Source organism: Miniopterus schreibersii, assembly GCF_964146895.1.
Source record: "Miniopterus schreibersii genome assembly, chromosome: 7".
Classification (NCBI taxonomy): Eukaryota; Metazoa; Chordata; class Mammalia; order Chiroptera; family Miniopteridae; genus Miniopterus; species Miniopterus schreibersii.
The window spans coordinates 41,740,163-41,884,341 of NC_138108.1; the positions used below are offsets into that span (position 1 = coordinate 41,740,163).

Here is a 144,179-nt window from a genome sequence, read left to right on the forward strand (position 1 = left end):
CCCTGCCACCTTAAAAGAAGATGAGGTACATCGGACTAAACACAGTCTCCCAACTTGCCGGGCGCGCAGACACAGCCGGGCCCTGGCCCCAGCTCTGTGCCACTCAGCCTCGCTGTCTCCACTCCCGGTGACACCGGTGACACCCGGCTCTGAGTCTGTTTGAAAGCCCAACAGCTACCACCATACACCGAAGTATCCTGTAGAGTACACATTCCCATATAAATGCAAAGGACTGCTGCGGTCAGCCCGAACTGCCTTTTTTCTGATAACAAAGTCTAGGTATTTCTTATAAAATATATGTTCTTTGTCAAGACGTGCATTCATGGTTCTGATCCTTCTGCTACCTACTATTCTGCAGTAGTCATTTTGTCTCCTGCTTCAAATCATGCTTCTAATTGGGAGGTTCAGTTTGTCTGGCCTAGAGATGAGAAGTCTGACCTTTGGGTAGGGGAAAACGAAAACCTAAAGATCTGTCACTTCAGTACATGTGGTATCCTCATTACTCACTTTAAAAGAACAGCTGCGCCCTGGCCAGTGGCTCAGTGGTTAGAGCCTCGGCCGGCGCACCAGAGGGTTGCGGGTTCAATCCCGACTGCATCAGGTGCATACCGATCGACCTCTCTCACATCCATGTCACTCTCTCTCCCTCCACTCACCCCATCCCTTCCACTCTCTCTTAAAAAAAAAAAAAAAAGTAAAAATATCCTCAGGTGAGGATTAACAACAAAAAAGCACGGTTTCCTAAGCAGGTGAAGCATCACTCACTTAGCATTTTAAGGGAGCCTGATCCAGCATGTCTGGAGCAGGACCCAGAGCTCTTTCTCAGAAGCTCCCCCATGTCATCTCAACAATCCATAGTTCAGGTTTTGGGACTCACTGCTTTGCCCACAATTTATTCTCCAGAACGTTAGCAGCTGCTCGTTTGTTTCTGGTATAATCACAAGCACATTCAAAGTAGACTACCAATGATCTAGGCTTACATCCACACAGAACTAATCATTATAATCCTTTGTAATAAAAATTTTAAATGGTAAGTTAACTTCAGAGCTAAGACAATGCGTGTAGAAGCTTTAAGGTAGCTGGTTCTATACTAACAGGACAACTGTTTCTGCTTTACTTGTAGTTAATCACTGGTAAACATGAAGACCATCGTACTACAGTTTCCACCAAGTAAAGGATGGCAGAACTCCTCCAAATAACAGAAAAATGGTTAACTAGCTAATCAGTATTATTAAGAAAATGTTTCCCACAGACACAAATGAAAAATGAAAAGTATTTGACAAAACCACTCAGCTTCCTGTAGAAACCCAAAGATTTATACTCTTCTGAAGTCTACCATAAAGGGGAAAGTTGATCAAAACTATGATTGTTTAAAAATACGTTCAATTAACTGTGAAAATATAAGTGTCAAACAGGTACAACTTCATCCTTTTAGCAGGTTTAACAGGCATAAACGGAATTTGGTTTCCATTTATTCTACCCAAATAGTTGTGAAAAAGACGTGAAGTATTTGGTATAATGTAGTTCTGCACACCATCCCTTCCAAATTTAATACAAAAGCCACATTTGGATGTTCTAGGGGTCCCAAGTGTATCTAGGCACTGCGGAACGTTGTCATGTCTTTTGGTTCTCTGCTGGGGACACACCAGTCATCAGCCTCATGGTTGCCTTTGTAATGCTTCCAGGCAGCTTTGTTATACACTGGGAGTCTTTCTATTGATTCTGTTGACAGAGCCTGAAAGAAAAGCAGGACCTAAGTTGGGCATGTTTTAGAATCCATATTTAAGAAAACATACAGTGGCAAAAAGGTTACTACAAATTAAACAATACTTTATTGGCTTTGTATTCTATTAATCATAACACTGTCCCCATACATTTTTACATAGTATATGTAATTGAAACGTTCTACTGACTAAGTCTATGGCACTGCCTGGTGTACATGTTGACTGAATTTGTTGTTTAGAGTAACTCCACCAGCCTGAAAGCCACTGGATTGAAATTTGACACAAGTGTAATAGATGCCTCTTATAAAACATGACCCATTAAAGAACAGAAGTTCCTTAATGAAAAAAGTCATGTAAGTATAAAAGCACAAAAGTTGACATATGTATCTTAATATATATAATGTTATAATCATTTAATGAACTCTATTTTAATTATTAGAATACTATATTTTTCAGTATAGTCACTGTACTTTTAAAAATTCAACATAATATTCTTAACAGTCAATATAAAACTATGTCTAAGGCATCCTGGCCTTTGCATGAACCATTCTTGGCCCTCAGTTTGATCCTGTCTTTTCCTCCTGCCATTAGAGCCACCAATTTCAGTTACAGCACATGTGTTTCTGCATCATGCATAATTTCATGTTTCCAATATCATTACCGTTAATTCACTATTCTATTGAACTTGAAATAAACTATGTTCCTCATCATCTTCAAGTTGGGATATTTCAGTAGAACTTAAGCCACAGGCATTTCCCAAGATGTAGAAAATATTGAACTATAAATTTCACTCTGATAATGCTAAGGAAGGTACTTGACGTTGATGATTTTAATGATTCTATAAGACTTCCTGTCATCTATTTTTTCCAAAATGGAACTAAAAATCTTTTACCTATATATTCTCTTTAAATATGCCAGAACTGCCCTAGCCAGCTTAGCTCAGTGGTTAGAGCATTGGCCCATGGACTGAAGGGTCCCCGGTTCAATTCTGGCCAAGAGTACATACATGGGTTGGGTCAGGGGGCATATGGGAGGCAACCGACCAATGAGCCTCTCTCACATCAGTGTTTCTCTCTCTCTTTCTCTTCCACTCTCTCTGAAAAGCAATGGGAAAAATATCCTTGGATGAGGGTAAAAATAAATAAGCCAGATAAATTTATTTTTTCCAATACAAAGTTTTCAGCATTTCCTGTAAAATAGGTGCCATCTAGTGGCCAGAACAAGAAACTAGCGTCACTAAATAACTAGGTACCAACAGCTTAACCAATCCAGTGGGTTGCTGGGGTTCAGTGCTCTCCACCCCTGTAAAATATACTGATCTCCGCCTAAACACATGGAACATCCAATGCGAGGAGGCTCAGTGCTTCTGCCCACACCAGGTGAGCTATAGGCTTACCAAGGAGTCACCTATATTTGTTCCCAAATCTGTTTATGCAATTACATCTGTCACTGTAAATACATAATTTAATCAAATGTTACTTAAACAAAGTGCGAAAAAAGATGGGAGGGTTCTTTGAAAACTAAGATGAATACTTTGGGAAAACTCATGAAGGAAAGTCACATAAAAATTGCTGTCAAATCAGAGTCAGAGACATTTGTAAAGGACTGCATACAAGTAAAAAAGGATTGTGTACTTGGTTGTTTCTTTGTTTAAAGAATTCCCCCTCTCCCCCCAAAAAATGTAAGTACAGCTTCTGCAGAGAAGATAACTGAAACTTCAATCTGTAGAACCAAAGAAAAGGCCTGAGCAGAACATCAAAAGATTGGTGGATCAATGTCCATTCATGTGCTTTGTGTTAAAATCAAATTTGTAAGACATAAAACTTTTTATGATTCCCTACTTTAACCCAACTTTTTTTCCATTAACAACCACAGTCCTGATCATTACAGATAAGAGTACTTCTTTCCCAGAGTCAAAAAGGTCAGTTGTCAAAAAAGACAAGGTCCTATGTGAAAAACCATAATACTTCTATTTTACTAGCATGAGGCAGAGGAAAATTTCATTACAGTTAAATATTGGCATCTTTTCTTCTTATCAAGAGACATCTCATTCACTCAAGAAAACTATAATTACTACCTTAATGTAGATCACTGCATCTGTCCCATAGCCCTCGAGGGAATACAACTTCAGGTCTCCTTGGAAGTACTGTGCATAAAGACGGGAGATGGGCAATCCATAGCCAAAACCAGCCTGTTGTGTGAGGAAAATGGAATTTTATTCAGAAAGCCACACACTGAAATACTTATCTAATAAAAACAAACACTACTGAGTACCCCAGGGCCATGAGAGCCTGTATCTAAGAGACCAACTAATACCTAAGAATTTCTAATGATCAAGCTGTAGCCTAGCTGAGTACTATATTAGATGACTCCCCTCTGGTCATTTAGAAGTCTTCATTCCTTCTACTATAAAACGACTTGGGGGTTCTGAAAAAGCATGTTGCTTTTCTTCATTGGCCTGCTCTAGAGTATCCCAATACTGCTTTGGGCAATATCATACAAAACATGTTCATTTATTTATTTATTTATTCATTTATTTATTTATAATCTTCACCCAAGGATATTTTTTCCATTGCTTTTCAGAGAGAATGGAGGTGAGGGGAGAGAGAGAAACATCGATGTGAGAGAGATACACTGGTTGCCTCCCACATGAGCCCTGATCGGGCCTGCAACCAAGGTACTTGCCCTTGGCCGAAATCGAACCTGGGACTCTTCAGTCCTAGTGCCAAAGTTCTAACCAGTTAGCCAAACCGGCTAGGACACATGTTCTCTCTTTTAGGAGCAAGAAAGGAAAAAGCCTTTTTGCAACCTAACAGATACAGCTCATGACTTCATACCATGAACTTCTAGCCTGTGTTCTGAACCTGGAGGGATCCATAAAAGCTCTGCTTTCTTAATTCTCACTTACAGGTCACTTCCCTGCTTAAAAATCTTCAAAGCACATCCCCTCACCCACTGGCTTGAAATAAAAATCTAAACTTCTAAAAGAGCTTTCAAGACCCCATAAGATCAAGTCTCTGCCTCCCACTTTCCAGTCCAGCTGAACGAAATCTTCTGCTCTCAAGTTCTTCAAACATATGCAATTTTTTTCTTCTGTGTCTTTGTTCATCCTGTTCCCAATATCTGGAATGACCTTCTTTACCTGAATAAATCTACCAATTATTTAATACAAAGCAAAACATTTAGATAAATGTAAAATCGGTTTTTATCACCAAAAGAGACGTTCAATGACATTTCATACAACACTTTAGTTAAGAGCTTATGTGGATTCAGGAATGAGAGTGCTATTAACAAATCCAGGCTCCAGGTTTATCTATCTCCACCACTTATTACTTGATTTTTCTAGGCAGAGTGTGTGTTCACCCCTCCAAGTCAACTACCTATTCTTCATGTCTCCTCACCCCGGGAGTCTGACCTGAATGGATGATGTCAGTGGATTCCTATGCCCTCTGCCTCCAGTGGGTCCGGCCAATGAGGAACCCAGTAGGAGTTCAGAGGTAGTCAAGTCAGGGTATTCACTCCCTGCTTCCTTCTGCCTGAGCTTGCTTTCCTTGGGCAGATTGGGCCCTTTGTTACTAAGCAGCTACTATGCAACCTTCCCCTTTTCTAGGTTCTGCTAACTTCTCTGCCCTCTTCCTTTGATTCTGGGCGGTGACAGCCCTGGATGTCTACACTATCCCTACTCATAGCTCTGTAATTAGTCTCTTTGTAAATAAGCCTTCCTTAATTATCATTTGAATGAGCTCTCTTTTCTGTTGGGACCATGACTGATACATTAATTAGTTCCAGAAATGGCCCCAAGGAAATTTCACAGGTGGCTCAGGATGCCATGACCTGATCTGCTTCATCACTGCCTCTCCCTCAACCACACCCATGAACTCCTGGGGCTTCCCCTAGAGAAGAAAACCAGCATAGGCCTGGCCCACTGATGGATCTCCACCAGATGCCAGCACCAGCCAGGAGTGGACTGCGCTTGCACTACAACCTCTCCGGGCAGGGGCAAATCCTGCCCGTGGGCAGAACTTGAGGTGCAGCACCTACATGGACTCACGGGTGGCAAACAGGTTGGCTGACTGGCTGGTCAGGGGCTTGGGGAAAATGAAACTGCATAGATGATGAGAAGGAGGTCTGGAAGAGGAAACGCAGATGGTCCTGTCTAAGCAGGCTTCCAGTGTGAGGATATTCTGCCCATGTAGACGTCCGCCAGAAGGCACCCACATGGAGGAAGCTCTCAGTAGTCAAGAACACAGGATGACCACTCCTGAGGCTGGTAGGCAGTCTTCCTCCAGCTGCCCCAGTGCTTGCTTACTGGGTCCGCTTACAAAGTGGTCATAACATTAGGAGGGAGGCTCCAAAAATAGCTTAACAGGCTTCCCCTTGGTAAGGCTGCGTAGACACATTGGGGAACCTGTGCCATGTCAAACCTCCTGTTTTCTTAAAAATTTGCATAAATTCTGCATCCTGAACAACAAACACTTACATGGCACTGACTTTGTGCCAAGCACTATAAAAGGTATTTTTACATATATAAATGTCAGCCCTTACAATAACTTGATTTTTAAAGATGGAGAAACTGGGATATTAAGGGGTCCACAGTTTTCCCAAAGCTACACAGCTAAAATGTAGTGATGTCAGGAGCAGAATCAGACAGTTCTGATCCAAAGTCTGGACCAGTATGCTATGCTGCTCTCCACAAAAATTCTACAATATTTGTTTACTACAAAAGCAGCCTATCCCTTCTCTCCTCTTACTTCTAGAGTAAAATCAGACTTTAAGAAGATGCTTGTGTTTATTATTTGACCTCACCTGCCCCTTGGCACATGAATGCCTACCCCGGGCACCATATATCTCCATTTGAGAAGCTCATTACTGTATTAATCATTGTAAAATTTTGTAAGACATGAACCATATCACAGTTGTAGCTACAGAATTTGTGCTGTGTGAAAGGTAAAAATATTATAATGAAGTCCTTCTGGTAACTTCCTAGTGTTACCAGATCCACTTATACTGTGTTTCATCACGTCACAGCATAACTCCAGTGTATATGCCAAAGAAGATTCCAAGCCTAGAACAACAGTTCTTCCAGAATTACAGGTTAGAGAACTGGCAAAGGGCTTTTCTGGGGGTTGGAGAAAAACGATGGAGTCAATTCAAAAGCTAATCTTGCCCAACCAGTGTGGCTAAGGGTTGAGTGTTGACCTATGAACCAAGAGGTCCCCGGTTTGATTCCCGGTCAGGGCACATGCCCGGATTGCAGGCTCGATCCCCAGTATGGGGCGTGCAAGTGGCAGCTGATCAGTGACTCCCTCTCATCATTGATGTTTCTATCTCTATATCCCTCTCCCTTCCTCTCCCTCTAAAATCAATAAAAACATTTTTTTTAAAAGCTAATCTTATCAAACCTGAAAACAGATGACTATTAAGATGAATAAAAAATACCAGCAAAACAATTATAATTTGAGCCATTTCCAGGTTGGTGATTAAACTGATCAGATCTCTAGTCTTATTTCTGAGTCTAGAATATGAGATCTTTCTACTGTAAGTACTTGAGGAAAAAAATCAACACTGAAGATCAAATCAGTATTGACCAAATACCAGTAAAACTGCTAATTTAGTCTTCCCATTAGAAACAGTATGTCAAAATGCGGTTTACCACATGAAAACAACTAACATATCACTATCAAGCTTGGCAATGAGACCTCTAAAACAATACTCTGTCTTGTGCTGTCAATCAAAAGAAAAAAATAACCCAAATTTAACGCTGTTTAAATTTAGAGAAAAGTGGGGGTTTTTCCTAATAGCTTCCCTTCTTCCTTGGGATGTACCCTACAGAATGGCTCAGCTGATTTATTTGGTAACCAATTTGTTTGGGTTTCTTTTTGGCAATTCACAGAAACACACTTCATTATTTCTTGATCACATACCAGAGGCACTGCTCGGGACGTCTCGACACGAGGCCGGGGTGCAGTTGAGTACATGTAGTTGAAGAGTCTGTCAATTTTCCTCAAAGGAACACCACCTCCTCGGTCACTCATCTAAGATGAGAAAGGATCATGCACTATGACCAAGTCCCATACACAGCAAAATACAGACACATACTCAGCGTCATAGTTTAACTGCTGGCTGCACAGTACAGCTTTTCAAAATGAGTATCATGCGATCCAAACTGCAAATGTAAACAATTTCCTTACTGCTGGACTTAACACAACTCACCTAACACAAGAAATTCTAATACATAATAAACTCCATCATGATACAAGTTCAATGAGGCGGCTTTGTGTATTACTAAAGTCTCACTAACACTTCAGTATAGCACAAAATGCTGCATAAACTAGGCCTATCTCGGATGTAAACATAAATGTATTATTCCTTTATGGTGGGCAGTCTGACAACCAGATGAAAAATGCATAAACCCTCTGACCCAACAAGGCTTATCCTAAAAAAAAAAATCAGAAAAGTATGCAAAGAACGTGTAAGACTATCCATCACAGCACTATGGAGAAAAGCTAGAACTGGATTACATCCTAAATAGGGGACTATTTGAATAAACTAATGTACATTCTAAAACAGAATATTTAAATGTATAGAATGGTATGTATTGGCATAAGAGATATTCACAAAACCTTGTTAAATAGCAAAAAGTTATGAAGATGCATTTATAATATTCTAATTTTGTAAAAATTAAATTATAAAAAAGGTCTGTAATGATATACTTTTGTCTATGGAATAATGAGTGATCTCCTTTTGGGTTTTTAGTTTCTGAATTTTTTTCACAATTATTTCTATTATGGAAAGCAACAGTATAATTTTCATTTTCAGGGAGGAAAAAGCAGATTCACTTCAATGTGCTGCAGAATCTCATCTACCAACCATTTCACAGCATACACTCTCAGACAACTTTCTGGTGAGTTTATAAGGTGCATAGGTTTTTATATTGTACTTATGTCATTTTCCAACTCAAATCATATGGTAGACTGGGTTTAATAATTTATTACAAATTGTCATTTTCTTTTCCTTCACAGCTAACATGGACTTACTTCTCTAGTTGTTGTACACCTTCCATTCTAATCTACTAGAACAGCCATTTTCCTTTGTTACAAAATCTAAATTGAGTCTACTATCTATAGTATAACATAGCTGTCACAAACAAATCTGCTTTTAACAGAGGCATATAGATATGCATAGATATAAAAATAGTTCTGAATGTTATGTATGAAGTCAATAAGGTCAGATGGCTTCTAGTTAAGTTTTTCTATAGTCTTTTAAAATTTTTACAGTATGTTTATACATTAAGTCCTCACTTCACATCATCAATAGGTTCTCGAAACTCTGGTGGAATGATATACAAGGAAAACAATTTTACTGCAGGTTAATTGATATAAACAAGAGATACGTTCCTATGACATCTTATCGATGTTATAACTAAACAATGTTAAATAAATGATGTTATTCGAGGACCTGCTATATATTTCTTTCCCAAAGAAAATCACATAGCTATTTTAATTTTTAAAATAAAAATTCACTTTGAGATACCATTTGAAGACTTGCCTCTGATATATCTACAATTAGATAATTGCAGTATAAAAATATACACGGACTTTATTAAGAACTTGTCTGTGGCATTATGCTTGAAATTGTTCTTGGCCATGAATTCAAAGCCCTGTGAAAAGATTTATTTTAGTAATATGAATAAAGATGTCTGGGTATTTTCTGAGATCCATCAATTCATTAATTACTCAGTCTTTAATGCTCTCCTGCCCATATGCTGGTAACAGAAGTGTGAGGGTTCTATAAATATTAATTTAAGGGAACAACATATTAGAATAGATATTAAGATAAAAAGATAGAATTCCATAAATATTTTCTCGTTTTCCTTAACCTTCTGGCATCCAGCAAGCATAAAACATGAAGTGACTTCTAGCCACTGGCGAGTATGAGAAAAGCAGAAAGCAGAGCAGAAAGGACAGAAGTGACTGAGAGGTATCTTCTTATTAGAGGTGAAGGGGGTAAGCTAAGTCATAGGAATATAGTTAAAAACTGATAAAGGTAAATAAAGGTAACCTCCTGGGAAGTGTCCGGCTATCTAGGTCAGTAGAGCACGAGACTCTTAAAAGTAACCTCCTTTGCTTTGTAGCCAAAAACACAATAAACTGGAACCAATAGATCTTTATTTTTTTATTTCATTTATTTATTTTTTTAAATGTATCTTTACTGATTTCACAAAGAGGAAAGGAGAGGAGGAGAGAGAGATAGAAACATCAATGATGAGAGAGTCACTGATCGGCTGCCTCCTGCATGCCCCCAACTGGGGATCAAGTCCGCAACCTGGGCACGTGCCCTGACCAGCAATCGAACCCCAATTGCCTGGATCCTAGGTCAATGCTCAACCACTGAGCCACGCCCGGCCGGGCAGGAACCAGTAGATTTTTAAAGTGGTCAAAAGAGTTTCCAAGAGAGTTGTAAGAGATGATATTATACCAGAAGGTCTGAGTTCTTTGGGAAAAAGGAGGGAGGAAATAATGGGAGAGAGACAGATGTTTGGTCTGTATATATTTAAGACAAGAAGAATGGCACTCTGATAACAAATATACTGAGAAAGAGATGTGAAAATTAAACCAAAAAAAATCTCTGATTAAGATAATTTGGAAAAAAAATCTACACTCACAGATACATAAGCCTATGCTAAGGGAAAGAAAAGAGATTATGAAAGAAATAGGTGGTGGGGAGTAATGTCAACAGGAAGCTGAGGAAGAGGAGTTTGCCAATTATTTGTCAAGCTTTCTCTTCAGTGCATGAAATCATCACTTTTCAATGTTCTCCAACCAAAGAGGTGTCATCCCTAACTTCCTGTTGCCCATAACATTTGGCTCTCTGGGCTAGTTCATGTGAATTTCTGGTCCTAGGGAAATGAACCACAGCTAACTTGATGACAGCTTTGAAGGCAGGAAATTTACTAACCCTGAACTCTCACCCAGAGCTCCTGAAGTCTCTTACTCAACATCTTTTTCAATGTCAAGTTTATAAAGTCACCAACAGTGAATGAACCCAGACATTTACTTTTTTTTTTCTTTTTTTTCTTCAGACATTTACATTTTAATTGAAAAGATATGTGGCTGCAACACTTGCATTACTTAATGAATAGAGATCAAACACAAAATCTGAAGGAGCAGCAAGTGATCTAAAAGAGAAAAACAACTCACAGGATTTTCAGCAGAGGTGAAGAATGTCAAGAATTTGAACAAACTAAAAGAATGGGGGGAAGCCCAGACCTTGATCCTAAAAGCCTAGGGTAAGTGATGGGGATGAATCACTACTGAAGCAAATTAAAATACGCATTTAACAAAAAGATATACCAAGAGTAGATGCAGTCATGTGACCCTGGATGTGAGGAGGCAGAGCCCAATATACAGGTAGGGCTTTTATAAGGGGCTTCTAGAACAGTCTGTTCAAGACCCTTACGAACATTTTTTAACAGCTTTATTGAAATATAATTCACAGACTATATAATTCAACCATTTAAAGTACACAACTCAATGATTTTAAATATAGTCACAGAACTGTGCAACCATCAACAGTCAATTTTAAAATATTTTCATTACCTCAAAAAGAAACCCTGGACACTTTACTGATTACATTCCTAAACGACCACTAGTCCACTTCTTGCCCTTTTATATTTGTCTATTCTGAATATTTCATATGAATAGAATCATATGATACGTGACCTTCTGTGATTGGTTTCTTTCACTTAGCATGTTTTCAATGTTCCAGGAGCCATGTTGCAGCATGTGTCAATGCTTCATTCTTTTTATGGCCAAATAATATTCCATTAGATGGATATATATTACATTTTGTTGATCCATTTACCAGCTGATGGACATTTGGGCTGCTTCTATTTTTCGGCTATTGTGAATAATGCTGCTATAAACATCCATGTGTAAGTTTTTGCTTGAACATCTGTATTTAAACCTTCAGAGTATAGACATACTTAGAAGTCGAAATGCTAGGTCATTGTGAACTTTTCTTTATACCAAACAGACAGGTTCCCTAAGCATGGTCTGTCTGTCCACCAACACAGAATCAGTCTCTGGCTGAGTGCCTAGGAGCTCAGTGAACCTTGATCCGTGTGGTGATAGATAACCACAATAATGGAAAGCATCTGCAGACCAATAGGCTAAAGCACAAAAATAGGAGCAGAGAAAGCTACAAGAATCATGCTGTAGCATAACTGAAGCCCCAAAGCAGAAGTCATATGGGACTTATTTTGAATCAAGTAAACCTTAGTGGGCAAGTAGCCGACACATAACTAACCAAAAAACAGATACACATTAGCATCTGGGCTGGAGAAAACGTGATACATTACTTTTTCAGCAAACAGATGGTACAGCTATGTATTTATTTGTGTCTCACTCTTAAATGAATAGCCCAGAAAGATAAACAGAAAAAAGAAATTCAGAGATAACAGTGCAGACAGCAGAGACAAATTAATTTTTGAAAAAACAGCTATCATTAATATCCTCAGAGTGATAAAAGAAGGTAAAATTAAAAAGTGTATAATAATACAGTGAAACTAAAAAATCAATAGAAGGGCTGGGAATTTAAAGTCAAGGAAATCTCACAGAGTAGAACAAAAAGTTAAACAGATTAAAAAAGAGGAGAAAAAGATACGAAAAAAGGGGATCATTTCTCGAAGCCCAACATCCTCCAAATATGACTATCAGAAAGCACAACAGTAGGAAAGAAAGTATCAAGGGACCAGGAGAAGTTCTAAATTCTAAAGGGCCCAGCCCAATGAGTAAGGGAAAGGGCCACGCCAACTCACATCATTATGAAATTTTAGAATAGAGCTGAAAAATTTTTAAAGCTTCAGTTAAACAAATAATCTTAAAAGCTCAGTGAAACAAAACCTCAAACTAAAACTGGTCACGTACAAAGGAATGGGAACTGGAATCAGCATAAGTCTTCTCAAAAGGAATAGCAAGGATGATGTCAGCAAAAATAGTGGAGAAAGGAGCTCCACTATTTTCTATGACAATAGAAAAGAACTCTTATAACTCAACAATAAAAAGACAAACCGCTTAAAAACTGAGCAAAGGATCTTAATTGATATTTCTTTATAGGAGATACACAAATGGCCATGAAAAGACGCATCATCAATCGTTAGGGAAATGCAAATGAAAACCACAATGAGATACCACTCACACCCATTAGAATGGCTATCATCAAAAAGAATGACAATAGCGAGTGTCATCAAGGATGTGGAAAATCGGAACCTTCATACATTGTTGGTGGGAATGTAAAATGAGTTACTTTGGAAAACAGTTTGCCAGTTCCTCAAAAGTTAAACACAGAGTTACCTAAAAGCAATTCAATTCCTAGGTTTAAAAAAAGAGAATTGAAAACCCATGTTCACATCAAAATTTCTATATGAATGGCAGCATTATTCATAATAACCAAAAAATGAAAACAACCCAGATATCAATCAACTTGATGATTAGACAAATAAAATGTGTTATACCCACACAGCAGAGTATTATTCATCCATAAAAAGAAATAAAGTACAATACATGCTGTAACATTATCCTAAGCGGAAGAAGTCAGTCACAAACGACCACATACTGTATGACTGCATTTTTATTAAATGTCCTGAATAGGGAAATCCATACATGAAAGTCAATTAGTGATTTTCAAGGACTGAGAAGAGGGGAAAACAGGGAGTGACTGCATTGGGTTTTTCTTGGAAGTGATGAAAAAAAGTTCTGAAATTAGACAGTATATGGTTGCACAACCTTGTGAATATACTAAAAACCACTGAATTATATACTTAAAAAAAAAGAGAAACTAGATGCCTTCAAAAGTCTTCAAGATTATTATTTTCAATCCATAATTCCACGTATGACCTTAAATACTGAGAAAATTGCAACTGAAGCTGGGTAAGGGAGAGGAGGTACTAATTCCTCAGCTACCATAACAGAAAGCTAGTATTTGCCATTTAAAATTTTTTAATTTCAGAAACAGCAAAATTGAAATACTACTTAAAAATGTAGCAATAATTCCCAGAAGAAATAACTGAAAGACTGTCTCTGAGTAGTAACTCACAAATGACCAGGAACTGACATATTTGAGTTTTATACTATCTGTATTTATTACTTTAAGAGATATTTTTAAATGTTTATTTAAAAAAAGAGAAACATCACCATACTCTAAGAAACTGGGCTATCTCAACAATGTAGTGGAAAAAGCCTGGCACTGTGTCATTTTTTCACTGTGTAGGCACAACCTAATCACTGTCATAGTCTGTTATCTGTAAAACTAAGAATAAAATTGCCTGTGCTCCTAACTTAAGAGTCACTATGAGATTCAAATGGAATAATTAAAATGAAAGTAGAATGAAAAGCATTGTTTAAAAATGAAAAATTATGTACTATCTACATAACACTGCAAATACCCAAATATTTTATATTTTATTTATCAAAGTGGGTATCAAAGTATATATTCATGATCACTGCTAAACTCTCTGTCTCAGGATTTACTTTAACTTGAATAACCTGATTTAGGGATCAGAATAGAAATAGACTCAAGGGATAATTCCATAATCTGCCAGATAAATGAAGCAATGAGCTTATTAGCTATTAGGGACAGGATTTCTTTCTCCTAAGAAAAATTATGCCTTCTAGAAATTATGTGCATGCCTGTACATCAATTTTTTTAAAAAAAACAACAAAAAGCATTTACCCTCACAGTCAAATCCTCATTACCCAGTGTGACGTGGACTTGAATAGGTGGATAAACACCTTTGACAGCATGGTGTTCCATGGTTGCTCTCATTGCATTCTGAAACACATTAGGTTTACATTAAAAATACAACTTTAAAAAAAGAAACTATAATTTTCAACTACATAGGCATCACTTTAAATTTTAAGTTTTAATTCGATAGTATTAAATATGCCAAAGAATCATAATTCTTATAATCATATTTAAAGAATTACTTTCTTAAAAATATTACTAAGTCAGTTTTGGAGGACTTGTGAGATACTTTGATTTAAAAATTTCAACCAAATTCTGCATATTTTGCAAAACCAGCTGTCTCAACACTTTTAACTAGTTTACATTAAAGCAGACAATTCTATCCAAATGCTTTTATAATTTAATAGATAAGAAACAAATCTTATTTTTGAAAACAGTTTCATTTCTTTTTTTAAGAACCATTTTGTCATACATTGCTTTAAAAAAATTTTTTTTTCATATACTATTAACAGCAATGGTCTTATTATGATGTAGAAATTAATCCAATTTACCACTTGTTGGAAACTAAGGATATCTACATTGTAAAACTGTTTTGATTCATTTCTAAAGGATACAGGGTACACATGGCCAACATGTCATAAGCACTAAATGATAACATGGCATGTCACATTGGAATAGAAATTGGTAAGACCAGATAAAGTAAAAAGGGCAAAAGATGGGCTGAATTTGGAAAAAAGTGTGACCCTGGCACTCCAATCAGGACTGAGTCTATCATCTCTACCAAAGGCCACTTGAGATTAGGTTCCAGATGGAAGCCATTATTACTGACATTACATAAAATCCCTTACATGATAGTATTTCTTTTATTAAGCATCATGGGGAACAAGATCTTTATGTGACTGAAATTTCAAGGAAAAAATTAGTTTTAATCCTTTAAGTGCCAATCAGTTATTTAATCACTCTGATTGAATGATCTGGGGAAGGATTAGGTATTTTCTTGCTGTCTTAGAACAAAAGAGCATTCTTGAACCCTTGCTGTTCTAAGACATTATCATCAGCTTTTCTCTGTTTAGTATATTTTTCTTTTGCATTATCAGGCTGAAAGCCACTTCTCTCTTCTAGTTTGCTGCTGGCTGAAGACAAGGTAACTAAACTAAGAGAGACTACAGGCTTGGCTTAGAGTGTCATTTTCAGCCACAGGGACCTGCACTACTTATCACCCACTTTCCTGTTTACCAGCAAATGTTATTGGGGGCAAAAATGTATTCTCAACACTACTAGCATAATTTTATTTAGTTTTCAAAATTTGTTGTAAAAAGCAAATATAACAGCAGAAACCCTATTAGTCAATATAAATGACTTTCACACAAAAAAACACAAAAACCACACATCAGGACTCTGGTCATTTCAGGGTAACAGTTAAGAATCGTTCTTCTAAATATTTTGTTTTGTAAAATATAACTTTATTGAGCACATATAATGTGCTGACATTGTATTGCATATTTGATACGCTCTCTCCAGTCTTCATCATAATATGGATAGTATTACCCTTGTTTTCCAGAACGGGAAACTGAGTCTCAGGAAGCTTGAGCAACGTGGCTGACATCACACACATAATTAAGTGGCAGAACTGGAACTCAAGCCCAGGTCTTTCTGACTCCCCAGTCGGAGCTTACCACCACACTGAGAGGCCCGTCAGTGCTGACAAAAGGCTGATCTCCAGGAATGTGACACAACGCTGAACGTGAAATGACACCTTTTAATGAAACTGGGGAAAACCCGGCATTTAACTTTCCGCGCAGACGCCTCGCCCCAGGGAACGGCTGGGAGAGGTATGTAAACTAGTTTACAAACCTTGAAAAGCTCAAACACCATGTGATAGAGGTGGGACGGCACATACACCACTTGTATTGGCTGTCCTGACGACTTTGCTACAGAGCAGAAGAGAGAGATATCAAGTACAGGGAGATGTGCTGAAAGCAGTTTAAAGAATATATTGTGTAGTGATGAAAAGGAAACATTTACTGTGGAGGACAGTATCATCTAGGGGAGAAGTGCCACACCAGTTCTTCACCATATCAGTGTTTGAACCCCACGCTCACCTAGATTTACCTGTCAGTGACAACGAGTCCTGCATAATTTAACCAACCCACCTTCCTACTCTTCTCTATGATGATGAGTCTTTGTAAAGGACTCTCAACCTTAAAGTCAACCATTTAATAGGCACCCAGGTGGGCCTGGTGGGCAGAAAGTGTGTAAAACAGAACCTTGGAACAAAACATATCCTAGGATTCTAATACAGACAACAAATTGGATTCCCCTCTGAATAAAATACCCCTGGGAAACACGGGTGGGACATCTGGAAACTGCCCACAGTAGTTCAGGTTCCCAGGCTATCGCTTGTGTATTGTGATTCTTATTTACTGAATGTACCGTTATAGACCAAAAGCATTAATATGGCTTTAGAAAAACACCAAGCAATTCTATTTTCAATTGGATAACTTCTTCCACTGCTGTCCAGAATACAACCTAGTAAAAGCCTGTTTAATTTTATTCTCCTTAAAGGAACATGTTAACTTAGGAAATGTTTTTCCCCTTTCTAACTACTCTCCCTCTAGAAAAAACAGCAAGACTCACAAATCCCCTTCCAAGGCACCTAAACCTTTTTTTGTCCCAAAGGCACCAAGTCAAGGTGAAAAACAGGCCATCAGAGTTAAAAGATTCTCAAACAAATGAGCATCTTTCTTTCCTTTTACACCTCCAGTGTTTTTACTTCCTCAACAGTAAAAATGATTTACAACTCAGGAAGTAAAAATCTTCAAGGGTAAACCTTACATTATTGAAGTGCATATAAAAGTCAAACAGAATTTTCTTGGTTTCATTTTTTTCTAACCAGAAGACCAAAGATAAGCAAAGAATCAACATTATCAATTTAAAAAAATTTTTTAAATGGGAAAAAGACCAAAATGTCTTTCAGAAAGAATCCAACTACATTAACTATACACACACACATTTTTTCTTAACATGATTGCTCTCTCTCAGCTTTCACAGCCAATGAATAAGTTGATGAAAAGTCCTTTTATATTAAAACAAATCTAAATTATTCTTATCATTCATTTTCAGGTAATCGTAACACTGATCACTGAGGAAAAGACAACGTCAGGCTTACCATTTAGTTCTTCAAGCTGTAGTTCAGGTGAGTTAATATAATACAAATCACATAGACGCCTAGCATTTTCATAGCCATCTAGTGTGAATCAAAACAAACAAAAAAAGCATTAAATAAATTTACATCTGTTTCATGCATTAAGGAGGCAACAGTACTGACAAATGAAATTTTAAAAATTTTTATAGAAGAAAACATACATTAATAATCTTACTTTGGGGAAGGTCTTTTTAAATATGACATGACAAAGCCTAATAGCCATAAAGGAAAAATGACAGATACAATGCCAAAACAAAACAAAACACACATCTGTATAGAAAAAGACACCATAAACAAAGTAAAGAAAAACAGCAGGCTGAAGAAATTATTTACAATACATATAACAAACATTTAGAGCTGGTGAGGGTTTAGGAAAGACACTCTCATTCATTGTTTGTTACCTTGGGGGGGGGGGAAGTATCAAAATTTTAAATGCACTTTAAATGTTTTTAATTCTAGGAATCTTCCTTTCTAAAATACTAGCAAAACTCAGCATATATCTAAAGATGTTCACTGCAGTATTGTGGTAATAGAAAAAATGAGAACAAACTGTGCATCAAAAGGAGGATGTCCTAATCTATTCTGCTACATCCATACAGTCTTTCAAAAACCTGGGGTGTATCATATGTACTGAACATGGTACAATGTCTGTAAACTTGTAGAAAAATATACATAGACTACCCCATTTTCTAAAAACAACGTAAGACTAGCAATCATGTATGTGTATGAGCATATGCGGTATAAACAGAAAAAAGTATGGGAAGACGAAAACCAAACTATTATAAATTATGGCTCCTAGTACAGGGAGTTAGAAAGGGGGGAAAGGGGCTTAAATTTTCTGAAGTGAAACTGATGCCCTCATAGTATCACCATACTTTGCCTAACAAAGCAATGTATCAGCAAATATTCATCTGTTACACGAGGCACAATTAACATTATAAAGTTATTTGCAAACCCATATATTCATTCCTAACATTTTAATCTCATGATATAAATAGTTGTTTTAATAGCAAGAACTAACACTCAACAATGTTGACTTCTGCATCCTTTCTGAAGTGAGAAATTATTAGTATTTACCTTGAATAACGTCAACTACATTGCAGTTTGGGTTTATGCTTCCGATGTGTTTCCGATGAGATGGGCTTCCTTTGTCTTTCCCACCAAACAATAAAGCTATTAAGAAATAAAATATCAAAGACAAACAAAATAAGCTAAAATATCCAATGCCCTTTCCAGATTTGAAAACTGTTTCTCTAAATGGTGCCAAACAATAGAACAAATATTTTTCTTAAACATAAACACAGTATTTTACATTCATAAAAACACCTCCTTTGTATAGCAGTCTATTTACTTTTAATACACACACACACAAAAAAAAGTAAAATTAAACATTCTCCTTAAAGGGAAGTTTTCTAAATAAATTTAAAATATACCAACACACTTTACTTAGCTTCTTTTCTTGACTTCCAGACACTTACAGTGCTGATTGAGTAACATTCTAATTGAAATTCGACTCATGAAGAAGCGATCCAAAAAGTACTGAACATTCTGGCTGGTGACAGGGTCCACCCCAAAGCTCTCCTTGTATTCAATCACACCCTGAGCCATGGTAGGAATAACATCATTGTGTCGGTTCCTGATCCGTATCACGGTATCTGTAAAGCTAAACAAACCTGTCTTTCAAAACAGCCAAGTATTTTGACAAGTGAATTTAATGCTAAAATCTAAGTTTAACCAACTACACTAGGCAAGGGATCCCCAATTCAGCAAAAGGAGCCTTGGTGCATGTTTTCCTACACTTGTGTAAATATATTTCAGATCATAAAATATACTGAGTCTGAAGGTGTAAGAACCTCCAAAATAAAACTTCTGAAATTTAATTATTCTCTTGGAAGTCTTAAAAGTAAGGCTGCCACAAAACATGATCCTAAATATGCTGTGGTCTTCTTTAACCACTGTCAACTACGATCATCTCAGCACTCACTATGAGGACGGTTTTCCAGGGACATTCAGCGTAAGACAGAGCACTTGCTTCTAGGGAACACATGCTCTGGAAGGAATGAAGACGAATAAGCCAATAAAGCCTGTCTGCTCTGAAACTATTCCCTGCGGTTCAAAGAAAGAAAGAACCACTTAGAACAGAAAAGTAGGAAAGAATTCTAATTTCACTCATCCTATAAGTTTAAAAATGGGAGAGGAAACGTCAACTGTTGTGTGAAAAGAAAAATTTTCAAATCATCTGGCCTTCCCATTTCTGTCATTTAGAAGACATTCTTGCATGGGTAATTTAAAGAACTAAATAAAACAGAAAAGAGGTCTTAATTATGGAGTAACAAAATCCATTTTGTAACATACCCATCAGAATTTACACTTTCAAAAGAGTGCTTTCCTATTCAAAGTCATCATCTTGAGTACTATTAGCTTATTCCAATGATGCTCTCATAGCTCAAATCATTTCTGAAATGTCTAGTTTGTAATTAGCTTCAAAACCAAACTATTAATCCAAAATACAAACAATAAAACTCCTCAAAATAACGAACATCTCATGATTTCTAGTCACCCCTTTATTAGTTTATTTCACCTTTCTTCTTTTAAAACACTAAACAGTATTATTCTGCTTAACTGCTCTGAATGACTGTTTCCAGAAGGTTCAGATAACATAATCCACGTAACATAAAAGTAACATAATGTTTACTTTTAAGATTACTTGTGTCTAAATTCTGGTCCTACCATTTGCTAGCTCTATGACCTTTAAGCTACCTTAAATTACTTAACCCCTTTGTGCACATGTATTATCTCAACTGAATTGTTCTAAAGATTAAATGACATCATTCATGTACAATGTGCTCCATAAGTAGGCATAGAATAAATCTTGATGTTATTTTCAGACCAAAATCGTGTTTAAAAAATGAAGTGCTGCCATCATCTTTACAGTCAAAAAATGTATAAACGATTGAGGACAACAAAAGAGGTGGTCTCCAACTTTTGAGCAACAATCATTGGAATAAGTAGGTAACTGCCTGAGGGGACTACTTGGGTTTATCATTTCTGACATGTTAGTTATTAAAGTAGTCATATTACTTACATTATCCTACAGACCACAGGTCATACACTAGAGACTCATAGACATGTTTTTGTAGACCTTTAGTATTTTTTTAAATTTTTAATTACTTGCCTATCATTTAGAATTGGGAGATTCTTGTATTAAAAATCTAGACTTGTGGCTTTTTTTTAAACACACCAAAAACTTAGACAATCTGGGCAGCGTTTCGGTATGGCCATGATCGGCTGGAGCTGAGGCTGGCTGTCCTTTAGACGCAGGCACTCTCCAGGTTAAAAGTCTTCACTTTCCATCAAGTGGCACTGAGGCCACATCTAGATATCTGTTGTTCATCACATCTGAACTGTGTCTTTTCTTATACTGGAGTTCAGAGGAACATGAAGCATTTCTTGTTCCCAGCACAATTACTAATTTATGTTACTTGCCTTGCCTGTATGGGCTACTTTAGACAAATGCACTGCCACATGTTCTAGAGTAGTGGGAAACTAAAAGTTCATCAATTTCCCTAAAGTGACCCAACAGCAGATTTAAACACAATACATTTATATGTTTATATGATGTTTAAAGGGTACAAAAATTATGTTCAGAATAAGGTCAAAATAGTGTACTTACTCATAAATAGTTTTAGCATCTTCAGCACTTTTGTCCTTAAAATCAAGAAGCTCCTGAAGACTCTGGATATACCTAAAATACAGTCAACAGGGTAAATCTGTTCTCTCACATTCTGGGAGTTCAATATTGTGAAAATGCTCAAAAGGTATTTTAACATTTCTTAATTTTTAATTTAGAATAGTGCTATAAAATTCTGGTTGAAGTAGGATTTTTATACCCAATCACATGTGAGCAAAGTTCCTGGCACAAACTAGTAGAAAGTGCACATTTTCTCCTAAAAGCATACATTAATCTTGACTGAAGAACTGCAAGATTTCCTACCTCCTTAATTTTTTTAAACTTTTATACTCTAAAATAGCTTTTAAATTTCCTAAATTTACCACTGTAAATTACAGTATAAATGATTGTCATGAGAACTGGATCTATAACCAAAAACTATGTGACCATGGGCAAACTTGTCTTAGTCTCAGGAAAATGGAGAGCCCAGCCTACCTTGGCCCAAGAGTCTAACTTAAAGGTCTATGCTTTAAGCTTTAATTTCAGATGTTTATGTCCAACCAACAAATATTTGTTGAAAGCCTATGATCTACACCAAACTAGTTCTTTTAAACAGAACTGAACAAAAACACAAAAGTCATGAGAATGTAGGTTTTAATTTATCTAACAATTCAAGATAGCAAATCACCTGTTAAGGAAGCAGCCAAATAAAGCAAGCCAAATTACTTTCTCAAGGTCATGCCACCAAGCACAGTGGCAGTGCAAGGCCAGAGCTAAAAACACCTTGCTATCATTCAAGGACCTTCAAGAATGTAAGGTCTGCTTAACTGCCCTAACTCAGCAGACATCTGGGGGGCAATAAAAGTGTTTAGAAAATCTGCAAATCCATATGTTGGTTTGGAAAGCTGTTGCTGACAAGCAATTTGCCTCTCTACATTCCAAAGTTAAGTGATTCTGATATATACAGTTTCCCTTTAACCATTAACTTTCTCTTCATTGGCAAGAAAAACTGTGCTCTTTATTCAAGAGAGAGCTGAATACCTACAACATGTTAGCCACAGATCGGATTTTAAAATGCAGCATATGCCATTTTTTAATGAAGAATTAAAAAGAAACAGGAATAAGCTTCCAGAGAAAATTATCTGTTCTTTCGCTTATTATTTAAAATTGATGTTAGATCAGCTTCTTGCACAAACTATAATGCCTACAAAAGGAAAGTGAGGGTCTCAATGAATCATTACTGAGCAATGTCTTGCAGCTAATTTTTTTTCATTTACGACTAAACTCTTAAAGACTCTTTTGTTTGAAATGTTTAGTGATTAAGAGAATAACACTATTAACAACATTAATAAGAAAGGATGTATACAGGTGGCCACATATGATGCACACCCTTCATAACTCTACTGTGATTTTTTGGAAGAGAGATCACAGTTTCTACACGATTCCAATAACTTCTAATTGTTTTAAAATGGTAACAATTTTAACTTATGTGACTTATAAATATATACTTCAATAAAATAAATTCATTTTATATAAAAATATGCACCCTTTAATACACTTCATCTTTCTGACTGCATCATAACATAGTAGAAACAAAAAAATCTGGGTTTGAATCCCAGCTCCAGTACTAGGCAAAAGACTAAGCCTGTTGGAGCCTGTTTCCACATCTGTAAAATGGAGATAATAATGCCTACTGAGCAGAATTAAAGGTACTGTATATAAATCCCTCACTTCAACAAATGGTAGAAATTATTATAACATAACATCCCTGCACATTTAATAACACAAATCTTAAGTTTAGTGTCTGCATTTCTGTGTAGTTCTGATTGTTCTTCTCAAGACCAAGGAGTGACAGAATCCAGGATTCAGGGGATAAGCCCAGATGCACCCCAAAAAAGGAGGACTGGAATGCTGCTGCTACCTTAAGATTCCACTAAAAAGTAAAAAAAGATTTATTTGCTTTAACTTGAGTTTAGTCCACAACTCCAACGAAATTACAAACACAGGAATCTTACCAGCTTTGTACCAATTGAACTGACGGCGTCCTGAGAAGATTATCTGGAAGAAGACTTATTTCTTTCATTATATTTGCCAATCTAACAGGCAACTCTTGCCGCAGAAACATAAACGAGGTCTTTTCACAAGCATTCACAGATCCTGAAACCAGACACGGTGGGAACAGTAGTAAGTGAAAGCCAGAGGCAGCAGAAGCCAAGAGGCAGGGAGAAAAACAAAGGGGTAGCATCACCATAATGACAGGGTAAGGAAGGAAGAGAAGGCCGGGATGAGATAACCCAGTCTCTAGGGCATCCTGAATAACCTTCCAATTTCAGACATTCCGATTGCTGTGCAGAGCAATGAAGCAACTTTCCTGCCTCCATTACTTGCATCCTTACTGGGATCCCCTGTCTCAGATCTAAGGCAACCTGAGCAAGTCTGAGCAAGGTGAGGAGTCTAATTAACAGGACCTGCACAGCCTACCCTATATAAACTGTTGCTGCCATCATTAGAACACGTTTCCTAAGTCTTGGTTTATAAGAAGTGAATACCTGTCTAACAAACAGAGAAATTTTGTCACGTGCATGGGAACCACTATACTAATTACCATAACCAAAGAGTAAACGTAGAGAAGGGCTTTCAGGCAATAAAAAGCACAAAATAACAAAGCCTGTTGAGCAACCATCATGCAGCGTCTCCCCCAGCAGGTCCTATCCAATTGCCTAAGTCCTGGAAAGCAGCCTGCTCATTCCTCCACTTCTATACAGGATGCTAAGCCGAACAGTTACAGAACGTCCTCTGGCAAGTGGTTCTGTGTAAAGTTAAGCTAAAAAGTTAGAGATCATTTCGGCAATGCGTTTTAAAGTCGCTAATTTAATCTCGCTATTTCAGCAAGAGACCACCTTAGCAAAAATTAGACTGTCAACAGCAGGAACTATGGTATTAAAGGAAAACATTTTCTTGTGAAAGTTGAAAGACATACTTGTGAACAAGGCTAAATTCACCCTTTAATCACACTAGAGTCATTTTAAAGTAAAAACAAAAGCCGAGCGCTTGAGCCAAAAAAAAAAATTGCCACTGTAAACCACAATTTTAAGATAAAGTTACCAGCCATGCTGGTATCTTTCAAGCCCACTAGGGATCCGTTCGTGACCTAACAACACTAACAATGCAGAAGATAACTGTTTCTATTTAAGTTTTATGACTTCATTAGAGTGTATTAGAGTGTTCCCTTTTCCTCTCAACACCTCCTATGAGAAGTCAGAGCCTAACTCTGTGATTCCTCTGTTAATTTGTTGCATACTTCCTAGAAAAAAACAACACAGCAGCCATCAGAGGAAGAGGAAAATGGGCAGTCGCTTTTAGGGGGTGAAATGTGGTAAACCTCAGCATCTTGTACTCATGCACTTTACACGTGCTCAACACTTACTTGCTGCTGACGAAATGAATGTGCTATTGGCGGAAACACTCAAGCCCGTGGCAAGAAAAACATTCTATGAAACACTGGGCCGGTTATAACCTGCTTCCCCCACCGTCACGCCAGTTCTACGCAGTCATCACAGAGAGCCGGCACCTACCATCACTTTCCGGGGTCCGCGCGCGACCCCCGAGGCCCCGGGCAGCCTCTCCCGCAGCGCGGCCCTCGGGAACGGCCCGCACGCGTGCGCTGCGGGGCGGCCGGAGGTTCCGCCGCGGCCCCTCTGGGATCTCAGCTACACGCAGAGAAAGGCACACGCCCCGCTACGGATCCGACCCGCGGGCGGCGGCCCCGCGCGGCAGGAGCCGCCCGCGAGCGAGCGCGGACGGCGGCACCTAAGGCGCTGGGGCGGGGCGGCGGGGCGAGGGGGCTCCGAGGCGACCGGGCCGCGCACAAAGGCCGAGGCCCGCGCGGCACTCACCGAAGTCCAGGAACTGCTTCATGGAGAGCGGCGACGGCGAGAAGCGCGCGTAGAAGTCCACTTGGCCCGGAACGCCGCGTTCGGGCGCCGGGCCGGAGGCCGAGGCCGACGTGAGGCTGCGGCCGGCGCTGGAGCGGCGGGCGCGCGGCCCGGGGCCCGGGCGGCCCGAGGCGGCGCCGCGCAGCAGCCGCGCCAGCCTCATGCTGAGCGCCGCCGGAGCAGCCGCAGCCCCGCGCGCCAGGTGCCGCCGCGCACCGCGCCCGAGCCGTACGTGAGGGACGTGGCGAGCCGCGGGGGCGGGGAATCTGTCAGCAACTGTCACCGCCGCGGCCGCCCGCCCCGCGGGGCTGGGTCAGGGCGAGGGAGGGAGGGGGAAGGGGAGGGGGAGGGGGAGGGAGAAGGGGAGGGGGGAGGCGAGGAGGGGGAAGGAGGCGGGAGCGCGCGGGGCCGCCCGGGAGCGGAGGTCGGGGCCCGCGCCGCGGGGCGGGACCGGCGAGCGCAGGTCGGGCGGCGGGAGGCCGCGGGGCGAGGGTGGAGGCCAGGCCGCGGGGGCGCCTCCCCGGCTCGGGCGGTCCCGGCCTCCTCCCGGAAAGCCTGCCAGGGCCCGGGCGGCTGAGTCGCGCTGCCGGGGTGGTGCACCCCCTTCCCGCCCCCTTTTGGGACAAAGCCCACCTTCCTGCTGCCTCGGCCAGAAGCCTCGAAACGCCGCGGTGCTGCTGCGAGCGCGGTAGAAACTCTCCTCCGTGATGCCAGCCCCATCTACAGGTGAAGAAACTGAGGCCCCGAGAGCTTCAGGAGCCGCCCCTTGCCCGGCGTGGTGCATGAGTAGGAATGGTGAGCGCTGGGAGTGTGGCCCTAGACGGTATCGGTGACAGCCGTCCCGAGAGAAGATCGCTGGCGGGCAACGTGAAGCATTGCCTGCAGGCACGCTTGGCATAGTCAGCAAATGTATTTAAGGGGCCCTGCACTCCCACTGCCTGTCTCTGTACCTGTCGTCTTAGGGTCACAGTTCGGCTGCTCCACCCTTTCCAGATTTCTAAATAGTGAATATAAGGCTAGACAATTTCTAATATTGGTTTAATCGCATAGACAGAGCGGCAAAGGATACAGTCTACAGTGAAAAAAACTGCTGTCCCTTCTCCCCACTGCTGCTTCCCCTTATATCCACCCCCAGTGCTTTATAGTATGTCTTAGATGCAACAAATTACTTTTCCGTGGGTATGAAGTTTATCAATTTATATGTCCTTTTTTTTTTAACCTTGAAATAAGCCACAGTGAGAGGCAACAAGTGTTTATTTGAGATCACACAAAAAATAAACACTGATTTTATTCCGGAAGCACTGATTCTGACAGCAGCCCAATCAGTGTTTTGATTATGGGGTGAAAGCAAGAGGTTTTTATGAGAAAAAGAAGGGGAAATACATAAATAGAAGGAATTTCTGTTGGTACTAATAAGCTAAGTCATTCTTCAGCATACCTGGCTCTTTACTGATTCTAAAGAGTGTCTTTAATTATCAGTCCTCATAGTCAGGACGCCTGCTTTCCTGTTAGCTTTACAATCAGTTGTTTGGAAAACAGTGCTGCTCTGGCCTAGTTTAGAAGTTGTTTTGCCAGTTCAAACATTCCAAAAATCCGCGGAGTAAGACAAACAATGCAGTTGCTCTGGAATGGCTGCTGTGACATATATAGTATATATTTATGGTGTAGAATGACAACTCATCTCCATGGTGGTCAGATCTTCGGTTCTATAAAAATGTATGTCTAAAGAATGAGATGAGTCTCTTTTTAGGGTGTATTAGTCCCCCAAGTTTAGCTGAAAGAACATTGACCACCTGGAAACAAGGGTAGGTGGTTGGGGGATGGGAAAGAAGCAGAACTTAACATATTTTCTGAAAGTGGTGCCTCTAACCAGTTTTTCAGGTATCTGTTAACATGGTGGTTAAGACTTTGATAAAAATATCTTAGAGGAAGCAATATGAACATAAGACCATGATATGTAGAGAAAGTAATGGGGGAAGGGGTATCTCATTTATGTTTGCTGCCCCACCAACCATACTCTGTACCTCCCCAGTCTGGCTGGCTTTCATCCATTCTATGAATATTTGTTGAATGCCTGCTATGTACTAAGCAATTTCAAAGTAATGTTCTGTAGAGTTGAGAATAAAGCTGCATGCAATTCAGATAAGATCCCTTTTGGATATGCCTGCTCTTACAGAGCATATACTGTAGGGTCCAACATGGTAGAATTTTATACCATATCTTCCAATATTAGAGAGCCTGCTCTGTGAAAGAGTGGTTAGGCTTGTTCTTAGGGGCTCACAGACAGCAGATGGAGGACTTGTGGGTGGAAACTGTGGAGACAGATCTGACTCAGGCATGAAAAAACTTTCAATGATTATAGCCTTTGGACTGTGAAATGGGTAGGCTTAGAGGAGGGGGCTGTTCTTGTCAATGACCATTAGAGTCTAGACAACAGCTTTCTAAGGACAGTGCGGAGAGGATTATGGGGAAGCAGTAAAAGTATAATGAAGAGAGCTTGGGTTCTGATTTCAAATTTTGGCTCTGCCATGTATCAACTATGTGGCGTTGAGTGAGTTACTTAACCCCTTTGAGCCTCAGTCTCCTTACCTAAAAAGGGAGGATAATTCTGTCTCACTGGGTGACTGTGACCTAGGTGGTGTAGTATCTGTGTTAGCACAATGCCCAGGACAAACTAGAGCTACTCAATAAATGGCATCTATTTTTTATCATTATTGCTATTCATTTTAAATGTGTTTTTATTGATTTTTAGGGAGAGGAAGAGAGATGGAGAAACATCGATCAACTGCCTCCTGTACTCCTCCTACTGGGGATTGAGCCCACATCCCAGGCATATCCCTGACTGGGAATTGAACTGGTGACCTCTTGGTGCATGGGATGAAGCTCAACCAACTGAGCCACAATGGCCAGGCCACTGTGGTTTTTATGTTTGTTTTAATTATTTCCTTGCTAGGATTTTATCAGAACCACTCACACATGTTTGGCCTAAACCCAACTTTACCAAAGGTCTGGGAGAAAACAACTTGAAATTGAATATTAGACATCCTGAAATTTGTCCGTCAACCATTTCCACAACTCTGTTCCAGCCTTCCTTCATGTTGCCTTCCTGCTTTTCTTCTCTTCTCCCTTCCAGACCACTCCCTGAGCTCCAAATTCTTCTCACACCATGATGCATAGTATTTATTATTCAGCTCCCTCAACCTCTGTTTACAACTCTGAGCTACCCTATTTGCTTTCAACCTGAGCATATCAAGGTGCTCAGCTAAACATTAACTTGTGTGGAAGCACAAAGGCCCAGCAGAAACCTGGAGATTTATTTTGGCAAGGTTATTCTCCTAGAAACCAGTCCAACTGTTTTACAACAATGAATTTCCTTTTTGCCAAAGTATATTCACAAACTCCCACCTAATATGCAGAGAGTGAGTATATGAGAACACATATAAAATGGCATCAACTTTTTGCTTCTTGATCAAAGCCTTAGGGGCCCAGAAGCTGGAGAAAACAGTAGACTGTTTTCAAATATCTGTTAACATGGAGGTTAAAACTCCTGTAAAAATACTTTAGGAGAAATATGGACATAAGACCATAAGATATGTAAAGAAAGTAATCAAAGGGTGTTATTTCCTTTTTTGAGGTGGTATCTCTTTAGTAAAGCCCTTTGGCTTTACTAAAGTTTATATAAACTTTACTAAAGGGCTATATTACATCTATATTCAACTATGTAGATATAAAGTATAATGATATGTTAAGACAATAAAAATCTTTATATGTAGCATACTTGGGCCAGATCCTCCAAATTCGCTGAGAATTTATGATCCATGTTGGGCTGATTTGACTGAAGAGTGGAAAAAGCAATAGAAAACAAGCTAGACTGTGTCACCCTGACTCCATTACCTCTGGCTTCATGGGTCTCAGAGTAAAACCGAGGGTCCTTATGACTTTGATTAAATTTAGTTTTAAATCATAGCTCTAGAAATTATATATATATATCCCTCTCCCTCTCTCTCCATATATATCTGCCCCTCAGAGACCTAGCCTTTACCCAGGATAATCAGCAACCCCAGAGGCAGCAGAAAACAGTAGCATGGACCTGACTAATGGTCCCCTGTTCCACACCTTTGGCAGGCTAAACATAACATCCTGACCTAAGTTATGTTTCAGTTTCTGAGCCCTAATTGGAATGACCCCCTGGCTATTTTCCCATGAAACCAGAGGGATTCTGGAAAAGACCTTAGAGCTGTCTTCAAGACCTGAAGAAATGATTCATTATCCTTACCTCACCTCTGACAAATCAGCTCCCAGCACAACCCTGAACCCCTAACCCACTGTGTCTTGTGATTTTGCCATATATAATCTGTAACCTACACACCATCAGGGAATTCAGGCTTTTGAGCGTTAGCTTCCCCTTCTCCTGGATAGCACCATTCATAATAAAATGGCCAATATTTCTCCACTGCAATTCTACATTTAGTGTGTGGCTCTGCTAGCGCCAGGTGGTCAGACTCTTTCTGTTCTGTAACTAGAGGACAAGAGGAGAAGAAAGTCATGATATCTGTTCCCCCTCCCCTTTTTCGCCAGGCTATGATTTGGGTCCATCTTAAGTGTGCCACAGCTCCCTCCCTCTGACCAGTGAGCCTTAGAGGTGATACCAGTTTCCCTCTGTTGTTTATTGGGGTGCTTCACCATCCCTAGCTGCTTACCTCTGCCCACACCTCTGTAAATAGTCCCTTTGATACCATTGTAATTAGTTAGTTATTAATAATAAGAAAGGAGCAAAAGGGAGGCCAGATGTTATAGGTATTGCCATTTGGGCAACTTGACCAGGAAATTGCAATTTCACACTCCCCAGGGAACCACCAGCCCATTCCCGGCAGATTATTGGGGGAAGGAGTCCAACAAAGGGGAGATAGATGCATGTGCAGTAAAATTGGAATAGCCTAGGGAAGATGCCTGTCAATCTAGTCTGGGGAACCATGGAATGGCTAGAGGGGGTAGAGCCACTAGAAGCCCATGAAAATTTGGGGATACATAATCCCCCAAACAAAGGAGTTTACTCTTGGCTCTTGGCATTCTTGTGACTCTCTTGCAGTTGCCCATGTTCTCTCCATAGCCATGTGGCTCTGCAGACCCTACATGCAATGGACTGATCTACTGCAATTGGGAACACAAACTAAGCTAGCTCGATGCTAGACTGGACTGTGCAGACATGAAACGGAAACTCTGGGCAATAGCTTTAATTCTAGCTCTGTTGAAGCCACAGCTATACTTCTTCCATGATGGGACAGAGGGAAATGGGACCTTGGAAACTCAGGTGTGTAATTCCACAGAAACAAAGCTTTCTACGATATCTCATTCTCCCATGGGGGCCTCGGGGAAATTTCTTATTCCAGCAGCACCCCAAGAACTTCACTCCCACCAGCAACCATTGGGGTCAAGGAACTCTCCCCAGACCAATAACACCTTCACCCTTCAGTTTCCCCCTTGAGTGTGTTATCATTTCCTGTCCCAGAACCCTGGCAGATACATTAGAAATATAGTTTTCAAAAAAGGTAAAATCATGAACTCTCATGGAGCTATAAAATGAACACGTCATCAACATGTTGTAAGCTTAAATATCTTATAATTTTGTCCATTGTATCTCAATAAAACTAAAAAAAATAAAATGAACACGCCAAAAATTCATTTAACAAGTTAATTAAATAGGGGGAAACAGAACTGATGTTACAACCTGTTCAAAGAGAAGTTAAAAAAAAACTGGATTACAGAAATGACTTGGCAAAGGGCTGTGTAAAACTGGCATTTTCCCCTTAGGAATCAGGAACCCTTCACCTGACAGTATTTGCATGGATATAGGAGAATTATTTGCATTATCAATCACCTACAATTAACAGTTATAAATATCTCAGACAATGAATCAGGATCAGATACCCTGGAAAGTTGTGCTCTAAACAATGAATTGTTATTGAACGTCAATGGTAACTGAAAAAGAAAAACAAACACATGAACAAAAACAAGGAGTGCATTGTATCCCACTAAAGCAAGATTTTCCCTGCATGGATTTGCCTTCTTTCTTTAAGGAGCACTGCCATCTGAGTTATTAATTGTGCAAGATGTGGAGGCCATCCTATTCACCAAATTCGTTGTAGGGAAAGCACCGTATTTGTCTAGAGTAAATACAGTGCTTCTGATATGGTGCTGGGTTGACACTGGATCCCCTGGGAAAGCTTAAGGAACAGCTCTGCAGGAAGCCAGGGGAGGAATTCACTTAGCAGAGCAAAAGGGAAGGGGAGGTGGCGGAAGATTGCAAAGGCTGTTTCACAATGAGAGCACTCTCTGTAACCTTCAGTAAAGTTTACTAAGAGAAAGGAAAAGACTAAGACCAGTCTTTTATGCCTTTGTGCAAGTTGGTGAAAAGAATTAATTTTGCATTCTTTTTAGAGAATTGGAGCCAGTGGGGACAGCAATTGCAGCAGAGGGCCTAAGTAGTGAGAGTGCTGAGGTACAGACCCCTCAGAATATGTAGACTGGGACTGGGAGAACACTGACTGAGACAAACGAATCAGAAGGTCGAGAAGTCTCCTGCTGATGTCCAGATTATACATTCCAGCAGCAAAGTTCAAGTTCCCTTTTTAAATGTTTGTTGGGCGGGGAGGTGTAAATGTCTACTTTCACCACAAATTTCCCTTTATTTCTTTCATGTCATTTCTTCTTGGCTTCTTATCTACCACCTCTGGGGTTCATTCATTCCTTAAGTGTCTCTTTAGAAATGCTATGTGCTGGACAGGCACCATTTTAGGCTTTGGAGATACAGCAAGATTTCCAGGCCCCTGCTCTTGTGGTGCTTCTAAGAGGGAAGAAACAACATAAATATATAGATTATGTCAGAGTGCTAGGGCTTTAAAGTTAATAAAGCAGGGCAATAGCTTGTGTATGTGTGCGCGCACGCGCTTACCGAGGAGGTCAGCAAAGGCCCCTCAGCTTAGCAGCTTCAGAGGCCCTAAGAGAAAAGGTGTTAATGTGACCCTTCCCACCATGATCCTCAAAAAACCAACCTTCCCTCTTCCAAAGAAAACAAAAAAATCCCTAAACTTGGTCTTCAACCACTCATAATTCAGCATGTTAAAGAACAAACTTCAACTGAGTAAATTTGAAGATCTAATTAGTTAAGTGATTCATGAATGAGGCAACATTCCCACCTAGCAACTACAAGGGTGCTCCAAGGGATTACAAATGAGGGTTTTCATAGGCAGAAGAGTGTGTGATGGGAGTTAGGAAAAGAAAGGATTACAGTCTTGCACTGCATAAGGCTGTTTCAGTCAACAGCCAGTATTATATGGAGCTGAAAAAGTCCTAGTACCTAGTACCTAGTAATGTCATAGAACACACTACTCACGTGCTTCTGTGACACTGGTGTAAACAAACCTGTGCTTCCATCGTATGAAAGTATAACACAATTATGGACAGTACCTAATACTCAATGATAATAAACGACTATGTAACTGGTTTATGAATTTATTGTACTACACTTTTTATCATTAGAGTGCACTCTTCCACTTATGAAAAGAAGTTTGCTGTAAAACAGTATGCCATGTTATACCTGCAGCAACCTCATATATCTCATGTTTATTGCATCTCTTGATGGCATCATTTTCTCTTGTGCTTGATTTAATATCATGTTGTTTTGTACAGTAACGTGCTGTGCCGGTTCTTAGCCTAAAAGCAATAGGCTATACCATTTCGGTTTGTGTCAGTACATTCTATGATGTTTGCACAGTGATGAAATCACCGAATGACCCATTTCTCAGAATTATCTCCTTAAGCTGACTACTTTTAGACCAGACATCTTCTATTAGGGGAAGGGAATAACAAAGGTTTTTATCATGCAGATTGACTCTTTTTTCTAAAGGGAATAGAGATGGTTCACATGACAGATTATCTCATTGGTGTTGACCAGAAAATCCCAGACTGGTTGATTAAGATTACATTTCTGATTAAGGTTGAAACTGCAGTTAAGTCAAGTATTAAATCTAGATTTGGTATCATGAGCTCTAGCACAAAGTAGTTCCATTTTGGGATTGTTTTTCTTTAACAAGAGTAATCAATATGCCATTGTGGGATGTTTTGGAGGGACTCTCTTGGGCCCCAACAATAAGCACAAGGAATAGTATGATTAAAATCTGTCTATATCTATGAGCTCTCAATAAAATAAAATTCTAAGGAATAAGAAAGTATTGACATTGGACATCCTTATTTCTTACTAGTTCATAAAAAATAGTGCATCTTAGAACTGATAGTGTGTTAGATGTAATGAAATATGGCTTCACTGTTTCTGTTTGGACTAGAGAGGCTCCATGGCTTTTTTAGCTCTATAAGATCCACATTAGGTTGCTGGGTTAAGATTTTAGGCAGCTGGGTTAAGATTTTCAGAGCTGTATTCCCTTCCATCCTTGCCTCAGAATGGACTCCTCCTGCCTGAGAGCATCACTTTCACAGGACTATGCTAAAAGCAGTAAGAAGCAGTCAACATACATCAACACTGAGTCTTTTTCTATCCTTTCTCCTTGGCTGGGGTAAAACCTGCCTTCCACGGTATCACAGATGATGTTATTAAATGTTTTGCGTAGCATAACAAGGAACACAGCATTCCAGCCTGTGACATCTGACTTCTCTTTGTCTGTATCCAACTATTTCCATGGAACTAATGCCACATGGCCATGCCTAGCTGAAACAAAAGTAGAAAGACAGGTTTTATTCTGAGTAGTGTATCTGTCCAGCTAATATCTGTACTATCATGATAAAAAGAGAATGGACATTGGGAGACAGCTCACTGTCTCTAATGCAAATCATAATTGGAGCTGAGAACATCTGTGGAGGGTATGAAGCTAGAGACAAAACCCCATAGCAACAATATTTAATGAATGACCAATAATAGAAGCCAAGGGAAGAATGCTTTAAAAAATGAGGGGGTATTTGATGCTGTTAAATATTCTCCAGCAGTCAAGTAAAATGAATCCCAAAAAGAAAGCTTTAGACTCAATAACCAGAAGGTTGTTGGTAGCTTTGGAATAAGTGATTTCATGAGTACAGTGATGAGGAAGTAGAGATGGTAACTGTAAATAATCATTGGGAAGGACCACGGAGTTGAATGGGTTTATTTTTGGATTTTACAATGAAGTCTTGAGTGGTTTAAATGCTCAAGTGAGGGAAGTGAGGGATCCATGAAGCAAACTGGATGTAAAGAAAAGGGAGAGGTTAAATGCCTGAGGAGAGTCTTGAAGGACTGGAAGGGTTGCCTTAGATGGGAGGAGGGACATGTGTCTGATTAGGAGACAGTATCAGTGTGTCTAAGAAATGAGTGGAATTGATGTGGGCAGAGTTGGGCTGGAATCAAGGCTACTCCACTTTCTAACTACGTAATCTTCACTAAGTCGCTCGCTCTCTCCAGTGATTAGGACTGTTTCTCTTATTGAGCACCTTCTGTGGGACAGGCACTAACCAGTGGAATCGTTTTTTTTGTAGAGGAGAATGCTGAGGCTGTGTACCTCGTGGAGAGAACATGCATGTTAAAGTAAATTCAACCAGGGCCCAAATCTAGGCAGGAAATTGGGAAAATCCTTACATAATTTACATTTTTTGTTTAGCAGGAAGCAGCATACAGCTGAAGCTAAGGGGGAAAGGTGGGAGAAACCCATTAGGTAAACCATCTAAGAAAAGGAAATTCATAACAACAAAATACGTATCTTCTTTTGGTAATCTTTTCAGATATGTGATGGGGTTGATAGATTTTATTTTATATTAGGCAGGACTCTTGCAGACTCAAGTACAAAAAAACCATTTCAAATTTTTTTTTTAAAAATATATCTTTATTGATTTCAGAGAGAGGAAAGGAGAGGGAGAGAGAGACAGAAACATCAATGATGAGTCATTGATCTGCTGCAGCCCACAACCCGGGCATATGCCCTGACCGGGAATCGAACCCTGATCGCCTGGATCCTAGGTTGACACTTAACCTCTGAGCCACGCCCAGCCGGGCTCAAATTTCCTTAAATAAAAAGAGACTATTTTGTCTCGTGTCCCTGAAAATTTTTTCAGGTACAGTGTGAATACAAAGCATCAGAGTGTGTCCAGGCCACCTCCTCCTCTCTCTTCCTCCCTACATTTCAGCTCTGCTGTTCGTGGTGTTGGCTTCACAAGGGTGACTCTCTCTCCTCAAAATGACAGAGATAGGCAGAGAAGCAGCAGACTTCAGTAGTCCTAGATGGACAAAATCTCAAGAATGAGGACCTTTCTCCCTAATCATTCTAGAAAAGCACCAAGATTGACTCTAATTGGCCAGACTTGAGTCATATTTATACTCCTGGAAACTGCGAGTATGTAAGGAGACACAAACACACACACTCATGGACTGAGTTAGGAAGGGATCCCCAAAGTATACAGCAGATCCCTTCACCCAAAGAAGGGATGCTGGGCAGGGAAAAACAACACACATTCATTATCTATTTCTATGTTCTGCAGACTGTTAATATGTTTTCTTATTTTGTATTTATAGTTACAAATTTCTAATGGATTATTTTTTTCATTTTTGCTAGACTTTATTACTGGGATTTAATGAACATATTCAGTCCATGAAATAAGACATTTTCTCAAACTTAAAGAATGATGATTTTTCACATTTTTCTCTATTTTTATTTACTAATTGTTTCTTTTCTTTTAATGTATCTTTATTGATTTCAGAGAGAGGGAGAGGGAAAGACAGAGATAGAAACATCAATGATGGGAGAGTCACTGATCAGATGCCTCCTGCATGCCCCACACTGGGGATCGAGCCCGAAACCCGGGCATGTGTCCTGACTGGGAATCGAACCCCTGAGCCATGCCAGCCAGGCTAATTGTTTTGTTTCTTTTTTTAAGTCAGGTAATGCACTTACACATTTTCACCCTCTCTTGGAGATTTAGGGGAAAAAAAGAAACAAGGTTCACCTTTATGTGAGTTTTTTGGACATATATCTTAGAGAATCAAGTTGGTCTTAAAAGCAGTAGAAGTGTTCTGAATCCAGTAGTAGCTGGAAGAAGGCAGCTACCTCCTCTCTACCTGTTTTCTCTTTTAATTTCCTAGATCTTTTAGCATTTTCTTTGGGTAAGTGGCCATATGGTCAGGATTCAATGCTTAAAATAGAAACCACTCTAGATATTATTGCCATGAAGGGATTTAATTCAGGGGATTACATGTATACAAAATAGACTAAAGTGTGTTCTAATTCCTAGAATAATGACCCACCCAGGGAACTCTGGGGCAGTCACTGGAAACTGAGGTGAAACTAAAGTGTCAGCTTCAATCCAAAGGAATCAAGAGGCCACCACCAGTTAACTCTTCTCTGATAATCAGAAGACACACTACACATAAAAGAAGTAAAAAATAATGACAAAAACATGAATGTGGAGGGGGTGAGTTAAAATGGTAGTGATTTTAGAATGTATTCAAACTTAAGCAAGCATCAACTTAAAATAGAATGCTATAAACATAGCTTGGTATATATGAAGCACATGGTAACCACAAACCAAAAACCTACAAGAGATGTACAAGAAATAGAGAAAGAAATCCAAACATACAGAAAGTCAACAACATAGAAGAGAGCAAGAGAATAAGCAAGAGAGTAGAACTACAAAAACAATCATAAAATAATTAATGGCAATAACTACATACCTATCAATTATTTTTAATGTAAATGGATTAAATATTCCAATCAAAAGATTAATGGATAAAGATGTAGTACATATATACAATGGAATATTACTCAGCCATAAAAAAGAATGAAATCTTACCATTTGCGACAATATGAATGGACCTAAAGAGTATTATGCTAAGTGAAATAAATCAGACAGAAAGAGACACATACCATATGACTTCACTTATATGTAGAATGTAAAAAACAAAACAATGAACAAACAAAACAAAAACAAACAGATACAGAGAACAAACTGATGCTTGCCAAATGGGAGCAGGGTTGGATGAAAAAGGTAAAGGGATTAAGAAGTACAAATTGGCAGTGACAAAATAGTCATGGGGATGTAAGGTACAGGTTAGGTAAAATAGTCAATAATATTGTAATAACCATGTATGGTGTCAAGTGGATGCAAGACTTATGAGGGGAATCACTTCATAAGTTATATAAATGTCTAACCACTATACTGTACACCTGAAACTAATATAATACTGAATGTCAACTGTAATTGAAAAGAAAAAGACACTCAACACTGAACCTTAAGTCTACACAGCCATACTTACTAAAGAAACACCCACCATGAGTCCACCTTTCAGATCTCAAATGAAGGTATGTATTTCATGGAATCTAATTCACATGCAAAACCCTAGCTGCAAGGGAGTCTGGAAAAGTAATTTTAGCTTTTCAGTCCTTCCGACTAGAAGGGTGGAACAGAAGTTGAGCAAACCAATGGCTTAGGAGTTTTATTCATTTATTTTTGTTTTTCTGGGAGGAGTAGTTGGGTTGTTTGTGGTGGGAACAGGCAAAGAAAAACTGAAGAATAGTTGATGCCTGAGAAATGTCAGATTGCCAACACTTAACTCTTAGAGTAAGCCTGAACCTTTTCTCGATCTTTTTGCTTTGTTACTTATTTAGAGAAGTGACTATGACCAGACCAAAATATCACTGCTTCTGTGAGTCGATTACTAGAATTGGCATATTGTTCCCCATTCAGTTGTAATAGTGTTTGCTGTAATGGACTTTTGTTTCTAGTAGGGCTGTATCTTGAAGGTATGGCCCACAACAGTAGCCTGCAACTAAGGTCACCTATCCTGTCAAGATAGTGAAAACTATATACTCAGATATTAAAAAAGACTAAGATGTGCCCTAATAGCTCTTTATTATGTTTGGGGCTGCTGGGGGGTTGGAAATTGTATAGAAGCGACAGGATGGTGTCTATTTACTAGAAACCTTGGTTATAATCCTAGTGATTCCCTATACCACTTCACAGAGGAGGAAGTTCAACCATTAGGGGTTAGTAAACTTGCCTAAGGTCACACAGTTGAAAGGCGGCAGTGACTTGAATGAAGACTAACTCAAGACATCCTTGCTGCCCAGGCTGGTTTGGCTCAGTGGTTAGAGCGCTGACTTGAGGACTGAAGGGTCACAGGTTAGATTCTGGCCAAGGGCATGACCTCCATTGCAGGCTCGATCCCAGGCCCTGGCCCGGGCTCATGCAGGAGGCAACCAGTTGATGTGTTTCTCTCACATCAATGTTTCTGTCTGTCTCCCCCACCCCCCCCACCGACTCTCTCTTAAAAGCAATGGAAAAAATGTCCCGAGATGAGAATTTAAAAAAGTGAGATCCTTGCTACCTGAAATGTAATCCATGGACCAGCAACACTGCAGCACCTGAATTTGTTGGAAATGTACTCTCTGGCTGTATCCCAGACTGTTTGAATCAGAAACTGCATCTTAACAAGATCCCCAGTGATCCTTAGGCATGTTAAAGTGTTGGGAGGACTGCTCTCAACCACTCTGCTGATTATGACTTCCTATCCAGAGGTGGCTTCCTCAGTTAGGTAAATGCCTTAGAACTTCAGCTCCATCTGCTTTTTGATGACTCCTGGAATCACACAGCTCTCCAGTCTTCTGGAGAATTTTTTTTTTTTAATATATCTTTATTGATTTCAGAGAGAGGAAGGGAGAGAGAAGCATGAATGATGAGAGAGCCATCATTGATGGGCTTACTCCTGCACGTCGCCAACGGGTTCAAGCCCACAACCAGGACATGTGCCCTGACCAGGAATCAAACTGTGATCTCCTGGATCCTAGGTTGATGCTCAGTGGCTGAGCCACATCCAGCCAGGCTTTCTCTCTTTTTTTTTTTTTTGCCTTTAACAGACGTGGGAAAAAGAAATGGGAGTTTTTTAACTGTTATTCCAGTGACAAACTTTGGTCTCACATACATGTTGTAATTCAACCACAAGATGGGCTCTGTTTCCTCTTCTGAATAGCAGTAAAGGTAATAAGCAACAAAACTGCAGGCTGCCTTCCCACTAAAGGAAACCAAAGACTTAAGATTGTGTGTGTAACTGAGAAAGGGTTCAAAAAAAGATCTGCTTTTTAAAGATGTTACATTTCATAAATAAAAATTTTTTTAAATCAAGAAAGCAACCTCAAGATGCCCACACACTAACTTTGTGTGTGCCTGACCCCATCCCAAACCTGCAGATGGTCCCTGTAGTAAGGGCTGAGTTTAACATAGAAAAAAAAATCAATCTTGTACAAAGTGACCTATATTGATAAGAAGTTTAAATTTAAGAGTTAGATTCCTTTTTTTTTTTTAGTTAAGGGTACTTAGTCTTGCAGATTGTAGCTCTTATACCCACTGGTAAATCATGATGGACTCTAAAGAGTGAGGAGACACAGGTTCCAGTGACAGCTTAAACTGTGTTTCCCCATCTGTGAAATGAGGAAGTAAAACTAGACTTCCATGCGTTCTTCCTATTTTAACATTTAAATAATAAACAATGTAATCATAAAAATAGCTAACATTTAGTAAACATTTCCAGATCTCATTTATTCCTATGATATGGGTACTGTTATCAATCCTATTTTACAGATGAAGAAATTGGGGTACGATGCGTCAGTCACTCACTGGGATTATATTCTAAGAGGTGAAGCTAAATCACATCCGGGGAGTCTGACTCAAGCCTCCCACTTACAGCAAATACCTCTAGCTTCTCAGTTCACTGCTGGTGCAGAGGCACCGAAGCAGAAATGGGGCATTCCCAGTGTGCGGAGCCCTTTCGAAAAATATTCAGGCCATCTGACGACCTCTAAAGCAGTTCTCAATCTTGGCTGTACTTTAAGAGTCACTTGGGGAACCTTAAACAGCACTGATGCCTGGGTCCCACTCTCAGAGATCCTGACAGTCTGGCATGTAGTCTGGAAACCGAGATTTTTAAAATGTTCTTTAGGTATTCAAAGGTGCAGCCCAGGTTCAGAATTGACTACTTCCATTTTTCTGGGAATGGTGTAGGTTCCAAAGACAACTTCCACCCACATAAGATCAGGTCCTGACCTTGTACGTCACCAACTGACATCATAGTGCAAGATTTTGAATTCTCTACTTACATAAACTGAATTCACCTGCGGGTCAGTTTCAATTGTTGTTTTAAATATAAGCTTCCTCTAGAAGGTCAGAGCCAGTGTCTTATTTGCATGTGTATCCCCAGAGTCTTATAACATTCTTGGGACATATGCGTGGGGGGGAGGGGTGTGTGACTAAGCCCATGTCTATCTCCTCACAGTGACACAATCTTAACAGAAAACTCGTAGCTACTGGTTGTTCAGTGAATTAAATATTTATCTGCTGGGCCGCGAGAAAATGAAAGCCGCACACTCTGTCCCTGTAATTTGAGGTTTTCTGTGGGTGTACTAGAGTCTAGAAGAATAAACTGTGTATGAGAAACTTTAGCCGACCCCTAGCAGGCCTGCCTGCCCATTTCAGTGACCCGGCACAGGCCGCCTGACTGCGGAATGGCTCCAGGGCAATGGCAAAGAGGAGACTGAGGCATCTGAACCGTGCTGACTGCTGCAAAAATTGCACTCGCCGCCTTCACTCCAGTGTGATCAACCATTACCTGGTTAGCTCTGCCCTTTGTGGGCGCCTGTCCAGCCCTGCACTGTGATGGCCCAGTTTTCTTACCCGGGTTTGTGTTTTACAGTTCACTTATCCTTAGTCAGAGGATTTAACCATGAATTCCCTTTATAACTTTCCTCCTAAATGGGTCTGTTGGCAACACCTCTGCAGACCTGGCTCCGGCCACTAGTACACAGCACTCCCACATCCTATCACTTGGACAGGATGCCTTTCTGCTTCAGCAAAACCTGTTTTTTGAGGTGCAGGAAAGAAGATACTTGCCATTTGACCATAATCAGTAACTCCTAGGACAGACGCCCACTAGCTTCTTTGCAGTAGCCTCCTTTGAGATCTTTCTCAAGTTCACTTTCTTCATTTTGAACCTTGTCTTTCCCTCAGTGGTGGGACTAGAGTGGTGGACCCCTATCCTTTGGTCTTGAGGAGCTGCCTTTAATCATTTACTTTATGTTGCCCAAGTTAAATAAGTTCCACATTCAGTTTTCTCAGCCCTGAGGATGTACTTATGTGGAACCCAGCCACCTACCGCATTCTACCCTTTTCCTCCTTTCAAACAAAACACCGTATCAACCCATCTGTCTTCCCACATCGTCTTTGTGGGTTAGCGTACTAGAGATCAGTTTCTCATTAAGATGTTTCCATTTAGGGTAGAATGCTCAGTTTATGCTACTTCCCAGGTCTGGGCAATTTAAAACATTCCCCACCTACAGCTACCCTACATTCTAGAATATTCTCAACCACAAGGACACAACATAAGCCATGACTGTGCACAACTCACATGAGATTGTAGCAAGTGCTCTGCAACCAACAAAGTGTTGATGTTTGGAAATGGATCCAAGGATAGCCCCATAGTAATAACACCATTATCACTGCTGGACATTCCTGTGTACTTTTAGAGAGGGAGAGAAAGAGGTGGAATCACAGGAGTCATATAAAGCACTGCCATGACCTCCAGCCCAGGTCATTTATGCCACAGCCCTAGCCAAACCACAGCTACTGACATCCTAATGGTTATGGTGATTATATTACATTACCACAGAGATTTAATCTGGGCCTATCCATGGGACTGTGGCTAAAAATGGTTCACAGCCTTCATTAAAAAGTACAAATCATACATTTCTTTGGGCAGTAACACCTGTCTGATCTTCAAAGAATTAAGAAGGCTAAAACTTAATATATAATACCAAGTATAGTGGAAATCTATTACCTAGTTATACTGTACAGATAATACATTTCAGATTGGAAATGTATTCAGGATAAGTAGGGCATGCTATATTATCTGGGTACTATGTACATGCTTTATTTTTATTTATTAAATTGTGATAACCCAGCTAGAGAAGTCTCACAAAATCACTTCAATCTAAATAAAATCATTTCGTAAAAGAAAAAAAAATTCTGGCCAGTCAACTCTGTTAAATCAGTCCTTGTGGTCAATATACTGACACATGTCATAGCTGGACTGCTCTCACATCCAAAATGTGTTCTAAGAAGAAAGCAACTTAGTCATAAGAACTTTGGTTTTTCATGCCATGGTCTCACTGCTAAATAATAACCTATCCTTCACAGGCAGAAGCCTTTGAAGCAGATGAATCCATGCAAACAGGCATCTCCCAACTTGTAGATATTTTGAATAAGAAAAGAAAAGATCATTTTCTTTTGACCATCAACTGAACAGTAGTCAAAGGGGACAACCTTCAGTCTTTTTTATATTGCACTGGCTGGGACATGGGGGGCAGACACTAATACCTTTTGCTGATCTGAGAGTATATGGGACACTAAGGATAAATAAAAACATCAAAAACTTTAGTTTGGCTTAATGAAATAAAAAGAAAAGCAATTCAGGTTACTTATAATTTTAGAGTTTGTTTCACATATACAATGCTGTGTTACTAAGTAATGAACACTTTCATAAAAAAATTTATTTCACACTTTTATACAAATATCCACAGGTATTTTCTAATCATGAAATAAATTTTACAATGCTAGTTAGTATAAAAATGTATCAAATGCAAACAGACCAGTGACTAGACTCAGATGACACTTTTCACAACTTTAAACACCACTACATTCTTGTTTCTTTGTTGTTGAACCGCCCTTTCACCCACCTCCCCACCCTTTTTCAAGGACATTCGTCTTTATAACAAAGGTCTATAAACATGTTTGAAATATCAGCTTCTTAGCAACCTACAAAGCCAGTGCATTAGGTCCCATATTACCTAAGCAAGAAACTGAGATTTTAAACACTGTTATGACCACCTGTTCTCAAGAAATTTTTGTAAACAAAATATCATTTCTAAAACAATTTTTGTGAATGAAAATTCCAAAGTACAACTAGAATAATGTTCTTAGTATCTTAAGGGTATAAGATTTCCAAAAAGAAAAAAAAATTAAAACACCAAAGCAACAATGGCACATAGCTGTATTTTGTTTTTAAAAGAATGAGACATGGCTTACATTACATCCAAACAAATTAGCACCTGTTTGCTGTTGCTCCCCATATAACTTAACATTTTAAAGCACAGTAATTTTTAAAAATCTGGCTTTCATATCTATTCAATCTCTATTGAATGTATAGAATAATGTCTTCCTCCCCTCCTCCATTTTTACAATTGAAAAACAATTTAAAGTTCTTTTTAGAATAGTCCTAAAGTAATTTGGGAATGTAGATGGGGAGGAAACACAGCAAAATATAGAACACTGACTCACATTAAGCAAGTCCAATAATATTTAAAGCTTGAAAGCCATGATGTTCTCATATGACTTCTGGTATCAGGTATTCAGTAGTCTTCCACTGGATCGGATTGGATCCACCATAGGCACTCACCATTTCTTTCAAGTCCTGTATATACAGCAGTGACGAAAGGTCAAGAAACAAACCCATTATTTCCAAGAGTTCCTGAAAGTTATAGCACGAAATTCAGAATGATCACACAGGGCTCTAAAGTCCAAAATAAAATATCCGGTGTCTGTTAAGAATTAAACATCTAACAGTTAATCCTATTTCTTAAACAACCCTTTTGGGTTTGGAGGGAGAGGGTAAGGGATAAGGGTTATCACAAAGGAAGATGTTTTAATAACTTAGATTTATCTGTAAATTATAACAACTCTCTGGAACATTTATAAAGAATTACTTTCTTTTTTGCAGTAAATACTTTAGGTCAAACCGATGACCTCCCATGTTTGAATTCTGATTGCTCAATCCAACCTGGATAAAACTGGAGAATCTTTGGCCTGTTAGTCAATGACAGAATGGTTTGTAAAAAAGAAAAAATAAATACCATATACAAATAAGGGTAACTAGCATTCAAGTCAGCTGCACCTCTGTGTGTTTTAGTGAAAAACGGAGAATGAAACCTCGACGCCTCTGGTGTGAACAAGTGTTCACGCATCTAGGACATGGAAAAAGATGGCAGGATGGCAACATCACCTTCTATTGCACATTTAATTTAAGACAGCACTTTAAATATTGAAACACAACTGCCCCACGGCATCGTCTTGTGATGGGGACAGTCAGCTTGCAGGTTCTCCAGTCCTAGGGGAAGAATGCTTGGGGGCAGTGCCGATGGTGGCCCGCTGCACGGTGCCAGCGGGGCCGCACGGTGCCTGCGGGGCCGCACGGTGCCTGCGGGGCTGCACGGTGCCTGCGGGGCTGCATGGTGCCTGCGGGGCCACACGGTGCCTGCGGGCGCCTCCGTCCAGGCGCAGCGGGGGCCGCCAGGGGAGCGCAGCCGGGCAGGCCCTTCGCCAGCCGCGCCGGACAGAGGCAACCCAGAAAGTTAAATAAGGCAGTGAAAGAAAACTCCATTCCAACGGTCTTACATTGGGCCGTGCAAAAGGGGAGCCTTAGGCTACGTAACAACGTCCACAGCCGTTGAAACTGTAGGTTCGTCCTACGGTGGGGTCTGTCTGAACCAAATATTCAGGAGTCAGGCTCCGAAACCACTGGGGTTTCTGAGCCGGGGAATGAAAAAGCAGGTTGGGCCCGGGGCCGCTCCTGGGCCCCTAGGAGTAGCTTTCATTTTCGTTCCACCTCGTGACCCACTGCTTTTTCTCCGGGTTGTCGCTGTGTTTTTCGTCGTTGATCTCCCGCTCTTCTTTGGGGATCTTTACGGCCTGGTATCGGGGGATGCTATCGTCGTACCTAGAGCGTCTGAAGAATCCACACTGGAGAAGGGGGACACAAACAGGAGCAAATGAAGCGATCTCAAGGAAAGCACGTGCACCACCCGGGAATACTTAGGCTTTCTGCTAGTACGCCTACCTCTGGACTAAAGAAAAAGACATGGCTTTCCTTGAAGGAGCTAATGGTTGAAAAGAAATGTTAACAGCCAGTGGGGATAAATGGAAGAGAAAAACAGCTGTGAAACTGGAAAAGTCTGTTTTCCCATCTTGTCTTTACATTTGGAAACAATGTAAATTATCTCCTTACTAAAATTTAAGTTTATGAAACAGTGCTCCCATTTTTTTTAATCATCACAATACTATATGTAAAAGAGCTAATTTTCAGATTATTAGAACATCATTTTGAAGAATAATTTTTAAGGCCATAAACCAAAGGTTATTTCATGCCCCTCTCCCACTAACAGAATGAAACTCAGGTCACAGATATTTTACAAATTACAGTTTGAACATGCCAGCGTTCAAATGGGTCAATTTAGGAATCTTCTCCCTTCCGAGGCTCCAGGACACAGCTCTAGCTAGAAGGCAATTTACAACGCCTGGACTTGCTGTTGTGCTTCCAAATTAAGCTGTTTCGTTAATAAATCATGTAGTAACTCTGTCCTGTAAAAAAATCAATCCTGTACAACAAAGAACTTGAGGAAAGTATCATCAGACTGAATTTCAGAGCACTGCCTAATTTCTCTTTTTTTAAATGAATATTTTATTCATTTTTTAAAAAATATTCAATATGATTCAAAGTAGATTTTTACTGATAACATATCTGGGTATTTAAATATCAGATTGAATATTTTAAATGAATAAAATATATATGCTTTTTAAAAGAAAAAATGTTTCCAATTCAAAAATGCAGATAGAGGCATGAGGAGGATACTTAGAATGGCTGATTAATATGTATTCCGTGAACTCAACAGGAACAACATTAATATTGAATGAATTTATGTTATAAGAATGTCAGGGGCAAAATAAAATCACATATATAGTTATCACTGAATCAACAGGAATAATGGGCCAAGAAATTTTGTTCTAAGGCCATTTCAACATGGACTCCTTTATTATTCTGTGCAAAAAAAGCCAAAATACCTATCTACTACAAAATGTGGCTCTCGCCCCACTGAAATAAAGAAGGAAATCAAGGGTGATATGCAACAATTAAATGGAGATGTTGGGATTCACCGTGACAGTGCCATGGAAAGGGACTGGAAAGGGAGGGTAGGAGCAATTCTACCCACTTGTGCCCATAGAAATGGAAAAAGGAATCATGGTCAATTCCTGTTTCCATAGATTTACAAACGAGAGACGCAAACATGAACTTAAAATCAACTGAGACCCAAGGTGGAATCAAATCTCAAGGAATATGAAACAAGGTCAAAGTCCATCACAACACGCTGAAATAGGAACTGTCCAGAGCATTTTTGTGCTAGAATTTTTTGTACTGAAGATCACACTTTGGTAAAGAGCTATCTTCTGCAATTGGCCGTAATGTCCATCATGCCAATAGTCATAGGCGGTTGTAATGGTCTCTGACCTGAAGTAGATATGCAGAAAAGGAAGGTGCATGCTTAGCTTGCATAAAACCACTTCTGAGCAACAATAAAAGCATTCCTAGCCTTCCCCCATCACTTTATAGCAAGGAGATCAAACAATGGCAGTGAGAAAGCCTTCTCATCAAGAGGATCACCGTGTTCCCAACATGCACAGGTTAATTAGGCGGTCAACACAAGCGTCTATCTGTAGGAAATTCCAAAATGGACAAGAAATCGGGAGTGATTTCTCATGCATCTTTGAAATTCCAAGTGGGATGCCGCATAGTAAATTAACAACATGTGGCAAACTGGGCTACTAAGCCTCCTTTTGTGTGTATATAGATTGTAGTTTTCTTCATTGCTGTGGGTGATGTTTAACAATAATAACAACACAAAATAACTCACCTGTAACGAATGATTCTTTGTGCATTAAAAAAAACTAAGCTTTCAAGTGAAATAAAAATAATTCCAAGCAAGGCAAGCCAGTGTGGACATTTGGAAACATCTGTTAATGGGACACACACAGCAAGCTGTTGCTCTTAAAGTTAGCCACCACAACCATAGCAGGTCCCACAGCTAGCAATTAAAAAACATTGATCAATTACCAATTACAGAAGTAGATCACTACTATGCATCAGAAGTAAGCCTTTCTTTATCAGATGGCTGAGCATGGATCTCAGCCTTGTGATATGTGGCATCATAATGATCTTTCTTATTTCTCTTGAAGAAACCACACTACAAGGAAGCAAGGTATTTAGTCAGTTTTACAGTTTTGTGAAGAGCTAAACAAAAGAAAATCTCAGATTTTAATCTGTTTTCTAGTCATAGCTTGTTTACAAAGAAACCACTATGGATCAACCAAAAGTGAACAGCCACTGCACTGTTACTTTTGGACAGCAATCAGCCCAACTCTATTACCACAGGTCTCTGATCAAATGTTTGCATGGGTGACATTAGTCAGTTAATTGATTTTCTATTTGTAACAGAAATCACGAGGACAAAAATCATCCTAAATGGGAAAATATATACACATCTTATTATAGCTTTGGGTGGTTTCTTCTTACAGAAAAATATGGACCCTAAAATAGGTCTAATGTTGCCTTCTGCAGTTTACTGAGACAGAAGTTAAAGAATAAATACTCTAAGATTTAGCACAAATCCAAATAAAACAGAGATACTGTATTTTTCTGCTTTTCACAATAAATTTTAGGGAACAAATGCCATCTACTTGAGGCCTTTCAATCTGTGGGGTGAGTCACAATATAAATCAAATATACCATCATGAAAGAATGATTACAGTCATTTTCCCACATTCTGAGCCACTTTGTAACTCTGAAGTGGTAGGAACCTACGCTCCTCAGGTTAGGTACTCTAAATGGGTATCAAAATATAATTCTACTTTCTACTATAATTTCTTTCATTCGACAATGGAGAACTTTCTCTATTTACTTTTATCTAGTTCCTAAGACCATGGAATTGCCCTTTGAAATATAACCTGGTTGAATAAATCTCTGCCCTCTGGAAAAATTCTGCTTCCAAGTCTGGCAACTCATGAAGGTAAAAATCCAAATCTGCTTTGTACAATATGGTAGCTACCGACTACATGTGGCTGTTCAAATTTACATTTAATTTAAAATTTACATTTAATTTAAAATTTCATTTAATTCAATACCTCAGTTGCACTAGCCACATTCCAAGAGCTCAAAGGCATTATGTGACTAGTGACTACCATATTGGATAGTACAGCCTCAGAACATTCCATTATTACAGAAAGTTTTATTGGGCAGTGTTGATCTAGACTATTTTCTTGATATTTACTTGTGACTCTCAATTTTTAAATATATTTTACTGATTTTGGCTAAGATCAAGTGACTCTCAATTTAATTTACAGTGAAAACTCCCAACCAACTTTCAATAACACGTGCTAGTAAATAGGGTGGGAAAAGAAATAAACCAGGAATCAAGAGCCCTGGTCCTGCCTCCAACTTGGCAACCTTCTTAATATCCATGGGCATGAGCATCTCTGTTTGCGAAATGCAGGTGATTGGACCAGCCTGGAGTACTTTTCTCTCTTACTGCCAAACAAAATCCTATGCAGAATCCCAATATTATAGCAGATAAAATCAGACTGGTCCGGTTGAAATGGGGATGTTGGCCTTAGCCTCACCTGCTTCGTCTTGACACCTTATGTGGATGTGCAAAATCCAATTAAAAGGACACTGAACTAGAGTCCTTTCTGGCCCTAGTGGCCCTAAAATTCTATGATGTTTAGAATTCACTTGTGAGTTGGAATACCTTAGAACTTACAAAAAAAGAACCAATGAGATCATCTAGTCCAACCCACTTATTAAACAGCTAAGGCAAACCAGTATCCTAGGGAGGTGAAATGATTTGCCCAAGATTATACAGCTTGGATTTCTTAACCCTCAATGCACTGCTGTGTCTCACCCTCATTAAGAACTGCTAATAAGACATGCTCCCAAAAGACTATCCTGTTGACCTCTTCCAGAGAGCATAAGGAGGCCATCCTCAAATATCAAATCTCAAATTCAGTTTTGATATCAAAATAATTTCCTATATTGGTTGGCTGTACTTAACCAGAGAAACCTAGTGCCTGAAAAACATGAGGGGTAGGACTGGACATGCAAGAACTAATCTTGGTACAAGCAGATACCAACCTTCAATCATACATTTGGAGGACACAAGTAAATTATCTCAGATTGGCAAAAGGAAGTTACTTGGAGAAATAAAGCAAAAAAGAAATGACCAATATCTGCAAGTGAGAATATCCTGAACCCTCGGTCCATTATACTCTTGTACCCAACCAAGGAAAGGATAGTTTGATCCTAGAGATTGTTGGTTGAGGTTAATAATTCTGTATCCAAAACCCTCTGGACCAGTAATGTTTGGAAATCTAGAGATTTTGGCATTTTAGAAAAGCAATATGCTGCATACATAATGCCACTGTAACCTAAACATCAATATTTCTGCAGTAAAATTAATGAATAAATGATAAAGACTATAAATAGCCTCTCTTCACATTATGTCGAGTTTTGCTGCCAAATAAGTCATTACAAACTTTCAGTTTTTAGAGGTTTTTTTGCAATTTGTAATTGTTGATAAGAGACTATGGACCTCCATTATTGAGACTAAATCCAAAATCTATAGGTCATAATCTCTGGCAACAAAATTTGCATCCATTGCACACACACTTTTTGGTAATGTAAACTACTTACTAGTAGGAAGCAGGGGGAAGATACAATGTTTTATTTGCAGGACCAATACAAATGAAGAATATCATAATGGACCCAAGTCTTCCTCATGTTTGATATAGGCTATGATGACCCCTTTGAGATGGAGTTATTCGTTAATTTCATAATTTTATACTCCTAATCTAGCTGCAACAATAACAAACCCCTACTGCTGCCATGAACATTTCTTTAAAGAAGCTGAAGTTAACAGGGATGGATTCAGATTAATGTGATGCCCAACAATTTAGCTTGGATTTAGAAAATGATTTGAACTTAGATGAAGACAATGAGAAAGTATAAAATTTTTAAAAATTCTTACTTGCCAAACATGCTAAATTATATGTGAAAAACACCAAAATTTATACATTTAAGAAACTTCTTATACTGTATAAATAAAATACCTTTAAACACAGCTTATTAGGTAGATATGCAGGTGTTTATTGTAAAATTCTCAAGTTTGTTGTATGTTGGAAAAGTTTCATAATAAAATGTTGGGAAGAAGTAATCAATGAAAGAAATGTATATATATTATTAGTGTTAATTCACTTAAAAAACATGAAATAAAGTTCATAATCATGAAATTCAAGTGCCAGATATAACTTACCTTCCATAATAAAAGAACTAATAGAGCAAGCATCAAAATTCCAGCAAGAATAGCCACTAAGATGATCCACCAAGGTACTCCTGAATGTAGAGCTGCAGTCTTCGAGGGAAACACAGTCACACGAACCTATGAGCCACACAAGAGAGCAGCATGATTATAAAATAGAAAGACAGTCAATACCAGGAATTTGTATTTCTAATTGTGCTTCCAGACACATTTTGGACAATGCAGCCTGTGGAAGGATGAGATGCCTTTCTGATGCAAGATTCTCTCCCTTAATTACGGAATATTGCTTCAACAGGCATTCCTTGGAGATCTTTTCCTAGAACTTGAAAAATACTGGATTATGTTTCAACAAAGTGATTATTTCTTTGCCAACTTAGTTCTTAAAATTTTGTTATGAACAAAAATAGATAAAATTGTATAATAAATCATCATTCAACATCAAGTTACAACAGTTATCAGTACTTAGCCAAATTTGTTTCATTTATATAACCTGGTATGTTTTTGGGAATGATCACACTTTTTTCAAATTAGTTTTCAGCAATGAAAATAACAGGGCCAGTTTATGCACAATTAGCCTACATTCCTCACTCAGATTTTAAAGATGTTGTGAAATATAAAAACAGGGGTAGTGTAAGGACAGGAAAAAGGCCTCCCTTTTTAAAGTTTGAGGGTTAAATTTTCCTAATTACTCAAGAGGCAAATCCTGTGGTTTCCTATTTGAAAGAGAATAGAGGAGATTTACAGGAGAGACTGGTGCCATAGTTAAGAGAGGGAGCTGCTCTCCTGGGCCAGACCTCCTGGTTATTTGATTACTGTGGCCAAGCTGTAATACAAACACTTGGGTTTGAGATCAGTAAGTCCCAAAGCCTTCTGGTTTGGAAGCACTGCTTAGGGACAATAGCATGCCGAGGGATAGGGCTGAAAAGCAGTGAAAGACTGGGAAAAGCATCCTAACCCAGATGATCTAGATCTGGGGCTAGTTCTGGGCGTCCCCCGAGTCTTGGGCCACAATGAACCAAGATCTGAACTCAAATCAAGCGTCCTTGAATCGGAGAGTGGACCAAACCAGATCCAATTCAGATATAAGCATCCTTACTGGAGATCTGATCGAAATGGAAACAGCTGAATGCGTCCTTTGCAGCCAAATGCCTACGTGACAGATCTGGTAGTGGAGTTTCCGTCCCACCGAGGACCACGACTTGCAGGGGGAAATGACTGCCATTTCGAACCTCGAGGCTGCTAACATCTCCAGAATCAGCGTGACTTACCAATTGCTGACCAAGGAGGAGGGGCGCCAGGAGAGCATCTATGAAGTTAAGGAGGACAGAGAGGGGGAATGAACTTCTGGAGACAGCGAAGTTAGAGGAGAAAGAACTGTAGCCTGTCCCAGTACAGGTCACCAAAATGTTAGGGATTTGGCCCGTGACTCGAGCTGTGAAAGAATTCACAACTGAGAGAAGAGACAGATGCAGAGAGGGTGTTTATTTTACTTTCCTCGAAGGGAAAGGGCAGGTGTGTGCAGCTAATCAATACAGGGCAAGAAATAAAGGGAAGCTGCTCTTTTAAGCAGGTACTGTTGCTGGGCGACAAGGAAGGGAGAGGTTTGTGTTGTTTGCTAAAGTTGAGCAAATAACAGGGCGGTCTTGAAAAGTTACACTTTGCTTTCCAGGAGACAGTCTGGCAGATGTCCTAGGGAGGTGTCTTATCAGTATTTTCCCCCAAGCCTGTAAAACATGCTTAGAGCAAAAGTTATGAAGAGTTCCAAAGAGGCTTGTTTTAAGGGGAGGGGGAAGGGAGCTTTTTGCTAACTAGAGACTCCTAGGTGCAAATTAATCTCTGAGTTGTAAAAACAGCAGGGGGGGCGGATGCAGGAATGTAGCCTTGAGAGTAGGTTATCTTGTCCACAGTTTGAACAGAGAAGCCAACAGTCTTGGGATTTAATTACCAGGTGCTTCTCATAAATTGTGGAAGGCCACAGCAAAGAAAGAGGCCTTTTCCTGTCCTTACAGATGGAGCTGTATGATTGATACCATTTTAACTTTTCCTTAGGAGAGCAAACTAAGGACCCTGTTGAACAATAAACTCTCCTGAAACGGCTTGGTGTTATCTTCTACAGCAATGTGGATGGACAGTTTAGACCGTGGATTCACTCAGAGGCAGCTCAGAGTAGCCAATGGGAAGCTCAATGCCTAAACATGTGATAGTTGGCAAATACCAATTAAATTGAAATAGTGTTCATTCAGAAATCTAAAATCTAATGTAGGTTTAGAATTCAAGTGAATTTTTGTGATGCCGGGAGATTTTTCAAAGCGCATGAATGACCTGGGGATTGCTACAGATATGATTTTGTAAACTATACTGACTGGAAATCGATCACTTTTGTAGTTCCTGCTATTTCTGAGTTAACAGAATAAAGAGCAAATAAAACTTAGTGGGAGCATTTAACTTCCGAGAAGTATTTCAGTCAAGTATTCTATGAGTACTGAACACTGGGTGCCACTTAAAAATGTGTCTGTCTACGCTATGCTTCTATACTTCTTTCAATACTTCTAAATTATAATTATTTTTTAAAATCTCTTCATTTAAAGTACTTCCCTTTCTACTTATGCTAGAAAACATGTATCAACCCCATCTGATTCAGAAAATACTTAAAAAGAGAACTGCTTTTATTTGAACATTTAGTAGGAAGGACTTCACATTCAGAGTTTTCATTATGGACCGTAACAGGCAGGTATAAACACCTTATCAGCTACCCAGTTTCCTGTTTTGCTCTCAATGAGGTTTCACTCTGGCTCCCAGCCCCAGAGGGGCCCTCGGAGCTCACTTCCCCCCACCTCCCTTCCCCCAACAGGTGTCCCAGCTGTAAGGAAAAAACACCTTAAGATTATTGGTTCTAACACAGAGGTCTCCATAAAGTAGGGAAGAAAGAATGATGAGACCAGTGAAGAAATATATAGGATGTCCCCCAAAAATGTATACACTTTGGCTGCATTAATTCCAATGGGTTAAATCTAAAAAGAAACATCAACTGAGCTGTTAAAGTGTGTATACACTTTTTGGGGACACCCTGTAGTTGATGTGACTGGTAAACTGACTAGTCTAAAAGAAAACAAAAAGTTAATTTCAACTATCCTGTACTGAATTTCATTGAACTTTGCTTCTCTAGTATCTAGCATAGTGAAGGTACACAGTGTGTCCTTGGGGGCAAGGTAACAACTTGGAAGGGCCACTCTCATTTGTAAGAATAAATTCTGATAAAAGTGGGTGTGGAGAGTGGAGACTGGTCCATGCCAAGGGGAATCAACCTTATTATAATCACCCCGTATACCAAGGCCTTTTAAATAGCTGCTAACAGAGGAAAATCACTCCCACAAAAGGCAACAGCATCCTGGCAGAACAAGGTAACTTTTGATTTTGCAGCCTATGGTGGCAGGGTGGGTAGGTGGGAATCCAGCTGAGAGCTCTAAGCCCCGGGTCTGGCTACCATTCTAACCAGAACTTGGAGCCTTATAGAAACTGCAAAACAACTCACTGGACAAAGACTGAGAGGACCAAAGGCAGGGGCTGGGCCACCCGTTTAAAGAGCAGGTGTGCTCTGTAAATCGAGTCTGCAAGGCCGCACCGGCGACCAGGGAGGTGTGAGGCCAGTGAGCAAGACTTTGTTTACTTCAACTGTCAACTGAAGGGTTTTTGATTTTTGCATGAGGACAGTCATTCTCCAGCTGGGATTAGGAAGAAGGAAGAGCCGGCCTTAGAATCGGGTAAGAGAGCAACTCGGAGCAGCAATTCCCAGAACTCTGGGAAGCCTTTTCTCATCTTGCCACAGCAGCTGTTACTAACACAGTGTAAGGTAAGTAGAAGTTACTCCAACTCCAAAAGCAGTATTTTTTTCGGTTTCATTAAAATCGAGGCATTTCTGGAGGGATGACCTCATCCATCATGTGCCTGTAAGGGGAAAAGGGCTCCAGCTCTGCTGATGCATTAAATTACATCACCAGTGAGCAGTGCCCAGGCGACAGCAGCTTGCCCACTGTTGAAATGCCTCCCTAAATCATCCGTAATGGAATGCCCTCCACTCCTGCTGAGGATTAGTATAAATCACCCGATGAAGGGATTTTCTATCTTTTCTAAAGCTCTCTATTAAAGACACGTTCCCCTTAGTGAATGTTCCTCATATCAGAAATCCACCTTACAAAAGGATCCACCTCAAGTTTTTCTCTGAATTTAGAGCAGAAAAAACCCCCAAAAAACTCAATTCCCCTGAAAAATGTGCCTACTTCTTTACCTTTCACATTTCTTTTATTGTTGGCAGCTCAGATACTCTCTACCTACTTCCTTTGGAATGAAGTGGGGGACATAAGTACAACCAGTAAACAACCTCCTCCCCTTTCAACAATGCCTGCCTGCCGCACCTCCCAGACCACAGAATTCTCAACAGTTGGCCCTGTATCCCCCTACTCAATAACATTGCTTCTCTAGCATTTGTGTAGCAAAGGCACATAGTTCTTAATAGGTGCTTGTTTACTGGATGGGTTTCATTTAGTTGATGCTAAAGTATAACCACCTAATCTGGTTCAATTAGGTGACCAACAGCTCTCTCGGACTTGGTTATAACAATGTCTTAAAAGGGTTTCATTGACAAGGGAACATAAAACTCTTAAAATTGGTTTGGTCATAAGGAAACAAATAGGGTTTTTCTTTTTCTTTCTTTTTAAAGCCAGGATTAGAGTAAAAGCAATGGGAAGAGTTTCCAATATTAAGACTAAAAAACAAGACTCAATAACTCAATGTCCTTCTCTTCTATCTCCAAAGAAAAATAACCTTCAGACTGGAAAAAGATAGATGAAGCAAGATAAAGATGAAATTAAAACCCATGATAGGTGAGGGAATAAAAAGGGAAAGCATCCTGTCACTTGAAATAAGTTAAAACTTTTAGGCCCCAGAAAACTCCTTAAAATACTAAAGAAAGGTATAGATGTGATATATGAGCTATTATATCTCAGAAATCACAATTAGTAGAAGTATCATAAAACCAGAGATAAGACAATCTTTTGGTTTTCAAAAGAATGGAGTTCTAGATATGAGACCAGTAATCCATACACAAATCTACCAATTATTAAATAAAATAGGATCACAGCAGTTTCCAATTCCCATTAGCAAGCATGAGTTGTCTAAGTCCTAAGAACATAAAATGCCCAAAAGAACCTCCTCTTCATTTGTGACTGAGTCCAGTAGCTGCTAGAAATGCAAACACAACACTCAGCAAACTTTTTTTTCTTTAAATCCTTACTGAGGATATTTTTTCCATTGCTTTTCATTCAGAGACTGGAAGGGAAAGAAAGAAAAACATCGATGTGAAAGAGACACATCGATTGGTTGCCCTTGACTGGAATTGAACCTGAGACTCTTTAGTCTATGGGCTGACGCTCTAACCACTAAGGAAACCAGTTAGGGCCTCAGCAAACATTTGAAACCAAGTTTTAGGCTGAGATGCTGGGAGGTAATGGCCCTAAGTAAGCTGAACCAGGCTGACCACATGTCAGCTACTCTGCCCATCCCTGGCCATATGGGAGTCACACTGCCCGACTAGGGCCGACATGGGAGAGGAAAGACCTGGAACCTGTTCACCTGCGCCAAGCATGAGGGGCAACTGAGGAACTGGATGCTTAGCTCTGAAGAGAGTGACATGTGCAAGGAATCGTGACAATTTCTTTCAATGATTTCAAAGGCTCTCTTGGCTACATGGCCAAGAGAGAAAACTTATTTTGGACTTATTCCAAGGGGGATCAGCAGTTCTGAGTTTACAATATTCAATTCTGGATTCATCCATATAGAGATCTTTTCTAACAACTGCAGCTGGCCACACACAGCACGAGCTGTACCGCAAAGCAGTGAAGTTACCCTCACTGGGGGTCCTCACTGATGGCCACAGCATTAGGGACGGCCTAAGACATGGGTTTCTATAGAGCTGGGAGGTGCACCGGTTCTTCCGTTGAGTCAACAGCTCTTGAGTCTACCACGTGCACTGCAGAACCAGGGGACCCAGATTCGCTTCTTTTTTCAATAATTCTATTAAAATACAGAGTGTGGTGGCAGCCCCTTAAGACAGTACCAGATTTCTCCTGAATAAGGGTAACAGTGCCGGGAAATGAGGGCGAAAGCAGCTCGGCCTCCGGCCGTGGCGCTCAAGAAAAGGGGGTTGCTCTGAATGAGGACTGGGGAGCGTCTCACCTGAGTGCCTGCATTTGACAACTTGATATTCTCGGTGGCAGCAGTTACGTCAATGGAAGCCCGCACGAGAATGTCCAAGTAGTTCATTTTAGAATATTCCTGTGTGGAGACAGCGAATGCATTAGGGAGGTGAGAAATGTCCTGGGAGGTGGCAGATGACTTTGGGGGACAGCCTCTCCGCGGGCCACACCTCTAGAAATGTGCTGTTCCACAACCTCGAGCGCAAAATAACAGAGGCCTTGCTGTCCAGGCCGCGCAGCGGGCACCTGAGGTTCACGCAGTTCACGTTGACGCTGCAGTTCTGGGCGGGAGAGGAAGGCAGGGGTTAAAACGCGAGGGGCTGGGGAAGGCCCTCCCCCATCCTCCCTGGGAGTTGCAGCTCTTAAAAAATACTTACAAGGGTCTGGTATTTTCTTTCAGCAAACAAAGTAAATTTTCTTCTATCCTCAATCTGTTTCTCGGCAATTTCCCGTTTCCTTCTTGAGTTGTGTGACTCCTGAAAAGAATTATATCCCAAATCATTCCACCTCACGTAACTGTGTGTCACAACTGTACAAACCTCTCGAGCACACCCTCCCAAATGATGCCCAACTCACAGAATCCACAATATGTGCCCTTCTCCTGGCACCAAAGGTGCAGAAATAATTTAAGTGTAAAATCTGCAAGTGTTATTACCTCACTTGAAGTTTACTGATGAAGGGAATTTAGTCTCACTCTGACCTTAAAACCCAGGGAGAGAAAGAGGCTTTCTTTGTCCTGTCTCCCCACCAAGCTGCGAGCACCCTAAGATAGGGATCGAATCTCACTCCTGCACCCCTGGCACCAGCTCGGTACCTAACACAGCACATGGCAAAAAGTCAGCACATCTTGAATAAGTAAGCGATGCTGAAGAACAGGGAAGGAAGCAAAGAGAACTAGCATATGACTTATTCAAAGTGGAGTACTGAAAACTAACCCTTGTAAGAAGTTTTAAAACTGCGAATAAGGATTCGGAATAATAGACCATCTTGTTTTTCAGTCTATGAACAGAGGGTCATTCTATAAGCCACCAGCTATGAACAGTGACCATACCTAGTCACCTTAGAATTTAAGATAGAAGAAAAAGATATTCGATAACAAAAGCAAATCTGCATCGAACTGGAGTGTAAATGATCAGCCAGTTACAGAAGAGTGGGGCAGGAGTGAGGTGGGCTGCGAGTGAAGGCTCTGAAAGCAAGCAGGGCTGAGCTTGAATGTTAAATCTGACTCCCAACTGCTAAGTGACTGAGAAAGTTATTGCCTCTGAATTTCAATTTCCTCGTCTATGAAATGGTGAAGAAAAATACCTCATAGGACTATCAAGAGAGCGAAACTAGCAAATGCAAACAAAATGCTTAGCACAATGCCCAAGACACATTAAGTACTAAATAAATATTTACTGTTTTAAAAAATGAGAATGAAAGGCTGTGGAGGTCACTTGCTAAGGTGCCAATATACAGGGTGTCCCAAAAGCATGTATACACACTTTAACAGCTGATAACTAACTTAATTTTCACTTCTTTTCAGGTTTAATTGATTTGAAATAATGGGTGAAGCCAGACTAAGCTTTGAACAAAGAAAATTTATCCACTAGACTTTTATGGGGATACATAAAAGATAAAGGTTATGGTACAAAACCGGCAACAGTTGGAGAATTGAGGGCACACAAATACTGAACGAAATGATTCTTGATGTTTGTGATTCCATTGCTTCACATTATCAGCACTGCCTGGACCAGAATGGTCATAAGTTTGAAAACAGGTACTGACAAAAACATTTATTCATTTCTGTAGATCCTTTTAAATTTTAAAATGAACAATATGTTAATAAATACTGACTTTATAATCATTCAAAGTGTGTATACATTTTTGGGGGACACCCTATATTTTGGAATGAGTTTGGCTCTATTGGGAATTAACACTGGCTGGCCTGCTCTCCCCCACCCCCAGAGGCCTGTCCCAGTTCCATTATACATCATACTGGCTCATAAAACTTCAGAAAATGTAATTTGATTCAACAAGCAATGAATGACCCTTCCTTAGGAGTCATAACTGCCTCTAATCCACAGAAACCCTCAGCCTGGCTATAGAAGAGAAACTGTGATACTAAAGAAAAAGTGGACATGCTGGCAGATCAGTTTCCCAAGGAAAGTAATGGGTTTCCCCTCAAAGTCAGCTTCTCCCATTTATATCTATGGAATCATGAGATAAATCCACCAACATACCTTTAGGTTCAGAAAGTTTATTTCATTTTGCGGCTCACAAGCTATCTTTTCCAATCCTTTGGATTCTACTTTCACCAAATAAAGCAACCATTTGCCGTTGCTAATTTCTTTTGGCCACTGGATATTCAAGGTTGCTGTGCCAAGGTTTTTAAGAGGCTTGCCCAAGTTAATAACCTTTTAGAAAACAATACGACATGTTATCTCAGTATAATTTGTCGCTGACGTAGAATTAAGTAGCAACTCCTATTACCAAGAGAAAAAAGCCAAAATACCTGGCATAATCATAATCAAAAGCAAAGGCTCCAAAACTGGACTATAGATAGGTATTCAAAATAGAGATTTGTATTTAAAGATTCTTGTCAATAAAAATAGAAAGAAAATTGCCCCGGCTGGGTGGCTCAGTTGATTGAAGCGTCATCCCGTACACCAAAAGGTTGTGGGTTCGAGTCCCAGTCAAGGCACATAACTAGGTTGCTGGTTTGATCCCCGGTTGGGGCAAGTATGGGAGGCAACTGATGGATGTTTCTCTCTCACAGCGATGCTTCTCCTTTCCTCCCTCTCTCTCTCTCTCTCCCCCCTGCTCTCTCTAAAATCAATAAAAAAAATATCCTCAGGCGAGAATTAAAATAAAAATTAAAAAATAGAAAGAAAAAAAGGTCAAAGAGAAAAGATGGTACATTCAATCCAGGAACAACAGTGTTGTGCGACAGATTATGTGCTACACATACGCCCTGCTCTCAGCGTGCCAGGGGCAAGTCAAGCAAGTTTGTGAACAGCTCTGTGACCACCCTGCTTGGCAGGTGACAAGGCCCGTGCTGTGGCAGAGCGCCGACAACCTGCCTCTAGGAAGCCCCACCTACAGCGACAATGACACTGCCTCTGTCCTTGACTGCCCTGGGGAGGCTTGGGGTAACAACTGAGAGACGAGTAAAGCCATCATGGCAGCCACAAACCTAGGAGGCCACGCTGGGGACAGAACAATTTCCTGCCAGAGAAGCGAGCAGAGGTCGGAGCCTCTGTGTCTGCGTGGGGGGCTGCTCCAGGACCCCCAGGCTCGCTCCCACCGCCTGTCACCGTTGTGTCTGTCAGGCTAAGGGCCACACAGAGGAGGGGTCAGCCTTTTCTTCACCCTGCTGGAGACGGGTGGGCTCATTCTTGCCTTTTCATACGTTCACCTCAGCAATGGTCACTACGCTTTCAGGAACGTGATTTTCAGCCACCCCCCTGACCCCACGAGCTATGAGCCAACTCTGTACCATGCACGTACGCTCCTTCAGCTGGGCCGAGAGTCACTGCGCTTGCCCACTTTGCGATGGTTCAGAGCAATCATTAGTTTTCCCTACTGGCATATGCCAAGTCCACATCCCCCAGCACAAAGCGGCTTGGGAAAGGTGGGTGGACATTAACCAGAAGCTCTGAGAGAGATGGCCTTAAAACAGAGGAATAAATCATAACATATTCTAAAGCCAAATATAAATCACTGTGAGCTTTTCCTATGTTTTACACACAGACTCGGGGGTAAGAGGGGAATCAAGAGTCCCTTTGTCTCTATATCACATACGTGTTAAAACTCTCTAATCAGAAAACCAAACTGAACTGGATTCTGAATAAAGTCCCATGTTGAAGGAGAGCTGCTGTTCTCTGTTCTGAAGGACAAAACTTTTACTGTAAGCCAGTGCATTGATTAAAAACCGGCAAACTCACTCTTATCTGAGCATTTATCAGGCTTCTTAATTAACCTTATTTATTAAAATTACATATTTGAGACCATATTTAGTATGAGTTAGCTTCCAGTATCTATAATAAAAGGACCAACTGCTATGACTTACCCTGAACTCATACTCTATCAAACTTCCCACTTCATCTTCAGATTTCATAGCCTGCTCACCAAGGACTGTCCCTCCAAAATACACCTGGGAAGGTTTAGCAACTCTGTTAAATTAAAAAACACCAGTTTTAGTGAGGATTGTAAGTGGTTCTTTCAAACACTGATTTGTTATACTAAACACAAACACTTACCCAGAGACCGATAAAAGCAGTTCAATAACCACTTTTGCAGAAGCTGTAATTGAAGCCAAATTATCCTGATTGCTTGTTCTGAAAATGAAAAGGAAACAATAGGGTTTTATTTTAGCAGTCAGTTTTCTTATTACAATTACACTTCTTTTATGAGTTAGATCAGGGCCAATTCACTGACTGGCTGTGTTTTCATGAAATAATTCTAAAAGGGAAGGTTGAAGTGACTCTTACGTTTCCAACTTCAGATTAATATCCAGATCTGTGGTGTCAAAGGTGACCTCGGTTGTACTTAAAATCAAATAAAAAGTAACCTAAAAAAGTAAAAATAGCCATTAACACGGACCAGCCATATCGACATTGTAATGGTGTTTAAAACAGTAAAATTCAATACGTGAACGTGTCACCTACACTGGAATTTCTTTTAAAAGGATTTCCGAGCTCACAGTCTGCTTGTGAGCCATTCTGGTTGGCAACACAACTCAACTGCTTCTCCTACAACAGAAAAACACACTAGATCACAACAGGTTCACTTGCCAGAGTGTTGGTGTTTTCCCCCAGCTGCTCTCTAACTATACTCACAGGGAAAGCCTTCAGCTCTCTGTATGCAGAGTAAGTCAGAGTGTCTGGAAAAGTTGCAATGAGTTTAGCTTCGTGTGCATCATCCCCATCTTTGGTGGGATTCTTTGGGTCAGAAGGGCCGTTTGTCACTGTTATTTCTAAAGCAATGTCCTTCTGGTCCTTCAGGACTAGTTCTGGAAGCCCTTTTTGACTATTAAAGAAAAGAAAAATGACAAAGTCCTCAGTATTTTTTCAGTAAGCCCATTTTTAACGAAAGCCACGGCAAAGCCAGAGCCATCCTGGCTAGTGCTACAAAGCAAGTCTTACATTGGTAAATAAGAAAACTTGTCCTGACTTCCTTCTCGGGAGCAAAATTTGTATTCTAGTTTAAGGTTGCTGTTACATACGTTGTCGTCTCCACATCCCTCTTTTAAGAAGTGCACCTGGAGGAAAACAGAACCAAGGTCATTTTTGCCATTTAGGACTCACAGAGGCATCTAAATACGTAAATAGCTGCGTCCACACAGTTCGTTTCCCCATGTGACAATTACCAGAGCAGAAGTCAACCTTCAAACATACTTTGGCATGCAGGTAATGCCCACTTAGTCTAACAAAACTGTGTCTTAAGACACTTTGACCAGGGAAATGAAATGAGGTCGTGTGGTGCAGTAGGGTGTGAGTCCCACAGCCACACAGGTCTATGTTTCAACTTCACTGTGTGGCTTCGTCACAGGTAATATGGGGACACCACCACCTGACTTTATAGGGCTACTGTAATAATGACCATGATGCTAACAGACCTATGAGGAAGATACCATTATGAGCTCCATTCTACAGATGAGGAAACAGAGTTTAAGGTCAGGAAAGTAAACAGCACAGAGTATCTAGCACAGTGCTAATGGTGCTCAATAATCACATTGATAAATGATAATCCTGCATCTCGACCAGCTTAAACCCTAACAAACACACTCTACCTCATAGGTATATAGCAAGCCATATAATATAAATTTTTCTAAGATTTCAGGCTACACTTAGCACTGAAATGACTATTTCACTGCTACTACTTTTTGACTTGCTGAATTTTGATATCCCTTGATTTTAATGTTCAGACTAACAACAGTTTGTTTTCTACACCTTAGTGTTCTCAGTGGTATTTTTATGTGAGAGTAAGAAGTTCTGGCAATTATGGTCTCCGTAAGTTGCAGTGGCCAAAAAAAATTAAGGAAAATACTTTCTGGCTCCAAATTGTATTCTGTATGCTTCTATATTCATTGCTAATTAGATAAACAGATCTTCAAAGTTTGCATTATTTTTAAAAGCTTATTTAATACAAAGGAATGACTTTTAAAGCAAATCTCTAGTTCTAATGCCTTTAAAGACCTTTGATTTAGAAAATAATATGGCAAAAACTTTGGCAAAACAGAAGTCAGAAAGACTTACGTCTTTATGAGCTGTCTTGGGCTCGTTTGAATTCAGAATTGGAAAAATCTCTGGAAGTGAATTTACTCGCCTCCGAGTGGTTGGCTCTTGGATCTCTACTGAAGCAGTTATGGGGATGGGACGCAGTTTATCTCTGATATTTTCCTGAAAAGCACGCACAGATAACGGTAAGCATGGGATAAATGCTATTGGCGAACTCCAAAACAATGCTTTATTTTGTGCTGAATAATGGATTGCTAGTATAAATTTCAAAATCCTATATATGCCACCATAAAACCCAGCCTCTGTCCCCTTTTAAAAACTGTTTTGACTGCCTGCAGGCCTCACCTGTAGCCAGAGGGTTTCCTCCATGCACACCTTCTGCTTCTGCTTGTTCAGAGTTATCTCTTTAGTATACTTGGGCTCAGAACCTTGGTTTCGAAACTGAACTCTTGATGACAGCCCAGATTTTCTTCTCTCTTTTTCAGCCTCAAGTGTGCCTATAATGGCTGGATAAAATGAACACAAATCCTATGATCTTAGAGAGCATGCATATAGATTCAGCTATAAGTATAGCTCCTTTTAAAAATATTTTTATTCCTTTTAGAAGAACACTTTTCCCACTGCCATTGTTTCTCTTTATATTTCTCGATAATGTACATTTTGACTTATTTATGGTGTTTCAAACCGAGCTGTCCTTTTCCTGCCTATTGCTGTTGTTTTAAAGTTAGATTTTCATGGGCCACCAGGGGGTGCTCAAGAATAAGTCAAAACCTCTGCATAGGGTCTAAGAATCTGTTTCCGACTGAATCTCAGCCACAAAGAGCCCTCAAGATAACCGGAGAGGACCCAACCCTCCCTAAGGGCCCAAAGTGACTCTCCCTTCAACAGGCCAGGGCTTAAGTGACCTAGCACTTTAATATTCAAAACGGGATTAAGAAGTACAAATTGCTAGCTGTAATACAATCAGGGGAATGTAAAGTACCACATAGGAAACGGGGTAAATAATGCTGCAATAACTATGTATGGTGGCAGATGGGTACTTGACTTATTGGGGTGATCACTTCACAAGGTATATAAATGTCTAATCACTATGTTGTACACCTGAAACTAATATATCAACTGTGATTGGAAAATAAATTGATTAAAAATAAGTAAATAAAATTCCCCCAGAAAGGGTCTCTAGACCAGCAGCAGCATCTCCTGAGATCTGCTAGGAATGCAGACCACAGACCCCAGCCAGACCTACTGAGCCAGAATCTGCATTGCAACAGGGTCACCAGGTAGTTCTTTACACACCGAAGTTTAATAAGTACTCATAAAGGACAGTTGTCTGGAGACAGAAAAGTCTTTTGACAATAAGATAAGACTTTTCAAGTTAAAAAAAAAAGGGGTAAAACATATTCCTTTAAGTGGCTAGAAGGCCTGTTTGTCAGCCAATAGAGCTTCAACAAGCCAAGTTTCCAACCTGCAGAGCTCTAGAAGGCACACCCTGCCCTGACTCCCTGGTCTAATGGAGCTTAGAGGCCAGCAAGGATCAGGATGATCAAAATCTCGATCCTTGACTTCAGAATGCATTCTCTGCCAATTCTCTGGATACAGCTGTAGTTTTTTTATGGGAGAATACCGAAATTACTTCCATTGGTTAATCACTCACTAGCCATCAGAAGAGAAGAAACCAAAGGGTATACTGTGCCAGAGAAGGCAGCCTCAAGGAAAAAAACCTGCTCCAGAAAATGCAGAAAATGGAATCAATGACCCATGTTCTATCATTCATGGTAGAGTTTGGAAGAGGCATTTTGAAAGCATCTATTTTAATACCCTCTTCCTGCAGATGAAGGAATGGAGGCCCACAGAGGTAGGACTGGTCCAGAGCCATACAATGAAGGACAGAGGCAGAGCCAGCTTCTAAGTCTCTGTCACAAACCTAAAAGACGGTGGCTTGATTTTAAAGCTTCTTAGATGCCCAGGTTCCCACTTGCCTATAGACCTCTGCATGAGTCACTCTCCCTCTGCCAGCCTAACCCTCTCCTTCCCTCCACCTTCTCCTGACTGCCCAGCTAACCCTACTCCTTCAGATCTCAGCACGCACATCCCTTCTTCCAGGAAGCCTCCCGGGGTATCTGACAGTATTCTACACTCAGCCTGCTGCGCTATAACTGCCTGACCATCTTCCCTGGGGCAGAACTGTGGACAGGGACCATCTCTGTCTGTTCTGCCCAGCAGCAGCACAACACCTGATACAAATACCATTTGTAGAACAGATGAACGGAAGTAGGAGTAACTGGCCCCACATCAACATACACACCGGTACACGTCTGCACACACACAAAACGGGACATTTTTCTTATGCTAAAATGATGCACTTCAGATGTGTAGGGCCAAAATTTAGAAACACGATAAATGACAGTTTCAACAGTAATTTCTGTGTCCATCTAAAGAATTTTTAAATGTCACGACTGCCAAATGGAACGCGCCTCCGTTTTAGGCCCTCGGCAGCCTTGACATCATCCATCTATTAGTGACCCGCTAACTTCACAATGAACCAGAGGAGGGCTCAGTGCTGAGTGCCCCTCGCAGCAAAAGGAGGGGAGGGCGTGGGTGCATTAAAACCGCTTATCGACCAAACCACTCTAACCTTCCCTAACCCTCCAGACAGTTCACATCATCTTCAAAATCCCTGCAGGCCACCTTCGCCGACCTTTTGAGGGGCAAGCCAAGTAGAATACTCATTAAGGCGCAATTATAAATATCTGTATGTACAGAACGCCGCCGCTGAGGACTGCCGAGTGAAAACAGCCTGGCCAGTGAGCGCGTGTCCTCAGATGCTGGGAACACACTGCGGGTCTACTAACTCACGCAGCTAAGTGGCCGTTCTGTTTTATTTGAATCAGAATTGCCCAATACTGTGGAAATACAGGCAATGAAAAGAGGTTTTCTCTAAGTGTCCTCAGAGAAAAAAGTTCTATCCATAATAGGCCATCAATAAACACTTGGTTAATGGAGCAGTTATATAATATAAAATTAATATTGATTCGGAGGGAGACGAGGAATGTGCCCTGATAAGATTTCACATCTATCGTCAAACTGAGAGTGGCTTGAGAAAACGACAGCCTGATAGAAATGTTTCCAGTGGCCTCTCCTTGCCTACTCAAAGAACCCCCCTCCTCCTTGCCCAACACGAGGGTAACGGGCGGTGATGGGAGCAGGGAGGTGTAAGGTACTTCATTTGGGTAAAAATAACACAAACGATTCCGAAAGGATGACAGAGAGTGAGAAGTCATAGAAGACGCTTTGTCATTAGAAGCCACACAGAGGTTTTTCTCTCCACTCAATGAAATGCCAGCTGCATCAAAAGCGAAGCGAAAGGTCACGTTCCGCCTGCGCACAAAGCCATAATCCACGGGCACCAGCGTGCTCCAGGCCCCGGTCACAGATCCCAGGGAGATGACACGGCAGGGCCCGCCCGGCACATCAGGGCGCGAGGAAACCACCTGAGGCTCAGATCCAGGCAGATGAAGGCTTAGCGGCTTACGACAGTGCGGGCTGGGCCAAAGCCGGCGCGCTGCCAAACGCTGCGATAGTCAATGGGGCATCCTTTTAATAAAGAGAACTCATTAGGAGAACTCATTATCTCAAGGTGGAGAAAAAACAGAAAAACATGAAAAGAACAGAACTACCTGTCCTCCTAGAAGCTTCCCTTGGTGGCCTGCTACACCACAAAACACAGCAGCTGGGAGCCTGGCCGGACCCAGGAGGGAGATCACCCTCACTCTTTGTACTTCTTCTTTGGGGAAAAGATTTTCTTTCTTTATTACTATCATTATCATTATTTTTGTTAATCCTCACACAAGGATATTTTTCCATTGATTTTAGATAGAGTAGAAGTGAGGGAGGGAGAGGGGGAGAGAGAGAGTAAAACATCAATGTGAGAGAGACACATCGATTGGGGCTGGGATGGAACCTGCAACCCAGGTACGTGCCCTTGACCAGGAAACAAAACCAAAACCCTTCGGTGCACGGCTGATGCTCTAACCACTGAACGACACTGGCCAGGGCAGAAAAGGTTTTCTTTAAATCTCCACACTCCCATCTTCACTCTAGAGCTGGAGCAGGTGGCTTGCACCTGAAGAGGTATGGCTGCTACTAAAACATACCAGAGAAGGCTCAGTGATTGATAATCACTCTTGTTGAGTATGACTAGCCCTGTCAAAATTCGGGGGAAAATCCTGTTTGGATTATCAAGAAAGGAGCAAAATGAGACCTCAGAAATGACAAATTGCTTTCACCACATTATCTCATTTGACCTCCACACAATATTACATAGTAATTCCTATTAGATGCATTTTTTCTAACTAATGGGAAAATGGAAACTAAAATGTTAAGAGACTTGCTCTGAGTTGTAGGGTCTGTCAGCATCAAAGCTAGAACCCAGAGCAGAGCCCAAGTCTCTGAATTGCCGAAGCCAGCCTTGGGGACACAGCTTGGGTGTTTTGGGCCCTGTGGGAAGGGGCCAGGAGCAAAAAGTATAGACTGGCAGTTACTATGCAGTACCCAGTCCTGCATTCACTCTTCCACAACCACCACCCACCACCTCACAACCACAAAACCAATTTTCCACACTGCTGTTCAAAGACAGAGATGGAGGAAACAGTTGTGGTAGCAAATAAATACTTTTCCAAGACATTCTGCCCCAAACCATCTGCTCTGGAAAATTCAAATGGGGACCAAATGGAGAGTGTTTCCCTCCTGTGCTGCACCCTCCTGATTAAAGGGAAGACAACAGATAGACTTGATTCTGTAAACAAGAATTTATGGACCCATTTTGGCCACCGCAGTTTTATTTTCCTGTTCTTTATGCAGAATTTTCAACCTGACAGACAGAAAATATACAATTTTTAAATGTACTAGGTACTTACATATTGAAGGATTGTAACCAGTGGGTTTGGCCGTATATTCAAAGCAGGCCTTAACCTTGAGGCTGTATAAAATTAAACACATATTTCTTATAAGATGCATTATTGCAGCAGGAAAAAAACCAATATGTTCCCCAGCTCTCAAGTGCCCCCCCCCCCCCACTGCTCACTGATGAGTAAATTGTTATATATTCGCTTGGCAGATTCCTCTTCCCTCTGCCTATTTCTCAATCTTCCCCGTAGCTCCTCAAGGAAGTAGGGTCATCATGGAGCAGACATGTGAAACCAAGGGGACTAGTGGACACAGTGGAAACTCTCACCAGATCCCGCTGGGGGCCCCACAGGCCGTTTTCTGGCGGAGGTCAATCGTGCTGGGTGTTACTGTGATGGTTTTCTGGATATTAATCACAGGGCGGGACCTGAAGACAGACGAGTGAGAAACAAGCTCAGCCTCTTGCTACCCTGAAGGGAAGGTGAATCCAGCACCTCCACTGCCTGACACACCTTAAAAACCACAGGGAAAAATGTTCCCCCGTGTAAGTTATTTCCTGTGTCACCGAAGGAAGTAACTGTTAAAATAGAATTTAAAACCTGACTATACAATATTCATGTAAGAACTTTAACATTTAAAGTTATAAAATGTTCTTGTTTAAAAATTTTAAAACTACCAATCTTGAGTCTCTGTCCTCCTGCTGCCAGAACTGGCTTCAACTTTTCTACCCCACGAGCTCTGTAGGCAAAGGCCCGAGTCCCTTAACACTTCCCATCCCTGCTCTACCTAAGCCCAGCCTCACACACACTCAACAAGCGGGAATCCCACACCTTTAGTTCCTCTCACCCTATAAAACATCTTCTCTCTCCCTTACATATCCGCCTCTACTCCACACAGCCAAAGGGGTCACCGCTGGCCTAGGACCTGACCTCTGCCACAGGCACAGTCATGTGAGCGTATGGTGGCTGCGGGTGCGAGAGGGCTGGGAGATCCCTCCCACCTCCATCACTCCAGAAGAACTCAGAACGGGTTCCACGGCTTCACTACCACACAGATTCCGTTAGGCTGACTTTAGTGGGCTTGTGTAAATCCAACCATACTGGAGAAGTGTTTTGATAGGAAAACGCATTCCAATTCCAAATAACTAGATTGAACTTCTGGCATTGATCAGTAGGCGAGCGAGGGAATGAGTACACTCATGGGGAAGGCGGGAGCCCTAAGAGGCAAATGCTGCCCAGTGTCTACATCTTCCTTTCCCTTTATCGTAAATGTTTAACTTTCTGTTGTTATTTTACATTCAGGAAGCTGTTGAGTTCCTAAGATACTAACTAGGCACACTCAAAGTTTTGAGAGCATATTTAAAAGGCAAAAATTCACAGCTCTTTTAAAACCAGTTGCTACAGATGCTAAAGTATTTTGAATATCATAGTATTAAGGCTTCGGTGTGGCATAAATTTCAAAAGGAAATATTTTAACACAGATTTTGGCCAAATCCTATTTGTAGCTGTTTTTTAAACACACAACATCCACACACAATTCCAAGTGTACATTATATATGAATCATGAAAATTTTGTCTTTTAACACATAAAGCTAATCTTATTGCCCCAGCTGCCTTGTGTTTAACAGGCATCTATGTATTAACTACCCTGAAGCTCTAGAATGATTTAGTGGGAAAATGCCCGGGGAGAGAGGTTGGGAAGATCTAAGTGCTGTGCCCTGTTCCTGCAGAGTCCAGCCTTAAAGGCTCAAGCAAGTCCTGGGCCTCCATTGCCTTGTGTGTAAAATAAGGGAGTTGGTTTTCCTTTCGTTATCAAAGGATTTTGAAATTTACTTTCATACTATCTATGAGGAAAAAAGGAGTAAGTTTACAGGGTTCACAGTCAACCAAGTTATGAGGACAGGAAAGTAAGAATACTAAAATATCAATGACAGACAGAAGCAAGTATTGAATTATCTGCTAGGAAAGACTTGTTACCAAATTTTGGTGCAGGAAGTCAAGTCTTCTTGATACCTGAGGGCTAGAATCCAAACTAGAACTAGAAGTTCAAATCGCTTTTTGATGGAAACTTTGCTGAAATGGTTGAATGTTATATACTCTTCTACCTTTAAAAGACATTGACTGTTTTAAGGTTAGTCCTCATATGAACAGAGAAAGCCAGGTATAAAGGTGGTGTCAGAGAACCACCAGGCAAAACACAGGGTGGATGCTTTAACCTAAGAGGGTGAGAGGGGGCACAGAACCACCCCACTCCCCACTGTGCCAGCTCGGGAGGTCAAGGTGTGGCAGGGCTGATGTACATCACCATGAACACAAACCACTACTGACAGGACTTTTCCCCCCAAATTCTCTCTCTTCCCAATCACATACACACATTCATTTAGTCACCAACTCTGACCGTTTTTTCTCAGTTCAAAATTAGCAAGATTTTACAAGATAGGTTTTTATTACATTGTCACATGACTCGCAAAAGAAACATTTTCAAAATTCATACCAGCTTTTGTCTTCCGAGGTATAGGCACTACAAATTTCAATTCAAAAAGTCAAAATTTTACTGTAACCCAACTATTGAACATGCTTAATATGCTTAACACACCTGAAAACAGTTACTGAGTCTGACAGGGAGCCAACAGCAACATCAGGGTAGGAATTTCTATCAAGGTCCATATTTCCAGCAATTGAATATCCAAAAAAGCGTGAATTACCTTCAAGAACCTGAAAAGAACAGGTCATCAGAATGGACACTGGGCCACCAAAATGAGTCTCTTACCCATACTTTGAAAAAGACACCATTTTCTTTTGAACTGAAGTTTAAGAGCTCACTTATAAATAATGTTCAATTATAAATAAATCAGAAATAAGTATACATATGATACAATACTTCATACATTTCATAAGTCACCTGATTTACACTGTATCTCAAAGAATTAAAGGGCCCATTTTTTATTAACTTGTTTACCGTATTATATTAAGTCAATCAGGGTATTTCAAACCAAACCTCTCTAACTGCCCTCCAAATGTCTTATTTTTCTCAAAAGCAATTTTTAATTTTTGGTTTCTGAATCCTTCACGCAATTACAATCATCTCTTTCATTTGTCTAGTTTCATCTCTATTTAGTATATATAGTATGCTACTAAAGGAAACACATCACATTTCCACCTACTTATGCTGCCAGTGTAGAAGAGTCTTTTCCTTTGGATTGTTTTGATTTCTAACTTATCAAAGACATTTTACATTAAAACAAGCAAGTCACTGCATTTATATCAATTTCCAATCTATCTTCAAATAATACATTTTAAAAAACATAAAATTCATACTATTATAGATTCGTAAGATAAAACATGAATAGTGGAAAATTCATTTAAACCTAAATATTCTAACATTAGGCAAAAAGCTAAGACCATCTACTGTAGAAATCCAGGTTATCTGGTTACCTGTGTTGGTTTGGTATTTATTCCGTTCGCAGATCCGTGATAGATAAAAACCTTTCCATTATCATCATAGGGAGCTCCGACTGCAATATCTATTGACAACATCACATTTTAACAAACATTACATTTTTAAAACATTTCAATACAATGTTTTAAAGTAAGATGCCATAAGTACTCATCCATCAAATATTCTATCTACAAATCATAACCATTTCACAATCTATTATTCTACCTGGGTAACCATCTTGATTAATGTCACCAATATTTTTGACGGCAATGCCAAACATGGAGTCTTTGGTTCCATTAAGACGAATTGGCTTCACATTTTTCCACCGGCCCTGCTGGTTCATGTAGACATACACTGCGCCTCCAATTTCTCCATCTCTATCAAAATACTGTGGGGCTCCAATAACTATATCTTGCCACCTAAAAACATAAAGAGGGGAAGAACTGTGAACCGTCCGCTACAACAGTGAGCCTGAGGAGAATACCACCAGCCCAGGTACTACGCACACGAAAAAGATATGATAAAAAGGGCCTCAAATCTGGAATTTGTATCTCTATTTTTTTAAACTGAAGAAAATTTATGGAGGGTAAGAACTTGAAGCCAGTTCCCCAAGTTAGATCTAAGTGCAGAGACTCCCAGTAAAGATTCCACTCGCCCCACCTTCCGCTCCAGACCCAAACTGGCACCACCAGCCATATACCTGTGTACTGAGTTTGTCACCAATCCCTACTTCCAACAGGACATTCTCAATGTCCCAACAGCCCCTTCAGAAACCACAGAACAGAACCATGTAGGGGTCATTTTTCGAGTTAATTTGCCCCCAAATTCTAATTCTCACGTACCCATTCCCAAGACATGAGTAAAAACCAAAAAACTGAAGAAGCTGTCATCCTACACCCCGGGGAGGGTAATGATTGCCTACAGCCAAAATGTAGTGGTGAAGACATGAAAGGATGGTAAAAAAACTGGCAGCAAAAATATTCTTTGAATCAACTAACCTGAAAGGTTGGCTCTTCTCAAGACCTGCAGAAGCCAAAGAAGCAACGATTTTTTTGCAAATGTAAAATAACCTAAGCCACTCTCACCCGTCTTTGTTAAGGTCCACCACCGCCACATCATAGCCAAATGAAGACGCCAGACCTTCTCCTTCAAATATGTGCTCGGGGAGAAGGTGTGCGGACTTCATATCTCTTTTCAGCAAAACCACAGCTCCACTGTGATTGGCTCTCGGAGCACCAGATACAAAAGTGATGTCATCTTTAGAAACAATCCCTTTTCCCGAGTCCAAAGAAAAGCCTAGAAAAACAAAATACAGTTCACATCAACTCTGTTTTTCAGGAGGTATCAAACTCTGGCGACTCCCTTGCTGCTTTGGCGTACCGCTTCCCACCTGGCTCCTTCGACCCTCCCCACCAGCTATCACATTGATGATATGAAAGAGTCACAGGGCTAAGTACAGGTATGTCACATGTGCAAAGCAGCAGGCTATTTCACTTTCTATGGAATATATTCAGACTTGAACCTATGCCATTGAGCATCTGTGTAACTTGAATCATGAAGCATTCGTTCATTGTAAGAATCAGTTCGAGCCTTATTTTAATACTAGAACTGCTATAAAAGGAGATCAAGCTAGATACTGAATTATCATAGGAAACTGACATCATATACACTGAGATACAATCTGACGTAGCATAACTGGGTGCATGTTGTGGGGTTCTGCTATAATAAATGATTTAAATAACCTCCAAACTCACCAATCTCCTTGGTAATCAGGCAAGCACAAATGCTAACGTCATCGATAGGCCACACACAGCATTTCATTATTTTGAACCCACTTAGTTCTCAGACACAAACATGCAAACAAAACTATGACTGATGAGATATAATATTTGAGAACCTAAGTAAACAATAGAGGTGAGCAGGCTGTCATCTGTATCAATTTGTTAGGAGGGGGCGAAACACATTAGAACACCTAATAGTAAGGTGTCAGGGAGGATGTCAGGTTAGAAATACAAGATTTAATCGGGAGCAAATATAAATGCCCACATCAAGACCATTCAAATTAAGGAAGTATTTCTGGAGAAAGGCAAGGCAGATGCAGAATAGTGTAAGCCCACTCTTTTTATTGGGTTTTATTTATGAAAATTTTCACCACTACTGTTGCAGTTCTCAAACTGTGAAGTGAGTCAAAAAATAGGATGAGCCACAAGTTTAGAATAGGGCGATATAATCGAACCCAGCTCTGAAAACCATCTGGCGGCAGAGTCTCCACCACGGCATGCTTTTCATGCGTGCTTCACTTGAAATGAAATGGAAAATAAAAAGATTTATGCTCTGTATGGATCAAAAAAATTTTTAAACGACCATGACCAAGACAATTGATTTGTCATCTCAGAGGTCACAAACCTAGGTAGCTATTCATCATCACGTTAGGGGACGTGTCGGGCTGCTCCCTGGGAGGCTGTGTTTTATAAACAAACTGATCGGGATCTGTATAGGAAACGCTGGTCAAAAACAGCAGGCCTGTGCACGGGCGAGGGACGGAAAACAAGGGAGGAAAAGCAATTATGCTGGGGAAGAGGCTCTGCGGCGGCCACCGTTCTTGCGGGATGCCGAGGCCACCGCTGCATCTGCCAGCTTCCGAAAACTCAGGCAGATCATTTCACTCCTAAATCCTGCTGATTTTTTGAACTGACAGATGTAACAATACAAACTTGATTTTTTCCCCCCAGGCATCCACTTTTGAGGAAAGCAACAAATGCATTTCAAATCCAACTGTTCCAATAGCAGCTAAGTTTATAAAATCCATGGGCCTCTATCCTAAAGACCAAAGTGTAAGTTTCTTGCCTGAAGCCACTAAAATTAAATGTTTCTCACCGTAAGCTTATCCCTAAATAATGCATTTGAAGATATTGGTTTGTTGTTAATATTTAGCTTGAAAAACATTTAATAATTGAGACTGAAAACTGCTTGGCCCTGTGTCCCCTTCATGTCTGCAAAGTCATTCACAAACCCAGCAAGAGGGACAATACTTATTTTATAATATTGTTGGGAAGATCAAATGAGACCTGTAAAGCATTAAGTAGGTGTTTGACAAGTGGTAAGTATAACTTTTCTCCTCCCTTGTCTATGCCTTCACACCAAGTTTTTACTTTTTTGGGGGGGGCAGTATCTGAAAGTTTTTTTTAAGTTAATAGTACCTGTTCATACGTATGTATATGATTAGAACAATTTATTTTTCTAATTTTATTTTTCAGTTACAGCTGACATTTAGGACAATTTTTAAAGAATATGTTTAACATATTATTTAGAATTATTCTTATATCTATACCTATTTTTTCCTTTTCATTGTTCCAGTAATATCTTTAGCACATGGGTACTTTTCTTTTTTTAAAAAAAAAATAGGTTACTATTTGAGTTTAGGAGATTTTTTACATTTTTTTCCAAGAAATGCACAGTAATTATTCTTTATGTCACCTCATACCAAGAATTAAAGCTTTTAAAAGCCTTTGTGTAATTACCATAATGCACATGAATAATTTAGGACACACATTAGTAATGCAAACAAGTCTTAGGAGTTAAGGAGTGGGCACTTAGGACATAATCTGGGTGTCCTCAAGCTGCTTCAGTAGCCCCGCTCAGCTTCAGCTGGAAAGCCCTGTGCCAACCCGCCGGGGGCCCTGTGACATGAGGCCCCAAACTGGAAGCAGGGCCAACCCCTGGAGAAAGGCAATCACAGCGGAAGGGTCTGGGGGTCCTGACCTGCCACTTAAGAGTAACTTCATAAATGTAGCTCTTAGGAGTAGCTCTAGAGAGAGGCAGTGAAGGGAGAGGGGAGGCAGCTCGGATTATACATCTACGCGTTTTTTTCACAGCTGCATGAACAGTCTGTTTGTAGTTCCAGAGGCCAACATTCGCTCAGGGAACAGACTTCCATGCAGAGACAGACAATTTTAGGAGACAGTAGGTTTCCTTCCCACTTGAGGGAGCCCAGGTCAGAAGGGAAGGATTCCGGGCATCAGTCAGATTACCTCAGAATCACCAAGGCCTAAATCAAATTCCAGTAAGTGCAGCCACAGGCCCCTGGCTCCACCTGACCTGTCCTCAGCCCAGAAGATGAGGTCCTGAGAGGGCAGTGCCCCCACAGGCGGCTGCGAAGGCAGGCATGCGGCTAGTCTCGCTCCTACCTAAGTAACTGTTAGCAGGAACAGGAACTAGACTTTCATCATGGTCAGTCTCTCCACCAACTTCGTAAGGCCCATCTTCAAAGATGTTCATGTCAAAAAAAGTGTTATTCTTTTGTTCTACGCGAACAATCCCTAAAGGAATGAAATGGCAAAAAACAAAACAAAACAATGAAGATGAAATAAAACAAAACAGGTGGTTCCTAATAAAACATTCCTCATGTTATCATTAAGTTCAGCAAGGAAAATTTTGAGGAAGAAAAGGCAGAAAAAAAAAGATGAGTTTTGAGATTATTAAAGTTAAAAAATCATGTTCATGTAAATTTGTATATCAAAGAAAGTTGTTCTGGTAATAAAAAAAAAAATGCCCCATGCATTTTCATGAATTACCTTTATCATGCCATGAAACTAGATGGAAATGGAAAGTTACTTAAATCTACAGAAAACAATTTTTTTAAAAATCATATAAACCTGATGATACTTTACTTTTTCTATCATCCAAAATCAATTTACCTTCTTTACTTCACTGTAAAAATGAAATTAACATTTTGACCTGTTCTTCACTTTAACCAAGATTTCATCTTTTAAGTTTTTTCATTATAGAGATTTTATACACTAAGCCCACTATGTGACTTTTTAAAAATGGTAGCCTTTTAAGTCAGGGTTTATAAAGCAGATAAGACATGTTCCCATAAATTAAAACATACATAATTGGTGGGTATTTTTATTGTTTTGTTTTACTACGTATGACATCTATTCTTGATAAAATAAAACTATTTCTAAATTCAATGTGTTATTTTGATTAGGTTGAAATAACCTGACAAATACTGTTACATGAAAGATTTGACTGGGGAGGAGGGGCAAAGGATACTGCCACCAAAGGTCACTATGGATCACATACAGAGAAAGGTGTTCTCAAGGATTGTATCTAATAGGAATTTTAAAAACTTGGAAATTTTTTTAATGGAAAAGGAAAATTTTACCTAAGTTTTTCTTGACTAGTGAAAATGTCCTAACAGGATTTATTTTCATAAATTTCTCAAAAAAAAAAAAAAAAAGAGTCTTATTTCCAAATCAGATATATTTCTCTTCATCATGGATTAGTGTTAGGTTAACTGTTCTTTATAACACAGTGTTTTTCTAAAGAGAAGTTAAGCTTTTATTACAGGAGCTGACCAGGTTCATCCAGTCAAAAAATGTGGGCCATTCTCCCCCTTCCCTCCCTCCCAATGTCTCATTTTACTACATCACAATGATAATAAAACACCTTTTCTGCAAGTTATCTGAAATTATCATCTCAAAATTCCCTAATCTGTCATCTACCCTTCTAACCTATTAGCAAAACACAGCATTTTAAGATAAGTATATATAATGAAAGAAATGTCTGTATTAAGAAACTGTTATTTGTACATGACAGCACTCAATTCTTATCAGTTTTCAGATCACTACCTTAAAATTGAAAATTTCAGCTTCATGAAACAGGCAAATATAAAACAGCAAAACTGCCAGTGTTAATTATTATACTCTTACAGAAAAAAGTTTATTTGTATTAATGAAAATTACTGGGTGGGGGGAAAAAAACCTTTTAAAACATACGCTCCCACCATTATTTGTTTTTAAAAATCATATAATTTAGCGATTTTAATATCCTACTCTTCTATAACGTACAAGTACCTTATAACACATTATGTTTTAATTTAAAATATACCGAATCACGGTGCATATAATAGAAATTCTGTAGTCATTCTAATCTCCATTTCTATAAATACATACATCATACCTTTCCAGTTATAAGTGCCCGGGGCTCCAAATACAATGTAATGGAAGTCTTTAGTAAAAGTAGCTGCTACACCTTGCTGGCAAGAACCAAACTTTTCATGGCCTCTCAGTCGGCCATCACAAAAACTCCAGTCTCCTCCATCCATCTCATCTTCAATCCTGAGGTTCTGACTCAGGACGTAACACCTTCCAAAGATGTCCCGGGATTCCTGCTTTGTATTAACGTGTTGCCTTTTTTCATATCGATGAGCACATGTCTGCAAACAGATGGAATAAAGTAGCCCATGCCTGCCTACAAACCCTATGTTTTTTTATTACAAATTGATACAACTGTCAATAATAAAGAGGACGTTAAATGTGTCCCCATCCTGGGATTGGATCCGAAGCCGGCAAATCTTCCCCAAAGTGTCATTAAGAAGACCGTTACCCAGCCTATAGAAACTATAGGACTTCTGTCTTATTTTCACCTAGGGAATAATGCTCCGATCTGAATATTGAATGCCAATCTGTAACACACAGGCAATTTACCTGCCACATAAACAATGGAAATACCTTATTTCATTTTCTTAATTTAACCAGCTTAGTGGCTGTACAAACCTTCACATCAGTATGTTTGTGAAAATAACATGGCCCAGAAGAGAGAAATCATGGGCATATTTTCATAGGAATCAGGCAAACACAGCAAAAACAGACATTTTCCTTTTACCCACTGTTATTTCCTTATAATCCTAAATTCTAATTTATACTCTAAGCTCTCAGATCAAATTTATAACAAGGCAGAGAGAATTACACTGCTGGGAGAGATGAAATAATCTCTATAGTTTTACAGGGTATTAAAGGTTGCACTCCATGTAACACAGGCTGAAAATACTTGACAATATCCAAGTCAATTTCCCATAATATAGCCCCTTAAATATCAAAATTCAACGTTCAATAAAATTCTCATTTTCCTCCAAATTCTATACACACTTGTTACAGCGACCAGATTTCGAAGGAGGCATGGAAAGAGCATCTAGCATAATCCACCTAACAGACCCTCTCCTTTTCGCTATCGCTTCTATTTGCAGAAGCTCAGAATCAATCATGAGAGTTTAAAATGATCGGATCTTACTTTCCATGACCATTCCCATTTTTTTGTATCTCATCTATAAAAGCTACTTAGTTCCTGGGATGCTTTTTTTGTTTTAAGACCATCTAGGGTTTAGGATGTTCAAAAGAGGTTTTTTAGGAAGTTCTTTGAATTTGAATGTTCTAAAGAAAATGCTGTTGTGTTCACTGCGATAAGCCCGGTGCTCAGACATCATGGAATGAACACGCTTCTCTACACTCACCACAACTTTGCCACCGGGACCCTGGCTCTGGACGGTGACCCCCATCCACTGATCTTCCTTGCTTTCCGATGAAGGGTCAGCTGTGGAAAGCAGCACAGGTTACATATGCTTAGTTAGGACTGAAACAGGCAATGAACCAACAGATGAACAAAAATGCAAGAAATGGTCTCTAACCAGCTCGATTCCAAGTGTAACTACTCAATAAATTCAGTTCCTCAATCCAGAAAAATTACTTCCTAAGAAAACAGATGGGTGATGGTGGGTAAGAATCTTTCATAAAATTTTTTACATAAAATACTTAGCTTTACCAAGTGGCCCTTCACCCTCTCTGACACCCAGAGTCCTGAGTACAGAGAGGTATTTGAAAATTTAAGACTAAGGGGGGGAGAGGCTCCAACATATGTCCCTTAAAGCAACAATGTCAAAACTGAACTTCCAAAGTCCAAGTGACATCCAAACTAAGAAAAAGTGGGCACTTCTCTACATACTCCCAAAATGATTACATTACAGCATGAATTGTTCTTCTCTTTGCTGGAGATAGGAAGATAAGACCTCAGATTCATTTGATAGCTTTCTACCAATGCCAAACAAGAAAGGGAGGTTATTTCTTCTCATCCTTTCTCCCCAAACAAAAGAGAAACCACAAATACCACCACGTGTTCATTTCAGTATCAATTTGAACCTACTGTATTACTTTAAACCCAAATTTTTGCCCTTCCTCAATGAGAAGCATGGCAAGCACAGTTTTCAATCTTAAATCATTATGAAACTATGGAAACTAAACTTCAAGTAGACAGAAGGGAAATGCCAAAATGTTAAATAAAGAGCAGTTATGTCTAGATTACCAGTGGGTTTTTCTTAATAGGTCACTGCCATTTACAAGTTTCCCACAAATGACGTGTATTATTTTCTAATCATTTAAAAAAATCATTTCTATAACATGATAAAGCAAGAGAACATAAAAATAAAACATGAATCTGCAAATCTACTTAGTCCAAGTATGTCAAATTAGGTTTGGTTGGAGCTTCCCAGTACCCTAATTGCTCTGCCCAACATACAGCCCTCACCAAACAAGCCTCTCTCTGAGACAGTAGGGCAAAGTTTATCCATGTTGCTCAGCTCTCATTTTAGAGGGATCTGAAATTTAAAATGGGCTTTCTCCCAAATATTTTAATAGCAAGTGAGATCTTTTGGCTGTGTACAAGGTATGCATTCAGTTTTCTTCTCTCCTCTGAATTCAGTGACTTCAACACGTCACTAGGTGGCAGCATCGATACACCCTACCAGTTTATGAACCAGGTTAGGAGGGGCAGCGACAGGGTGAGTGCATCTGAACATGATTTACAAAGTAGTAAATGCTTTCGGGGCAAACAAGAAACAGTTAAGGTTGATGCAATTAAAAGAGGCTCTGTCTCTAAGAATGAATGCTTGTACGCCCTTTCCTTCCTCATGGAAAAGGCAAGTGGTACAGAAGAGCTGGCCAAGTGAACACGGAGTGAGTGCAGAAGAACCCACCGTCGTTATCAAATTCAATCCGTGTGCAAGGGTTCCGAGAGGTGATGTCGCAGCTGTACAAGCCTCCTGTTCTGTTGGCCCTCTGCAGCGGAAGGGCCACTGCCCGAGGGGCCCCCACGAGCAACCTGTGGACGAAACAGAATTTGGAGATGTGAGTTTAATACGTATTTAACATTTCAATTAGTCAGTACCAAGAGATACGGGGATCATTCTTTGTCAAGGAGTCCACTAATTCTCTGCCAGCTTAGGCAGTGAGAGGGAGCAAAGGCAGAGTCCTGTGATTTCAACACACACACACACACACACACAACTACTATGCAAGTCAAGCACAAGGAGAGGGGTGGTTAAAACCAGGAGAAAAATATGCTCATCTCTCATAGTATCAGCAGCTCTCTCCCAAGTATGATTCTGATGTTTAAAAGACACATTTCATAGAACATGACCCCTACACCCAAGCCAAGGACATCACATGGAACTAAACAGACAAAACCAAGAGTCCCACACTGGAAGGGGGAAAGTGGTCACGTTAAACTTAACAAGTGATACTTTGCCAATTTCTAATATGTACTGTGCCGTCCTGAGGTATTTTTCAAAGATAATTTTGACTATACCCTAGATTTAGCTTCTATATTGTTAAGTTAAACAAGAAGGCTATTATACTGACGTGGCTCTAATGTCATGGTGGCCTACGTGAGAAAAAAAAAAAAAAATCTAAGCTTATAAATATCTCAAGGTTACAAAATCAAACCCTAAGGACAACCAATCACAAGCAGCCAATGAGGCTTTAACCTATAGCTGATCAAATAATCTCCTTTCTTTGCTTCCTTGCTTTGTCTATGTAAGTCTTTCAGAAACTCCTGTTGGTGGAGCACGCCCAACCACTTCTAATTTGGCAATTTGAATCAATATTTGTTCAAATGAACTTGTGAAAATTTTAATATGCATCAGTTTATCTTCTAACAATACTGAATACTGATTTAGAACCTAACCTTTGCCCAAGATAAAACTCAAGAAATTACTCTCTTTTGTAGTCTTGGCCTCTTTCCCCATCAATTCTTACTTCTTGGTACTCTTACAATCGCCGACAGACTCCTCCACTGTCACCCCATCAGTCCTGCACAAAGGATTCAGGGAGGGTCTGGGTAGTGCCATTTATGTACTAGGCATGATATTCCTTCTTTCTCCCACCCCAGTGCTCTTGTTATCTCCTATACGAGGGGTCCCTAACCCAAACATACAATCCTCAAAATCTCAGTGTTCCACAGCCAGGATGGATCTTTGGAGACCCACTACCCTTCTTTTTGCTAATGCTCTTTACCCACCATCAGTTTTACAATCTTTGGGATCTGGCTGACTGGTGGAACAAATGCAAAAAGAAACAAAGAAAGAACACACACCTGACTGGACAGAGAGAAATGAGGCTGGAGCTGGGGAAAAGAGCTGAGAAAACAACTATGAGCAAACAAACAAACTCCCTCAAACAGAAAACAAGCCACGCCTGGCCTTTAGGAAATCCACAAATCTCAGATGCAGAAGAAAAAACAAACAAACAAACAAACAAACCAAAAAAAGCCCCCCCAAAAACCAAACAGTCCCTACCACATCTGTCCCTGCTGTGATCCCAAGAAAGGATTTACTGTATTTTTTTTAACCAATGCAATGCAGTTGGTGCAACAGGAGGAAAATGCACTCAGAACACAGAGGGGGGACCAGGCTCTATCCAGGGAGAGCCTGTGAAGCAAGGTCTTGCAGACTTAGTAAGGCTTGGCTCAGGGGGAACACGTACCCCTATGGCTCCATCCTTCCTCCCAGACTCCTGGATGGTGGCATGGGGGTCTCCACTGAGCCGCCCCATACCTATCCCATTAATGCCCATGATCCCACAAGCTCCGACAAATACCTGAGAGGTGAACTGGCCTAGGCCGGAAAGAATAAGTTCAATCACCCAGCAGATGTGGGGATGGAACCCTGTCCCAGGTCCCGGGAGGGCTAAGCAAGGTGCGGGAGTGAGAATCAGTCACAGGGTGTGAGCACCCGCAGCACCAGCGAGCACCTCCCGCCCTCTAACTTACAGACGGGAGCACAGAGACCGATGGAAGGAGGGTAGTGGCTCTGCCCCAAGATCTCACAGCTAGCTGGCAACCAGGACAAAAATTACTTTGGAGCAATGTTTTCTCCATTCTTTTAAAATGCTTCCTAGGAAATAAAACTCAAGAGTGTAAGGCATTTTCAACCCAGCTGAAAGGGCAACTCCTACACGGATGAAGCACTGAAGTAAAAGCTGCACTGTAAGATTGGAAAAGGTGGTGCGAAGGCAGTCAAGGCCGGATTGCCGGTGGTGGGGTGAAGACCCGCGAAGAGATTTCCCGTGAAGGTAACAGCCTCCAACGCGAAGGCTACAAGGAGCAGCCGGAGTCCAAGGTTATTCCTCTGTCTTCTCTGACCACCTCCTCGCCCCCTCGGCCATGCCCAAGGAGGCTGGCAAGCTACCCGAGGCAGGTAACGGGCTGCTTGTTTCCTGTTGACTGCAGTTGCTCATTCCTTCACTTATTCATTCCAAAACACTCAAGAGCCTCCCGGGATGCATGGGGACTCCTCCTCTCCCTCTCCCTCTCCCTCTCCCGGCCAAGCTGTTCCTCCTGAAGCCACATCCTTAAGCTGCTCGTTAAACCCCAGGGAGGTAGAGGAAAGGCGAGGGCGCGGTCCAGAGGGGGCGCCAAAGCCTCGGGCTGCGGGGGGCCAGGGGAGGGCTGCGGGGGGGGGGGGGGGGCCTGCGGGGGGCTAGGGGAGGGCGCCAAACCCTGCGGGCTGCGGCGGGGCCGGGGGAGGGCTGCGGGGGGCCAGGGGAGGGCGCCAAGGCCTGCGGGCTGCGGCGGGGCGCAGCCAAGCGCGGGGGACCAGAGGAATCGGAGGCGTGGGAGTGGGTGCTGGGTGCCCCGCGGGAGACAGGTGCTGCCGCGAACCGTGCTGTTGAAAAAGCTGCCGAGACTGTTCCATTTACAGAGCAGCGCTTCCTCCAGCCCCTTTTCTCCTCGCTGCGCCCTAGGGTTTCTCCTTCCACTCGGCCCCCTTCCTCTCGGGCCTTTAACACGCGTGACAAAGACCAGGCATTGAAATCCACTTTGCTGGCGCAGTGGGTGCCCTGCCTCGGAATCCGTCCCACCCGGGGTGGAGGAAGACAGGGGTGCTCTGTGGCCTCAGGCCCCAGGCGGCCAGAGGAGGAAAAGCAGGCACTGGTGGGGGAAGGGGCTGTCCCTGGGACCCCATATACGGGGAAATCAGGAAAACAGTGATGGGAGGTGACGGAATTAAGTCAGATAAAATGGGAGTCACGGGAAATGTAAGGAAGCACCCGATGGGAGAACAGTCACCCCAACCAAACTCAACCACGGGCAGCAGTCTTAATCCTCAAGGGAAAGCTGCCCTCTGCTTTAGGAAATAAGCAAACTCTTAATTCTGCTTAGAACCAGCCTAATCACAGGAGGGCACGGCCCATTAGCTGAGGCTGGGTCTGGCAAGGACAAATCAAAAATAGAGCCCTGTCCAGTCAATGACACCGTCCCTGGTGCAACCCATCTACTTCCTAATCTAAGTCCTTCAGGACCTTGGTGTAAGCCGTGGGAACACAGCCAGCTCCTGAGCTAGCAGGGAGGGCCGGGTGCAGCTCCAGGAGGGACCCGCTGCAGGGGATCCCTCAGGCCATGAAAAAACCCAGTTTCTGCTCCAATCCCAGCTTTCTTCCCTTTGCCTGCAATGTCCTTTGATGGCTTTGGTGTGAGCAGCAGGCACTCTCTGGGCACCACCAGGATACCCACAGCAGCTCCTAGGACCCTGGCAGCAGCTGCCAGTCTGTTCAGTTCATTTTCTCTTAAGGAGCAGCAACAGCAGCTGCTCTCAGTAGTGACCCACCCAGTATGTACGGAGGAATTCAGAACTACAGGAACACTCACTTTCAGAGTGACAGAGACTAAGGGATATAAATTATGGCCTCCAAAGGGAAGTGGTGGGAATTAACAGAACAGTGGCTAAGAAGCCTGTTTCCACATCAGGTCCAAAGGAAAACTGCATCAAGGAAGGTTAAGAATTGGGGTTTGAACTGAGATCGTTTTAGAACCAAAAGGAATAAGAAAAATTACTTCCCAAATTGCTTTCCACGCAGCCAGTGGACAATGGCCTCCACTGTTTCAACGCCATACAGACATAAAAACTGCCTGGGGATGCCAACATATTGAAAACCCACATTTAGAATGCAAGACAAAGCCGATGAGTAAAATCTGAAACAGTAAAATGCAATGTGAAAGGCTAACTACAAACTACACAAGTGAGACAGTAACTGAGAATATGATATAAATTCGGGTCTTTGAGTCTAGATCAGAATTCTTGGCACAAAGATTCAGGACCCACTATCATGCTGTTCACCACAAGGTTATTTCTTCAAATAAGCCACACTCCTGTTTCACATAGTCAAGTTCTCGCCCAATTAGCATGCTTTTACATAATGACTTCAACCAAAAGTCTTAAATACTGGGGCACTTTCCAAACTCTGGGGACAATAGCAGCTTTGCTTCATTGTCTTTGGCAATAATTCATTTCCTCAAGGATTAAAGATTCTGCCTCCAGCCATGCAACTTTGTCTCAGGAAATGTGAAATATTGCTTCATCGGAACAAGGACACTATTATTGCTTAATTTAAAACACAGCCTTCTTGGTTTGTCCAAATTAGGCCTTAAAAAGTTAGGAGATGGCAATTACCATTTCAACTGTTACCTCTACATTTAACCCATCTTCAAACTCAGTTTTTAATTTTTGTTAAAGTAATAAGTACAAATCAAAAAGAAAGAACTTAAAGTGGGAAGCAATAGATGCCAAACACATCCCCAGTCCCACTCTCTGGGCAAAGCTTTTTTAAAATCTCTCGAGTTACTTCTCTATAACTCTAGATATTATGTTTATACATTCATTTAATTGATGTATCAGCTTTGAGCAATAATGGTTGAGCCCAAGATAGGAAAAGAACTTAAACTACTTGCTACTTTGCCTATGCTTAATAACTATATTACTTTAGTTCTTCTATTTGCTACCCTTTAAGTTTTAAATAATGCACTTTAACCTCTATTTTCCCTTCATCAACTTCTAATATAATCTCTCCATTCCCCAGTCGGTGAGATGGCGCTGTGAGCATTCTGACCCTTTCTCTCAAAACTTTCATCTTGGCTTCTCCAAGACCAACCGTCCGTTAGCTGTATTTTTACATTATCAGAGCCATCACCACTTATATTTTGTCTTGTAACCACAATTCGATCATCTGTTCTCTTATGCAACCAAGTAAATATTATTCAGTGCTGAACCAAACTGCACTGAAATTACCCTCTTTCTATCTGAGACCAGTATCAGAAGCCCTTGACCTCAAAGGAAACTGTTCTTAGTATCAAGGTCGGACTTATCTTACATTCTATCAATTGCTTGGTGTGCTTCGCATTTGGACCATGACTTTTGCTTTTCTTGGCATTTCTCATTGCCCTTCCTTCTCCTTACATTGTTTACTCTAGCCTCAATCTTTTCTACGCTCCCAATCATACCTGCATAGAATCAGGATCTCTTCTTTGTCCAGGTTTCCTTCTCTGAGGCTTTGGACCTTCCGCTACCGTAGCCTGATTGCTCCTCTAGGCCTTCTGTACACGGTCCCCCTGGGACTTCTCTCCTGCCCTCCTGGATTGATCTACTTTGACCTGGGATCCCACATTCTCCTCTTATTTGAATTATTTTCTTAAATATCACGCTAAGGAACACTACCTGAAAGGTAAACTGAGTCCCTGCATAGACAAAAATGTTGTTATTCCACTCTCACTAGCCTGATAGTTTGGGTGTAAGACACTAGGTTGAAAAACACTTTCTTTGATGTTAATGCTCTGATTTATTCTATCATCCAGTGTTGCCAATAAAAATTCTGATGTAAGTCCAATTTTCATTTCTTTGAGGGCAGGCAGCTTTGAGGCTCTCCACTTTACCCTGGGTGCTGTGAACAGCAATAGAGCGTCTGTGTGAGACTTTATCCACTCACTGAGCACCATGGGGCTCTCTCAATCTATAGACTCAGTACATTAACTTCCAGGAAATGCGTACCCTGCATTGATCACTTCCCTCATTCCATTTTCACTCAACCTCCTGGATGAATCTACCTTCTCTCTCATTTTCCTTCCCTCTATGAGGTTCTGAGGTTTTTCAACTTTATTTTCCAATACTTCTATTCTAAATTTCAATTAAACTTAAATTCGATGAAATTTTAAAATTTAGCACTTATAACCTCCAGAAGCTTTTCGTTCTGATCGTGCCTTTTGCATAATACATCCTATTCTCATTCTGTGAATTTAGTATGTTCTCAATATTCTGAGTGTTTTACCTAGGAGTCCCCCCGCCCCCAACCTTAGCTCTCTTTCTGTCCCTGGATTGTCTGTTTCTTCCAGTTTTTCTGTTGGTTTGGTTACTTTAGTCGTCCCCTTTTATGCTGCTAACTCTCATTACACACCTGATAATCCTTGGTTCTTCTGTTCGGCTGCTGTATGAAAAGGCCCATTTCTGGCTGGGTCTCCCTCTGAGCATGAATTCTGAAAGGGAGTCCTGGGTGGGGCCTGCTGACGGCAGTTTTCACTTTAGGCTCAGTGGGTAGGGAGCTGCTGTCAGACTGCAAACTGCTCCTCAAATGCTGGAGGAGGAAGGCTTCGTTCTTGGGGTGCCAGTCTAGAATCCCTAGAATTCACACTAGAATCCCTAGCCTTTTTTTCCCTAAACTATGTCACTGCCTTCCTTGCCTATTTCTACAAGAATCCATTCTTCTTTTATTTTTAATTGAGTTATAATCAACTTAAGCTTCATAAAACATACACATGTCAACATTTCCATCCCTCTCTCTGCCAAAAAGTGTTATGGGGTTTTGTTTTGTTTTTGGCCAGAGTATTAAATGCTAGCAGCCTATACTCTGTAGCAAGTTGGTGGGTGATGGTGTCACGTGGTGTCTATGGTCCTGCATACAGACCTAAGTTCCAGAGCCACGCCTCATTCCCAGTCCCGGCCTTCCTTACTGGCGATCCCTAACTAGTCAGATGCCCCCTTCCTTTCTCAGTCCCCACCCAATTGTGGCTCCTTCCCTATTAAGGTCACAAACCAGATCCCATCTGCTCTCTGCATTTTGGTAATCTCTCAGTCACTATGGGGCAGAGGAGCCTGGAGGGAAGTACACCTAGAGAACCATCTGGAACCAGGAGTCAAAATCCAATCACTTCTTGGAGAAATCGGATTTTCATCGCATCCTAGCTCCCCTACAGTTGAAGGTAAATTGTCTTTCTCCCAGCTGTTCCCACATCTCTTCAGCATTACTACCACCCCACATACACCAGGTGCAGTCCTACACACAAGGCTCCTTGCATGGAAAAAAATCCAAAAAAAGGTATTTTGTTTTGCCAGTTTGTATATTTAGACTTTTATGATATAAATGAAATCACTGATTGACAACATTTGATCATTTCTATAAAAATTTAAAATAACATTATATTAAACATTCATTTAAAATAGTTTTATTTGTATTTCATGATGTAATTTTATTCAAACTTTATATGTTTCTTGGACAGTACTTTCTAAAATCAACATCTACGCCAGCTTTCCAAAGTACTTCTAGGGCATTTTAAAGTTTATAACAGTATCCAAGACTTGCAATTAGGATGTCAAATCCTGAAGGAGCATTACTAAATGGAGGCAAAGAAATTTAACTCACTTCTTTAAATCAATTTATTTTATTTAAAATATTTTAAAACCAAATTTAACCTCTATCTGCATCCACAATTACAACTGATTAAGGCCCTTGTAGGCTAATGTGTTTATAACAAACAGAACTTTGTGGTTCAAAATAATCAAGAGGGCAGCTGTCACAGGAGAATGATTTTATAAAGGCTCAGATATAAGGTAGAATAATTTGGGGGTGAAAAGAAATCTTGCTTTATACTCAAGGGTGTACAGAGAACAGCTTTTCAAACCCCCAAGTCAGAGAATTTAGTGCTTTGGACAGACGTCTTAGGAAAAGCCCCTGGGCCACACCTTCTCTCCTGGAAGGTCTAGGCCCTTCTACACAAAGGCCACGTTGTACTGAGTCATTTTTGGTCATAGGACTATCCACAAAGCACAAAGTAGTTATAGCTCCCAGTCCTTAGCCAGGCTGACCATACATGCAGACTTTCCCCCAGGTCAGTCAGGTTCACATCTGTTGTCCTGGGCCCCCTTCCATTCTCAAAAAATGCCCTAGTTTGGAAGACAAATTATACCATCAGCCCAGCCTCAGACATAAAGCGAGCAATGGAACTTGCTGAGGCAGCAGCTGGCATTTAATAATGCCCTGCTTAAAATTCCAACTGGGGGTGGGCCTTGGCCGTGGTTTTATAGGCACTGGTGAGTTGTTTTGGCCTCGGAGGCCCTGTGATCCCTGTCCACGTGAGCAGGCTACCTGAGGGTGTCTGGTCACCAAGCTCCACGGGCTTTGAGAGCCCCTTCTCCCCCAACCAGGTGGCTCTCCAGTTGTCCACCGACAGAAGCAATGTCCCTCCCGCTTTCCAAGGGACAGTGGTCAACAGACAATGCCCATCCCCTGGCCACCAGCAGCAAACCTGGTGGCCTGGCTAGATTGCTGAGGAGTTTTGTCTTGTCCTTCCCTCCCTGCTCCACCTGATGAAGAGAAAGCAAGGAGGCATTAAAGCTTGTTTGTGTTTTTATCCAAACTGCACCTCTGCCTGTGTCAAGTTCCTCTCAGGGGAGAGAGGGCCTGCTTCTCTTTCCTCTGGAGCTAAAAAAATCAGTCAACCATCAGATTAACACCCATGCTAGGCTGTACACTCCCCCCTTACATATATACACACACACACACTTCAAAACTTTAAACACACATATATATGTATATGTATTTATGTATATGTAAACACGTTTATATGTGTAAAAACACACACATGTATATGTGTGTGTGTGTGTGTTTAAAGTTTTGAAGTGACTGTTTCCCTTATTTTGGTGATTGGTTATTGGAGATTGAAACATACATCTGAGAACTCTGCACTCACCAATATTTATACCTAGCAGTACTGAGCTGAGCAAATATTATTGTACCCTGGTATCCCTTTGGACAGATCTGCTGCCCATTGACCCCCACTTGTCCCTGGTGTCTTGGAGGAGCTCAAGGAGCCCAGCTTGATCTCATCTGAGCCACTGATTTTAGGGAAACAAGGATGAAGGTTTATAAAGGATCTGCCCAGGTCATACTGAATCACACAGCCTGCATATATGACCTTAAACAATTAACCACCTGCAAAGAAGAGCTAGAAGGTGGAGGGAAGATGGACAAGGAAACTGACTATATTCCACCTCTTTCTGAATCAAACTCTAAAATCATATTTTATTGTATCATTTGAGAGGACTCCCCAGAATGTCAAATTCTTTCCGTCTTAGCTGTAAGATTAAGCACCAGGACTCCTCATTATAACCCTAGGTAGGTACTCCTCAGGCAGCTCAATATTCTTTTTCACAAGAAAGGCAGCAAACCTGAGTAGTGTGCAAACGACGACACTCTGTAATTACAAAGCCGTTCACATATACTTTTATTCAGATATGCCTCAGCAATTTAGAGATGAAGGAACCAAGACATAGATATTACCTGGCACGAGTAGGACTTCAAGCCCAATACCCTCTCACACAACATATCCTCTCTACAACTGGAGCCATCCCTCCGCCACCTGGCCACGTCCTAGCCGTCTACCATGAGTTGCCCCAACTCCCCCCACTCCCAAGCACACAAAGGCCTTGCTTGGTGCCTTTGCTCACTGTGTTTCCTGCCATCCTGCCCCCACCTCACAAGAGCTCTCTTCACCAATAATTTCCAAACTCCAGCACCAGGCTTTACATATGCATTTGCCTTCAAGAGCCCGAGCTCAGCTTTCACTTTTTCCAAAGTGAACTTGTCGGGACAAGGATTTCTCCCAACTCCACTTTATTGGGCTTTTAAACTCCTTGAGGGCAGGAAACTGGTCCTATATTTTTGTAACCTCAGGGGTGTTTGGCCAAGAGAATGCAAAGCCCTATTTAACTATAGGAACTGGCTGATCCAGTTGGGCAAGTAAGAGTTACAATTCACAGTGGGACGAATCTGTTCGCCTCCTAGGCTTTTTTCACATATACACAGAAATCAGGTTAGAAAGAAGGCTGAGGCTCCCTTTTCTCTATGAACTATAAATCTCACTTTCAAAAGCTACATTTCTGATAACCTTCCAAGAAATCACATAATAAAAAACATATACCCTACCTGCAAACAACCTATTATTGTTGGCAATATACTGGCAGCTATCATCTCCCACACTCTGCTATACTTTTATTAGGAAGTAGATACTATTACCACCACCCATTTCACCAATGTGGATACAGGTTCAGAGAGGACCGGCAACGTCGTTGCCCAAGGCCACAAAGATGATAAAGTGACAAAACAGGAGCTGTGCCCTGCACTCTCTGATCTTGCTCTAAACCACAAAACCCACAATCTCTTTTCTGCTTGATTGGACAAAAACATCACATAAGCGCTTTGATCTACCCACGTTTTTTAAAAAAAGAGTATTTTTATGCCCTGGCCAGTGTGGCTCAGTTGGTTGGAGCACTGTCCCATGCATGGGAGGGTCACCAGTTTGATTCCCGGACAGGGCACATATGCCGGCTGTGGGTTTGATCTCAGGTCGGGGCGTGTCGGGGAGGCAACCGACTGATGTCTCTCTCTCACATTGATGTTTCTCTCTCTCTGCCCTTTCTCTCTCTCTCTGAAATCAGAGAAAACATCCGGGGTGAGATTAAAAAAGGAAGAAGAGTGTGGCTGGCTATAATAAAGGTCTATGAAGTAGTTTGAGATGCATGCCACAGGCCCAAAAAATACCTGTTGCCTTTATCTGTATCAAAAACAAGTAAATTTTGTCCTGGCCTTTCCAGAATTTCACGAAAAAAACTTTTTTCCTGTCTCCGTGGAGAAACATGCTAGAACTGAATCCAGTTTCCAGTGACTTTGAAACTCCTCTATGACGCTGGAACCTGAGGGTTCCAGTTCTTACCTGACTCGGTACATTTTACGATAGGTGTGTCTCTGACCACGAACAAGGGAACTCGCGCAATAAAGGAACGCCCAAAGTAGATCATGTTTAATTATCTACAACATTCAACTCCTCCTCCAGTTCAGAAATCTTTATCATCAACCAGAAAAGAAAAAAAACAGATGTGAAATCAAGGCATCCAACTCAACCATTCAAATGGAACACCAACAAGGGTGGTCAGATCAGCCAAACAGAGAAGGCAGTAGAGAAGAAATTCTGGTTCTTTCCGCTCCTGGCATCACTTTTTGGAGTGACCTCACCTCAGTTCAACACTTGCTTCTAATTTCCCAACAATAAGAACTTCAATAATCTCAAGGAACGAATACCATTAGCATCCAACAAGGTAAAATTACAACAGACCCTGGCTTACGCTTAAAAGGCCAAGAAATGCACTTCAATTCCACACAAATTTATAAAGTATAGGTATAAATCTATAACAAGCTCATTTTAAGAATAAAGTTATTAGCTGAAAAGGGCTGACCAAGCAACTCATACCAGTAAGACATCACTCAGCTATAATAAAAATGCTGTTATCTACGGCAGTAAGTAAAGGAAAAACGAAAGTCTCTAAGCAATCCTGGTCTTTCAGTTTCACAAAGCAGCTGCCAGACCTTGTTAAATGTGGCATGTAGTCACTTCCTGTGCTTTGAATGATTGGATACCTGACTTTTCAGGTGCTGAATTACATTTGTCCTTCTAGTGAACTATCCTTTCAAGGAATCAAGTCTAAGAATCTACGTGATCTGGACCATGAGCCCATACTCCCATCCCTGACCTTCACATAGTGCCTGACACAGCAGATACTTAGTAAATTTCTGTTAAATAAAGTTTATTTTATAATCTATTGCCACATTTAACAATTTTAAATTCAAGTATGTTGTTCTTAAGCAGGCTTCTACAGGCCAAGTGTACCAAGCATTAATATTACCAATGTTAACTCTTTTTTAGAAAGAATTATTTCTTAAAAGCCACTATTAAATAGCTCATTTATAAAAACGACTTTTGAATTTCCATCACTTTTCAGTAAAATATTTTAACAAAAATCAGGAAGAAAAATGGTATCGTTAAAAGTCACCATATCCATTTTACTACTCCAGTAACTTAAGAAATCCAAAATTTTCAATGTTTTCAACAGGAAATTAATATGATCACATGGTTTATTTTTTAAACAAGATAACTGAAGCAACAGGCTTAGTAGCTGTGCCAGCGACTGCTGGCTGCTGCCCAGTATCAGTTCTCCCCTTTTGCCATAAGGAAAGAATTTTTTGCTGGGCATAAGGCCCTGTGAATAAAGATCCCAGCCTCCCTTTCCAGCTGGACCTGCCACAGAACTCAATCCTGATGAATGGGACACCTGACAAAGTGTCACTATGCTGCATCCAGGAACCTTCTGTGAAAGACGGTGCTCATGAGCCTTTGACTCTATTCCTCTTTGTCCCTTTGGTCACCCTGCCCAGAATGTAGATGCTGCCACCGCAGATTACAAGGTTGAGGCTACGCATGGTACAGCGACAAGGAGGACGAGTTCTGGCTCCTGACACCTCAGACCAGCCACCCAGGCTCTCATGTAACAGAAAAGCAAAAACAGTAAGATCTTTCATGGTTTACAAAAAGAAAGATTTAGAAATAGGATACTGTGAACAAAAAAAGAAAACAGTTTAAAAAGTGTACCTATATATTTACAGAAGTCAAGTTACATTGCTAAACATTTACATTGTTTACTACTCCACTCCTACATTTAAAGATGACATTTAAAAACAATTAGCAACCAGTATGGCCTGGAAAGCAATTAATTGACACAGATGGTGATGTAGCATTGGCACTGTGCCCCAGAGGCCTCTGTTGTATTAGGACATTTCCCCCTTAACAGCTGGATTATGGGAGGAAGGATGGGGAGAGGGGAATGTCCTACGGGAAGAGCGGCCAGGGTAGTGTTGAGGGACAATCAGGGAGGTTGGGGAAAAGCTATTTAAATACCATCCAGAAGTATTTAAACAGCTTAACAACTAGCGCGACTTCACTGGTATATACGTGCTGAACATCAGTCCTACTTGGGCTGTCATTATCTGGATAATAGGGTGCGTGCTTATAGCAGGTACTGTCTCCAGATAGCACACACCTTCTTACCTGCCCCGTAACAGACTGGCAAGCCAAAACCATAATCAAATACTGAGGGAGCTACAAGACCCGGTGGGTTCCAGTACCAGCTGTACTGCTGATCAGCTGGGTGTCACCTGTATGGTTTACCTGTGAAACGGTTCTATCTAAATTTTCTCATAGGGTGTTACCAGGATCGGATGAAACACTATCAAGTAACCTTGTAAATGGTAACTCGGTGATCAGCATTCCACATGCTGTTATTAGTATTCAGATAGCACATATTCCAACAGGCCATTCTAATTTTAACAAGAACTCTTTAACAAGTGCAAGTGCAGGTGAGGCGCAAACACCTAGGCCATCACCTTGGGCCTAACACTGTCCACTCCAGTTGTTGAAAAGATTCCAGCAACCCCACTGGTAGAGTATCCTGTGATATCAGATGGTAGGATGAAGTTTGACAGAAAGTCATGAGGAGCAGCCAGCCCCTCCTCCAGAATCAGCCATGATTGAAACAGCGCTGGGCCGGCCACTGCACTGGGAACCAACGGCCCTCTCCCTAAAGGGAGCGGAGGAAGGTAGAAGGTTCTTCACTGCAGCACTACTTTCAACAGCAGAAGATTAGAAATTACCTGGATATCCACGCTCGTTAAATAAATCGTAATTCATCCTTAAAACCGAACACTACGCAGACATTAAAAATACTAAGGAAGCTCTGAATTTACAACATCAAACAAGCACTAAAACATGCCAAGAGAAAAAGAGCAAGGTGCAGAACAACACATACGGCATGCGACCACACATGTAAAAAATGTGGATGTATGTGTTTGCTCACAAATGGGTAGGTACCCGTGAGAAGTCAGAGCAAACTGGTAAAACAGTGGTTGCTTCCAAAAGAACAGGGTGACTAGAAAACCAGGGGGTAAGAGGGGGACCTTCATTCCACATCTTTTTGTACTGTTTATATTTGTACCGTGTGATTATTACTGAATCAAAAAGGTATAATTTTTAAAATGATGTCAGTCGGTGGACAATGGGTCATTGAAAGTCTCGCAGGGAAAATGACAGACATCGTCACGGAGGTTAAAAGCCGTGCCCAGAAGTCATGAAGAAAGTAAACCTCGTAACTGCATAAGACAAGCTCACGCATGCTACCTTTGTGGGCCGCTGCAGGCAGGCGAAAGTCAGAGACTTATTTTTACAGCCGCTCGAGAGGTATGACACACGTCAACAGAGAGGTGGGTAAGCCCGTCCCTTCCGCGCACCAGGCACTGTGCTGGACGTCTGGGCACGACAATAAAGTGCAAACGCAGGACAGAGGCTGGAAAATACTGAGGAAAGGAAATCCAGACTGAAAAGGGAGACAAGCCTTTGCACTGTGGTCAAGCGAGGTACAGAATGAAAGGAACGGCATCAGAGAGAACTGTCATTTCCACTGTGAACGTTCAAGGCACTGACAGCATTCGGGGACAGCTCAGCTAGGGAAAACCAGCCACATAAAACGCTCGCCCTCCTACCCACCTTTAGGAGGGAGTGAACCTGTCCAGTTCAGAGGCATCTCAGTGTGCAGAGCTAAAGCATGGGAAGTACTGTTTATAAATAGTTGCGGAGTTCAAACACCTTAGTCTTAGATGCTGTGGGCACTGCCCAGACCCTCTGCAGCAGCCACTTGCTAAGGGAGGAGCTGCAGTGAGTCACGGCCTGAGTCAGGCACCTGACCTCACCTTTCGTCTACTCCAAAACATGAATGAGTGGTGTGGAGGGAACCAGGAACACAGCAGGGTGCGGATCCTTATGGGAATGCACAACTGCTCCTGGACATGCGGCCAAAGGCAAATCCAGGCCCGTTCCTCACTGACAAATGCTTATCTCAGGAACTCAGATGGCCAACTCTATGATGAGAAAAGATTTTCAGACAAGTTTGGTGGGGCTTAAATGGATCTGCTTAAGCTTCTGGTGACGTTTATAAAAACAGATGCATTGGCCAGATAGACCCCTGGGGGTGGGCAGTAGGGGTGGAGGCCAGGGGCTCAGGTGGGAAACCAGAAAGACGTCTAGACATGGGGGGGGGGGGGGGGGGGTAGGTGCAGCTCTGTCAGAAGTCGGCTGTGTGACCCAAAACAAATCCTAGGCCACCGATTCATGTCCTATTATATGAGGAATACAGATGGTCTACCTTTCTAGATCAGTTCCTCAGTTCTTTCCTAACATCTGCAGGTGGTTTAAAAGAAATCCACAAAAGCATCATCAGGTAATACTAGACTACTCCCACCTTTGTACAGATGAAAACACCTCTAGCTGGGCGTGGGGCTTAGATTTCTTTTACAGCCCATTTTTGTTTTACTTTGAGGAAATCATGCATGTTCAAGCTCTGGGCGAAATAGATACTCAGACCCAACTCCTGCCTTCAGAAGGCCCACAATTCAGAACCGTCAGGAAGCTTTTTATTCGGACAGCTCCCAAATGGCTTATTAGGAATTTCATAATGATAACATAAGAAAGAATAAAGAGAGTGTTAAACTAAGACTCAACAGGACCTGACAATACAGTCATTAGAAAAATCAAAGAGGCAAGGAACAGAGGAAGAAAATAAAGCTGCTCGTAGGTAATAGATTAACTTGGCTCTAAAGGAAGCTGGGGTGAGCTGGAAGAGGTGGTATAGTGTGAAAGAGGAAAGTATTTGCAAGACAAGCTAAAGATGGCCTGACTACCAGGGGCAGCTGTTAGTCTGATCTGGCGTTCCCTGAACACACACTTCCTTTCGAACTTCGACCCGTAAATATCATATCAAACCTGTCTCAACCTGAACACACTGTGCCACTGAAATCCCTCTGTTTCATTTTAAAGCTACTGAGAGAGGTAGGTAGGAGGAGTAGCAAGGTGTAAGAAATAAATGAATATGGCCAGGCCTTTTATCTGTTGCAATTTTCTTTTTAACTCCGTTAAAAATTTAAGGCAAATTACAGCATGTCATTTTGTTATAATGCCATGGGAACTTAACTCTTGTTTGTATCCATTAGCCTATGGTAAAATCTGGTTTCATTGTATGTTGTTTCACTGCAGTTCCAGGAACCTATACTGACAACGTTAAGTGAGGACTTACAGTTGCTCTGGTTTCTCAAAAAGATGTGCATGAGGAACCCTGGAGGCCCACAGACAGAGCCAGGCACACAGGAAGTCCTTTACCAACTGGAAAACACATACTAAGCTATGAGATGGAATTTTAAATTTCTACCATAAAATTTCTACTTTTAATTACACTGCCAGTAATCTACTTTAGACTATCACATCAGATGATATTGGCACAATTCCATATTCCGTTATTTTACATTTAGTTTATCAATAATTTTATGGCTTCATAATATGGGGCCATATTAAGTGTCTGATATCTGCGCACTTTAGAACAAGTTTAAGAAGTACCAGGGCATTCACAACCATGTGACTATATTTAATACTACTGAACTGTACACTCAGAAATGGGTAAGACAATAAATTTTATGCTATGTGTATTTTACCAAAATGGGAGGAGGCGGAGGAAGACCACCACCACCACGGCACAGAGGCTCATTCTGAAGAAGCTGTCACACCACTTCCTGTTCTCTGGCGGGCTTGACTGCATCGGGGAAGTTGAATCAACTCAAAGAGCTCGACAAATACTTACTAGGTACCCATTTCTGTCTATTAGATTTGAACCGGAAATGGACAAATCAGCCTTGCTCTTAAGAAACTCACAAACTAGCAGGGAAAATATCCATCAGGCAGACATTTCTAGAGCGCCTTCCACATGCAGGGGTTGGCCAGGCCAAGAGGGCCAACAGGTGTCATCTTATGTGCCAACAGCCACATATCAGCAGGGGCTAACTAATGCTGACCTGCGGAATCCTGAGACAGCTGAAGAAAGTGTTATGGTCATCTGAAGTGCCCCCAATTAGCAGGATTTCAAAGAGCAGCCGTGGCTGTGTATTTGCTATCACTATTTCAGGCCATTATATGGGCAGACGTTAAAAAATATAACATACTGTTCTATTAAGGGCAAGATTATACAGCACGGGTTTAATTCCAAGAATAGGCTACTTCACGTGTATGGCACAACATTAGGTGAACCAGGCAATCAGGCAGCTGGGTCTCAGGGCCCACACTGCCATGACCTAGCTGTCACTGGGCTTCTCTGGGTTTCAGTTATCCCCCCACAGAGAAAAGGTTGGGCTGGTCAGTGCTTCTCAACTATTTTCACAAAAGCATGGAGGAAGGTGAGTGAGTATGGATCATAGCCCAAATAAAAGCTTGAAATGTCTTTAAAGCCTCCTGTTTTATATTAAAAATTTACACATTCCAATCTGCACTACAATGAGAGAACTTTAAAAAACAACTCACCACCATGCTATCTCCGGGAGACATTGAATATTTAAATTTGTGGCACACCCCAGGGAAATAGATGCTAAAGTCCTGATTATTCACACTATTGCATAATTTCAGAGGTACTCGGTTTCCTTTCAGATTCTGATTTACCGCAGGCTACCTCTTCAGCCTGCACTTATTGTGAAAGAAGAGATTAAAAACCAGAAGTGCGTTAGAACCCACAGTGCCCTTAGGTACATTCCTGACAACTCAACAAGGCCTTGAGTCATTTCTTTTCAATGCAAGAAGTAAGACGTTGGACATGTTGACCAGGATCACAAAGATGATACTCGCTGAGGCCAGCAGGAGCAGGAGGCAAGCTGCTGGGGCCCTGCCCTGTTGCCAGCTCACTTCCACCCTGCACAGCACATGCCCACCTGTCGACACCCTCGTGTCTACATGGCCTGCAGGACACACAGACACCGTGCCATCCAAGACAGTACCAGATGCTGGAACTGAAGATATTCCCACATGGGAAATGTTCACTCATTACCCAAAGTGAGCCTAAGAATTTATCAAAATAAAAGGTAGGGGTTCTCTGTAGCTCACTTATCGCATAAGGAAACAGATTCTTAGAGGGTTTTGATGTGTTGCCATGTTCTCTTCCTTCTTCCAAGTCCCACATTTCCCCTTCCTCTCTTCAAGGCAATGTTACAGTTCCCACAGGCTGTGAACTGCTCCAACTCTGGTTGTAGCCCCACCCATGGAGCAACCTCACCTCTGGCCTGACACCCAAAGACCTTCTGTCCCCCAGACTGTAAAGATTACTACAAAAGTTCCCCCATGTGAGGGAACTATATTCCTGTTTTACATTAAGGCACCCACCACAGTAAAGGCTGATGTTCACTGGACGTGCCAGGCACTGTGCTGAGTGCTTTATACTCCCACATTTAATCTGCACAACCCTGTGGGGTTGGTACTGTTAGTATCTCCATTTTACTGATGAGGACAAGTAATTCGCCCAAGGTCAAATCCATAGAATGTGAAGAAGCTGGGATTCAATCCCCACGTCCCTCTAATTCTAGAATGGAGTTCTTGCTCCTACAAGGCAACCTTCTACACTAGTTTTAAGTAGCTTAATGATCTGTTGTTATTCACTGAGAAATTAGAAGCAACCAGGAAAAAAACCCTCACAATCTCCCACCTACCTGCATCGGTGCCCCTCTGTGATGTGGTAACCAGGCCCACCCCTCCGCTGGTGTATCCTTCTCACCTACTTGCAGACATCACACCAGCTCCCCACTCTTCTGCATTCACTTTTCCTTTCCTACTGAGTCAGAATCAACCAACCAGCTCACTATAATTTTCTCCCATCTTAAAAAAAAAAAGACGAGCCCAGGTTGGTGTGGCTCAGTTGGTTAGAGCGTCGTCCTGTACACAAAAGGTTGCCAGTTCGATTCCTGGTCAGGGCACATACCAAAGGTTGCGGGTTCAATCTCCAGTCAGGATACATACGGGAGAAAACTGATCAATGTTTCTCTCTCACATCGACGTTTCTCTCTCTCTTTCAAAAATCAACAACATAGCCTGGGGTCAGGATTGGGGGAAAAAGACGAAATTCCCTCTCAACCCCAACTCCCCCTTAGCACTTGTCGTCCTCTCTGCAGCAAAACTCTGAGTTTCTATTCTTTGTCTCCAATCCCTCTTCTGTTCTCTCACCAACCTACTCCATCCAGGCATTGCTCCCAGTTCTCCTCCGCCAGCACTCTGGCAGGGTCACTGGTGGGTGGCCTCCACACTGCCATGGCAGGGATCAGCTCTCAGTGTCATATGACACAACGATGGATCCCTCCTAAAACACTCCCAGGACAGCACACCTCCAAGCTCTCCTGCCTCACCAGCTATTCCCCTCAGTCTCCGAGGCTGGCTCCCCTCATCTCCCTCACCTCTCTATCTCCAATTCAAACCTTTCCACCTGAACTTCAGACTCTTCTTCAACCGCGTACTCGACAACTCCGCCTGGATGCCTAGACATCTCAAACCCAACCCATCTCAAATCAAACCGCTGACCTTTCCCCAGTATCGATTCCTCTCATGGTCCTCCCTAAATCTGTAACTCACACCTTCACATCCTTCCAGCTGCTCAAGTAAAACACCTTGCATACTTTTTTCCCTACTCTCTCTCACTTAATATCTAGTCCACAGGAAGTCCTCTTGACCCTACCTTCAAAACAGGTCCAGAATCCAGCCGCTTCTATCTCCACTGCTACCAGGTTGGCCCCACCCACCATCATCTCTTATCTACCATCATAGGAGGCTCCTAATTAATATCACTACGTCTACCCTTGTCCTCATACAGTCTATTCTCAATCTAGTAGCTAGAGTAATCCATTTAAAACCTAAGTCAAATCATGTCGTACCCTTCTCAAAACACTCCAATGGCTTCCCATCTCATTCATGAGTAAAAGACAGTCTTTCAATCACCATAAGGCCCTACACAACTTGCCTCCCAGGAGACTCTTGGTCTCCTTGTTGTTCCCGAACATGTCACACATGCTTCTGTCTCAGGGCCTTTGCACTTGCTGTTTTCTTTGTCAGGAATGCTCTTTCCCCCAATACTGACATAACCATCACCTTCACCTTCCCAGTGAAGTCTTCCCTGACTGACCTATTGCCAATCACTTCTCACCCCCGCCCCACTCCCTATTCCATTTCTCCACTTTATTTTCCTCTGCATCACTTATTACGTATGATTTAATATAATATAATGTCCTATTTATTTTGTCTGTTTCCCTCACCAGAACCTAAGCAGGGATTTTTATCTGTTTTGTTTGCTGCTGTATCTCCAGCACTAGAACAGTGCCTAATACATAGTAAATGATCAACAAATATCTATTGAACTAACAACTTCTATAAGAAACCCCAAAAAAGCTGGTTATGGTTTCTCTAGCAGGTCCAGAGCACATCCCCTCCAAGCTTGTACTTGTTCCTCATGTTCAAATAAGGATAAAAATCCCTATTTCTTTTAGGTTGAAATACAAAATATATATTTATACATATACACACACAGAAATAAATGAGTTGACAGAAGACCAATTTCTTATCTGCTGATAATGAAAAACCTCCGATGGCTTCTGGCTGGTAGTGCTGCTAAGCTGGGGAATCACTGTCTCTCAGCTTTCACCTCCTCCGATCATGATGAGTGAGGGTCCCCAGGATGCCTCTTCCACACTCCCGTACCTTTCTCAGCTAATCTCTATAGCAGACTTGGGCACTTTCTAAATATAGTACAAGGCTTAAAAAGCATTTTTCTAACTGGTTGATCGGATACGGTATCTGAAATGGCTTTACCGTGTTCTGAGCCTTCAAACACTTCTCCAGCTGGCCCCAAAAGTCCTCCCTTGAGCTTTTGACCATTCAATTTGGCAGGCCCCTCCCTCAGTCTTCGAGCCTCTAGAAGGCCCATCAGTGTCCAGATCCACCTCTTTTTGCACTTGTGAGTTCATAAGAGACCTTTCCATCACCCAGATCTTAAAACCAGCTCAATTTTTCCTGAGTATTGTCCTAAGTTAGCATGTATGCCAGTCTCACTAGCAGCCCTGGCAAACACCGTGGCAAATGCCATTTCTCTAGAATCATGTCTCTGCACATCCACCTGATCACATCTGTGCCTCTTTAAGCCTTTCCTTATTTGTGTCACAGCAAAGCTGGATTCCTGGAACCATAATCAATACATTCACACCAGCTATTTCAAACACCTTTTCCTATATATCTCCAGTCTCTCCAGAGCCTTACAGATTTCTAAACATTGCCATTTCACAACTTTAAAACACCTTTTGCTCTCAAAGGATAAAGACAACTACCCTGGGGGCGGAGGGGGGGGGGGGGTTCAGGCCATCATCTGACCCAGGCAGGACTTCTCACTCTCCTCAGCAAGAAAAACAAAACTCTAAACTCCCAGTGCTGCCAAAGGGGCCGCCCACACTAGGACAACCATTCCACACCTCTGGCTGTGACACACTTTGATGAGGACCCTCTAGTTAACTTTATGCCATGTTGCTTTGTTGGGTCCACAGAAGACTGACCACTTGAGCAATGGCCAAATGTCCTGAAGAGAAGGACTCTGATTCTGCCAGGAGAAAACGGTCCACTGGCTCTGAAGACTTATGCTTCGGTGACGTCCTACCCTCTGGGCCTGAAATGTTTATTTTCATTTGTATCACACACACACAATTAAAATAACCTCAGTACAAATGAATGTCCTTTGCAAAGTGAAGAAACTGTGGTGACATTGATATCGCCATGCAAAGCCAAGCATGGACCCCGGGTAAACAGGCATGACCCTGTGCTTCGCTTACTCTTCCTATCGCCAACCAACGTGCCTCTTTTAAATTATTCCAAAGTTTATTTTCATTTCTACACACCCAGGCTTAGAAAGCCTATTTCTCTAAAAGGTTTTTCTGATACTATATCTGAAATGGGGTTCCAAAAAAAGTAATCTTTGGATTGTATGACATGCAAAATACATCTAGCCAGTTGGCAAATAAACATGCGAGCAGACATCCATGGCTCCATGTCACATGTCTTTGTCTCCTACAGTTGCTTTGGTGGCACCTTCCCCATTCCCCCTAATTCAGAACAGTCTTCTTTACCACTTAATTGGTTTTAGAGACTTAAAAGTTTTCTGAAGTCTTTTTGCCAATTTGGGAATAGATGAAATGATTAGCAGCATCCAACATTGCAGTCCAGGATGTGTGTGTGCATGTGTGTACGTAGTAGGGAAGGTCTGCTGCTATACTGTGGCCTGTGAGAAGTGTCATTCTGCAAACATGCTAATCTTGGAAGAGCTAAACTGAGTTAGAATTGTCTTGCCTTGTTTATCTAAACAGAAAAAACAGAGTAGTAGAGCAAATGACCATCAAGCTAACAGGGACCAACACAGGAAAAGAGCTGATTTACCTGAACCAGTTCAGGCCTCATTAACAATTAGCCTCTTAATTTAGTTCCTAGAGATCATGGTTTGTTATTCTAGGTGCCAATTTAACAAACAAAAATCTGCACACTGCACAGGACGGGAAGCATGGAATATGTGGATTTACAGCCTTGCTTTCCACATTTATTTAACAAACACAAAATGCTTACTCTGGGCCACGACTAGTCTAAGGTACAATTATCCTCACTTTACAGCTGAGGAAAGAGAAGCCTAGAGAGGTTAGGTATTGACTTATAAACATATACAGATATTATGATTTATAATAAATATATATTTGGTCTTTATCCCTGTTTATGTCACAGGACTCCTAAAACCCTTGGAATTTCTTAAGTGATAAAAATTGTCTTTTGTTATGTCAATGAGATGACTTTAGGAAAGCACCTAACTAAGAATGGGGGCTGGTTGCCAGGAGAACCAAACACTTCATTAGAGGGTTGGAACTTTCAGTCCCACACCCCTGACCTCCTGGGAGGGGAGAGGGGCTAGAGGTTGAGTTCAAACACCACTAGCCAATGATTTAATCAATTGTGCCTATGCAAAGAAGCCTCCATAAAAATGAAGCGTGGAGTGTGGAGAACTTCCAGGTTGGTGAGCACATGGAGGTCTGGAGAGAGCAGTGTGCTCAGAGATAACATGGAAGTTCTGTGCCCTTTCCCCATACTCTGCCCTATGCATCTCCTCCATCTGGCCGTTCCTGAGTTAATATCTTTCAATGATAAACCAGTAATCTAATAAGTAAGATGTTTTTCTGAGTTCTGTGAGCCACTCTAGCAAGTTAATTAAACCCAAGGAGGGGGTCGTAGTAACCTCCAATCTGTGGCTGGTCCATTAGACATCCTTGACTTATGATTGGTAGCTGTAGTTGGGGGAAAGGCGGTCTTGTAGGACAGAGCCTTTAACCTGTGGGATCTGATGCGATCTCCAGGTATAGTGTCGGAATTGAGTTAAATTGTAGGATACCCAGCTGGTGTCTGAGAATTGTTTGGTGGTGTGTGGGAAAAGTCCCCCACACTGGAACTGGGTGAAGAACTGTAGGAATCCTGCACCATGTCACAGCTAGTAAATGCCGAGGAGGATTTGATCCCAGCTAGCTTTACAGCTGGGATCTTGACTCTAGCTCTATAGTCCACTCATATCCACTAAGTTATGCTGCCTCCTGTACATAAAAAGGAAAGCTAATTTAGCTCAAACCTAGAAAACTTTAAGAATAGATTCTTGGAGATTACAGCTATGGAAACTGATCACATCTAGTGCAACAGATCTGGGCTGAGCCTAGAATTATATTTTTTGCAGAAAGTCCCTAAGTTGCCCTGATGATCAGCCAGCTTTGATTCTAAAATTTTACCCAAACACAGAAGAGTAAGACAAGCAGCAGGGGCTGGCCTTGTCCCGGGTGCCCATTACTGCAGAGCTCAATCTTGACCACCCTCCAAAGAGGCTGTAGGAACTCTGGTTCCAACACATGGTCCACCCAGGTCACCATTCTATAGCTCTCACTGGAGGAGGTCAGCAGCTTCCCCACCATTCTACCTAAAGACTTACTTATATGTATCCAAGATTCCCTTACTGTCCTTAACTAAAGCTTTAGTCGTCAATTCACAAGTGCCCTCACACACTTACCCCCACCTGATCCCCAAACCCTTGTCAAATTGTTTTCAGGATCTATTCTACAGACATCATTTTCTATCTAGTCTCATTGTAACAACCTGCAAATCCTGAGAACCCTCTACACTGCAGGTCAGCCTGTATTTCTGGGGTTAAGTTCCTAAGCCAGCCTTTAAGGCAGAGGGCAAGTGTAATTAAAAATCACTCATGAAAATCCCTTAGCTGGGACCTGGGCCGTTGAAAATTCAAAAACCAAGAATTACCATCTAGCATGTCTCTCTGCATTATGGCTATAGCTTCCCTTCCCCTGGGCCAGCAGAAAGCAAAGGGTTAAATAAAAGGATTTCTTCCTCTCTTTAACCTGAGCTAGAAGAGTTGACTTCACAAGTTAAATTGAGTGTATGATATGACTCCATTGTATTTGCAAGGCATATGCAGGGTGCTACTAGGCAAAGAAATAAACCTAAGACCCCTGCCCTCACATAACCTATAATCTGGTTGGGAGAGATTGGATCATCCTCTGAAAATGGTAGGTAACAGTTAAACAGAAAACCATCAGAACTGTCAGATACTAAGCGCTACAGACATTCAAAGGAAGAAGAAATTGCTGGAGTGTAAGTTGGGCTAAAAAAGACTTTCAATGAGAAATTTAAACTGCTTCTTCAGATACGATGATGTTCTTTAAGATGGGCTGACTTGGAGTCAATCAGTGTTCAAGGTAAAACTGACCCTGCCATCTAAGCATACAACAGTATTTTCTATTATGTCTCCACTGTCCCTCTTGAAAGTACCACATAATTCACTGCCAGCTATGCCCACTGAAATATGTTGAGCCAAGGTTCTAAGGGTGCCATGTGCCATAGTTCCGGTACTATTTGGTTACAAAAGCTTAAATTAAATCAATATTGTTATGCTAAAACAGAGATTTATGTAGCTAAAAACAGAGTAATAGCTTCTTTACAAGAGTAGAGAATACTATATGAGCATGTAACCTGACTTTCCCAACAAATTATTCATACCATATGAATACACTAACCCTTTTCTCAACCCTAAGTCATTAGGTGGATAAATTTAAATTACTTGGGTAAAAATTAAATTTCTGCTTTCTTGCAAAGTCCTACGATCTCTAAGTGTCCCTGCCCATGTCAGCTTTCTCCACTCTTGAGACTCAAGGTGACTGAGAACAGTCCCTAGATGATGGCCACAGGCCACATGGCTCTCTGAATGAATTCAAGGAAGCAAGTGCTTAGGTGCACATCCTGAAAACAGCTCTGATCCCTAGCTGGCAAGTCACTTACTCACCGGGCTTTTTCAGAAGGAAGGGGGGTGACAGGCAAAGAAGGAGGGACACAGAAGCTGATCAAGGCCAGTTGGAATGAGGGCCAAGAGGAAGACAGTCCAAGCAGATATTTAAATAGATAGCCCTGACCCATGTGGGAAATAGTTTAATAAATCAACCAAACAGTGCATTTCCAAACCTCAGATGCTAGCCAATTCCTCTAGGTCTGAAGGGCATTTCTGAATTTTCCTTTTAAAGATGGCATGAGCACGAGTCAGAAATATCAAGTTCAAATCCAGGTCCTGTTAAGCTTCTGCTTAAGCAGTTGTGAGACTTTAGATATTTCTTAACTTTTAGTTTCTTCATTGACAAAGAGAGCCAGTAGGACTAGATGATCCCTAGTTCAGTAAACATGATTTTTAAACTGGAGCCTGACAACTCCAAGAAACATCAAGAACAAACCCCACAGAGTCAGCACAGAATGACAGTGGGCCTGGAGAGCCTCTGGGAGATAGTGGTCATCAGAAAGTTCCCAAAAAGAAAATTGAGATAAATCCAGAATTATTGCTCAAGAATATTACTTATAGCTCTCCCCCTTCTGGGTTCTACCCTACAGTCGTACACAGATCCATGTCTTCCCAGAAGAGCTAAGAGTGATGATTCACCACAGCATGGCATACCCACAGATACCATCCCATGCTTTCTACATGGAGGTAGAAAGATGGGAGTGGTGCTGTGTGACTCAACTTTTAACTACCTAAGATAAATGAAAGATTCCAAGAAGTTCAGACCCTGACCTCAGTAACTCGGCCAACTATCTAAATATTCTGGAGTCTGAAACTTCTTTAATACACAGCCGAAAAACCTGAGTGAAGTTTTAAAGTCTTTTACAGTCTCTGGTTCAGTTTTAGAGTCCTGAAAGTTTTAGCAACACACAGTACGTTTTAAGGCTCTCAGATACAATATTATTCTATTATAAAATTATAACCGGAGCTTAAGATGTAATTAAATAGTTAAATAGCATTATAGAAAATTTAACCCAGAAAAATCTATGGTGGTTTCTAGAACAGTGCATTCATCTGATATTCCCACACATCTTGATATTTTACTTCTCCTAACTCAAAGTTCCTTGTTCACTAAATTTTCTTTTGTTATAAATCTAATTAAAGACAGATTAAAGTTAAATTGCTTTGAAAATGGTTTTCATAAATGTGACTGAGAATTTAAAATATCAATTACCCAAACTACAATAACTTTTGGTTTTACTCTTTGGTAGTTTTAGAATCACAGAATGTTTAACATCTGTACAGTAGCTGGCACACAGTAGGAATTCAATTACTGCTTCTAAATTTATTACCATTAACAGCCACCATTTAATCAGCAAGTACCCAGGCCAAACTGGAATTAAGCACTTTGCATGGTATCTCTTAATCCTCACATCCCTATTAAGCAGTAATACCTCCATTTTACAGATAAAGAAACTAAGGCTCAAAATAAAACAACAGTTACTAAATGGCTAAGAATGACTTTGAGCTCAGGTCTCTCACCAGAAATACTCCCAACTGAGCTTGTCCAAAGAGTGCAAAGTTTAGGAAGCCGGACCAGTGGGGTCTAGACCTCACTGGCTGTTATTTACACCCACATCCTTTACTGACAAAGATGACAATGGATGTGGGTATGGCGTGTGTGCGGGTTACCCTGAGAGGACAATGCTGCTCCTGAAGCTGGAATACTTGACCAAAAGCAGTAGGATAGGGGGTGGCATTTGACATAAACCACAGCCCCCTAGAGTGCGGTTACTGCCACACTCTAAGCTCCAGGGAAAGATCCAGTCCCTTTAAAGTGGGCCTGCCCCTATCTGAGGGTCTGATCAGTCTCTGTCAACCCCTAAGAAGAGCGTTTCTAGAAGACATCACAACCCAAACACTGGCTTATTCTTACCCTTGGGAGGACTTGAAGCAGCTCTAATAGCAGAGAAGCCCACCAGTGGTAACAAGTTGTAGCAAGCATGCTGCTAACCTCGGTGACAAGAGGGATTCCTGGTTAAAATCATATTTTGCACATCTCCATCCCAAGGATGTGTTCTTGCCCCAGTACTTCCCCTTCACAATGTTTGCTTGAATAAGTATTTCAAGGAAGCCACCAGCTCCAGCATCTAGTGCGGAAAGAAATCGCCAAGGAGAGTGTATTCCCTCTGCTAGCCCAGTGATTTCTGTACTAACAAGTTCAAATTCTCCATATGGGTAGACGCACATCGAGGCACTCCTAAGTATTCAGAGACACTAACCGTCCTCCATTAACTGCGTTAGCAGAAACCACCTTTCATTTCTGATTTACAGCTTAACAATTCTTTCCAAAGCAGGGTATAAGCAGCTGGCCTGGCCGTCAGACCACCCGCCAGCCAGCGGCCTCCCCACCCCCAACTAATTCCTTTGCTTAAACAGCAGGTGTTATTAAAAAAACACAACACTAAGATCCTGGGGCCCACAATATTCACCTATTCTAAAGTTCCTAACTGCTGAAATCAAGCTCTAAAATCCCATTCGCCTCTCATAAACACAAAGTCCTCTCTTAACTGTGGCTGCACTTTGCTTTCTCAGCTCTGTTGGTCCTGGAAGAACCTCAATTCAAAGAGAGGCCATGGGGTGGGGGTGGGGGATTTGGTGAGTTTATTTTTCGGTAGCACAGAACAAGAATGCAGCCCCACTATGATCAAGTCGACTAAGCTCCCAAATACCCCTCTCCAACCTAAATAGTTTGATCATGTGGGAACCTAACACAATCTAAGAAAGAAAATGGGAGGCTAAGAGTGCCGGTCTCCACTTTCTCCCGGGAGGAGCCCCACTATGCTATGGTGCAAGGGGGTGTCACTTCCAAACCAGGCTTGCCAAGCGCCAGCCCAGATCGGACATGTTGCTTTCACCCCCTCGGCTGGGCCTGCCCACTGCAGGCTCCCAGAGGGTCGCGGGTGCCGCCGGCCGCTTTGCGGCCTCGGTGGGGGGCGGGGGGCGCACACCATTCACAGCTTGTTTTCTATGCGGATCTAGTCCCTCGAGCAGGTGCTTGGTTAGTTCCATCTTTTTTTTTTTTCTTTAAGGGAGGGAGTGTGAAAGTATCTCGTACAAGGGCGCCCGCCCTGCGGGGGAAGCCACGCAGGACACGATGAAAAGTGACTTTCCAACTTCTGCGGGGCGCGCGGGTCTGCGGGGTGAAGGGGTGTTGCGTGCATTTCGAAAAGGCCTGGATCTTCCTGGAGCAACACTCCCAGTAACCCCACCGCAGCAATACAGCGACCCTACAGCACATGTCACCCCCGCCCCAAACACACGCGTGAAGCTCAGCGAAGCATGCCACCTGCTGGGTTCCCAGCAAACATGCCCCGAGGGAAGGACCGCCCGAAAGTACTTTGTTTAAAATTTTTTACAAAAGTAAACTCTCTCGGGGCGAAGGACAGACCCGCCTGACCCCGCGGCCGTGGTCCGCAGGGTCGGCGCGCTGACTCTCCTCCGGCCGGGGCTGAACGCGGGGAGGCTCCGCACAAGGCGGAGCCGGGGCCGAGCGCGCGGCCCGCGGAGTCCCGGGCGGGGCGGCGGAGGGGCAGGGCGGCCGGCGGGAACGGGAGGGCCGGCGCCCGGGTGGGGGCGGGAAGAGCCGGGGAACTCACAGCCGCTTGTCCTCGGGCTGCAGCTGCCGGTGCATGGCCAGCGAGAAGCCGAAGAGGCTCCCGGGGTCCCCAGTTTTCCGGATCACATTGTCCTCTCGGGTGTCCAAGTTGAAGGCAGCGCCGAGCCGGGGCAGGAGCCCCGCCGACAGGTAGAGCAGCCACAGCTGCCCGGCAGCCGCCATGGGAGGGTCTGCGCGCCGGGCAGGGAGCCGGGCGCTGCGAGGTGCTGCGGGCCGGGCTCGAGGCTGCGGCGCGGCTGCTCCCGCGGCTCCCTCCGTCGGCCTCGCCGCCGCGTCCGGCCCCACCCCCGGGCGAGTCGCGCTCTCCGCCTGGCCGCTCCCCCTCGCGGGCAGCTCCCCACTGCTCAATGAGCCCGTTGTTCTCTGGAGACTCGCAAGCGTTTTATCAAGTGACTAGGGCGCCGGCCCCGCCCCTGGCCCCTCCTCGCGCGCCAGCCGCGGCCTGCCGCCCGCACCTTCCCCGCGGGCCCGGCTGCGGTACCCTCCCGGCCCGCCCTCCCCCGCCCACCCCCGGCCGCTCTGAACCTGGCAGGGGAGCAGCGGGGCGAGGTACGAGCCGACGAGCTCCCGGCCCAGCAGCCCCGCCCCGGGGGTCCTCCTGGAAATAAGCACGTGAATTGTGGTTGCCATTGGGCGCAGAGCCTGAAAGGCGTTTACTATCTGTTAGTTAGCGAAGGGAAGTGTCGGTGAGGCGCCCGCCCTAGTCGCCTTGAGCTGCGTGTTTTTGCGCACCGAGGCCCACGTGCAAATCCAGACTTCATTCATTCATTCATTCCACAAGTGTTTGTTTATGCACAAAGGTTCATGGAGCGCTTAACGCATGTCCCCAGATACTTGGGAAATAGAGCTGCACAGATTGTTCCCGGCCCTCAAAAATGATAATGGCATAAACTTTGATAGTGCTGTACAACTTACAGCTCACAGCTATTATCTCATTTACTCCTAATAATCCTTTGAGATGGGTATTTTCTTTTTGCAGATGAGAAAGCGAAAGCTCAACCATGGCCCAGAGCACCCAGGGATCTGTGCAGAGAGCTTGTGGGAGAAGTCACACTGGTGTCGGCAATTTACCACTTAGTCTCCAGATGTGCTGAGGCTGAGAAGCCCCTTAACAGTAAAGGATAGGTTGTTTAAAGTGTACCCACGAAGCTCAGGAATCCTTCTTCCCAGCCCCCAAATTCCCAGGACTAGCTGGAAGAACTTCCCGCCAAGAGGCAGTTCTGAGGTCTGTGTGGGTGGCCTAAAGGCTCTTGCCTCCAGGACAGGGGGTGAGGCCTCCATTGAGGTCTTGACTCCTTGGGTGACTTTATCCTGTAGTGGTTCTTAACCAGGGGAGAGAAAATTCAAGGTTACTGTGAATTTGGATGACAAAAAAATTTACATTTTTATTTTCATTAACCTCTGACATTTAGCATTTCCTTTCATTATGAATGAAGAATATCCCACAGTGACAGTGGGATAAGTATCTATGACTTAGTCTCCAGCAGGACCCAGGGGTTCTTTACATCACATCATAGTTGCTGCAAATAGCTTAAATTACAGCAGTTACTAGGTAGACCCTGAGCTAGATCTTATGTCATATGTCAATTAAAAACTATGTGGATTGCCCTAGCTGGTTTTGCTCAATGGTTAGAGTGCAGGCCTATAGACTGTAAGGATCCCTGGTTTGATTCCAGCCAGGGCACGTGCAATGTTTCTATCCCTCTCTCCCTTCCACTCTCTCTGAAAAGCAATGGAAAAAATATCCTTGGACCTGGAAAAAAAAGTATACTATAGTACAAATTTTTAAACATTGTGTTAACTGTATTTCTATAAATTGGTTTTCATATCTCTTAGGCATTTAAAAACATTGTTCTGAAAAAGTGTCTGTGGTCTTCAGCAGCCTGTCAAAGGGGGCCCATGAAATAAAAAAGTTAAATACTAGGCTGAAGGCTCCCAGTAACCCTGCATTGGAAATAGAAGCAGAGAGCAGTTCCAGGGAAGAGCTGGAGCTCTGTGTGTGCACGTGGGGGTACCCTCACCGGGTATTTGTACCAAGGGAACAGCTGGTGCTACAGAGAAAAGCCACTCAAACATCATCAATGGTCCATAGGTGGTAAAAGCTGCCATAGTCCCTTCAGCATAGCCAGGGCAACTTATCTGCCAATCAATAACTCCAGTCAAATGTAACCAAAAGTGGGGTGCAGCGGGTTCAAATTCACTAGACAGTCTTGGAGGTCACACTGTTTTAACAAATGTGTGATAACCTTGATAAGGTTGAGAAACTGTTGAAGACTATATATAAACTAGTAAACGAGGAAATATCTGCAATAAGATTTTTCATGCAAGTTGGTTGCAAGTTACCCTTTCCTCTTAATGTTAAAAACAATATTCAAGAGAGACAGGTCCAAGCTATTACAGAGCACAACGAACCTCACTGCAGGATAGTACTCAGCAGGGGGAACAGATATAACTGTAATGGCTGATGAAGTACTTCTGAGCTGATTAATAAAAGCCTTGCCCTGAGCTCCCTAAGTTCAACTATACCTCCCTACCCCCTCCACTTCCCTAGAACACACCAACTTCCTCACAATCCAGCAACTAAAGGGCTAAGCCCTTAAGCCCTGGAACTGCAAGGGCTTCTTCTGATTAGGTGTCTTCCTGTCATACCAGCTGTTAATTGTACTGAATATCACCCCTTGCTTCCAACAGTAACTCTGCACCATTGATCACTTTCTGCCCCAGATGTTTAGTAGATGATGTTTGGGTAGCCCAGAGTTACCTACTTGATCCCAAATATTGATTGTGCTCAAGTTGAAATCTTTAATAATGTTAAATTTAATATAGCAATAAAATATAGAGTGCTACTAAATAAAATGCCATGTAGGAGAAGGAAGGAATAAAGAAATCAAGGGTGAAAAGGCTTGTTCTAGAGAGTGCCGAGTGCCCATCACAGATGACAAACCTAACCACACTGCTACCTTCTGCCCAGTTCCTGACTAGGGTGCCAAACATGAAGTTGAACGTAACTCAAGGGCTCAACAATAGTCTCATTGAAGATTGTCAGCTCTTCCTGACTGATTAACTGTAACAATCAAGTTTTTGTGAATCAGTTGTCACTTCCATGGTATAGTTAGGTTGACATAAGGGAGAAGTCTTACAAAAGGGAGATCTTTCAGGATTACTAGGGCGATGTCAGTCTCCAGGGCCAAAGGAATGAAACGAATCAGAACACCTAAAAAATATGAATTAAACTAAAGACCTGGGAAGGGAAGTATATAGTTTAAATGAAAAAAAAAAAATCTGGGACAAGAAGACACTTGTCTGGAACCAAAGGAAGAGAGATAGTTTGATAATAAAGATGTGCTGACTATATAGGGCATGGTGTGTGTGTGTGTGTGTGTGTGTGTGTGTGTGTGTGTGCGCGCGCCGGAGCGCACCATGGGCGCATGCACACATATGCATAAAAAAACAACTGTGTCATGTTTCCAGGAAGGCCGATTAGAAAACAAACTAAACAAACTACTTAAAAACATGATTATCACATCATAGAAGAGACTTTTACAAACTGGACATTTTAACTAAAAAGGCAGTGAAAGCTATGAGGAGAGGTATTTGTTCAGGTGAGAGCTTTCGAATTTTTATATCTTATCAATGCACTTTTCAAAAGGAAACTATTTCTATCCCCCACCTTTGGTAGGGGAGCTTTCAAATGATTTTAAACTATCGGTCACCTGTGGAGAAGTCTGAGGGGCTCCTGTCATGCCTGATGTCTTTTCCATTTCCCAGGACCTGCTTTAGTCACACTGCTGCCGGGTTCACTGTTACGCTGACTTCATCATCGCCAACAGTAGCGAATGTCATATTTACTGCTTTTAGGCAACACAGAAACTATCTATTGGAAACATCTCTTTAGCGTCTTTCTGCAGTTGCGCTTACCACCCGTTTTACATGTTCCCTGGAGCCCTTTAAGAAAGATCAAGTATCAGAATGGTGAGGAACCCTGCTTCAGACCCTGCCTCTGAGGCAGCGTCCACCCCACACAGCCAGCTTGCCCTAGGATTAATAAAGTGAATGTGCTCTGAAGCATGCTGAATGTTGTGTTAAAACCAAAACCCGCACCTGTGTGCAGGCTTTCAAAAATTGGCTTTTATGAGTGAGGCACTGACCCCGATAGACCCATATATCCTGTGAACTGGATATATAAACTGTTTCAGATAAGAATCCTACTATTCAATGGCAGGTTTCTTGTTTTTGTCTCTTTATATAACTATTCAGGAGTTTTCCTTCCACACTGAACCTTAATGCTTTTGTTTTGACATTTCGTTTGCTCTAAGTTACAGCATATCTTTTAGGGCAAATTTGCCTTTGGTTGGGATCAGGAGAATCCAAATTGCCAGGTATACCTTATTTTCACACCCAGATCTATTTTATTTCTTTAATTTCCAGTTTTATTGAAACATAATCAATATATAGCATTGTAGAAGTTTAAGGTATACAATAAAATGATTTGATATTTGTATATATAGCACAATGATCACTGCAATATGTTTAGTTAACATCCATCACCTCACATAGTATAATTTTTTTCTTGTGATAAGAACTTTACAGATATACTCTTTTAGCAGTTTTCAAATGTACGATATAGTATAGTTAACAATAGTCACCATGCTGTACATTACATCCCAGGACTTATTCATCTTACTAACTGGAAGTTTGAACCTTTTTACCACCTTCATCCCATTTCCCACTCCCGCCTCCAGTAATCACCAATCCGTTCTCTGTTACTATGAGCAATTTTTTCTAGATTCCACATATAAGTGAGATCATATTTGTCTTTCTCTGTCTTATTTTATGTAGCTTAATACCCTCAAGGTTTATCCAGGGTGTCACAAATGACAGGATTTCCTTCTTTTTTACGGCTGATAATTTTCCATTGTAGATATATCACATTACCTTTATCCATTCATCCATCAGCGGACACTTAGGTTGTTCACCCATATCTATTTTAAAGTAAATTCACATAACTGTTTCTAATTCACTGACAATGAGCTCATTAAAATGCTGTAGAATTTACAGAACACCTAAGCAACTAGGATACAACAAAATTGCATTTTATAATTTTTACAACTTTTTGTTTTTTAAACCTTTTTATTTTAATAAAGATGAAAACAAACAAATTCTTGTTTGTAATTACTTTTATAAATAAATAAAATAAAATGCTGTAGAGTATTTCACATTGCTGTCTTAGGTGGGATTCTTTTTTTCGAGTTTGTTTACTATGAGCGAATTTTTCTAAGGGAATTTTTCTAAGCCAGGAAGCCACATTTTGCCAGCAAGTCAGAAATAAACTCAAACTTTAAATGAATCAAGTTAAATTTAAAATTGAGCTCCCAAGGCTGAGGTGAAACCCTGACTTAGAACATTTGGCTTTCCGTCCTCACCGTCATCAGAAACAAACATGAAGCTATGTATATCTCATGCCACACACAATGCAGTCTTGGAAGGCCAAACGTGGAGATGTTTTAAAAATTAATTTCTTTAATTTAAAGAAACATTTTACTTGCTTTCTATAAAAATGTTGTCGGGGGGGGAATGACAAGCTGATTCTGAGTTAGAACTTAAACCAGTGGTCTCTGGAGTTTATCAGTTCAGGTCAAGGCAAACACTCGAGGAAGGCTGCTGAGCTTCACCTACTTCCCATCTCACTGACGCAAGTTCCTCTACTTTTCTAGGACTCAGTTTTCTAATCTGTAAAATGACCAGAATTCTTACCTTATCAGGTTGTTATAAGGATTAAGTGAGATCATATATTGGATGTATATAGCACAAGGTCTACTGTTAAATGTGTGCTGAATAAAATGATAGCTGTAAAAACAAAGTAGAAGAAAATATACTAGAAAATGAAATAAGAGAGGACTTCAGGTAATGGGCATTAAACACAGGGAGACAGAATATGCAGATGAAGTTACCTGAACCCCACATTTGCTTCGTGTAAAATAGTCAGGGTAAACCATTCCTTCCCATGATAGCTTGGCAGAAAAGCCCTGGTATATCATAGTTTCTCAGTGCCTGAGGTTGGGGTAGAAGCAAGCTTGTGCTTCACACTGGCTCTGGACCACTTCCATCTCTTACCCGTGTTTGGAGAAGCAACAATTATGCCCCAAACTCAGCACCACAAGTTCAGAAGAGAGAAACAGTTCAGAGGACTAGACAGCTAGGAGGCCTGGTGGGAGACAGAGGCGAAAGGCGGAGGACATTCCCAGACACATCCTTCTCATCGCCATCTCACAATCTGCTCAGCCACGGGGACGGTTAGTGCTAAGGGTTATCCAAAATCATGGCCAACTTAAAAATCATCGTTATTTTGTTTGAAGCTTTATCTTATTGAATACATCTTACAGCATATTTTAAAGCAGCTTATATTACTTTAAATAAATTGGCACAGTAGTTAGGAGAACATACTCTTGTTGTTGTTAATCCTCGCCTGAAGATATTTTTTCCATTGATTTTTTTTTTTTAGAGAGTGTAAGGGGGGGGGAGAGACAGAAGCACAGATGTGGGAGAGACACATCGATTGGGCCTCTCCCACTCACCCAGACCAGAGCAGGGATCAAACCTGCAGCCCAGGAATGTGCCCTGGACCGAAATCAAACCTGAGACCCTTCCCTGCTCAGATCGACACTCCAACCACTGAGCCACACCGGCCAGGGTGAGAACATATTTGATAGGGTGATTAGACCTTTAACTTCAAAAATCTCTTCAAAAGTTTTGAATCTAGAAAGCAAAGCATTTGCACATGAATAATGAAATACTCACTGATTTAGCAAGTCGCTGCTACTGGCATATTAACCAGACATTTGAAGGCAATGGAATAAATTCTGCCCTGTGCAGATACCACTATATAGAACAAGCAAGAAAGAAAGGGAAACAAGAACACAGAGCTCTGGACCACCTAAGAGCTAAGAATGTTCCTGAAACAATGGCTTTGCTGTCCCACGTCACATGATCAGAAAAGTGAGGGGCCCAATGGTTCTGCATTATGTAATGTATTTGTGGACATTCCCTGGTGGAAAAAGAGAAAAATGGGCTTACTGATACTTATACCACATTTCCCTTCCAAAACCTTTAGAAAGTCAGTGCAACCCCACCAGACAAAAGCCATTGTCGTAACTTAGTATCTGGAGACATGAAGCAGGAACTTTTTGTAAGAGAAGATGTCAGTGTGCCTCTGACCAAATGAAGACTCAAGATTTCCCCGCTTCTGATTTCATAAAGGAGGCCACACCTTCATACCTCTCTTCAGCCCTGGCCAACAAACAGTCCACCGAGACCAGATTTCCTGCCTCCCAAACAAGGAAATGTAGCCGTTCACAAAGTGTGATCCTGATGGAAAAGTGTTCTCTGGCAGAAAAGAACATAGTAACGTTTTATCACTTAGGTTGAGGTGTTCCTGCATCCACAGGCTGCTGGGTCTGCTGACCCAAGGATGGAAAGCGCGGAAAGGCTGCCAGGGGGATCCCTGCCCTACCCAACCAACCCGCCAGGATGAGTTTTTTCAGCCTTGGACCCACTAGAAAAGAGTCTCCACTCCATTGCTCCAGAAGAAGTTTACTTTCCCCAAGGAGCCAACCCACCCCCGGTTGCTGTTGGTTACAAGTAACGGTTGGGTAAATGCCACATTGGTTGAAAAGGAGGCAAGAGAGTATTAGAGACAGTCAGCTCTTTGATTTTGAAAGGCTATTAGAATTTCCTAATTTACACTCTGTAAATAACCAAAATACATCTATTTCTCTGAGACTTTCTTTATGTACTGACTAGTCAGCAGGCGATGTCTTTAGTGGTTATAAACAGTTTCAATTTGTATTTTTGAAAATAATTCAAATTCGGAAAAAATAATTATGTGTATTTTTAAAATATATTCCAAAGTTGAAATATTTTCAAATGTTAATTAAAAGTGTGTGTGTGTGTGTGTGTGTGTGTGTGTGTGTGTGTAGTATATATATAGCATATGTATTATAGCCATCAGCCACTTAGGATAAATACAGGGTGTCCTAAAAAATGTATACACACTGTGAATGATTATAAAGCCAGTGTTTATTAACATACAGTTTGTTTTCAAAAGTTAAAAGAATCTACAGAAATGAATAATTTTGTTAGAGTGTGTATACTTTTTGGGGACACCCTATATTCAGAGGAGAGTAGCATTAAGTAGACTTTCTATCCCTCTGCCCAGGCGCTCCCTTCTCAGACTCTGTCAACACTCTGCAAACAACTCTCTCCTACTTCCTATTGAGCGATACTGTGATTTATCTGCTTACATGACTGTCTGCTCCTAAACTGTTAGTTCTTTCAAAGTAGGGACCATGCTTAATTCATCTCTGTATCCCTCATATCAATAACTAGACTGGGAACTTGGAAGCTACTAAACAGTGGCTGACTTTGGTACCTAAGGGTGTTCACCAGTCATCACCTTTAAGCCAGTAGCCTTCTTTGAAGTTGGAGTTTTTTAAAGAAAATGTGTCACCCTATATTACGTGCTTAAAATGGAGCATACCCAAAACCCCTGCATCCAGTCAGCCAGTGAACAAGGAACCATTTTGAACTCAAGGTCTTTGAAGCTAGAATCCTGCCAACAATTCAAAGACAGCTAGGAATAAGTGAGGTAAATTGTCTAATCTGGAGCGGAAATTCCTAGCACAGGATTTTGGGGAGGTTGAAGGGAGAGTGCAGAGGAGGAAGATGGGTTGGAGGGGGGGGCATGATCGTTGCAAATCCAGAAGTCTTTTGAACAAAGAAAGCAGCAGCCTTCTAGGAGGGCTAAATTCCCTAAATTGGAAAATATATTTGTTTCACTCTGGTCTAATGTCCCCATGTGCTCACAATGCTACCACCTTCAATGTGTCTCATCCTTTAGTCACCAAAGAGAAGACTTGGTAACATGACGCAGGAAGGGGTCAGGTGATAGACTTTCCTTATATTCTACCCCAATCCACCCAACAGTAAATAACTGGGTCAGTCTGCCCTCTCCCCATCCCAACTGCTCATGTCTACATGGGAGGGAGCTCGATGCCTGCTAGGCCTTCTCAGGAAAAGATTTCTGGGGGAAAGTATGCACTGACTACCACAGCAAACATGGCTGAAACTTGTGAGCTTAAAGCTCACTGCATCTGCAGTACTACAGATGTGAATTTTTATTGCAATAAAAATTTAAAAGCTGAAGGAAATAGGGTTCTTCTGTTTGCATCTGCAAGCATGATATGATGTGGTTCAAAGCCACAACTATAGTTTACTGAAAATTCTGGAGACATGGGTAATATGTGAAGGGATATGGTTATAGCAGTAAGATGACAGACCATGAGGTAAACAACGGGAAAAGGAATCCAATGTGTGAGTCTCAAAGTTTAATGCTTATAGACTACATTGTTTTATATACACATCAATTTCCTCAGTGATTTATTCAAAGTTGATAATAAAATTGTCATCCAAGAGATATCCATTTGAAATCTGTGCAATTACTCTCAATCATGTATTCCATTTAATAGATCTCCCAATTGTTACCAAATATTAAGCACTCAGTGCACACGTAGGGTTTCTTTAGAGTTTTCTTCCCCCCCCCTTTTTTTTTTTTTGCATTATTGGGTAAGGGATTTGAGAAATGTCTTGACATAATACTTTTTTGACCAATAAAAATGAGCACATGTGACATTCTGAGGCTTTCTAGGCTAAAGCATAAGGAACCTTACAGCTCACCCTGGGACTCTTGGAACACTCATTCTTGGCCCCTGTGCCTCCATATAAGAAGTTCACCTTCCATGGTGGAGCAACCATGAGAGCACATGGAGAGGGAGAGGTCTACTGATCCCAGCCTTCCAGCTGTTCATGCCCAAGTGCTAGGTATAGAACTGAAGCCATCTGAGATCTACAAACCTACCCAGCCACCAGCTGAATACCACCAAGTAATCCCTGCTGACACTATGTGGAACAAAAGAATCACCCAGCCAAGCCCTGCCTGGATTTCAGACCCACAGAGTTGTGAAATATTAATACACTAAGTATTATTACACTTAGTGTTTCAGCCACTAAGGGTTAGGGTGGCTTGTGATGAAGCAACTGACAAGCAAAACATGTGGCATAACGTTCCCATGTGGGACCCTCTGATGGTGGGCATCAGCTTCTGCTCAGCTGGCCTGTCCTCTACATATTTCTCAGTGGGAGCAAGTCTCCAGTGCCAGGCCGTGGTTGGCCAAGCTACTGAGTCATGGTTTTGCAGAAATGAGATCAGTTATAGTTGCTTAAAGATGACTAGAAAGAGTTTAATGGATGATGATTTCATGGCTCTGTGACGAATTCCCAATCATTCAATAATAGGTCTAAAACATGTGCAAATAAGATAGGTTCTGTAGCTTCTCCCAGCGTCTGGCATGGGCGGGAGGGGAAGAACAAAAAGCAGTTTGTCTGGCATTGTGTGGCCGGTGATAGTGTCCACGGATCCACATGGGGCTCCCTGACCCACTTCATCTTTAAGAGTCTTTTATGGCCTCTAGTTGCCATTAGCGTTACACATACCCATTTCACAACAAATTTTAAAAATGGCACCGCAGAGTGTCTGGGAAGCAGGGAGGCAAATCCCAAAGTATCATTCTGACACAGAGCATAAGAATCCCAGCCTCAGGGAGGCTTTCTAAACACTTAAAGACTCCCCCACTGAAGTTTCTCAGCCACCCTCTTCATTAAAGGCTTTGGTTGGTTTTTTTTCCTCCCTAGCTCTAGTTTCATTTTGTGAAAAGGTTCACTGCCTTATGTGCCATGAGCAGACAAGCTTATCGAATGAACTGTAAATCTAATCAGTTTGGCACTGGGGTTTCATGGGAGCCACGTAAACAATAGCTGGAGTTGTGTTAAGCTTCAGTGACTCCAACTGATTCTCAGTTTGGTTCATTTGTGCAGAACAGTTGGAAATACAAAGCCAGGCCCATTAATTTCCAGAGAGCGATTCTAACAGAAGAAGGAGCTGTCGATCCCCAGGAGATTTTCCATCTAAGCTCTAATGACAGAGTTTTATTTATGACGTAAGGTTGTGTTATGTAACTGTCAAAGGAGTTCCTCAGTCTCCTTCCATTTCTTCAATACTCTGGATTTCTAAGGAGATCCTGGCAATTCCTGTTGAAATTGGAATCCAGTGGGGAAAGGAGCAGAGAACATCCATCTCCAGGTTCTTCTGGCCCCTCATAATAATGATCCAAGTGTGGTGCTGAATCCCCACCCATGAAGTGTTTGTGGGTGTGTGTTTTTAATGTAGTTGTGCCACAGTTTACCTCTGGAAAAAAATGGACTTAATTAATTTCAGCAACTAATTTAGTTCTATTTCTCATTTATATACTTTTACAGCAAGACATCCACTTTCTTTTCTTAAAATATATTTTTATTGACTTTTAGAGAGAGAGAGAGGAAGAGGGAGACAGAGAAACATCTATGTGAGAGCAAAACATCGATCCTTTGCCGCATGCACGCTCACCCCGGGGAATCCAGGCCGCAACCCTGGCACGTGCGGGGACTGGGACTCTAACCCGCAATCCTTTGGTGCACGGGAGGGTACCCACCCAACTCAGCCACACCAGCCAGGGTGCAACACACCCATTTGCAATGTGAATTACTCTTGAAAGATGGTGAGGTTCATGTAGATACGGTGCTGAAGCCATTCCGGTGTTCAGTCTCCTTAGCTGCACGTGCCTGGTTTCCAGATGGAAATGCGCAGATTCACCGCAGCTCCATTAGCAACGCCAGTTCCCATCGCTCCCAGCATTGGCCAGCGCAGCTATAATGCTGCATTCATTTAAGGCATTTTCTGGTCCTCCAGGCCTTGTGTTTACGTACTAGCTGAAACTGCAAGTGGAAATGAATGGGGATGATGAAATTTGCCTTACTCCAATTTTTCTGTGAAAAGGAGAAAAGCACTTATGCTTGAAATAAGCAGATGTGAAAATACTTGTCACTAATCAAAATGTTTCCCGCTAGGTGAGGAGAGGCTGCCTCTTTACAGGCAGTGGATCTGATATGTGCACTTAGCAAGACAAGGGCATCGAGTGTGTCAGGACCTTGGAGCAGAACTTTTGCAGCTTAGTTCAAGATAACCGCTAGCAACTCCACATTTCTTTGTCTGTTAGGCTTTTCACAGTCATAAACTTGGCTTCAAGAGAACCTCTTGTGTCTATTTTAAGTACAGATTCTCACACTAATATACTCACAGCTTCAAGTCACTATACCCGGAGATAATACCAGGGAAAAGGCAAAGAACAATGTGACTACAGGATTTAAACATTAAGGTTTGTAAAATAGTTCATATTAAGTTAAGGAAACTTTCATTGGAATAAATTAAATTTCTAATATTCTGAAAAACCAAAAAAAAAATCATGCAATTCCTCTCTATTTGATTCCAGGCACTTGAAAATATTTATAACAAGAAATTCATGAAATAACATACATGAAGATGACAGAAAATTACCAGTGTGATCCTGTAAATGTAATGCCCATCCATGAGTGCCATAGAAGCCATGAGTCAGGTGAGAAGAAAGAAATAGAAAAAGTATAGAAGAAAAAACGAAGAAACAAGAAAATATGGAAGTATGTTAGAAGAAGTGGTCAAGTTAGGATTCACCTTTCAGATGATCTTCAAAGGTCACTCTGAGCTCTCTTATTTTGTACAATATAGCATGTAACAGGGCGGTCAACATCAAATACATACTGGTTTGGAAGAGATCCAAACTGAGCATGACAAATAGTGGCCAAGAGTTTAGGCACTTCACGCAGTCTCCCTTCCCCACTCTCCACAAGACCTCCTTGGGGATAGCTTAAAACACCCAAAGGAGTCAGGCCAAGCTGATTTCTCTGCTCATTTCAGGAACCCACCCAAAAGTGGCCCCTACCAGAGTGGGAAGACCTTGGCCAGAAGAATATCAGGTGCAGTGCCACCCTGCACTGCCCAGGCTATGCACAGCTCTGCCTCTGGGCTAAGGTGTAATTGGGAGGAAAATGGGCAATGTGATCCTTATTTCTAAGGTATTGTGCAGGTGAAGAGAGACTTGACACCATGTTGGAGCATGGACACTAAATCCTGTTCCCAAATCCATACTTATTTCATGAGAAAACTTGAGCATACCACTTTTCTCAGTTCTCCCACTTCCATCCCTATAAAGCAGGTTAGGCTGACTTTGCTCTGACTGATAAATACAATCACATATGACATACGACACAGACATATCTGCCCAAGTTGCTGTGTTTAATTAAAGTTGGGATTTTTAAAAAGGAATGAAAGAGCAACTGTATGGTACTTACTACACAGGATTCTTGGTTTAGGGGCCACTTTAGAGGTTGTAAAGTTTTTGTGATAAAAGAGACCTTAGAGATCACATAGAACTCAGTCTTTTCATGTATATAGATGTGAGGAAACTGAGACCCATAAAGGATTAGGAGCAGAATAGGGTCAGATTCTGAGTCTCCCTCAGCTCACCAAGTATTCTCCCCAGGGGATCAGATCAGCACAGAAATAACATGTTCTTTTTCTCAATCTCCACCGACACAGTAGAATTCCCAGGCCCTGTGGTAGAACACAATGTGGAAGTTATATTGGCCCAGAAATCCTAAGGTTGTAGAGCAAACACTGAATAGAGGCTGAGGTGGTTCCGTGACTGTGTCCTGGCATCACACCCCACCGAGGCTGGATCCTGTCTGCTTTAATAGGACAGATGGTCACCAGTCACAGCCACCCAGGCTCCACTCCAGGACTTGCAGTCTTCCTGGTTTCATGCTACTTCTAATCTGGGAGTTTGGATGAGAAGAAACAGAAAGTATATACCTCCTGCTGGAAGGGAGAAGCTCTACCCTGGAGCTCTATCTCCATGAGCTCCTCCCACAGTCAATCAGTTTAAATCAACTTATTCTAATGTCTTGCATCACACTTGCTCCTGGTGTGAGTGTGAATCCAGTTCCATTTTTCATAAGTAAACTAAATGATTCTAAATAAAAACAATGTTTTTAAATAGTTAAAATATGAGTCACACGATCCTTATTGAACAAAGAAACTTAGACAATAGAAGTCTACAAAACAGAAAGTGACATTTTCCACCCGTCCAGTACCACTTCCCTGAGATAATCATTGTTAACAGTTTGGTTTACACCCTCCCTTTTACGCATGTAGGGACAAGTTATAAATATTTGGCTTTTGAACCTTGACTAAAGTTAAGAAGCTCCTTATTGAAGATCATAGTTCAAACTCCCTCTGAATAATCTATTAAGCCTTACTTTGGGGATCCTAAAACCAACCAAACAAAATAATGTAAGTACAGAAGAGGCCAGCCTGGCTTGCTGTGACTAGTCTTGGTAGGTGACCCCAAATATGCAAATAAGTCAAATCTGGTCATTTTAAAACAGGACTCCAGCTCTCACTAGAGTTAATAATAAGAACCATGAGACTGAAATCATTTTCCATTGCTATTCTGCTGAGTTGCAGAAAGGTTGCAAGCACAGGAAAGCTCTATTTAATACTAAATGGTATCTAATTAGGACTCTACTTGGCATAATCTCTTTGGTGTTCTACATTCTCTGGTGATTTCTTCCAGTTACAAGAGTAACTATGGCTAGGATGATGTTCCCCTGATATTTGGGGAGGTGGTTATAACTTGGTCTGATTTGAAGACATTCTCTCCAGTTTCGTTATGACTAAGTCAAGTTGACGCCCAAATACCTGAGGGTTGTGCCTACACTTGCCACAGTTGAGGCAATGCAGCCTCAGGTGCTTATTTATCTGAAGGGCTCCCAAGCTCTGAGCACCTGGCAGCTGCTCAAGAAGAAGGGACACCTGTACTCGGGGAAGAATAGTAGCTCCCCATGGAAAGCACTCACCTTTCCTGGGTCTATAATTAGAAGCGGATAACTCCTTGCAAGCTGACTGCTGGCTCTCTTGGTCTCAGACAAGTTATTAGCTTTCATCTAGTCCCTTGTAGCTGAACAGGACCCCTGGAGGGAGGTACAGGGACTGTGTATTTATTTGTACAAGTGCTCAGCGAGGCTCTGCGCATGTGGTCTGAGATACCAATGAGTCCAGTTTAGCCAGAAGAACAAAAAAGGGAAAGCCTAAATGATTGTCAGAGCAAACCAAAGGCTGAGAAACTCGTGTGATTACCCCTCACTTTTCCTCTCAATTTGGCATAACTTTGACCTCTGACCTAAACTTTACCACAACTTCCCTGTGACCCTGGAGTGCTGTTCACTGTCTCAGTTTCTTCATCTACAGAATAGGGTCAGCAGTGCCTATCTCCCAAGGAGGATTAGTTGGCTCTTGCCTGAGATGGGTGTTGAAAATATAGATCAATGATCACAAAATCTCACAACAATGGCAAAAGATTGCCCAGTTTCTTCTGTTATCCTGAATTCAAAAAGAAACAAAAAACCAAAACACCCACCACATTTACTACTTGAAATTAGCTAGGGCAATGTTTCTCAAACTGAGATTGATAAGTTCTGAAAGAATTTTTAAATTTGTGGTTTTCTTTTGGATTCTGAGCTAAGAAAAGTAATATGAGAGTGTTCTGGGCCATTGGATGACAACCTTGCAAGCCCTGTCTTAAGTTCAGCATCTGCATTTGTGTTTCCAAGAGACCACTGCTAAACCTTCAGTGTTGTATACGGCACTCTAGACACACTGCATACAAGGCAATGTATAAATTGATTGGATGACCAATATAATGGATCCATGGATAAAAACCCAACGTAAAAACTAACAATAACAGCGGTGACAACAAATAATGGTCCATCATATTCGAGACTGAAAGAATCAAGTCAACTAGTGAAATATAAACAACTAAACACATCTTCCTGTTATTAAACCCAACACCAGCAATTTAGTTTACGTAAATATCACCTGTTGCTCATTTGAATTTTACTGATTTTATAATTATGGATGATTAACTGATAAATATATTTTGGTGTTATGCTTCTTTAAGGGTCATAAACCTAAGAAGTGTGTACTTAGTTTTGTGTGTGTGTATAGTTAAGTAATCTTTCTTTAAAAAGTAATAATTTGAGTCATCACTTGGGCTAACAAGAATTTTTTTCCAAGAAAAACAGTCTATTAATTAATATAATTTGAAAATCACTCAAGGCATTAGCTGGGGTTTGGTTTATTAAATAGAAAATCTCATTCTAATGTTAGCTATTATAAAGGGATTTTGTCAGTAACTTTCAAGCAGAGATTTAAAGTTGGTAGATCTTCTTGATATTATTCAAAGTTTTCTTTTTCAATGAAGGGTATAATAGTAGTTTTACCATCAAAGTTCACAGCATAGTTGATAAACTAAAGAAATGCCCAGTAGAAATATATTTACCTGAGAGGTAAGAAGCCTCTTTGGGGAGAAAAACCCAAACTACACGTGTTCACCTCTGAGCATGTCTGCCCAATTGGTGGGGTGACCAATACTGTATGTTATTTATTCCTGTCTTATTTATCTGCCCTTGTGATAGTGCCATACTCTTTTAATCAAAGAGCTTTATAGTACATTTTTAAACCTGGGCAAGTCCTACATCATTATTCTACTTTTTCAGAATTTTCCTAGATACTCTTACATGGATTTTTTTTTCTTCAAACAAGCATTAGAACATTTCTGTCAAGTTTTCCTTAAAATTCCATTGGCATTTGCATTATGGAATGTGTTGAAACATTAGAGATTAATTTGAGGGGATTGACTTATTACTAATATTGTGTCTTTACTAGTAGAAATATAGAACTCCTTTTTCCATGTACTCAAACCTCTTTTTTAAATCCTCACCTGAGGATATGTTTTTATTGATTTCAGAGAGAGAGGAAGGGAAAGAGAGAGAATCATCGATGTGAGAGAAACTTGATTGATTGCCTCCTGTATGCACCCCAACCAGAGATTGAACCCCCAACCTAGGTATGTGCCCTGACTGGGAATCAAACCTGCAACCTTTTGGTGTATGGGACAATGCTCCAACCAACTGAGCCACTCAGCCAGGACTCAAATCCTCTCTTATATGTGTAAAAAAAAAAAAGGTTTTTTTTCTACACATAGGTGTAGCATATTTCTATTCCTGTGTATTTTATGTGTTGTGTCTGTTTATGTCTTATTGTGAATGAGATCTGTATTTTTAGTATATTTTCCATTTATTATTTCCATGTAGGGATAGTATTAATCTGCATAATTATTTTGTAAATAATCCCCCTAAATGAGTACTTCTAATGATTGAGTACTTCCAAGCCTTTTCACCTGATTGCCCCGAATGACAGATGCCATTTTAACTGATGTTAACTCCCAATTTCTTTAAATCTCTTAATTTGCCAATATTTGCATTTGCTTCCTAAATATGGTATTTGTTGTAATGTAAATAAATTCAGAGATACAATTTTGTTAAGAAAATTGATTCTCTAGAATGATGTGTAATACATATTTCCTAGTATGTTCATTCCAATTGGACAAACAGTTTTTCAGTTGCTTCCCTTGGTGTAGGCAATCTTCTAATAGTCTTGTAATTTTAAAATGAAAATTATTTTATTCCCTTTTAAATATATATCTCATAAAATATTTTTTTATAAAACAGCAATGTAACAGATTTATAACCTTTACACTACACTTTATTCAGTCAGATGCCTTACATTAACTTTTAATTTAGTGATAACACTGAATAATAACACACTGTTTTATATTTCCAAACAGTGACAGGTCAGAAGCAAAAATCTGGTCACTAATCTGTTGTGCTTGTGCCATGTCAAACTCTAGCTTGTGAGCAGAATTTTGGCATTTTTGTTCTGCTTGCTCACTGCTTTGGCCCAAGGAAATGAGCTGGATGAGTGCCCTTCTTTTTTATTCAGAGATGCCATAGATTAATTTTAAAGACTTCCTTTCATCTACATAACAGAATGGGTTCAGATAGCCTTTTAAGCTATTATCTGCTGCTTGGAACTTTGCACTGGAAAGTCACAACGCTTACACAAAAGGGGTCTGTTAGGAACACTGAACAATGAGAGTTTGACATTTTTCTCCTTCTGCCTCCAGAAAAGAACCAAAGCAACTATTTTATTGCATTTATGTATTTCATAAAAGAATGTGGGGTTATATTTATAGGCCAGCAGGCTTCATGGAAATGACAAAACTGTGCAGCTTGTTTAAGGGGACACTCATGAATGCCTCATTCCCATCAGGTTGGAGGAAAGTGGCAGCAAACTATTGTGTGTTCTGCGAGGCACTCAAACTGTGCACTTGTTTAAATGTAAGAAAAATAAGAAGCAATGCCTTATCAAGGACGAAATGCAGCCTTATTTTGTAGGGGGAGGGCAGCAAGGAAGGGAGAGAAGAGTAAATAGTTGCAACACATTCTGAATTTTGGCTAAAATGAGGCTATGTATACGAGCGTTTTAAACAGAAATTATATGCAAAAAATTTCTTTTTGCCCTTCAATGTAAGCGCTTCTTGGTTACATTAGGTTTTTTCCCTGTTTCCTCTCTTGACTTCATTGATTTTGTGTGAGCCTGCATGTGCGCACATTCTTTGAATATAAATTGCTTTAATGAAGAGCCACCTGAGCCGGAGAGCTCACCCGGGCTCAGGAATTCAGTTCTCAGCTTAACAAGGTGAAGGTCTGGCACAAAGGATTTCATGCCCCTGCTGCCCTTCCAAAGGAGCTCTGATTTTCCAGGACAATCTCTTCTTTGAATCCAACATGAAAACACATTAGAGCTCTTTTTGGAACAAAGAAACATGCATAGGATATAAAGACATTGTTTTATCAAACCCTCACCGTCTACTCTGACGTAAACTGGCTAGGTAAGAAAGAGTCTCCTTCCGAGAGGAAAGTGAGACCAGTCTGTTTTCTTCATACTTAATCCTGCTAAACTTGGTTGGTATTATTTTTTAAAAAGTAGAAGCAAGTTTTCCCGTTTTCTCTTCCCAGGAGTTTGGTCCCAGTTTTCCCCCATTTACCCTGCACAGGTTGCGAGCCCCCTGCCATTCAGCGGGTGCGAGTCACTGACTGGGTACCAGGGCCCAGCCTGATCTCTTTTATTTCACTGCTTCTGATACGAGAATCATATTTATTTAAAGCTGATTCTGCCTCCTTCTGGGATGAGGAGGAGCTTTTGCTGTCTGAACCTGGGCCTCTCAGTCCACAGGAGAGGGTGACACCCCTGTCTTGCAGCCTGTTTTCCCATGTGTGACTTCCACCACATTGGGCCCCAAAGGCGGCCTGACTGAGACAGCTCAGGGTATACTTGTTTAGAGAGTTCAGTCTACACCATGTCCTCTGACACACCTGGGGTGTTTGTGGTGACCTTCAAGCCACTGCACATGACCAAGAGGCCAGCTTCCTCCTTCCTCTCTCAGAGGTCACCCGTTGCCCCAAAGAGTCCCTCTCTACCCGCAGCCCCCCTCACAAGTCTGCAGTGACCAGGCCCATGCTGCCTCCCGGTGCCTCTGGAAGTCTTTCCAGGACCTCCTTTCAGTGTTTCTCTAGCTTCTTCTTCCTTCTGGATTCTCCACTTGAAATCCAGTTCTTGCTCTCCACCTGCCAGTGTGGACTTACTGCCAGCCCTCCGCCTACTCTTGTTTTTGGACAAAAACTCCAGCTCCATTCCCTTCCATGACCAGTCTGAGGTTTTAGAATCCCAGCCCGGTGAAAGGTTTGGGCCCCCTCTGCAAGGTGCCCAATAAAGACACACCCCAGGACATAATAATACTGTGGGGTGCCCAGAATGCCCAGATTGTGCTCATTGACTCTCAGGGCTTATTCCCATCCTGATATCAAAAGTAGCAGAAGTCTAGTCATGGCCGGTGTGGCTCAGTTGGTTGAGCATTGTCCCACGCACTGAGAGGTCGGCAGTTCGATTCCCAGTCAGGGCACATGCCTGGGCTGGGGGCTTGATCCCCGGTGGAGGGGTGGGGGGTCATGTAGGAGTCAGCCCGATGGTTCTCTCTCATCTTTGTTTCTCTCTCTTTCTCCCTTCCCCTCTTTCTCTAAAATAATTTTTGAAAATTATTTAAAACATTATTAAAACATTTTTAAACATTTTTTAAAAAAGTAACAGAAGTCTAGTCATGCTACTTAACAGTCTGGTATCTAAGGACACTTAAGAACATACAAACCAAGTGTTGGCAAAAGTCACATGGCTTAGTTCATATTAAACTTGCCAAGCACTTCCGCAGATACAAACAAAAGGGTATATAATAATCTGCCACTTGGAAACTATTTAATTAAAGAGATATAAGCTTAAAATATTTTTCTATACTTATTTAGCACTTACCATATATGGCAGGCGTGGACCAGGCATCGGATAAACAGAAATGAGTAAAGACAATTGGTTACCACAGGGACTTTGCAGTGTAATAGGGGGAAGTGAGGAACATAAGCAGCAATGGGGCTCTAACAGATACGAGCACTGGGAACAGCAGGGACCTGCAGCACAGTTTAAGAGACTCTGAGTGGAGGGGATGGGTCGTTCTCCAAACATTGATCAAAGGCCTACAGTGTTCCTGACAATAGTTAAAAGACAGTCCTTGTTTTCATGAAGCTCACCACCTACTAGGAGATGAATATGAAACAATGTGACACAGGGCACACTAGGGACATATATGGGATGCAGTGGAACTCAGAGAAGGGGCTCTCCCCATAGGTACTCAAGATATGTGACCGCCCAATCAGATGTGACTCCAGCCTTGAACAACTGGCTCCATAAATGGCTATCCCAGCTGATTATGAAAGAATCCTGTTCCTAGCCCAGTCTGGATGGTCAGGGAGCTTCCTGGAGGAAGTGATGCCTGATTAGACACTTGGAGGACAAGAAGAAATTGGCCGGGGAAGGGCATTTCAGACCGAGATAACAGCACACGCACATACTCGGCGGAGTGAGAGCATAGTGCATACCCGGGAGAACTGGGGCGCCTTCCCCAACACCCCCAGGGAGCACCCAGGCCACATGCCTCTGGTGGGCTTATCAGAAACAGGCCCTGTGAAATGAGGCAGCCTGCTTGTTGAAAGCATCTAGAAGCCATCAGAAGTGACACTTGAAGATAGTTAGGACTGGAAATAACACACACACATACACACGCCATTGCTGTTAGTAACCAGAAGTTAAGATACACCCTAGATGCTGAAGACCAACTCCTGAACCGAGGACAAAAAGGGAGAGGCTGGTAAAAAAAAGAAAGCTGACTAACCATACGAAATGGGAAACGAGAACAGGCTGCCTGGAAAAAAAAAAGTAAAGATGAAACCATAAAATTCTTCCAATAATAATCTAATTTGTGACTTAAGCAAAGATAAGTTAGCAAGACTGAATGAAAAAATGAAAATTGAATGGGAAATGAGGAAATCTGCTGTAACAAGTGCAGTGGGTATCTATTGTTTCTGCCTGCTCAGACCCACCCCATTCTTGTGTTCCGAAGCCCCCTTTCCTGTAAGGGCCCCAGGCCTGTGGTTCAGGTGACCCTCCTGGCCCCTCCTCCGCCATAGGTCCTATCCTCCTGGGAATAAGACCCAGGTGTCTCCCAGGTAGCTCTTTCCCTCTGGCCCAGTGAAGGGCTGGTTCACAGGCGAGTTTGTGGTCTTTGCCAGGCCCCTCCTGGTGGAGTTCAGCAAGGAAGCTCTTCCCCACTGGGACTTGGAAGCAGGTTTCACATGAGCCTTGGGATCCTGGGAACCATCTGCACCAGTGGCGAGAGACGAGGTCTTGGTTACATCCTTTCAGTCCCCGGAGCTGACATTTGTTCTTGGGCTTCTCTGTTATTTGAGCTAATTCCCATATTTGCTTGAGTAATTTAAGTTAAGAGTCTATTGCTTATAACCGAAGAGGTCCCTGGAGGAAGGGACCCTATACTTGTTGAGTCTCCATCCTGCACTTGCGTGACTCATCTTCATTTGCCCACCTACTTCCCGCCTTGCTCCTTAGTGGCTCTTTGAACCTTGTAAGATGTGTCACTTCCCGCCTGTGTTCCTGCCCTAAGTAGCAAAACAATTAAAATGGGTGTGACTCCAGTGTTCATCTCTAGGGACAACCGGATAAAGTGAAGCCAGAAACTACCTAAAAACTGTGCCTCCTCCCTGTAGAGGGAGGGAGGGAGATGCACCCTGCACCCAGTCTAGGATAGGAGGGGGGAGGACAGCTAGAGTGGGTGAGGGAGCTCTGTCTTCACTACCAGATAGCGAGAGGGGTTGCGTAGAGGGCGAGGGGACTGTCTGCCGGAAGGCCTTCCTCACCAGTGTCATTAAAAGCATCACACCCTGTCTAATGGCCCTCTCTAGTTCCCTGATGGAATTAGCCAAATCCCCTAAGGAGTCTTGAAGAAACTAGTGAGTAATGAAATGCACACTGTTTTCCCTATTTCTTCTCTCTTCTCAGTTCTTTCATCCAGCCGCTTTTTTCTAGGAGCCTGTGGGGCTATATCCCAGTTATAGAACTGTCCACATCAGGCTCTGTGCAAAGCACAGGGAATGAGGCAGAAGTAAAAAGAACGAATGGGCTACCACCTCAGAATGAGATCACTGAGGAGAGATTTGGGACCTGAGATCTAGCCAAATTCTGTTACTAAACCATCAATTTTTTCCATCTTTAAATTGAAGATAATATTAAGTGCCTCTCTATATCAAGGTGTTCCTAAAAAATAAAGACTACAAAATAAGAAGGGCTTCAGATAAAAAAAATTATTCTGTATATTTAGCTAGAAAACTTTTCAAGTGTTATTTTTTATTGGCTTTCAATTTAACAAAAGGGTGGGGGAGTTCTTGGCATTATCTATAACTTGCACTGAATGAGAAAGCATGCCAACTTCATTATTTCCATAAAAATAATCAAAATGGCTAACACTTATGTGCCACACACCATAATAGGCTTGTATATATTATCTCATTTAAAGGTAGAGTGTTTTTTTAATAATAAAATTCAAAGAAAGTTAAAGGCAATTTATGTCTTCTGTTTATTAAGAGACTCATTTTCATTCATTTATTCATCTGACAAATACTTTACATATGAATAAATAAGCATACAGACTTTTTATTTCTACATGTTTAAGGCCTCATAGGATTACTTCATGTTATCTTAGAAGACTTTGGAGTTTGTTTATAAGAAAGAAAGCCAGTTTAACCATAATTTGATTATACTAACACCAAAAGTTAACTCAGGCTCTGAACTCACAGGCAAGTGTATCCCCCCTACTAAAACCACACAATTTTCTATATTTTGATTTGTGGTGGTCTCACTTTTCCTGGAAAACCACCAAAATGCCCTGATGTAGTTCACGCAAAGCAGTCATTCAAATAACATTTAGTTAACACCTACTATGTGCTAAGAACTGTGCTGCCAGTTGCTGATTCTATAGAAATAAATAAGGGACAGCTCTCACCCTTGCAACCACTGTTAAGTGATAAAAAAAAAAAATACACAAGTAATTACAGTACATGATTTGTGGCAACAGAGAGAAATGCAGAAAGTACTGTGGGCACATGAAGGATAAAAACCATGGCTTCTGGATCCTTCATGTTCCAGGAACAAAAAAGTACAACACTCACATCACAACACTGAGGGGTATTATCAGACTCAAGAGAAAGATCTGCAACCAGGTGAGAAAAACAAACAAACAACAACAACAACAAAAACACTAGGAAGAGTGGTGTTTGGAAACCTTCTCAGGAATGTGGATTATCACACTCTTGAGAGATGTCCTTTTTACCCCAGGGCGCAAGTCCTCCGGAGTCAGATCTCAGTTTTCTGAGCCAGCTGAGAACTGGCTGGACTCCGCCTGTAGGGAACGGCCAGGGAGGGGCAGGTCCCTGGTGGCATCTTTAGGCCCGTGCTGTGAGCAGCAGCTGCGTGTACTAGGACACCCTCTATCCCCGTGCCTTTCCCGGGTGTTCTGGTAAAAACTGCCCCTGGAAGTCACTGAGTCCGGGGAAAGGAGAAGGGAGAGACTAACAAAGCACAACCGAAATTCTCAAATGAGTTAGAAAAATGAATTCTCTTTTCCACTAAGCCAAAGAGGATCCATTTACTGTACCAAGAAGGCTCTTTTATTTTGGCCACATCTCGACAAAATAATTGACACCGTGTGGATTCAAGTTACTTGGAAACAGCCCCCTACCATTCTTGCCAACCACTGTAATTATTTCCCCACATGTTATTTGATGGCTATTGACGGTTGACACCTTATCTAATGAATAATTTGCCGAATTGTAAAAATGTTTTTGCTAGAACAGGTAACTATCCAGCCAAGAGAAATCTGGGGCCCAGACAAATGAAGTGAAGTCAGTGGTAGAATCAAGTCTGGAAGACACAGCTGAGCTCTTGACCACCAAGGGCTTTGGTCAGAGGGGTCCTGCACACGCTATGGCTCTCACTCACACAAAAACACCAAAGGAGAGAGAAAGATAGTGTTTACATTTGTGAGAGATTTTTTTATGTATGAACAAATTTTAATGCACTTTTTTTTTTTCTTGGCAAGGCTGGTGTCTCTTCCTAGCTATCAGCTCAGTCCCTTATCATGCTTCAGATTCTCAGATTCAGAGAGAACAGCCGTAAGGCTCAGCCTGAGAGCTGAACACACACAGCTCCCTGGTCTCTTCGAATTCACTGTGGAAGGTCCAACTGGAAGCTTCCCAGAGCAAGTCCTCCTGAGGGGCGGGGGGGAGGATACCACCCAAAGAGCTCTGTGAGCTCGCCACCTCCAGTGTGCATGTGTTCCCAGCCCTAGCAGAGGCCATCCCTGGAATTTAGCAAGAAGCCTGCAGAATAATTACTATTGCTGTGGGGCTGACAGCTGTTAAGGACTCGTTAGGGAGTGTCAGTTTTCCACAAGCAACTGCATTTCTCAGAAAAGGGCCTGACCTTGGAGGAACCCCCTACCCTCCCAAAGAACTAGCAGCTATTTCTATTTCAAGAGAACAAGTTCTTGAACCTGAAATGGCAAGAGAGTTCACAGCCTCCTTGATCTCCCAGTTCGGGCACGTTCCATCCACTCTGGACTAAGACGTGGATCTGGACTATAAAATAAGCCCTTGATGAATCCTCCGCTCCCCTCCTCCCAAACACATGCTGAGAATATAGTGAACAGCCTTAGGGTTTGAAAAATGAGGCCAACCAGTTATGGCGCATACTTGGATATTCATTAATCACCTCATATTTGGGAGTGCCAGCAAGCTCATGTACAGTGGCTGGGGCTTTAAAAGAAATGAAAGAGGTATAGATACCATCCCTACCCTGAAGGAGCATATGACCTGAAATGAGAGCTAACCCCTGGGAACAATTAAAGACCAAAACAAGACTGAGCACTACTCATAATTCAGAGATGGGAGCAGAGAGGTCACTGAAGGCTGGAGCGGGGTCCTCGGCCTCCGTTCCTCAGGCCCTCTGTTAGATGCTGTCCTCCCAGGAGTCTGTCCAGCCTTCTTGTTCAGTCTGACTCTTCCAGTTTGGTGGTTTCCAAGAACCCGCTTTAGGACTCTCAGTTGCTGTGGATGTGTACCTAACTTGAATGAGTGTAACTCAGTGGTCTGCATTCTGGAGCCCATTAGAATTACCTGGGAAGCTTTAGTAACTACGTATGCCCAAGTCTATCTCAGACCGATGGAATCTGAGTCCCCAGGTGAGGGGCCCCAGCATCCGACTGTAATGGGCAGCCAGGTTGGGAACCACTGGATTAAGCAATAGAGGGTAGTTTGCGGACTCACAGAGGAAAACCGTAGGGAGGGCGGTAGAGCTGCCCTTAGGGACAACTGGAACCAGGACGCTGAACACAGTCAGGATCCTCTCTGCTCCCTGCTCACTTCTCTCATGTACCTGCTGCGTCTTCTCAGACCAATTCCTCCGTGACGTGGAAATCATTGCTGGCAGCAGCTCTGGCTAACACTTAGCAACTAGAGAGGAGAGGGTTTCCTTCTCTTGGTTTCATACTAAATCCCTCAAACCCCCAATTTTAAAAAGGGAAAAAACTCTGATTGGCCAAACAGGGGTCATGTGCCACTCCCCTGACCTGTGTTTCGATATGATCGTTGGTCCAGCTTGATTTGTGTTCATGTTCCTACCCTCGAGGAGGGTGCTGGGGTCACTGAGACAAAGCCTGGCAGTGTAGGCATCATTTTAGGTGCTTGTTAGAAATGAAAATTCTCAGACCCCATCTCAGACCCGCTGACTCAGAACCTGCATCCTAACAAGGTCCCCAGATGATCTGTGCGCACCTGAAAGCTTGAGAAGGACTATTCTACACTCTGGTATCATTTTCTCAGGTTGGCAAGCGAATAGGTATCCCTTTCTCTTGGTTTCATGTCAAAACCTCAGGACAGTGATGCCACCGCTCAACCTCTGTTGCTTCTAACAGCAGCAGTACCAACAGCAGGTCTTTCCTAGTTGGCAAGAAAGCCAGGCAAGCTCCCTGCACTTTCCTTTTCTCTTTCTTCAGAGCTGGCTCTGGTCAGGCTCCTGGGACAGAGGCTGTGGTCTTGCTGCAGAGGCCGATGCGGAAGAGGGCGTGGAGCTCTGGGCCAAGTAGGGTCCCCCAGCTGCTGTCTGTCAGCCGCACCCTGCGACACACACAAATGCGCCCGTGCTGACCTTCCTGTGAGGACACGTGGGAACTCAGAGCTTCCCATGGGAATGAACGACAGGGCAAGGGACTGAAAAGGCTGATGTAGGTGTGATGGCCTCCTGCCAAGTGCCCCAGTGACTCTGCTAGTCGGCGAGGCGGATTTGCCTCTGAAACCTGGAAGCCTAAACATAGAGTCTAGGCGTCTGGTCACCCTGTTTGCTTAGTGACGCTCTAGGTCCTCCCTGCAGGATACCATCTGAATGTTCAGTGGACTGCCTAGGCCCCAAGCCCACCTTCTGTGTCCAGACAGCCAACCAGTTTTTTCCCCTTACCTTTTCCTTCCTGTGTCTGTTTCCTTTCCCACTCCAAGAGGAAAGGGTGAAAATTAGTGGGCACTCAATAAATATTAGTTGAAGAAATAAATAGATGAATAAATAAATAAATGAAATTTTTCATATTTTTGGAAGAGAGTGGAGCTTGGCTTTCATCTACTGTAGGATAAATACCTTCACTTCTGGGAAATTAAGTTGAATGACCACATAAAAATCATCACTTCATTTTTGTTTATTTCTTTCCTGCCTCTCCACCCTCCACAAACAAGAAGTCCTCTATATATTTGTATTCCAGAGCCTCAATTATTTATTCTCTCTAATATGAGCTAGAGGAAAAGCCTGCCTTAGGTCTCAATGAACTCTTACCAGCAGTGCCCCTAAAACATGAAAATAATTCCCCCTCCCTACAATTACTGGAGTACTTTAATCCCAAAGAGAGAGATTCCTATTCCCTTATTCCAGAGCAGAACTAGAACTGAGAGCTGGCCTAGCTGCTTCATTCTCTTAGAGGAGGCAACTGAACTCCAGGGAAGGGACTAGATCTGCCAACTTACAACTCGTAAGAAGAGGCAGGTGAAAAGTTTCCTGAGTTCTGATCCAGTCCTTTCTCATTTCATACAACAGTGAGCCCATTGACTGCCCTGCTATTAGCCCTCAACTTAGGGCCATGGCACTATCACTTTCCTATGACTAGAAGGCGGCCTATAAAAGGTCCCCCATGTGTTCAGTGCAGCAGCCCCACCTCTAACTGGAGGGCTGCGGAGAATGGTCCAAGTAGGATTCCAGTGGCCAGCTCAACACCAACTCCAAAGTTACAGACCTGATTTTCCAAAAGCCCATTTTCTTCTCTCTCCCTTACTCAGCCCAAGAAGCAATGGAGAAGATTTTGCTCAAACTTTCCAAAATAACTTCCCTTTGGGTTGAGACCAAGCATGTGTAGCTTCAGGCCAAAGGAATATTGAGAAGTTTATGAGCCACTAAAAATAGACAGTTACAACAGAAACTCCCTCCTAATTCTGCCATTTTCCCCCTATTGGCTACACAAATATGAAGGCGGCCTCCAACCAAGAAGGGTGGAAAAAAGCAGCACATGCTCCAGCTATGGTGCATTTAGATGGGAAATAAGAAAGAATAGTGCTGTTTCAGCAATAGGTCTGACCCAAATATCGTACCTGGAAAATAGAGGACCCACTGGCACATCCCCAGGCCTTGATTTCTTCCGTAGCCAAGGAGAGGCAGAGGCAGGAGTAACGACCGGACTAAGCCACAGATAGAGTGGCAAACTCGCTGTAGGCCTCTGCTCATTTGCAGGCTCCCATCTCCTTTGGGAATGAAAGTCAGATTTAATCATGGTACAGGTTCAAGAACATTCCAGAACAATTCCAACAGGGCAAAGGGCTCCTCTGAAGTATGTTTGGGCTGGTTGTGCAGACTGTCCCTTGCCTTCTGCCTGCACTAGGTCTGTACCTGGCTGCTTTAAAGATTTCATTTCACTTTATTCACCTTATGGAGCCTGGGAGATAACCAAGTTAACTATGGTTTAGCTCCCAGCGTACCTGGTTTCCTGCTAGCCACATACCAGGAATCCCTGAAATACATTCCACTGGGGCGAGGGCTTAACTTAGAGAGACCTGAGTTAGTCCAGCGTCCGCAGGGCCTGGATGACACTGTACATGGCACTGGGGTGAAATGACAGAATCCCACTGAGAATCAGGAGCAACCCAAGTACGTAAGAGAAAGCAGCCGTGTGCTTGGCTGGTCCCGAAGCAAATGGCTTTTATGGCCCTCAGGCTGTTGTAGGTATGTCATGAAATCTATGAAGTTATACAAAGTAAGAAAAAGAGTAACAGGTCTGCAGAAGAGAAGCCTGATATTTTCTGTCTACTTTGCCCGGAAGGTGAGTGGGGCTCCAGATTCCGGTTCTCCCCCCAGGCAATAATCTCCAGTTGTGCTTATTCCAAGCACCACCTGAGCACTTCTTGTACTTGAACTCTGGTCGTATACCCTGCCCTGAACAGTGACCCACTGTCGTTAAGATGACTCTATTGTATTTTTATTTTTTATTTACCTTTATTCTTCTTATTCTTTCTTTAGGTGAAGTCTGCTTTGATTAAGTGACTGGTCCGTGTAATTGCCAAGGCCACTATGTACACAGGTGAGAGAGGCGAAGCTTTATTTCTTGGCCTGTCCCCCCTTAGACAGTCCGATGACTCCCCCCTTGGCCTGGAGCGCTCTTCCTGGGCTCCCGGGCCTCCTTGGTCTTAGACCTGCGGCCTCGGCCTGGTCAGCCAGAAGCTTCTGGAGAGCCTCGTCTGCCTTCAGCTGTGGGTGTGTTCCGTGAGCATCCGCTTGTTCCTAACCATGTTGCCCTTACTTTGGGTACAGCTGTGGAACATGGGGCGGTCAGTCTTCTGAGTGGCGGGCGAGGAATTCTCATGCCCCTCGCCCAGGTTACTTTCTCAGGCACGGAGCACTGGCGGTGCCCTGGCGCTCACCTCTGCCCACCCGCCTGCCCTTCCTGCGGGCCACCAAGCCCGGGAACAGAGTCACAGGCTTCCGGATGATCAGCCCATCTTTGATCGGCTTCCGAATCTGCTGATGGGAGCTGGCGTTGGCCATTTCAGGGGTCTCCTTGGGGCCCCACCAGACCCTCTTTTCACCTCAGCGGGGAACCCTGGAGCCAAGCCTCTTTGGAAGCCTGAGCACACCCCTGGCGGCTGCCGCAGCGGCCAAAGGAAAGACCTCACTTCTATTCTATTTCTAAAGACTCCCAAAAGAAAGGAGCCAGAGCCTTCCTTAACTGGCCATTTTAGTGTTTTAACAGCTCTTTAGAGAAAGTCAAATCATCCTATTCCTTTAATGGGCTTTAAATCCATTTCTTCTGTTTGGCCTTGGTAAAGATAGGAGACACCTGGAGCCCCACCTGTGCTTATTGCATGTTACCTCAGGTTTCCCTTTTTTTCTTTTTTTTTTACCTTCTTACCCATCTTTGAGCCCTCTTCAAATTCTTCACCTCCCTTTCTTATTATGAAGTCCAGAAGTAGTCACAATACCTGAAACTGGACACCAGTGCTCATAATGTGATATATGTATATAAACCTCGGTTTTTTACCAGTTTCTCCCACCTCCTGCACTCCCCACTTCTGGCAACCACCAATCTGTTCTCTGTGTTTATGAGCTTGGTTTTATTTTGTTTTTGTTTTAGATTCCACATATAAGACACTGTATAGTATTTGTTTTTCTCTAACTCACTTCACTTAGCATAATGCCTCCATAGTGTTACAAATGGCAGGATTTTGTTCCTTTTTATGACTGAATAATATTCCTGTGCACACGCATGCTCACGCGTGTGTGTGTTTAATAATTTCTTTATCCATTCATTTATCTATGGACATGTAGTTTGTTTCCATATCTTGGCTATTGTAAATAATGCTGCAATGAACATTGGGTGCATATATCTTTTCAGTTACAGAAGTGGAATTGCTCAATCACATGGTAGTTCTATTTTTAATTTTTTTGAGGAACTTCCATACTGTTATCCATAGTAGCTACACCAATTTACATTCCCACCAACAGTATGCAAGGTTCCCTTTCCTCCACATCCTCACCAATTGTTATTTCTTGTCTTGTTGATAATAGATATTCTAACAGGTATGAGATGACATCTCATTGTGGTTTGGATTTAGTTTTCTGTGATAATGAATGAGGTTGATTAAATTTTCATGTACCTGTTGGCCACATGTCCATCTTCTTTGGAAAAACATTTATTCACATCTCCTGTGCATTTTTTTAATAGGATTGTTTGAATTTTTGCTGTTGATTTGTATGAGCTCTCTATATATTTTGGATATTAGCCCCTTATCAGACATATGGCTTGCAAATATTTTCTCCTACTCAGTAGGTTAACTTTTCATTTTGTCAATGGTCTCCTTTGTTTGCTATGCAAAAAACTTTTAGTTTGATGCAGTCTCACTTGTTTATTTTTTGTTGTTGTTGCTTTTGCTTTTGGTATCAGATTTAAAAAATCATTGCCATGACCTATGTCGAAACACTTACTGCCTATGCTTTCTTCTAGGAGTTTTATAGTTTCAGGTCTTATGTTCAAGTCTTTAATCTTTTGAGATAAATATTGTGTATGGTATAAGATAGTGGTTGAGTTTCGTGCTTTTGTATGTGCCTATCCAGTTTTTCCAACAGCATTTATTGAAAAGACTTCTCTTTTCCCATCGAATGCTCTTGGCTCCTTTGTCATAAATTAATTGACCACATATGTATGGGTTTATTTCTGGGCTCTCTATTTTGGCCCATTGATCTATGTTTGTTTTAGTGCCAATGCCATACTACTTTAATTATTATAGCTTTGTAATATAGTTTTAAGTCAGGGAGTGTGATACCTCCTGCTTTGTGTTTCTTTCTCAAGCTTTGGCTATTTGGGAATCTTTTGTGGTTCCATACAAACTTTAGAATTATTTGTTTTATTTCTGTGAAAACATGCCTTTGGAATTTTTATAGGGATAGGGATTGCATTGAATCTGTAGATTGCTTTAAGTAGTATGGACATTTTAACAATATTGATTCTTCCAATCCATGAGCACAGAATATCTTTCTATTTATATGTATCTTCTTCAATGTCTTTATTAATGTTTGTAGTTTTCAATATACAGTTCCTTCACCTCCTTGGTTAAATTTATTCCTAGGTATTTTATTCTTTTGAAGCATTGTAAATGGGATTGTTTTCTTAATTTCTCTTTCTGATAGTCTGTTATTAGTATATAGAAATGCAACAGATTTTTGTGTATTGGTTTTGTATCCTACAACTTTACTAAATTTATTAGTTCTAAGAATTTATATAATCTTTAAAAAAGATTTTTATGCCCTGGCCAGTGTGCTCAGTAGTTAGAACATCGGCCTGGGCACTGAAGGGTCATGGGTTTGATTTCCAGTCAAAGGCACATACATGGGCTGCAGGTTTGATTCCCGGCCCCTGTTGAGGCACATGTGGGAAGCAACCAATTGATATGTCTCTCTCACATTGATGTTTCCTCCTCCCTCCCTCCCTCCCTCCCTCCCTCCCCCCTCCCTCCCTCCCTCCCTCCCTCCCTCCCTCCCTTCCATTCTCTCTAAAAATCAATGAAAAAAATTATATCCTTGGGTGAGGATTAACAACAGCCTGGCCGGCCGTGGCTCGGCAGTTGAGAGTCAGCCTAGGGTCCAGAAGATAATGGTTCGATTCCCGGTCAGGGCACATGCTGGGTTGTGGGCTCAATCCCCAGCCGGGGGCATGCAGGAGGCAGCCGATCAATGACTCTCTCATCACTGATGTTTCTATCTCTCTCTCTCCCTCTTCCTTCCTCTCTCTGAAATCAATAAAGATATTTTTTAAAAAAACAAACACAAAACAGCAACAAAAAGACTTTCATTTGCACTAGCTCATTTGAGCCTCAAAACCACCATTCTGTGAGAAGAGTGAGCAGCTATCATTGTTTCTGTTTTGTAGATGAGGAAACTCAGGGAGTTGAAGTTAATTGCCTAGAGGCACAAACCTAGCAAGTAGTTGGACAAGGAGCCAAACCCAAGCCTTCTAATTCCCAACTCAGGGCCCTTTCATGACTCCTCCCCATTTTTAATGGATAAATCCTGCTTTGTAGAAGGACTGTGTAGACCTAGCCCCTGTCTATCAGGACCTGGCCCTCCCTCCACTCTTGTCACACTTTGTCAGGGCATGTCAAATACTCCCTTCCACTTGATTTTTACTCCTGGAGGCAAAGACTTGATCATCAAATCCCACCTTACAGAGTGGGTTGGCCCCTGCATGCGCTCAATAGGCGCAAATAGAATGAATGAATAATGGATGATTAAAGTACCGTGAATGAATGAATGATAAAAGCATCATAGGGAGGCACTGAGAAGGGTATTTCCGCAATCAGTTCTACTACTATGAGGCAAATAGGTTTAATAGAATAAAAGGGACAATTACACAACTAGAGCATTAAATGAAGCTTTCACCCCAATAACTTCCAGGAAGCTTTACTAGTCACAGTGTATTAGCCAGCATTATAACATTCAAATTATAAACAGGTGTTCCTGTGGTTATAATACATTAAAAATGTATATAATACTAATGTTAAATATTAAATGAACTATTTTGAGTCACTTCAAATCTACAAAATTCTTTTCTCTTGTTAATGGACAGTCATATTCTCCATGGTAAAATGTCTCATTATTTTTTTCCAGAACATTTTCAAACAATAAATGTCTAATCTATCACTAAGTACATGGCAAATATCTATTGCTCACATCAATGGGTCACATTTTTATTCCCAACTTCCCACAGAAAGCTAAACAGGATAAGCCAGCTTAACATTTATGGAGCACTGCCATTGCTTTTCGTCCCATAAAAGGTAACAATATATCAGAAAGCCCAACCTATGTTTAGAGAGTGACCTAGCTTTTAACTTCTTTATGGCTTTGGAGAAGTAATAGTTTAGATAGTTAAAACTAAATATTGGAGCTATAGTTCACATCTAAATTCACAGTTTTAATCTAAGCATGGCGTATAGCTGGGAAAGTATGTCCTCAATGACATACTGTAAAAGTAGTCTTATTCTCTGCCTGGGGAAAACGAAAACTTGCATTTGGTTGCCTAGTCATGTGTGGTTAGCAAATTAACAAATTAGGAGCTAGCAATGCATCTTCTCACAGCTAATGCAAGTCTTAAAAACCAAGAAGGGTCTGGGGTGGGGTGGGAACCAGGTGTGTGGGGGACACAAGGGGAAAAAAAGGGAGGACATCTGTAGTGCTCTCAACAATAAAAATATATATTTTTTAAATACCAAGTACTTATAATGTTTACATTTTCTCCCTATTTTTATTCACTGTGAAACTAGGGGGGAAAAAAGTAGTGTTTGATGTTCTTGCTAAAGTACCATTATAGGATTAAAAGAAAAAAGGAAAGGCTGAGTAATTGTTTATGTAATTATTTATGGCTTCTTATCTAAGATCAATTTTTTAAAGGTCCTCCAAAGGGAGAAGGGAAGTGGTTATTTCCTATACACAAAACTTGCTCTGTCACAATCAGCAATTTGGAGACCATAATAAGCAGTGTAGAACTTGATGGTTTCTCTACCAGAGAGGACGCTCCCTAAAGACTTTGAACAGAGCTCTTTGATTTTGACCAGCCCAGAGCTCTGGCAGACATCATCATGGCACTCAGCACTGCACAAGGAGAGGACATTCTGGCATTTTCAGTTCTCACAACTTGGAGATCCCCTTTGACTGAGAGAAGTTCAAAGTAAAGGAAAGAGCATGGAACATTTCCCTCACATGTAAAACTTAATTGTAAGCGAAAATGTGGACTGCAATTTGGTACATGAGGTATCTTAGCAACATAGAGGGAGAGCACAGTAATTGTTGAGGGTTAGCCACATGGAAACTGTACATAACCAAAGGCCGGCTTCCTAAAGGTGCTACACTTGCTTGCTGTAGGGTGTTGGGCATTTGGGATGTCGCTCTATTGTTCCATTGCAAGATTTTTGTCCAAAGACTTGACTAAGAAACCAAATGAGAACCAGAAAGCTAGGTCACGGCCAGTGGAAGTTCAGCACTCCGTTTAGCAAATCGGACCTCGGGGCTGACAGGGCTCAGGAATCCGGGAAGTTGACAGGTATGTGTAGATGGCGAAAAAGCAAATGTACGGGTGAGATGAGTGGGCTCACTGTCCAGTGGCTCAAGCTGAGTCATGTAGGAAGCATGTTCTGGGAATGTGCCTGGGGTCAGAGTTCAGCAGTACCAAAAGGACCAGGAGGAACAGGCCGTATCCTCACTAGGTTGGAAGCTCAAGCGTCTGGGAGGCGCCGCCGGGACACAGCATCGGTCAAAGGGTGTGAAACTGGCAGTGGAAGAGCCAAGCCCGGGGGTTTGACCTCAGCTCACATCTGTGGTCTCATCTGAAGCAGAACACCCAAGCCGTATTGAACACTTTGAAGCTTTCTGAAGAAGCTAAATTTTCTTTTCCTTGCTTCTGG

At 41.7% G+C, this 144,179-nt stretch overlaps 2 protein-coding genes across 3 annotated transcripts; both read right to left on the minus strand.

Moving 5' to 3' along the window:
• Positions 1-289: 289 nt before the first annotated feature.
• On the minus strand, positions 290-25,491 carry PDK1 (pyruvate dehydrogenase kinase 1). Its single transcript, XM_081143491.1, has 11 exons — positions 25,240-25,491; positions 23,359-23,500; positions 21,347-21,418; positions 19,152-19,336; positions 18,751-18,846; positions 17,638-17,715; positions 16,323-16,399; positions 14,457-14,555; positions 7,649-7,759; positions 3,802-3,915; positions 290-1,735 (listed from the first exon to the last, which is right to left on the minus strand). Exons 1-11 carry the CDS (start codon positions 25,439-25,441, stop codon positions 1,595-1,597), a joined length of 1,317 nt encoding a protein of 438 aa, XP_080999617.1. The 5' UTR covers positions 25,442-25,491; the 3' UTR covers positions 290-1,594.
• A 17,334-nt stretch (positions 25,492-42,825) lies between these two features.
• On the minus strand, positions 42,826-109,591 carry ITGA6 (integrin subunit alpha 6). Of its 2 annotated transcripts, XM_081141978.1 has the most exons (26): positions 109,249-109,545; positions 80,117-80,241; positions 78,602-78,681; positions 77,272-77,527; positions 75,495-75,626; positions 72,393-72,603; positions 71,533-71,726; positions 71,304-71,392; positions 70,465-70,583; positions 68,198-68,296; positions 67,881-67,942; positions 63,310-63,470; positions 62,983-63,126; positions 61,870-61,985; positions 61,564-61,753; positions 61,393-61,476; positions 61,216-61,295; positions 60,985-61,062; positions 60,795-60,897; positions 58,966-59,139; positions 57,121-57,219; positions 56,914-57,024; positions 56,724-56,822; positions 50,487-50,612; positions 47,237-47,366; positions 42,826-45,090 (listed from the first exon to the last, which is right to left on the minus strand). In XM_081141978.1, exons 1-25 carry the CDS (start codon positions 109,428-109,430, stop codon positions 47,259-47,261), a joined length of 3,222 nt encoding a protein of 1,073 aa, XP_080998104.1. In that variant the 5' UTR covers positions 109,431-109,545; the 3' UTR covers positions 42,826-45,090; positions 47,237-47,258. The 2 variants fall into 2 exon arrangements, with proteins under 2 accessions (XP_080998104.1, XP_080998105.1); XM_081141979.1 differs by lacking the exon at positions 47,237-47,366 and having other exon boundaries at positions 109,249-109,591.
• Positions 109,592-144,179: the final 34,588 nt, after the last annotated feature.

Excerpts from the sequence above, each read along its gene's own strand:
- PDK1 (XM_081143491.1), bottom strand. The coding sequence starts at position 25,441 with ATGAGGCTGGCGCGGCTGCTGCGCGGCGCCGCCTCGGGCCGCCCGGGC. Across the intron at positions 23,501-25,239 it reads GAAGCAGTTCCTGGACTTCG|GATCTGTGAATGCTTGTGAA; the intron begins GTGAGTGCCGCG and ends GTCTGGTTTCAG. Across the intron at positions 1,736-3,801 it reads ATGCAGTGATCTACATTAAG|GCTCTGTCAACAGAATCAAT; the intron begins GTAGTAATTATA and ends CTTTTCTTTCAG.
- ITGA6 (XM_081141979.1), bottom strand. The coding sequence starts at position 109,430 with ATGGCGGCTGCCGGGCAGCTGTGGCTGCTCTACCTGTCGGCGGGGCTC. Across the intron at positions 71,727-72,392 it reads GTGGACCTTAACAAAGACGG|GTGGCAAGATATAGTTATTG; the intron begins GTGAGAGTGGCT and ends TTATGTTTTTAG. Across the intron at positions 67,943-68,197 it reads GGGGCCCCCAGCGGGATCTG|CCTCAAGGTTAAGGCCTGCT; the intron begins GTGAGAGTTTCC and ends AATTTTATACAG.